The sequence below is a fragment of the Anser anser genome, assembly GCF_964211835.1.
Source record: "Anser anser genome assembly, chromosome: Z".
Lineage (NCBI taxonomy): Eukaryota > Metazoa > Chordata > Aves > Anseriformes > Anatidae > Anser > Anser anser.
In genome coordinates this window covers 32,628,020-32,771,830 of record NC_139723.1, presented here as the reverse complement: position 1 = coordinate 32,771,830, position 143,811 = coordinate 32,628,020, and the positions used below count along the sequence as shown (strand labels likewise).

General features: G+C 44.8%; 3 protein-coding genes across 5 annotated transcripts; 1 reads left to right on the top strand and 2 right to left on the bottom strand.

The window, feature by feature from the left end:
• Window positions 1-33,735: 33,735 nt before the first annotated feature.
• On the bottom strand, window positions 33,736-93,708 carry LOC310890206 (neuronal acetylcholine receptor subunit alpha-7-like). The gene is made up of 11 exons (XM_083818931.1): window positions 93,445-93,708; window positions 93,243-93,346; window positions 75,907-76,046; window positions 62,835-62,879; window positions 61,562-61,671; window positions 58,477-58,556; window positions 56,102-56,269; window positions 54,848-55,042; window positions 53,446-53,532; window positions 40,594-40,703; window positions 33,736-35,208 (listed from the first exon to the last, which is right to left on the bottom strand). Exons 2-11 carry the CDS (start codon window positions 93,319-93,321, stop codon window positions 34,687-34,689), a joined length of 1,536 nt encoding a protein of 511 aa, XP_083675057.1. The 5' UTR covers window positions 93,322-93,346; window positions 93,445-93,708; the 3' UTR covers window positions 33,736-34,686.
• An 18,486-nt stretch (window positions 93,709-112,194) lies between these two features.
• On the top strand, window positions 112,195-114,945 carry LOC310889006 (uncharacterized protein). Its single transcript, XM_083815948.1, has 2 exons — window positions 112,195-112,707; window positions 112,833-114,945. Exons 1-2 carry the CDS (start codon window positions 112,451-112,453, stop codon window positions 113,932-113,934), a joined length of 1,359 nt encoding a protein of 452 aa, XP_083672074.1. The 5' UTR covers window positions 112,195-112,450; the 3' UTR covers window positions 113,935-114,945.
• A 7,730-nt stretch (window positions 114,946-122,675) lies between these two features.
• On the bottom strand, window positions 122,676-142,468 carry SLC49A3 (solute carrier family 49 member 3). 3 transcript variants are annotated; one of them, XM_083816520.1, is made up of 11 exons: window positions 142,170-142,466; window positions 139,014-139,076; window positions 135,960-136,118; window positions 134,815-135,034; window positions 130,562-130,638; window positions 130,307-130,444; window positions 129,621-129,737; window positions 128,531-128,683; window positions 127,282-127,439; window positions 126,140-126,252; window positions 122,676-124,660 (listed from the first exon to the last, which is right to left on the bottom strand). In XM_083816520.1, the coding sequence occupies exons 2-11, from the start codon at window positions 139,023-139,025 to the stop codon at window positions 124,509-124,511; spliced, it is 1,299 nt and encodes a 432-aa protein (XP_083672646.1). In that variant the 5' UTR covers window positions 139,026-139,076; window positions 142,170-142,466; the 3' UTR covers window positions 122,676-124,508. The 3 variants fall into 3 exon arrangements, with proteins under 3 accessions (XP_083672646.1, XP_083672644.1, XP_083672645.1); XM_083816518.1 differs by lacking the exon at window positions 139,014-139,076 and having other exon boundaries at window positions 142,170-142,463; XM_083816519.1 differs by lacking the exons at window positions 126,140-126,252; window positions 139,014-139,076 and having other exon boundaries at window positions 142,170-142,468.
• Between the last annotated feature and the right edge of the window lie 1,343 nt (window positions 142,469-143,811).

Sequence of the window (143,811 nt, the reverse complement as noted above, 5' to 3'; positions counted from 1 at the left end):
AAGGAGGCCAGTTAACAGAGGCAAAGCTGAGGTAGCCAAGAAATGCAGCAGTCTGCACAGCAGATTGCTGTGAAGGGGTGTCAGTGACTGCTTAGAACAGCAGACACGTCCACAGCAATGGTGATGGTGTGCCACAGGGCATGGTCCCAACAGCTCTTGGAGCAACCGTTCCTGGAGCATCAGAGCCACTGATCCAGCCAGAGCTCTGGGTGGAGGATGCAGGTCTTCAGGGAGTGCCTGGGGCCTCTTGCTGGGGCTAGGGCAGTGGGAGATGGCTTTCTGCACTCCAGGAGATGTGTCCTTGTTGAGAAACTGCTTTACTAAGTAAATGAGCTGTGGGAGCAGGTTGGAAAACTCTGCAGCACTCAGACATAATGAGAGAAATTAGGCAGGTCTTCTGCTGCTTCAAAAGTCTGAACCTAATGTGTTCTGTATTAGGCACAGGTAAAGTCTTTGCTTATTGGGCTGGGAAACAGAAACTTTCATTATGGAGAAGGGTGGAAGTTTATGCCTTCTGGCATCAGGAAGACAGCGCCCACTCCATCTATAGATTTGCTAGTATCGAATATATTCAATGTTTTTGCAGCAGACAAGTGCTGAGAGCTCTGTCAAATGAAAGTTGCAGTCTGGCTGAGCTGGAGCCCTGCAACAACATGAGGTGGAAGTAGCAAGTGATGGTGATGAATGACTCCCTGCTGTGGGGTGCAGAGGACCCCCATCTGCCAACCTTGCCTGTTGCATGAGGAGCTTTGCTGCTTGCCAGATTAAGGACATGGAGGAAAGACTGCTGAGGCTGCTGTGGTACTAAGGCTATTAGCTCCTGCTGCTTCTACACATGGGAACCAATTATACTGCCTGACATCACCAGGCAAGTATCAAATATGACTACGATGATCTGCGAAGAATGGTCACGGGGTGTACAATGGGGAGGTATAATGGGTGTTCCTGATCAAAGAACAAGGAATCATGATCTAGGATTGTTTGAAAGAAAAGAGATTCACTTGATCAAGTGAGCTAAAAGTGGTCAACAGCCTGGCCAACCTGGCGAGGAGAGCTTTGCAGTGGAAATGACAGGGGAGGAGATCAAGATTCACAATCAAAGAAAAAAATTGTTGGACTATGTTAGTGTGACCGCTACCCCCTGCTCCTGCAATATGTTTAGCATAACCGACAATGAGGTGACTATCCACAAAATGGATATGCCTTCTCCTGCCTTCTCTGACCCCAGGGTGTGGGGACACCCACTGGCAGAATGATAAAGGCGTTAGTGTTATCAAGACCCATCTGCTGTGACATCCATTGACAGGGTGGTTAAACCCATCAGCTTTATCAATAGCCAGGTGCTGGGTTGCCAGGATATGGTAACACACATCCTGGAACAGGGAAGCCTAACAGCACAGGGAGCACTGTAAAAAATCCAGCAGCAGCAAGCTTTAAGTGGGACTGAGATGGGAACTGCTGCTGGATGGCAAAACCTGTCCCCTGGTGATATGGGACACCTTCAGCTTTTGTCCTCTGAAGACTGAGTGTCTCATAATCTTACAGGTAAAGCCTTGGTCTAGGTTATGATTGTATCATGTGCTGATTGATAACAATTTGACCCAATCTATAGAGGGTCTAGGTGACTGTAAAAATAAAAATAAAAAGTCAAGTCTCAGTATTCATGACAGTATCTATACAGTAAATGCTCCTCCCTTTTCTTAGGATTAACTACGTGGCTCTGAAGTCACCAAATGCTATATAGTTCCATTGTTTTTAAGCTTGCATTGTTATTCTCTGCTAAAAGTGCATAGTATCTATGAAAGAAGTATCCCATGGTCTTGATCATCCTGTCTGCAGCAAACAGGAGAGCTATACAGCATTAGAAGTGGACCCAGGTCTCCTTTAGCATGAGATACATTGACATATCACCAGAGGAGGTCTTCTTGTAGCCACTGGAGCCTTTATAAGAGCAGGTTTTCTTCGTTGTCCCTAGTATTCAGTTCCTAGGTGCAGAAACATTGCTCAAAATGTATTTCTTTTAGTTTATACCAGCTGCCATTACTGCAGGAAGTGAAAGCACTGGAACAGAAAATTTGCTGCTCATGAGAAAAACTGTCCAGTTGCTACTCAAGGATCTGTCATATACTTTGTAATTGCAAGTCTGTCAGAGAAAGATCCCATGTGTCAGTTTTCTTTGAAGTATTTTAAGCAGGTTAGTTCAATATATCTGTTAAGAAAATACCATTTCACATTATCGATACCTAAAATGTCCTAAAATAGTATCTTATTAACTTTGCATTTAAAATTCAGCACTTCTAGAAAATACATTAATAGTATTTCTCAAAAGATGGCATTGTTACGAATCTTTTGAATTTACCCTGAAATTTCTTTGTAGACCAGATTTCATTGCTTTATATCTCACGAGAGTGCTCATTCTACTTGTAAATATATTGTAAGAATTTCATAAAAATTAGTAAAGTTAAACAAAAAATCATGCTTTATTACAAAAGCAGATTCTGTATTAAGTCTTATTATTAAGACAGAGAAAAAATCTGCAATTTCCAAAGTGAGTGTGTGTATATATATATATATTATACACATATATATGTAAATTTTCTTTTTAAGGTCATGATACTTAAATAAATCTTACAAAATACTCTTGGACATTGAGAGCAACTCCCCTGTTCCAAAGCATGGCTGGTAATGCCTGGGTCTCTCCCTGCAGGCATTTGCTTAAGCTGTTATTAGTTATCTTCGGTGACAGAAATTCTACAAGTTCCTTACACCAACTACTGCCATCCTGATTAATATTCATCACCTTTTAAAATCAGGTCACTTATGCTGTGAGGTGACTGACTTTAAGCAACTAAGTATCAAATAGTGTTTGGCTAAATCAACTTTCTCCAAGGTCATACAAAACTCTGCAAAAGGGACCCAATTCTTCTGCTCTTATTTTACCCAATATTTCATGGTGTTTCTTTATGGTGTGGTAGGCAGTCACCCCCATCAAAATAAAAATAAGAATATGTAATTTTGCAACTTTCCCATCTTAAAAAAAGTCAATTTTCTTGTTATTTTGCCTCCCTGAAGATCTTGGTACATGAGTTTGGCATCTTATAAGCTGCCTGTTTTGCAGAGAAAGTAGAGGAAGTTAGTGGGAAGTGGTGAGGACCTATGAGATCTTTAGTTTAAACTGGAAACTAGTGAGTGGAATTTAAGAGCATGTTTATAAATATATTTAAATGCTATCTTCGGTTTATCTGATAATTCAATAATATATTTAAATGGCTTTTCAAATAAGATGCTATTAGTAGTAGTGTTTTATAACATTTATATTTTGTACATTGAACATTGTATGCTTCTTGAATTTTTCTTTACCTTCTCATAATTTCATTTTCACTGATTCTTGTCTCAACTCGTCAGCTATGTGCAGTTAATCTTGGTGTTTCACAGCCTGAAGATACCATGTGATTGATGTGTTACAACAAAGCACTCCCAGCTTTCAGTGGAATTCAAAAGGACATCATTTGTACACCTATCTTCATTTAATTAAGTTACAAGAGAAATTAGATTGGAAAGATTATTTCATGATTACCAACCCATTGTTTCAAGGTATTTTTTTTTAGACTGACACTGCTTTGTTTCGTTGAACTATTATGAACAGTTTCAACAACAGTGACTCAGCTCTGTCTGCAGGTAATGTCTCAAAGGCCATTTCCTATTTCCTTTGCCTAGGTGAAAGGCTCTTGTCACACCCCTGCACAGGGTAGTCTGAGACTCCTCATCTGCCTCCCTGGAAGAATATAGAAGAGCAGTGGGAGCACTTCCACTCTGTTACCTCATTCCCACACCTTCCTGTTCCTTCTCCTGATCTCAGTCTATATCAGTGATTATGCCTTGTAGTTGTAGTATTCTGTCCTCACTCAAAATTTCTGCCAACAGGGGCCTGGGTAGGTCCATCAATCAGATGGCAATTCATGTCTTCCTTAGACCCGTGGGGCAGATTATCGTATCAATAATATTGTTTACAGCATTTATACTCAGCTCACTCCTTCATAACTGCAGAGAGAAGTATCTATATGTTATCACAGAATTGATGAGGTTGGAAGAGGCCTCTAGAGGTTACTCAGTCCAACTCCCTTGCTCAGGACACTTATTTACTGATATTTATGCAAAAAATGGCTTCTGACATCATTTTATCACTTTGTCTATTCTATTGTGCTCCCAAGTGAATGTAGTAAAAGGGTATAATTGCTTTGCGAAAGTTCGAAGGGCGTTTGACTTAAAGACAAAAAATGTGTTTCTCATATTTGTGTCATATGTCTGCTGGATTATTGACACAACATATTAATACAAATAAAGACAATTTCATATGCACTAACCCAGAAAACTGGTGAGACTACAGTTCTGAACCATTTCATACAAGGCAACATGAGGAAGAAAATCTGAAAATAAGAGAAAGACATGATACTGATCATGCTTCAGAAATTAATTGTGGTGAAGTGTTTTATGGAAGAAAAGTTACAGTTCTTGCAGAATTCTACCTACTCCAAAATGCCAATAGTTGTCTATGAGGGGAATCATGACATAAGAGATCTGAACTGACATGGAATCCCTACAAGTCATGTCAAGCTTGGTGTAGGGCAGAGCCACACTAGCTTGTGACTTCAGAGCTGTTGAGGAGCAATGTACATCTGCAAGATCTTGCCTGCACTTCCTGCACAGAGGAATAATCAGGCTTTTTGCAGACTGAAATACTAGAAGGCCATTTAAAGTCTTTTCCTATGAATGCGGTGGGAATTGTGGCTTCAGTGAAACTGCCTGGAAAGACTGCTCTGTTGTAGTTTGACCCTGTGTTAAGGAACAGTTCCAGCTTCTAGTGTCTGGCCACAATTTCTTGAAACATTTCTAGTGCAGAGTTAATGTTGTTTGAGTTAACAGTTTGCAAAGATCTGTGAGTACATTCTGCTTGTGGGTACATTGAGGCAGTTATTTCTAGATATCATAGTTTTTCAAATTAGTACCTTGAATGGTAGAATTTTCTTTTCATTATTGATTTTTTTTAATAAATATTTGTATCATTAAGAAAGAATAAGAGGCATCTGTCTATGTCAGGTATTGTACAAGCAGCAGTGGAATTGCTAGTAAAGTATGGTGCTTTGTGCTTTTCTACATTTATACATTGGTGTATCATTATTTCTTCTGGTGGGTTTGTAATAGAGAATCTTGGAAAACACTATCCACATTGATCTTGAACCCTTATATCAAGACTTGTCTGCCTTAACTTCATGACTGTTTGTCATAAGCTTGGACTCTGACACAACAGAGGCTTTTCGGGAGTTTGCAGAAGGGTGAAAATATTCAGAATGTTAATGTTTACACTTATTGTATATGCCATCTGGCTGGTATTTTCAGATATCAATATTAAATATCAAATATCTAATTGTTTTAGTAATATTTGGGAAATTAATTCCTTAAGTTTATTTGAAAAACAATTCCTGCAGGCCCCATTGAAATACCAGTCTCTTCTTTATTTTCTTAAAGCATATAATTCTACATTGCCTGTACACAAAGCCCTAGTCCCATAACAGTTGATGAGATTTTACAGTTGACTTTGATGAAGCTGGGATTTCATCTGCATAATGAAACTGTAGGTAATTCTTTCTACTCCTGTTTATGTGTGCTGTGTACTTCATATTTCTAAGAATAGTAAGAGTTTTCTAAGAATGCGCTTAAATTCACATAAAACAATACAGTGCCTAATGATGACATGGTTTCTAGCCATTAAACCACTACCAGCAAAACGATGGGATCATAATTTTTGTTGTACGTAGCTCTTCAGAAAATTGAATCACTTTCATTTTGGGTTTAAGTATGAGACTGAGAACCCTGAGTTCAACATTCAAGCACAAAAATGTGGCCAAGGTTTTTTTTAAAATAGCAAATCCCAAAGCTTCTATTATTGCAAAAGTGTACTTATAATGAACAGATAAAATTTACCCTCTATTTCAGACTGGGGCCAATTTCACTGGGGCAAGGTCAAGTATCTATTTCAAAACCAAAAGATAAAGGATGCAATAAAACTATGAAACTGGGCATTTCTGGAATTGTCAACTAGCAGTTGCATGGATGTTGGCTCTGTAAGAGCTTTTAAAATACACAACAGTATGCAATTTTCATGCTGCAGTACAAAACGTTTGTATGAAGTTCTTGGCAGATCAGAATTGAGCTTATGTTGTTGCTACTTATACCATGGGGTCAATGGAAAGATATTTTAGGACTAAAAAGTTGCTATTGTTTTCTAACCTATTGTACAAAATGTAACCCCACACTGTAGTGACCTTTAGCTCTTAGCCATTTTTTATGTTGTTTTTATGGATATACCATGTCACTTTTTCTTTTTTTTTCTTTCTTTTTTAAATGATGAATGACAATCCAAAGAAAAACTGAGAACTCTTATCCCATTTTAAAGCCCAGAAACTGAAATACAGCAAACCTTACATAGCATATAGCAAACTACCATTTTTGAAAAAAAAAAAAAAAGGTCAAAAATAGGGTTTTGTGGGTTTTGTTTGCTTTTTTTTGCTGTTGTTGTTTTATTTTGCTTTGTTTAAGCAAGTAAAGAGGTGAGGGAACCTTCATCCTGAAAAAGGGATAGGTGGAAGACAAATAACAGAGGTCTTTGTTGGTGATAGCCAATATAGTTTCACTAAGGGCAAATAGTGCCTGCCAAATCTGGTGGTCTTCTACGATGGGGTTACAACATTGGTGGATATGGGAAGAGAAACTGACCTCATCTACTTAGATTGTGCAAAGTTTTTGACAATGTCCTGCATGATATCCTTGCCTCTAGATTGGAGAAACATGGATTTGATGGATGAACCACTTGGTGGGTAAGGAATTGGCTAGATGGTCACACTCAAATATATATATGCAGGACAACCAGGAGATTAGGCCCAGTCAGCATGGGTTCATGAAAGGCAAGTCCTGTCTGACCACCCTCATCTCCTTCTATGACTGGGTAACCACCTGGTGGATGAGGGAAAGGCTGTTGACATAGTCTACCTAGACTTCAGCAAGGCCTTTGACACTGTCTCCCACAGTATCCTCCTGGAGAAGATGGCAGCCCATGGCTTGGACAGGTACACTCTTTGCTGGGTTAAAAACTGGTTTCAAACTAGCAGAGGGTATATTTAGATTAGATATCAGGACAAAATTCTTTAATATGAGGATGGTGAGGCACTGGAACAGATTGTGGATGCCCCATCCCTGGAAATGTTCAAGACCAGGTTGGATGGGGCTTTGAACAACCTGGACTAGTGGGAAGCGTCCCTGCCCATGAAAGGGGGGTGGGAATTAGATGATCCTTAAAGTCCATTCCAATCCAAACCATTCTATGATTCTATTGATGAGAAAACCTTGAGAATTACTAGAGAAATAGAGGAGTAGTTGAAATGAATAATACTTTTCCCCAGAAAAATGGAGTATGGGCATCAAAATTAAGCTAGCAGCTAGTAAGTTATATATTTATACATATATACTCTTTTTTCATACTTACTGCATTTCCTCCTCTTTGTAACCCTTATCATTTCAATCAAGACACTGTTTTCTCATAGATGGCCATTCTTTCTGAAAAATAGCAGAGACATCTGATAAATCATCACACAAAAATTGTATATTATAATAGCTAAACAGAATAGTTAAATTTCAATAGGGTGTACTCAAGTCAAATTTCAGCTAATTTTGTTGCACAGTTAGACCCATTCTGCAAGTCCATTTCCTTTATGCTTTTTCTTGCTCCCAACATCTTCTTTTTAATATTCAAGTTTCACAAATTTTCCATTTCGTTACATTTACTTGTTATATATCAGCATGTTCATCTGACTAAACACTAAAACCTATTGTAGATTAATCTCCTTCATGTAGAAAATACAGTTTCCATGCTGCTAGAGCCCATCTGTTAACTTCATAACCCTGAAATAAAAAACAGAAAGCAAAATTATGTATATAATCAGCATTTTTTTCTTTTAATTCAGATACCAATGAACATCCAAAAGGACTTCAGGCAAATAGCAGGTGAGCAACAATGATAGCTACATCTTTTGAAGAAAGTATCCTTGGCAAAACACAAAGAAAAACCATTTTTGATTTTTTTTTCACGCTGTTATATAAACATGTCTGATGGCGTTGGAGCACATTGGACTATGCAATTATAAAAAGTAGTTGTTCTACCTCTCTTATGTACTTAGGATATAAGTTTAATGGGTATTTCACAATCAAAATAACATTTATTTCTGCAAAGTCAGCTATTAGCTTAAATGAATGAGTACAGCATTTATTTGTTTCTGCAAAGCCTTTCATCGTTTGGATTAAGTAAGATTTAGCAGAGAGGTCTGTGCAAACCTTCTTCCAACTTAACACTGACTTTTCTATACGCAGTACAATTGAAGTAACCATGTAAGAAAGAAAAAGAATGATGATGAATAACCGCATATTTGAAGTTTAAGACTTACAGATTGTGAGTAGACACATGATTTTATATGCTTCTATAATTAATCTATTTTCATCCAGATTGTTGAAAGCGTTCAAATAACAATGTTGTTTTACTGATTTTGCCATAATTCACTACTTAGACCAATTTCCACTAAAACCAGAAAGAGTTTACTTATAAAAGAATCGTGTAATTATACAAGACTTCATTCCATACTGGCAGGAATAGCTCTCTTATTAGTTCTCGTAATCACAATATAATTCTTGTAAATGTAATAAAGTTTGTTAAACTAAAACATGTGTTCTAAGACAGGAAATGGATACTAAAAATAACTATTTGTTTCGGCTTTAGTCCTTCTTTCAAAAGATTTCCTGTTGCTTATCTCACTGCACAGTGAAGGCTTTTGAAGCTTGAAACAAAAACTTGTTTTCTTTCTGAATTTTTCTAGTCTTTTCTTCAGAAAGTCACTGCTTTCAGATTATTCATGAATGTTTGTGTGATCACTTGCATTTGCTAGATTTCATTGTCCCTTTCAAGCAATTTTGCTAGTGCTCATCCATTAGTTTCAACTTTCTCAAGAGTAAATGTAGAACTGCAACTCAGGAATTTTTCTGAGCAATAGTATTTTCAGACTACGCACATAAAGAGATCATCTGATATACCACTTTCTGCTTTAGGGGACAAGGCATGATCTAGCCTTCCACCACTATATGTTTTTTAGAACTTCATGAAAATATATCCACAGAACAACTTACTGCTTTTATACCATCTGATGATGAAGAGAAGGACATCTGCATCTCTTGCTTGGAACATCTGCTGTGAATTTAATGACAGTGATAGAGAGGATACATCACTGAATTTAAACCGTTGTTTTCAAGGAGGCAAGGTGCCATGGGATGCCCTCTGGGATCCAGTCTGTGAGCTCTGTGTCTAGGAACCATTGTAAGAGGAGGGAGAGACTGGTAATGAGGAAAAGACAGTACTCTGTAGGCATGATATTATTCCATCTGCCTTAGATACTTGTTTTATCATCAGATGATGACATTAGTGAGGTGTCCTTCTCACTCCATTGACTGGGGAGGACTCAAGGTAACAGACTAATAGAAAGCACCTAACTTTGGGTGCTAAAATTAGATGAGGTGAATTTCACCTGCTCTCTAAAACTGAAGCACCTACTGAAATGATGGATGTAATATGTGAAGACTAGGGACTGTGATCACTTTTATTTTCAGTCATAGATTAATGAGCAAAGATTATGTGTTTTTTATATATTCTTAATATGATGCAATGTTTTCGTGTTGTTGGTTTTTGTTTTGTTTGTTTATTTGCTTTAACCTTGCGTCCTCATAAAGATGAAGAATTTTCTAATCCAAAGACTGCAGTCAAAGTAGACATATAGTCCTTTTACATATAGTACAATAGTTTGAGGTTCTTACTTGCTGCCTGCAAACTCATAGGTACTCAAAGTCTCCTACCCAAAAACAAGTATACAAAAAATGATTAATTTTACACATTAATAATGTTTCTTCAGATTCTACAATGTGCATCTCTTTTCCAAGATAAAAAAGCAAATTTCTAATTTTTGCCTTCTAAAAAAAAAAAAAGTGAAGTCTTTTCTTTCTTACAGTTAGTAGCTTTCATAGCCTGTAGCTTTCATAGCCCACATCTTTCAGTCATAGTCTAAGCTGCTGCCCTACTTGAACTCCCCTATTATCTTGTCCATGAACCCCGTTAGCCACCTCCCAGGTAATTATCCCTTTTTTTGCTGCCACTGAAAGAGCCATCATACACCAGAACATTAATGTCTTTGCAGAACAAATAGCAGTATGCTGTCACCCTCTGTGGCAGGAGCAACCCACAATTACTCAACTTTATACCTTCACTGCATTTGCTGGCAATAAAATACCGTCTGCTTATCTGTGTGCCTGAAGTTTTTTCCCTCATGGCTGACTAGGCATCTGTTCCACATATTGAGGTAGTCAACGCACAGATTTGCACAATTTATTTCATAATGTTTTCACTCTGGAGCCATAATCTATGTTCCACCTCTGTACCCACACGGTGATGGAGTACCACAAATTACTGCAGAAGGCACTCACAGTACAGCAGTCATTTCTGCAAGGTTGTTAACAGTTCTTCACTCTTCTAGTCACCTTTCCTACTTTCTGCTTTATAATTAGTGGACCGTATTCACCTTAGTTATCATAGTTTTCCTACCTGCCAACATTCCTGCCAAATTCAGGCTACTCAAGGCTGCATTGTTACTGTCCAAAATCCCACTGGAGTCATGGCCTCTGCCTACAGGAGTAATGAAGACTGAACCACATAGTCAAAGGTAACTGTTTTCTCTCTTAATACAGTCACCACAGCTCTAAAAGGACTCAGTGTTGACTTCAAGTATGTATCATTTACTCAATGTTTTCTACTCTAGCCCCATTTACTTTTGATTTGGCCATTACTTATTTTTTTCTTACTTATGATTAGCTAAGGTGGATTTATACTTCCATTATATTTCTCTAGCTGTTGAAGTTCAAATCTGTATGCCCTTAACAGGTTCTCCCACAGCATTAACCAGTTGCAACCTGTCTGTGAATGTTCTCAACAGGATTGCACAGTGTATATAAGGTGATGATTGCCCAGAGTGAAACTCTTTGTCCATTTCAATTTGCATTAATTCTACTGAGAATATTTTTATTAATTTCTGGATAGTCTAAGATGATTCTTTTTCTGAATGATAAGTAGTGTTCATTATGATATTTTGCATAAGTTTAAAAACAAACATTTCAAGGCCCTCACCCAGGTCATTCTTCAATTTTCCCATCTGAAAAATGTTGTAAAATTTGTAAGACACTTGACACTCTTTCTTCCACAATCTTCAGCACATCTCTTGACATGTTACATTGCCAAAGCCTGTTCTGCTTCTTTTTTTTTTTTTAATTTTCATAAGTGTTCCTTCAATTTTTTATTTTATTTTTTTTTCAGGAATATATTATTCCTCTTTTCAGCACATTTTGTTCTGATTTTCTCTCCTAGCTGTCATTATTTAACATTCATTCAGAATAATCCCTCTTGATATTATTTATTGATTAATCATTAGATTGAGTAATGTGACTTTTTTTTTTCCTAGCAGAAATAATGTTTTGCACTTTCTTTTTCCTTCATTTATGCACTTTCTTTTTCCTGTGAATCCTTAAAGAGCACGTAAAAGCATCTTATCTGCTTTGTCATTAAAATTCATTACATTCATGTCATTATAAAATTCACTGCAGAGTGCATTGTTAGTAACTGCTGTATTTCCTTTGGCATAAACTGATGTATATTGAGATAAAGGTTTGTATATCGTAATAAAGGTTTTCAAGCTCTTCCTTAACAATGGTGAAAATAGTCATCTTTTCAAATCACTACTAACTGTTAACTTACAAAATATCAAGTATGCCATAAAATCAGCTCTGCAGGGGTATTCTTTCTAGTTATGAAAAGTTTTTAGTAATTCATAGAATTCTAAATTGCCTCTGAATATCTATGCCAATCTTATAGTCATTACAGACTGAAACTGAGGAATCACAGTTATGGATAAACCATCCATTTTTCCTAGATTTTAGATTAATTATATTTTTAATTGATTATCATTTTATTTTTATTTTTTTGAGTTTTGAAAATTAAAAAGGTTTTACCATCCTGATTAATTGTGATTAATAAATGCATCTTGCTTTGCATTGTTATATTCACAGGAAGCAAATATGGAAACTTGTGATAATAAAAGGAAAGTGGCATGTGTTATAAAGGAATGTACTAGAGTTGACAAAACCAGCTGCAATGATTTAGGACAACACACATTTATCTGTTGAGGCAGATATTCTATTCAAACACATCTCCTGGATTTCTTGAAGTATGAAAAATATCATAGAATCATAGAATCATAGAATATCCCGAGTTGGAAGGGACCCATAAGGATCATCAAGTCCAAATCCTGGCACCACACAGGTCTAACCAAAAGTTTAGACCATGTGACTAAGCGCACAGTCCAAACACTTCTTAAATTCAGACAGGCTTGATGCAGTGACTACTTCACAGGGGAGCCTGTTCCAGTGTGCAACCGCCCTCTCAGTGAAGAACCTCTTCCTGATGTCCAGCCTAAACTTCCCCTGCTTCAGCTTAACACCGTTCCCATGGGTCCTGTCTCTGGTGATAACGGAGAATAGGTCACCTGCCTCTCCACTCCCCCTCGCGAGGAAGCTGTAGACTGTAATGAGGTCCCCCCTCAGCCCCCCCTTCTCCAGGCTGAACAGGCCCAGTGACCTCAGCCACTCCTCATACGTCTTCCCCTCTAGGCCCTTCACCGTCTTCATCGCCATCCTCTGGCCACTCTCCAACAGTTTAATGTCCTTTTTGTACTGTGGTGCCCAGAACTGCACACAGTACTCGAGGTGAGACCGCACCAGCGCAGAGTAGAGCGGGACAACCACTTCCCTCGACCGACTAGCAATGCCGTGCTTGATGCATCCCAGGGTATGGTTGGCCCTCCTGGCTGCCAGGGCACACTGCTGGCTCATATTCAGCTTGCTATCAACCACAACCCCCAGATCCCTTTCTGCAGGGCTGCTTTCCAGCGTCTCATCACCCAGTCTGTACGTATAGCCGGGGTTGCCCCGTCCCAGGTGCAGGACCCGGCACTTGCTTTTGTTAAACTTCATGTGGTTGGTGATCGCCCAGCTCTCCAATCTGTCCAGATCTCTCTGCAAGGCCCTTCCACCCTCAGCCGAGTCCACAACTCCTCCAAGGCTGGTGTCGTCAGCAAATTTGCTCAAAACACCTTCTAGTCCTACATCCAAATCGTTTATAAAAACATTGAAGAGGACTGGCCCTAAAATGGAGCCTTGAGGGACCCCACTAGTGACCATCCGCCAGCCTGATGTGGCCCCATTTACCACAACCCTTTGAGCCCTGGCCATCAGCCAATTGATCACTCATCATATGATGTTTTTGTTAAGCTGTATGCTGGACATTTTGTCCAGTAGGATCCTATGGGAAACTCTGTCAAAAGCTTTGCTGAAGTCCAAAAAGATCACATCAGCTGGTTTCCCTTTATTGACTAGATGGGTGATCTTCTCATAAAAGGAAATCAAATTTGTTAGGCAGGACCTACCCCTCATGAACCCATGACTACATTGTCCCCCAGGTGCACTTCAACAACTTCAAGGATCATCTTCTCCATAATTTTACCAAGCACTGACATGAGACTGACAGGCCTGTAATTGCTACAGTCTTCTTTCTTACCCTTCTTGAAAACTGGGACAACATTTACCAGCTTCCAGTCTACTGGGACCTCTCCAGATTCCCAAGATCGTTGAAAAATAATTGAGAGAGGCCCTGCGATGGCGTCAGCCAGCTCTTTAAGCACCCTGGGATGAATCCCATCCAGACCCATGGACTTGTATGGATCCAGGTGGAGCAGCAAATCCCACACACGTTCAGGGTCGGTTGGGAGTTTGTCATTCCCACCATCACGGTCCTCCAGCTCAGGGCACCCTGGATCCCGAAGACCATCATCAGTGTTGAAGACAGAGGCAAAGAAGGCATTAAACGTCTCTGCTTTGCCTATGTCCTTGTCTGTGAGGAGACCTCCCCATCTAGTAGCGGACCTGTGTTTTCTTTGGTTCTCCTTTTTCTGGTCACATATCTAAAAAAACCTTTTTTATTGTCTCCCACAGACATGGCCAGCTTCAACTCTAGTTGCGCTTTGGCCACACAAATTTTTTCCCTACAAACACAAACAGCATCCCTGTATTCCTTCCTTGTCGCCTGACCCTCCTTCCAGCAGCCGTACACTTTCTTTTTTCACCTAAGCTCCAGTAGAAGATCCCTGGTCAACCAGGCCGGCCTTCTGCCCCGCCTGCCTGATTTCCAGTATTTTGGAATTGCCTGATTCTATTCAAACACATCTCCTGGATTTCTTGAAATATGAAAATATAGTTTCCAAACACACTTTGTTATGTTTTATATATTTTTATATGATCTTCTATTTATTAGAAGCCCTGTAACTTGTCTGTAATATTCCATTATACTTAATGTTTTTTTTGGTAGAGCAAATATTTTAAAAGATAGAATCATAGAATCGTAGAATCATTAAGGTTGGAAAAGCCCTCCAAGATCACCCGGTCCAACCATCCCCCTACCACCAATGTCACCCACTAAACCATGTCCCTAAGCACCACGTGCAACATTTCCTTAAACACCCCAGGAACGGTGACTCCACCACTTCCCTTGGCAACCCGTTCCAATGCCTGACTGCTCTTTCTGAGAAGTAATATCTCCTAATTTTTAACCTGTTTTTAAATGAAGACAAGTGCTTTCAAGCATTCCTCCTAAGTGAAATCCTTCTTATTTTGCAAAACATAGCCCAATATGAGCTATAAAGATCTGTTCATTCTGCATCACTGAGAAAGTTCTTGTTTACAGATAATTAAATTTTGATATCAACATTACAGTTCCTTTGACAATCTTTATTACTATGTTAGAGAGGTTATATGTATGAATATTTGATTCTTCTTATATTTTCTATGGAGAATGAATTGCTGCCTTAGTTCAAATCTTAAAATTTAGCTCTTTGGGTGTTTTTTGTTTGTTTGTTTGTTTCCTTTTCCTTTTGAAATATGACTAGCCAGTCATATTTACTTTGGGGTTTTGCAGTCCCATCTCCTAGATTCTACTAGAGAAAAAGGAGAGCATTAGTTCTTATGTATTACAAAAGGATGTCAAAGAGATGCTCCATCTTTGAGAATATCAATTCTATTAACTTGCTTTTATGGTGAATGCCAGGCCCTGAAAAAAGTAAAAGTTACTAATACCAGAAAAATCAATGGTTGTATGGTAAAACAAACCCACAAGATAACACAGAATTATCTCCTACAAAGCATATGCCTTAGACCCTGGAGACATACTCTACTAAACAACTGTATATTCATTGACCATAAGCCACGCAAAGGTTTGTTGGCTTGTTTTCATTCAGCTTCTGGCGGAATGAAAACTGATTAATTCCATCAAATTTAGGAGCTGTAACATTCCTTTAGTCTTCTTATAATCATTTCTTTATTAACTGTTCCTTCTTGTTTATTGTGTCACATACATTTATATGTGTATGTGACGTACAAATTCAGTGAAAACTGAAGCAAAGGTCAGAGCACAGAATAATATTTGTCTTTGTTTTAGCCTTTCCCTTTAAAACATCTCTTCCTCTAATTCGTTAAGCCAATTTTATTTTTAGTTTTAGTTTTTATTTCTTTGATAGTATCCTTTTGCAAACACACCTTTAATTTACAATGATGGATATAACATTAGTTTTAGAATCTTTCTGTCTACTAAATTTTATTAATTTCCTAGTAAAAAACTCTTTTTTTAATGCATAGAATTTGAAATCATTTTTTATACAGTCATTTTCTGAAGTTAAGACAAAATTAATTCAACAATTCTGGTGATCATACTGAAGACCAAAGTTTTAGGTTACAAATGAAAAATGCAAGGACAAGTGTTTGTTTTGCTTCTGCAGTGATTCTGTTTATATAGGAAACAGAGCAGTTGTGTGTATAGATGGGGCAAAATTAGCTGTCCATTCAGATGGCTAATTAGGCAACGAAAGGATAATAAGTATACATAGGCAGCTGCAGCAATGACTGTAGTGAAATCAGTGTGCAGCTTTTTATGTACGATGTTAAAAACTCAATATTTTCATGACTTTTACAGCTTGAGATAGATATTTTCTAGTACCACATTTTTATTTTTTATTTTTATTTTTATTTTTAATTTAGCAACTGAAAGGAACTAATTATTATATATTAGCACTTCAAATAGTGTGCACATGACAACAAAAGGCAATTGCTCCTACATTCTGGAAAACAGGTTTGGAAATATACTATTTCTTTGTACATTTTAATGTTCAGTAGGATTCTGTCAATATTGTAACTGAATTACCTGTGGAAGGCAAGTTACTGGTATCTAGGATCACAGATGTCTTTGTACAGCCGTAAAGAGATTTTTTTTTTCTGACACATTTAAAGATGACTACTAAGAATACATGCAGTTATGTAAATATATTCCAAGAAAAGGATGAAATGTTTCAGTTGGTTGAAAATCTGAGTAGAAGTATGAATTCAATGTCTGGTGTTGTATTTGTCTTCTATGAATGTGAATTATCATTTATTTTCATGTTTATTTTGTATGATGTACAGAAATGCTAATCCACAGCTCCGCCGTGGGATCCTTGGGCTGCAGGGGGACAGCCTGCTCCACCAGGGGCCTCTCCCTGCACAGGCCACAGGGGAACTGCTGCTGCCTGCCTGGAGCACCTCCTGCCCTCCTGCTGCACTCACCTGGGGGGCTGCAGGCCTGGTTCTCTCACATTTCTCACTCTTCTCTCCCGGCTGCTGTTATGCAGCAGTATTTTTTCCTTCCTTAAATCTGCTCTCCCAGAGGCCCAGCCGGTGTCGCTCCCTGGCTCAGCTCTGGCCAGCAGCAGGTCCCTTTTGGAGCCATCTGGAGCTGGCTCTGCTCTGACATGGGGCAGCTGCTGGGCTCTGCTCACAGAGGCCACCCCTGCAGATCCCCTCATATCAAAACCCTTGCCTGATAAACCCAATACATAATATTGTCTGCAAACATACTGAGGGTGCACTCAATCTTTTCTTCCAGATCATTGATAACAACATTAAACAAATCTGTCCCCAGGACAGTCCTGGGGAGCACTACCGGTGACTAGCCACCAACTGGATTTAACTCCATTTACTGTGACTCTGATTAGCCATCAAGCCATTTCTTCAGTCAGCAAACTGTGACCTGTTCAAGCCATGACCAGCCAGTTTCTCCAGAAGAATTACGTGTGAAACTGTCAAATGCTTTACTAAAATCCAGGCAGACAACATCCACAGCCTTTCCCTCATCTCTGAAGTGGGTCACCTTGTCATAGGAGGAGATCAGGTTAGCCAGGCAGGACCTGTCTTTCACAAACCCATGCTGACTGGGTCTGATCACTCAGAAGTCCCATATGTGCCATGTGGTGACATTCAAGATGATCTGCCCCATAAACTTACCCAGTTCCAATGTCAGACCGACAGGCCTATAATTCTCCAGATCCTCCATCCTGCCCTTTTTGCAGATTGGAGTCACGTTCATTAACCTCCAGTCAACTGGGACCTCCCTGGTTAACCTGAACTGGTGGTAGATTACTGAGAGTGGCTTGGCAAGCACTTCCATCAGCTCCTTCAGTACCCTTGGATGAATCCCGTCTGGTGTCATAGACTTCTGAATGCTTAAAGGATGTAGTAGGTCACTTACAGTTTACTGCTAACTGAGGGTGAATGATCAAGATCTAAGCTGATTCTCATCAGGCTTTTAGCTTTATCATTCAGGCTTTGGAAAGCTGTGCTTTTCTTTTTTCTCTTTATATGATATGTTTTGTCTAAATGGTGTCTTGCATCCAACTATTATTTTTACACATTGTTACCTGAGGCAACAAGTTTTTTTTTATTTTTATTTTTTTCTGTTCCAAAGTGTAAGAAGAGGGAGAAAATATTCCCTCTTTTCTTTTTCTTTTTTTCTTTTTTTTTTTGAAAGGCTAATGCATATTAATATAGCACACATGAAGGTGAAAATGTTAAATACTTTTAAATGTTGCTTGTAGTAACATGAAGATATCGAAAGCTGATAGGAATCTGCCACTACTCTTGAAAAACTTTGCCATCCATGTGCATCTTCCTGCAGATGTTTTCTTATGTTGAGTTACATACATCTTCAAATGCCTTAAAGGCAATCCTTGTTTTATATTGGTAATAGGTAGTATATATAGCCTGACACCTATTGGTTATTCACATAAAAACATTTTAATATGTATGTCATATGATGTACATTATATATATATATATGTATGTGTAACTGGTGTATGCTTTGTTCTTTTGGATGAACTTTCCAAGATTTTAAGAATATATTGAGAAACTTGCTCTGACTGATGATCCAGAAATATTTAGAATGCATGAAGATGCCAATTTAGTGTTTCAGGTTTGTAGGTTTTTCTTAAAAACATTTCTAAACAAATATGTTAAATGAACTATATTTTGTAGCTTAAAGGGCAAATTTAATTTAACAATCACAGTTTGTTAAGCAGAAATAACAAGGAGTGGCTGCACTGCTCATTAGACTTGGCTTCTTCCACATAGGTATGGAACAGAGGATTCTTGGATGTTTTCTTTAACCCATTTCTTATCAAATTACTTATTATTATTTGTACATTATATATTATGTACTATGTTATATGTTATCCATGGTTTTGCACAAATTAATCAGTTTTCACGTGCTAGTGCTTTTATACTGTCCAATTTCACACAGAAACACACCAAAGGAATACTAAGAAGCTGTTCATATCCAGGTTTTCAATATTAAATTAGTTAAATCTTTTTCATTTTTCCTAGAGGGACTCTAGTAATCCTCTAAAATCTGCTTAAGCGGGACATTTATAACAACTGATAATGTGATATGTTTACAACCACTCAATGTAAGGAAGTTTAAGACTTTCAATACAAGCTAAAGTATTAACTTGAAGGAAAAAAATGTATTTGTTTATGCTTAAGGTTTTGGGGTAGAACTGCAGTGATTTTGTACAGTTCCTGACTGCACCACAAATACCCAGGGTAGGCTGGGGTAAGTGATTTGATCTGTTTTTATTTTTGCTTCCTGTCAGCAGGAAATAAATGAAATATTTCTTGTTTATCTTCCTGTACCTTGTTTATCTAATCTGAAAGCAATTTGGATTGGCTGTACACAGCCAACCACATATGAAACTAATTTTTGTAGTTTTCTGAGCGCTTCTGAGTACACAATAATGACATCCCATGACTTTAGAAATACATATACGTTAATATTCCCTGTATCATTTTTAATAACCTGATATGAAAATCACACTTTTACCACTTAACCGCCAGTTTCTACAAGATTTCTAATTCTTTACATTTCTATTCTAAATCTATCAAGCATCAATACACATATCAGTCCCTTTGCAAAGATATCAACTTGAGATTTTAGATGCAGTTTTGAACAGAATCAGTTTACTTACATCATAGCCCTCTGCTAGGGAGAAGAAGCGTCAATTTATGTCTACAGTGCAATATTAATTATAAAAACTAGACTTCTATAGCAATAAACTGAAATCCTAGTACAAAAAGATGGAGGTTGCACCTCCTAGAATATAAGGAAGATAAAGGACATGATATTTAATAAACTTTGTTCCTCCAGGCTTGAAATGAGAATTTAATAACATCTAGTCCTAAGATAATTAAGTCAAAGTATTAAAATTTTAATATGTTTTCTTATGTTTAAAACCTCATTCAGTAATACACCTAAGGATTTTAATGGCAAAATTAGGAACATGCTGAGGAGAATAAACCTCTTTATGAAGGAAACAGTGAAAATTGTCCTTAGAATGATCAGCATAAAATATTAATAAACACTTTAATCCAACTTTGAATATTTATCTTTGATTTAAGTAGTATTCATAGTCTACAATTCAGTGCAAAGGAATAGATGCTGTGTAAAATTAAAAAAATATATTTTTTCCTAATTCCTTGGAATTTTTTTTTTCCTGTGCAGCAGTTGTTCTTTTAATAAATAGCTGAGAACAAGTAGACATTTGGTGTAAAACATCAATTTTAAATTTTGAACTGAGCAACTTAAATAAGACCATCATTCCAAATACTGCATGGAAGCATTTCCCATGGAAAATAAATATATATAAATAAATAAATAGGAAGGAAAGAATAGAAAACATGAGACTTCTGTTGGAAAGTGCTCTGAAGGATTCTTATTTTTCTATTATCTACCCTCTGTCCTATATAAAGAGACCAATATTTTAATTACAATAATATCTGAGTTGCAGCCATGGTCAACAGCACAAAGATAAGGAAAAAGCAGCGAGGAAATTCTTCTAGGGCTCATTAACAATATCTTGTCCAAACTCTATGGTATTTCAGTGTCACATATCTTTCTCAGTGCAGCTATTCTATATTATAAAGTCTGGTTGTTAAAACCAGTGAAAATTGGTCCACTGTTTAATAAACTCACTTCTCACTGGAAACACTACAATGGATGGCTACAAACTCTACAGAAGGGTTAGGCAGCCCTGTACGTTAGTGAGTGTTTGGATTGTCTTGAGATTAATAATGCTGATGACAAGGTTGAATGTTTATGGATAAGAATCAGGGGGAAGACCAATGAGGCAGATGTCCTGGTGGGCATTTGTTATAGACCACCTAACCAGGCTAAAGAGGCAGATGAAATATTCCACAAGTAGCTGGGAGAAGTCTTAAAATTGCTAAACCTTGCTCTCATGGGGGACTTCAATATACCAGGTATCTGCTGGACATACAACATAGTTGAGAGGAAACAGTCTAAGCCAACTAGAGACGATGCCCTGCTGGGCCTTTTGAAGGGCAAAATGTAGAGAAGGAATTGTGGGTGATGTGAAGGTTGGAGTCTGCCTTGGGCAAGTGAGTTAATACAGTTTCCGATTCTTGGAAAAGTAAGGAGGGGTTTTAGCAGAACTGCCACCCTGGACTTCCAGAGGGCAGCCTTTGACCAGTTAAGAAGACTGGTTGGCAGAGTCACTTGGGAGGCAGTTCTGAAGGGCAAAGGAGTCCAGGAAGGCTGGACACTCTTCAAGAAAGAAATCCTAAAGGCACAAGAGCAGGCCATCCACACATGCCAAAAGGTGAGCTGGCACCGAAGGAGACTGGCCTGGCTGAACAGAGAGCTGGGGCTAGAGCTCAGGAAGAAGAAGAGGGTGTATGACCTTTGGAAGAAGGGGCAGCCACTCAGAAGGACTACAAAGATATCGTGAGGCTGTGCAGGGAAAAAAAATGGAGGACCAAAGCCCAGTTAGAGCTCAATCTGGCTATTCCTGTTGAAGACAATTAAAAAAAAAAAAAAAAGTTTTATATAAATACATAAACAAGAAAAGCAGAACTATGGAGAATCTCCATCCTTTATTGGATGCGGGGGGAAACATAGTGACAAGAGATGAGAAAACAGCTGAGGTACTTAATGCCTTCTTTGCCTCAACAAGACCAGTATTTCTCTGGGTACTCAGCCCCTTGAGTGGGTAGATAGGGACAGGGAGCAGAACAAAGTCCTTATAACCCACGAGAAAATGGTTAGCAGCCTGCTACTCCTCTTCTATTCCACTTCTTCAATATTTTTACAAGTGATCTGGACAAGGGGATCAAGTGCACCCTCAGTTAAGTTTACAAATGTCACCAAGTTAGGCATGAGCGTAGATTTGCTCAAGGGTAGGAGGGCTCTGCAGAGGGCTCTGGATAGGCTGGACCAATGGGCTAAGGCCAACTGTATGAGAGTCTTGCACTTGGGGCACAACAACCCCATGAAATGCTACAGGCTGGGGGAAGAGTGTCTGGAAAGCTGCCTGGTGGAAAGAGACTGGGGGTATTGGCTGATAGCTGGCTGGCTGAATATGAGCAAGCAGTGTGCTGAGGTAGCCACGAGGCCAACAATCTCCTGGCTTGTATAAGAAATAGTGTGGCCAGAAGGATTACAGAAGTGATTGTCCCTCTGTACCCAGTTCTGGTGTACCTTGGCCCACATTGAATACTGTGTTCAGTTTTGATCCCCTCACTACAAGAAGGACATCAAGGTGCTGGAGAGTGTCAAAAGAAGGGTGAAGAAGCTGGTGAAGGGTCTAGAGAACACGTGTTATGAGGCGCAGCTGAGGGAGCTGGGATTATTTGGCTTGGAGAAAAGAAGTCTGAGAGGTGATCTTATTATACTTTATGATTACATTCAAGGAGGTTGTAGCGAGATGGGGATCGGACTCTTCTCCTAAGCGCCAAGTGATGAGGGAAAATAGCCTCAAGTTGCACCGGGGGAGGTTTAGTTTAGATATTAGGAGGAATTTCTTTGGTGAAAGGATTGTGCAGCATTGGAATAGGCTGCCCAGGGAAGTGGTTGAGTCACCATCCCTTGAATTCTTCAAGAAACATGTAGATTTAGAACTTAGTAGAATGGTTTAGTGGTGGACTTAAGTACTAGGTTAAAGGTTGGACTAGATGATCTTTGAGGTCTTTTCCAACCTGAACGATTCTATGATTGTAATAAAAGTGTACTTGTCATGATGCCAGTTTTACATAACGAAATAGTAAATATGTGTGTAACATACTAAAAGCCAAACTTCTAATACCCATGAAAAATTGCTGTACTTTGAATGTTAAAAATGGGAAAAAACACCTAATCATAATCCGTGGTTAGTGCATTGAAGTTGTTGCATAAAGCATCATTAAGCAGTAAATTCTCATTTATGCTTGTGAATATCTTCAAAAAGATATGATGACTAGTGAATATAAAACATGTAAGATTAATCAAAACAGATTTTTTTAATATGTAATATATTTATCTGCTAAATGTTAACAACTGCAACACAGCATAAACACTTAGGAGTAACAATCCAAACACTTCAAGAAGAGATCTGAATGGCAATTGGTGTTGACAAAGCAGAGTATAAGTGTGTTGCTAGGACAAATTATGGTGTTGACAGCCTCTTTCAGAGTACCCCCCACTGGCCAGTGATGTGAATGTTATCTGGCTAGATGGGCTAGATGGAATGAACAAAATAGGTGGATGGGATCCAACTACACAGCAGTTCATGGGATCATACCTAGTTATGTCAACTGAGGATTTGGCTACTCTTAGATTGCATGTTACACAGTGATTAGATACTTGGCATAAAACTGTTTCTCTCAAAATAAAAGATAACCATGTGGGAGTAAAATTCCTGCAGGTGTTTTTAAATCAATGCTTTTCATCATGTTTTAAGTAGAAAACATTGAATAATAGTTCAATCAAGATTAAACTCTTTCAAACCTGTCACAAAACAGAAACTAATTAAACACATTCAAAATTATGGTGAAGTCAGTAATTGTATTCCTATCTGCAACAGACACAGGTGTCCATGAGAAAAACACGGTATAAGAATGACTGTGTCTGACTTGTTTGTGTATTGACTGCACAGAAGTGGAGAAGAAGGAAGGATTTCTAAATGGAGCTGGAAGTCTTAGGCTATTAGAAAAATCATCTATTCAAATAGATGTTCATGATGAGATGTCATAGCAAAAATAGATCTTTTGTTCCATTAGAGAAAATAACATCCTCTTCCAACAAACAGCTTTTATTACACATTCCCTTAGCTCTTAATTTCATTTATTTGCTAAAAGAAAATTTTAACACTCACATCACCTGCAATGCATAAATCTCACAGCAGTTTATGTGGTTATTAAGAAGTCACAACTGTGCTCCTGAAATGCTTTCCCTACTTTGATTTACACTGATATACTGAAGAGGTGTGGCATTTGCCATGGATGACACAGCCCGAGATACCTGGTTTGGGTGTTTTTTTGTCTAACTATATACTATGTGGCTGCGTTAGCAAGGTATGGCCAGCAGGTCAAGTGAGGTGATCCTTCCCCTCTCCTCAGCACTGCTGAAGCCATACCTGGAATACTGTGTCCAGTTCTGAGGCACCCAGTGTAAGAGAGACCCACACATACTGGAAAGAGTCCAATGTAGGGCCATCAAGATGGTCAAGTGACAGGAGCACCCCTCCTACGAGGAGAGGCTGAGAGAGTTGAGACTGTTCAGCCTGGAGAAGAGGAAGCTCAGGGAAGGTCTTATCAATGGCAATAAATGTCTGAGGGGAGGGTGCAAAGATGATGGAGCTAGGGTCTTTTCAGTGATGCTCACTGACAGGACAGGAGGAAATGAACAACAGTGCCCTCTTTAGGGCACTGACCCAGGGCCAGGTCCTGGCCAGGCATGGGCAGCTGACAAGAGACATGAAACCTCTCAGTGCTACCAACAGTCCTGGATGGAGAGACTGATTTGGAGCTGTGCTGCAGAGCAGCAGCAGCAATGGAGCATGTGCAGGCCCTGAAAGCCCCTGGGGAAGCCTGGAAGAGGAGAGGTCTGGCCACCAGCCATGGAAAGTGAGGAGGTGAAGCTGGTGCTGCTGTCCAGGGAACCTGAAGCATGGGCAGTGCTCAGCCTGGGGTCTGTATTTCTATGGGCTGACAAACACTGTTGGAGGAATTGGGCAATAGGGTGAATCCTCCTGTCCCAAAAAGGCACTGCCATGGTCTCCCAGACCAAACAAGCTGGACAGGGAAAAGGCGCCACCTTCTTCCCAAGTGCTGCTCCGATTGCTCAGGGCAGGCAGAGACCCTGGGGCTGAGCAGCACTGTGTGACCCCATCACCCTGCAGACACTGACCAGGGGATGCTGGGCCCCACTCAGCTCACATCTGAGCTGGGACCCAAGCACTACGTCCATCCCAGCCCAAGGGTCAGCAGGAATTGAACGCAAAAAGCTGCTAGGAAAAGTGACGGTGTCCTGTGGTGTCTCCATGGTGGTATCTGGGTGCAACCCCTTTCAGCAAATGGAGACCCAAAGCTTGGGTCAGGAAGCAGACGTTGTTTTGCCCTGTGGGTGGGACAAAATCCCTAAGAGCAAGCCAAGTGTTGCTTTTGAGCTCACCTGGGAGGAACCAGGGGAGCCCAGAGGGCTGGTCAGCAGCCCTAAAGTGTGGGAAGAGCCTGTAGGACTTGGTCCTGCAGCCTCAAAGAGAAGCATGAGGTGTTGTCGAACACTTCCTCTTGCTTTACATCCCTGGGGATGTGTGCCATGGCCCGAATGACCTGATGGAGCCACGTCACAGGAAGACATAGCCAAGGCCTTGATGACTAGTGTGAAACACCAATGCCCAGCACACAAGATCTGCGAGTTGCAGCAAAGAGTGGCACTGCAGAAACCCCACATGTGTGTGCTGGGGCTGGAGTGCAGCTGGAGCACATGCTGCAGGTGAGAACACAAGTCGTGATGCCAGGCAGAGACAGCTCAGGGACACCCAGCCAGCCATGGTCCCCTCTCCTCTAGGCAGCCTGGCCACGGGCTGTGGAGCTGGTGCCCATGGCTTCAGTGGGTGGCTTCCACCAGCACACCTGGGAATCCTTCTTCCAGGATGTATTGGGTTTATGTGGCAAGGTTTTGGTAGCAGGGGGCTGCAGGAGTGGCCTCTGTGAGCAGAGCCCAGCAGCTGCCCCATGTCAGACCAGAGCAAGCTCCAGATGGCTCCAAAAGGGACCTGCCGCTGGCCAAAGTCAAGTCAGGGAGTGATGTTGGGTGGGCCTCTGGAGAGTAGATTTAAGAAAAGGGGAAAAATGCACAACAGCAGCTGGGATAGAGAAGAGTGAGAACCAGCCTTGCAGCCCCCCAGGTGAGTGCAGCAGGAGGGCAGGAGGTGCTCCAGGTAGGCAGCAGCAGTTCCCCTGCGGCCTGTGCAGGGAGAGGCCCCTGGTGGAACAGGCTGTGCCCCTGCAGCCCATGGGTCCCACATGGAGCAGATCTCCACGCTGCAGCCCCCCCGTGGAGGAGCCCCTGCTGGAGCAGGTGGATGTGGCCTGGAGGAGGCTGCGGCCCACGGAGAGCCCCCGCAGGAGCAGGCCCCGGGCTGGAGCTGCAGCCCGTGGAGAGGAGCCGATGCAGGAGCAGGGGGTCTGGGGGGAGCTGCCACCCACCCGTGGGGGACCCGTGCTGGAGCAGTTTGCTCCTGGGGGATGGATGGACCCCGTGGTACGGAGCCATGTGGGAGCAGGTCTTGAAGAGCTGCTGCCTGCGGGCAGCCCCCGCAGGCTCAGTTTGGGAAGGACGGCATCCCGTGGGAGGGACCCCACGGGGAGCAGGGGCAGAGAGGGACCGTGAGGGAGACAAAGTGTCAGGGACTGACCGCAGCCCCCGATCCCCATTCCCCTATGCCGTTTGGGGGAGCAGGTAGAAAAGAGTGGATGGGGGGAAGGTGTTTTTGGTTTGCTTTTAGTTTCTCACTTCTCTAGCTTGTTAGTAAAAGGTAATAAATTTTATTAACCTCCCTATACTAAATCTGTTTTGCCCATGACAATAATTGTTAAGTGATCTCCCTGTCCTTATCTCAACCCTTAAGACTTTTTCATCATATTTTCTCCACCTTCCCTTTGAGGTGAGGGAGTGACAGAGCAGGTTGTGGTGCAGCTCAGCTGCACAGATGAGTAAAACCACCACACAGGAGTACCCATCTCTGCACATTTTTTGGAGTCCTACATAGTTGAACTTTTAGTTTAGATCATCTGTGGAAAGCAAAGGCTCTGAAGACGATTCAAAATAAACGTAATCTGCACTTAGATACTGAGATGTGAATGTAGAACCCTGGCTGCAAGTCTTGTTTGAAATCACTTCTGACATCCTTGCCACCTTTCAGGTATACTGGCTGTAAACAAAAAAAACAAGATTTCTTTATATCCATAAAATCAATAGGAATCACAGAGAGGCTGTGTCATTAATGTTTCTTAGAACTGAAAAGTACAGGAATAAACTGACAGATATTGTGAGTTTAGGTGTTTCTCACTGTGCAAGTCATTCATTAATAGTTACTTCAGTCAATAAGAAAAGATTAAGTTGACAATATAGCATTTTTAGTGAAGCAAGGTCTAATTCTACCTCAAATATACACAGCACATTCTCTTATATCTGCCCGGTTTTCGCTGGAATTTACATTCTCCACAAGGATAGGGTCAGCCGAAAACAATACATACACTCTGTACACGTAGTGGCCGTCTTCCGTGTAAAACCACTGGATGAGGTGCAGCTGTCGACTGCACTTTCTGAATGTCAGCAAATATAGCACTGAAATCTTTGGCTCACTTTGTCAAGAGAGACAGAGGTGAAGAAGACAGGTTTAGGTACAGTTCCTATCTCACCCGGCAGTCAGAGAAGATCTTATTCAGAAAGATGAGCAGCTTGACATTACCTTACTTGTTCCACGAGGATTTTTGCTTTTGTGCTCGATGTGAACAGAAACCAGTGCCAGGAGACATTTTTGTGTGCCTTGAAGCCCCCCTGGTGACGCATGCTTGCTTTGTCATGTTCCATATCTGCCTTTCAGGCCTGCAGTGACTACATATGAGCTGGACCCTGAACTTCATCCATGCCCCCTCTTCTTTGGGGCAATACATTCAAGAGAACCCACACATGGTCCTTCCTTCAGTGTCGGTTACTTCAGCTTGGAAAAGGTTATTGTTTGGATCTAAAATATCTGACTGATTTTTGACCATCCAGTATATGCTGGGTTTTGCAAATTTCTTAGCTTACAGTTCTCTACTAGTGTCTATCACAGTATAGAAAGGTTGTGGGTTTTTTTCTCATACAGTCCATACCAAGACTTTGTTAGACTCACTCCTGAGACTATTCCATAAACTCAGAGAAGGTTTAGGAAGGAAGACTGGAAGGTAAAATGGATTTAATCACAGCTCATCATTTTCAAAGATGTGTAATTTCTTAATGGAGTCTCCTGTCAGAAAGTGTTCACCTTTACTCCTTAAAAGGTTTTCAGATACATGACGATACTGAAGTTGAGCCTGGTTATGAGAAAGCTGATTATCAGCCAAGGGAACTTCTCTCTCCCTTGACAGGTGCAGTGTTTTGTGAGCAAAGTGAAATGCTCAACCCAACATTTACTGGTAAATGTTCAGTATATATGCCCTGTCCTTAAGATGTCCTCTGTGCAGCAAATTAAGACACTCCATGACAGGCACCTGCCACAACATTATCTCTGAGCTCAAGATAATACAGAGCTCTGAGTGAGATTTTCTCCTGACACAAAGAAGATGTTAGAGGTACAGCAGTGAGTTGGAACCTGAAAGGGAGTTAACATGCTGCACTCCTGAAAAGATGAAATTAGTTATGTGTCCTCTGCCCATTTAAACTGGTGAATAATATCACAAGATTCTGCATGTGATGAACACCGAACCCCAGACAGTTGGCTTTGCCACTTGCCAAAAAAATATTTTCACTTTTTAATTTTTTTTTTTATGAGTTGGACTTGATGATCCTTATGGGTCCCTTCCAACTAGGGATATTCTATGATTCTATGATACATTTATCTGTTCAGGAATTCCATTAGGCATAATTCATCAGTGCCATCCAGAAAAAAATACCTCAACTGAAGGGAACTGTAGCGACTGTCTGCAAGCAAAACACTTTGTTGTCTTGCCAAGAACACTTTACTAGTTTGTAGTAGAAAATATATGGTCACTGAATTACAACAACATGGAACTAGTTTGTGATCAGTCAATGAGATAAAAGGCAGGCTCTTTTAATGTGTTCATGGAACTGGTCATGTCCAATATTAATAACAAAAACTGATGACAATAGTCACTTTATACTATTTCTGCATTAAAGTCCATTAAAGTGACAAATCAGGTTGTTGCTGTTTAGATGTACACAGTACCCACAGCTTCCATTTTATAGCAGCCCTGGAGGAAATAAATGGACAGAAATGTGGTTGATATTTTGTTTCATGCAAGTTTTGGAGGTGACTCCTCATGTTCAGACCCTGACATGCATCCCCTGGAATTGTGTAACAGACAGTCCTCCTTACAAATAGGTTTTCTACTCTCTCAACAAACTCTATCAAGTTTACAAGAATCTTCCATGCTATGCAGATGCTTACCATCAAAACTAATTTTCAAAAGCTCAGATTTTCACTTGGCAATCTTTGTTGACCGTGGTGAGAACCTGGCTGTTTCTTGCTCTGTCAACTCATCTTCTCACAAATCCCAAATACAAAAAGTTGAGACTTACATATATATATATAATGTTATTCTTACTCTGCAGAAGCAACAATTAAATAAAAAAAAAAAACAAACAAATACACAAAAAAAAAACAACAACAAAACTCACAGCTTTAAATAAGAGGTATGTGGTTCACTTCTGTTTCTGTAATACAATTTTAAAATTATGACTTGAAGGCTCTCTGGAAACACTCAAAAAATATTGCTGTTTTTGTGGTGATGAGGAAGAGGAGGAAAAAATTTTGTAGTAGTTTTATTTAAAAAATAAAATAAAATAAAAAATCCTGCCCTGTGGGCCAATGCAGAATATTCTTCCCCGAAGCCCTTAGGAAGCTGAGTACTAAATTTTATCTCAGGACAGCAGTAGATGCAAGTATTTCACTTTATTAGTTAAGGATTTAGGAATTTCATGCTGAACTTTATCTTTTTTGGCTTTAACTATGGGAGCTGCTCAGGGATATGAAAGAAGATGCTGACCCAAGTTTGCTGTGTAGTCTTTTCTCCAAAAGCCATTTGGAATTAAAACACAAAATTCACACAGCACAGCTGCTGAGAAATCTGCTCTTCATCATCACCATTATCGTAGCTGAGTCCGTTTCTGGACACTGAGGTTTCAGTCTGCTGCTATTCTTCAAGGCCTTTGAAAATTCATAGCAGTAGGAAGAATGTGCAGCAGAAAGGCCCTTCTGGCACGTTTGAAATGGTGTATCCAACATCTCCACAGCTTGAGCCTTCCCAGCTATTGCACAGCATCAATCTCAGGTCATTGCCTTGTTCTGTCTGATCTCATATGGAAGGTGTATTTTAAAGTATTTGAAACTAGTCGATTTTACTATGTGCTAGTGATTCCCAAACAGTGGTAAAATATGTCAGTGATGCATTTGGGAAACTGTAAATTCTCTGTTATTTGAGTTTTAAGATTAGTTATGTTGGAAGCAGTTGAAACATAGCTGTTGTTGATCCCATGTTGGTCAGGAGAAAGATTGTGTGAATGATTTGTGTGATATTTGATAAGGAGTCAGAACTAGAGATCTAAAGAGCATCTTAAATGGTGATCGAAAGCAGTTGTGATGGAGTCTAGCTTTAAAAGCTACCGTGTCAAATATAAATCCAAGAGACATTTCTACTCTTTCCTGTGCAAAACCTGCACAAAAGCACAGTAGACACATAGAGTCCTCCAGCCTGTTCAACATGAGAGAAAGGGAGCCAGTTTTCTGAGCATACACATTTTTACTAAATTGAAATGGGGAGTTTGTACGTTTTCGGTACTTTCTCCCTTACTCTGCATGCAATCAAGAGGAAAAATTATAAGAAACCCTTGTTTTGCTAATAATTCCAAACTGGATGTGTAATTCTGGTAAGGGGAGGTCTTCCAGGAAAATTTTCTTTGCTGAGCCCTTAACACAGACATATTTTCAATAAAAGTTTTACAGAGGTTCAAAATATTCTTCCAAATTCCAGAAAGAGGAGATTGACAGAAGAGATTTTAACTGAATCATAGAATATCCGAGTTGGAAGGGACCCACAAGAATCATCTAATGGCCTGGGTTGAAAAGGACCTTAAAGATCATCTAGTTTCACCCCCCCCGAGCTCTGGGCAGGGTTGCCAACCACTAGAGCAGTGGTTCTAACTAGTTCCCTGAGCAGTCTGAAGTCTGCTCTCCCCAAATCCAGGGTTGAAGTTTTGGCAGCAGTTTTCCTTTTATCACCGAATATTTTGAATTCAACTACCTTGTGGTCGCTATGGCCAAGGCAGCTACCAATGCCACTTCACCCACAAGACACCCCCTGTTCACAAGCAACAGGCATAGGAGGGCACCTTTCCTAGTCAGCTGGATTCACCTGTATTTATTTCTGTGGTGGTTTCACAATATTTGACACTCTTACAGTATAAAACCCCCAATTAGCCATGTTCTTCAACAATATTCTGCTGATTTAAACAACTCTCTTACTCAGGGAATGTGGTAACTTAGTATAAGAAAATGTTTTTAGCTCAAAATCCTCTACTTCTCTATTATTATCAATACTAAAAAGTTAATGTTAGTTCTAAAGAACTATATGGTTTTACTGTAGTAAATACATTCTTGATATTCACTGATAGAAGTTATACAGCCACACTTCCCATGGTGGTAGGCAAAATAGCAGACTTTCAAGGGTGACTGCCAGTGTTCTAAGAAGATTGAAAAACACATTGTTCCAGGTATATCTAGGTATTTTGAGTCAAGATAATTAAGACACTTCAGAAAACACTGTAACCCATGAGTCAAAGTGAAAACTAGGCATTGATGGTATCTATTGTTTTTTATGCTTCATGAACAAATCAGGGCAGACTCTCATCTTATGCTGAATACCACCATGCCAGAAACCTACCATGCCTTCTAAGAAATAAGGCTCTCTCTTTAGCAAGAGACAATGCATAAAGGCCTTTACTGTAATGTTTCTGTGTTACCTGGGAAGGGTAAGAGGATCAACGCTCTTCATGTTTCACTTGTGTAAGTGCCTCAACATTGTAAGGGACATTGTGGGCTAGTTCCTTGTTGCCATTTACCCTTAGTAGTCATTTTGGGATTTTTTCCTTCTCTTAGAATTATGTAGTACTTTGACAGATACTCTGTGACACTATCTAGCCATGTCATGAAGGGCTGTGAATCAGTATATAGAGATGATGCGTCTGCTTTTCCAAGGGTGCTGTGGTTCTCAGAAAAATCTTAAATGTATTGGCACTTTATTCTGCATTGCCTTGTGTGTATAGTAACTATTTTCTGGGCCATCTTAAACTAGGTCATTCTACAAATTCTGTGCTGATGGTGCTATTACCTTCCAAAAGGTTAAGTGACTACTGAATATCCAAAGGATCTGCTCTACTTTGTCACCTTAACAAGTAAGCAGAAAGCAGTTTCAGTCTAGTATAAAGATTTGTAAACTGCATAGAGCTAACATAATTTGAGTTTTAGAACACTTCTGTAAGAGACAGTCCAGCCCTGCTATATAACAGTATTAGATAGTAAACTGTAAATTGAAGTTTTTATTTGCACTGACTTAATAAAACAAAAATTATTGAAATTAATTTCCCGTTGCTGTTTTCAGACAGTTTCTGTCCTTTCTCTGATCCTAACATATACACATCCAGTTAAAAATACTCTTATACAACAAATCTACATTACTTGTAAAAAAACGTGCTTTGCATTGGAAAGCTAAGCTATTCTGACTGTGTGCATTAACTTTAGCTTTTATCTTTTTATCCTGTCACTGGAGATTACTTTCAAAATGGAGATCTTCAAGCAAAAATATTAGTGGTCCTTGAGCAAGTGTTCCAAAGGTCATTTAGCATCCTGCATCATCAGCGGCAGAAGTAAATGATATTTAGGCTTTTTATTTGTCTATTGTCCCTGTAACTAAAGCAGTAATTTACAGTGAGCACTTCAGCTGCAGTCCAGGAGCAGAGCCTGATATGACTAATCCAAAGCCCCAGACCAGTACAGCAGTTCAGTTAAGATATTTCTATTAGCCAAACTGCTCTTGAATTGCATTTTGCAAGGTCAATTTAATAAGTAGAAGCAACAAAATGGGCAGGAGAAAGAATCAGAGATCATGGCAGTTTTGTCTTGCTGGCCCAGAAAGAACTAATTAGAGCACTAGAGCTCCTGTGGAGGAGAACAAGATCTCAGAAATATGGATTGAATTTTCAGTGGAGGTTTTTACCATAAGTCATTGTTACCCCTCTGAGCTGCACCCAGAACTGAAGAAACTTCCGTAAATACAGAGCACAAAAGTTACATGAAATACTGAACAGGCAGCTGTGGCCAGAACCATCAGGGTGCTTTTTTGAACATAACTCCAAGTGGTGTGATAGCTCCATTGATGTGATGATCTAATTTCATATCCACAGAGGTAGCATTCAGAACAGTGAAGTCTCTGTCTGAAGGGAGCCATCACACCCATAATAAAGAGCAATAGAGGAGAAGCTCAAGAACCTGATTCAAAAAGAAATAGTTGCGTGTTCCTTCAGTCTGTATAGCTATCAGCTTCACTGTCACCTTTAAATTAAATGCTTTCTCTTGAATAATAGCTCTCTTTCTTCAATACTGATAGTGAGATGGATCCATCAAGCAGATACGGGACATGTTAATTCTGGTGCACTAACAAGTGGAAGAAAAGGAAGGTGTAGGCTAACCATAGAAAACAGTAAGTTGTTGTTTTCTTTTAGTGAACACTCAGAAAAATGCTATGTTACCCCAAAGAGGGAAGATGCCTCAATCAGATCTTTTGGAGGTCTGTGGTGGTCAGTTGGCAAAAAAAAGTCATACCAAGAAAGGTGCATTGCCACTACAGCAGTGAATGGAAAGATGCTATTGAGAAGAGGGTTTTATTGCCAATATCTTCCAGCCAAATATCATGATAGAAATATTTTTTTATTAATTGATACTTTGATACTGTAATTGAAACATTGATGCATAAAAATTTAGCAAAATAAAAATAACCTTTTACACAATCTTTTTAACAAAGTCATATTGACCAAGCTTGAAAGTGGACTGTACTAAAAGAATTTGCAAAAAATATTGCTTAAGTGTGGTATAGACCAAGGGCAACAAATATGGAATCTGACACCAGTGAAATCATTGGCAAATTTGCTACAGATTATGCAAAGCCAATATTTTTGCCCTAATTACACAGAGTTAATCACTCTACGTTGGCAACTGTGACCCAAGAAATCAGAGATATCTCAGATTAAGTAAAGATGACAGCTACAGTTAAGCGGCAAGAGCACCGGGGGTGTTGTGTTAATGATATGTATGATTGTCAGCATGAATTTTCTTTCCATCCTCAACAGCCAACATTTCCTACATTAGAAACAAACTAACAAAAAGATAATATCCTGGCAAAAAAAAATAAAAATAATAAATATATATATTAATAATTAAAATCTGAAAACATATTTACTGATAAAACATTCCAGACATTGCACAGGTAAGAGCTAACAAGATGATAGTTTATTTTCTTATATGCAATATGCAGGATCATAAAAGTGCAGAGAGATGTCTGTCAAATGTGAGGAGTAAATTTCACAACCACACTAAACAAAAATGATAAAACATAAAGATATTGAAAACAATAAAATGCTGCAAATCTTATAGTCAAGAATGTATCATTTAACTTACTAACAATATTTAAAAGTTCACAAATACATAGTAACACATTGACACTACTGTTAACTTGTTATAAATGTATTGTGCACTTGAATTCTTGTCTATTATTTGTAACAGATGATGACATAATTACGTGTGGAATTAGTCTAGGAAATAAGTAACAGAGCTCAATATGTATACTATTCAGTAACTACAATTACTAACATCAGTAATTATTATCTCCTAAAATTAACTTTATCCCCATCAGTGTATGTTAGCACATAAAAGTACACTTCTCTCTTATGAGTTAAATTACTTAGCAGAATTACTGGTAATATTCACTTTTAAGTTACCTTTCTGCTCTTTGTGTTTATCTTTGAAATCCTTATGTAAAATCCTTTGAAACAGCTTCTATGAAGTTTGGAGCAGACATGAGTATTGTAAATGTGCAAATGATGGCAAAAAGGGTAAATGCAACCAGGCATAATCTGTCTATAACTGCAGCTGCAAACTTCCACTCACTGCAGATCTCTTCACCCTCATCTTGCTTCCTGAAGCGCGTTGCTATGAACTGAACTTCCTCCAGGATCTTCACAATCACTGGGATAGTATCCATTAAAGCTTTCTTTTGAACAAGCTCATTATCTTCTGGCAAGGGGCAAGAGATCTTTCCACTCTTGCTACCCAGGTCATTGTTCTGGGGGCAGCATGGATTCTCCATTGCATGGTAGCTGTAGATCATGCTGCCATTGCTGGACTGGTGCCCAGGCAGGATGTTCATCTCCATGCTCTTCATGCTTGGATGGTGCTTGGGGTAGCTATATTTGCAAGAGAGGGGCTTTAGGTTTTCCCCGGGTTTTTTCATACGTAAAAACCAAGCACACCAATTCAGCAGAATGACACGGACCTGAAAGAAAGTGATCATAATATAAAAAAAGGGAACTTTAGTGCAATTTAACAGGTTTTGAAATATTCAGTGACTGTTATAGTCAGTCTGTATGTTCTGCTAGAATGACTGCCTGCTGTTTCTTCAGCTATCTGCTTTCAAATGTAGTGGTTTTGGCTCTGGCTTATTCCCGAGAAATACCTTTTTTTTGGATATGTTTTGAAGATGTCTACCTAGTGTAGAAAGCAAAAGAGATGTAAGATCTTATTTTACAAAATGGTTTTTGAACTCCTGTATTTTGCAAACAACCTTGCATCTCTGTAATTGAACGCAGTGGATAAAGTTGGCTGCATTGTTTTACAACCACTTCCCAGGTAACATGGAAAGAGACAGAGTTAAGGATCTGAGGAACAAAGTTTCAGATTACGCTGAAAAAAAAATAATATATATACACAACAAAATAACAGCTGTTTTAGCACTATCCTCACCCATATTGTTTAAATCTAAATAACCTTTTTTTTTTCTCTCTCTTTTTTTTTTATTTTCACTTGAGTGATCTTAATACTCCTTTGAAGTTTAGCTGCATAATACAGAAGACCTTTTTCTAATGAATAACAGTAAATCAGTTAGACTGGGCAGTTCAAATCCAAATGTTGTTGTCAGCTGCCATTGGCTCCTCATGGTCTGGTGTACAACTTCTTGGAGCATTGTGAGAATGCTCTATCCTGCACCTGGCAGACTGGGGAGTGTACATTTCTTGTCAAGGTCATCAGCTGAGCCAAATGCAGAGAGTACATCCAGCTCTTTTTCCTTGTGAATTGGTCTGATGTTCTGTCTGAAATCTGAGCCTCCGATAATTCCTGGAGTTGATACATTGCAAATTAAATCAGTAAATCTTGTAACTGTAAAGTCCTTCAAGCAGTATGTATACAAAATAGACATTTGCAAGGTGCTCGTGAGTCACTCCAGGGACAGAGAGGGCCTCCGTTATGACTTTGTCATTCTGGCTGCAAGTCAAATAATCTGCTGTTTGGTAAAGAGCAGAAGTGACCACTGGTTTCAGGAAGAACAGGACTCTTTCTGCATTTCTGCTGCAGTCACTTCAGCCACACAGAGCTCAGCACTGCCCTCTGCCTCTGTGGTTGTTTTGGATACAGGTTGAGTTGTCTCCTGTGTTTGCACAGTGCAGATGCAGGGATGGGGAAGTTACAGCAAGCACATCAAGTTGCTGCTGTAACGACAAGCATAATTTCAGAAAGGAGAAACCATTAATTACCACAGCTGGGAATAATACTAATAAAAACCCCAAGCAATAGCAAGTGGAAGATGGTTACACAACTTTGAAATTCTACAGTAAGTGTTCTTCTGGTTTGCAGTCTCGTACTGTTTTCTGTGAGCTTTTCTGCTTCTCTCCTACTAATGAATCACTTATTCCTTATCCTGGAAGAATATTTCCTGTGTTTCAAATTATTATGTTTTTCCCAAGGACTTTAAATGTTTCATTATTTCCTCCATGGTCACCACAGACAAAGAGAAAACTGTAATGTAGCAGCTTAAAAAAATCCATCCTCGATTTAATTGAACTTACTTAGTTATAATGTCCTCTGACAGCCTTTAGACAGAAAATGAAACATCATTGAACAAAATAAGGTCTTAATTACTAACAGTATTTTAACAGTGTTTGTGGCAAAGGGGAGAAAGATAAATTTATTCTCTAGTACCATGAAATTCCAAAATACTACACCAGGCAAACTTTCCTATTAGAAAATGTTAATATGTCTCTTAGCTCTGGAAGGAGACGTGAGGTGAAAAAGCTTTATTCTACAGGAATATTACTTTTCTTTTCAAGATAAAGTGTTTGCTCCCTAGGGAAATTAGATTTATAAATATAGCCAAGCCCATTTCCCATAGAAAAATAAATATGTGCAAGAAAGCAACACAGCTTTTAATTTGCTTAAACTTCAAAATACAATATTTCTTTGAAAACAGAGATGCTCATGCATCAAAATGGTCTGTCATGCCAACTAATTCAGGAGACAGATACAGCACAGGAGCTGTCAGAAAACAGCCCGGATATGATGGTATGAAACTACATTCTCATCTGTACTGTCATTTATGGGTTTCTGTGGAGGAAGGACACAGGTATGCCACCCTCAGAAGTTAGCAGCCTGCCGCTGTTGCAACCCTGCCACCACCGCAGCCTTTCTGCTCTCTGTGCTTGATCTTCCTATATCTGTCACCTGTCCAATTGTTTTGGTTGTCAGCAGGGGTGGGTTGGTGGAGTTGTACCTCACACCTGATATTATCCATTCCCAAATTGTCAGCTAGCTGGACTTTGCCTCATGCTATTTCAGCAGATGTTTTAAAAAGCGCCACGTTGCCATCAGATCCCACTTCTGAGCTGAGTAACCAGTAAATACCATGACCGAACACCTCAGATTTAAGCTTCTCTCTTGGAAAGATGTAGGCTTTACTAAATCATCAAGATTAATAGGAAGGAAGGCACAATTCTCATCTGTGGAGTAAGGGAAGAAGCAAGAACTTGCAGAGAGCTTAAAAACTAACGCTCGTATCTCCTCCCTCCTCTGGCCCAAAGGCCAAACACCAAGCCCTTGAGAGATGGGCAGGGAAAAGAAACTGCTCAGTTGTGAAAAGTTTAGAAAGCAGATGTTTTGGCAGTGCCATCAGTTATACCCTCTAGGTTTGAAGCTGCTTCCACACAAACCCAGTGCCTTCCCCTGGAACTTACCCCAGCACTAATTGCATCGGAGCAGGAGGTGAAAGTAATTGTGTAACATTATCCAGTCAACTAGGGCAAGAGCTCTGCAGTACACTGATGTCTGGCTTTGTGAGGAGGAGGAGAGTGTGGGGAGAGAGTAGCTGGTAGGGGAATCTGATGAGACTGGAATTGCAGAGGAAAAAAGAACAGTATTTCCTACTTTCTGCAGACAGATGTAGTATATCCCAGTTTTTCATTGAGCAAAAGTCTGTAAGGCTGTCTGCGACAGAAGAATGTAACATGCCCTGAAATAGGTGGACAGGAAAAAATGAAAATGGAGAATGTGCCATGAATCCTAGTGACTGAGCCTTGGCCGTGTATTGCAGAGGACTAATGCCCAATTCTGTGGAGTTAGCCTCTTCCCTGCATACCTGGCATTCACTTTTTTTTTTTTTTCTCTTGAGATCTCACAGCTCTGTCAGCTTGCCTGTTCTGCAGATTTCACAGTCTTATCATCTGCTCTTCCCAGCAGTCCGTTAAAGAGTTTTTGCTTCATAATTTATTTTTTTATTGTTTTTTTGTTTGTTTGTTTGTTTTAATGCATGCCAGTTCAGCAGTTCAGCAGTCAGGGCACTGAACCATGTTCATCTGGAGTGATAATTCTTTATACTCAGTGTTTCCAGACGAGAGGGTGGACCTCAGCAGCTCTGTGGCAAGACCCCAGACTACTCAACCAGGTCTTCTTTTATCTGTAGTTTTTATTCTTTCGTCCTTTGGTCCAGATATTGTCAGGCACAGACCAGACTGTAGTCACAAAGCTTAGCAGCAGGTCTGTAGAGGGCTAGTGAGTCCTACACAACATGCTTCAAAACACAGGTCTAGAGCCCTCCATTCCCTCTCTTCTCACCCTCCAGCCCCTGTTTTCCCGTACTGGTTTCAAGAGTCTGGTTAGGCCCAATGCTAAAACTGGCCAAATTGACAGAAGCTCCCGTGTTTGTCAGTTGTGTTAGCACAGGATGTTGCCATGGGACTTTGCAGCACTGTTCTCTTAGGCTTGTGCTCTCTCACGAGAAACTCACAGAAGAGTCCTGAATCATAATTTCCTCCAAAATCTGAGCATCATACGACAGTTTCCTCAGCAAAATAACTGAGGAGGCCTGAGAGGATCTCCCGCTGTACTGTGATACAGAGCAAGAGCTGACTTGGAGGGCCTTGTGAACATATTTAATATGAGCTATTTTGTCCAGGCTCCTCAAAAAGCAAGATGAATAATAAAATTGCTCATGGGAGCTGTTACGCTGCTACATACTCTGTCCAGGTACATATCTGAAGCATGTTTGCCCAAATTTGTGCCCTCAAGTCTTGCTTGCATGGAGGCTTATCCACAATTCCCATGCTCTGGTGTCTTGAAAGTAAGGTGATCTTAAATGATATGGCACTTTAAGAAATAGTTATTAGAAGGCTTATTAGCTATTGGACTTCCTTTTTATTTATTTATTTTTTAATTTGCACTGATGCTGCAGTTTATTTTTGGAGGTGTCAAATTAGAAAGCATTTCTGTTCTCAGGCTGACATTGGTGAGCATAGGACATTTAACATTGTGTCAGGATAATTGTCTAGCATGACAAATGTGGTGAATGAGGTACTAGAGGATGCTATAGGAGCAGACATCTGCAAAACCAAGGTAGGCAGATGACTATTTGTATCTGCTTATGCTTTCATTGTTTTTCTTTTTGCAATAGCAAAGCACAACCTTCTTATTCTAAAACCTATTCTTAGGGAAGGGAGAGAGGAAAAAGCATACTTTAGTTTTATCTGGAAAATCTAAAATAAACACATTCCTCCTGAAAGGCGTCTGGGACAGGTGCCAGACCTCAGTGGGAAAACAGTCTCTGCTGTAGAGAAAAGAGGGTCCAGATGCTAGCTGAACTGAGAAGTGATCAGACGGAAACAGACAGAATTAATTTTCCACTCAGAGCAGTGGACATAGCTTCAGCAAAGGGCAGATACTTGAGCCAGTGATGTCCGGGGATCTACTTGATGCCAGAGCAAGCCCAAAAGTATTGCCTTTCTGTTTCTGCTGATGGTGCACTAGGAGCCGGATCCGAGCTGTGAGAAGCGTAGCTGTGCTCAGCGTTCAGTTATGAGTTGTTGCTGTTCCTGGTTTTCCAGCAGCTCTGGGAGCCAACTCCTAAGTGGGGCAGTTGCAAGACAAGATAAGCAAATTGGCTTCACCTCCTGCCTTTGTTCTGGAGGATTACAGCTCTGCTGCTAGATTCAGTGAGAATCTATGAGGGAGCAGAGCAGACAAACTGCCCAGCAGAGGCCAGTAAATGTTTGCTGGTGCTTTGTAATGTCACGTTTTATTGGTGTCTGCTGGATAAGAAATCAAAGGTGCTGCCCACCTTTGTTAGCGCTTGCAAAGCAGGTGCTGAGAGAGATTACTCTTACCTACCCCTGTTTAAAGTTTAAATAAAAAACCTAAATAACAGATGCTGTTTTTAATGGAAACCCCAATTTAGTATGTTTGTTCTTTCACTCCAACAACAAATGTAACAGTGTAAAACAGTGTCCCTATTTGACACTTGGGGTTAATGGGGAACAACTTCTTCCCCTCATCAGTTTGCCACAACATTTAGATTTTTCCATCAGTAGGCTGTTGAATATTTACCACCAGAGCTACTTACCCATCTGGGCATCTTTCCGGCTTGTGGGTCGTGATGGTGAAACTGCAGAACCAGCACCGTTACAACCACAGACAGCCCAACAATGACCATAATGCTAGCGAAATACTGAGCTGCAAGTAGAAGGAGGATTTGGTTAGGAGGGAAAATAATAATAATAATATTCCTTGGCCAGGCCCTGAGAGCTACATTTGAGAAGCATTGCATCTTATCCAAATATCCTCTACTCTGATCTTCCACATCGGAGCATCTGAGGCCTTTTAGGTTTTCAGTCTATCTGCTCAATTCCCTCATCTCCACCTAGGAAAGGCCAGAACTGGTGAAGGGCTTATGTTGATCAGTTTTTATTCCCAGAGAGGAATGTGCAGCCCCATGCCAGGGACCTGCTCCGTGTCTGCTGCCAGGACAGCAAGGTGCCTGCAGAGCTGACCTGCACACCATCACACCTGGCCCTGGACCTCCCTGCCATGCATGCAGAGGTGCTGGAGAGAAAAGCTGTCTTTGTGGCACCAGTGGACACCCCAGGAAGAGTGGTTGTGTCACCCTTTTCTCCTCCTTCATGCCATCATTGCCCACAAGGGCTTAGGTGCATTTTTTCAACACCCTCCGCAGCCCTTAGGGCCACCTCTCTTGGTTTCTTTGAGAACAAAATACACACTTGCCTAAGTGTTAAATTTAAACCTTCCATGCAGGAAAGAAATCAAGATCTTGAAAGCCAGAACTAGGACCTGAAACCAAATCTCAGTGTCAGTAGAGCCTCCTCATGCCAGCAGTGGGGTTGATGCACCAGGGTGTACAGAAGAATTATCCACAGGGCTAATGATATTTGAGGGCATCTGTGTCAAAACACCAGGGACCATTACAGCTGGGTGATAGGGAGAGATGTGGGAGAGAATGTGACATCACCACAGGCTGCAGCCTCCTTCCATCATCACCCCTCCCTCCTGCAGCTTGCAGAAAAAAATGAGAATCTAATTAAGACTCCGAGGCAAGTTTTTCTATTTCAATTTCTTAATGCTGCTTCCCACTGCCTCAGCAGAAAAAAAAAAAAAAAAAAAAACCACTTGTTCATAATAATGGGGTTCTGAAACCTTTCTGAAACCAATGTTGCTATTGCTTCAAGAGGCAGGTGCGGGTTTCTGAGGTAAGATGAATTTCACAGCTGAATGCTCCTGAGAGTGAGGTGAATTGAGAGGTCTTTGCTGCACCTACTTATAAGAGAACAGACCCAATAGCCAGGCAGAAGAACAGCAAACCACAAACTCAGCGTTGAAAAAAGATGTCTGATTTGATTCCAGCATGCATCATGCAAGAGAAATGCAGCAGTGTTGATATCACTGTTTTAATTACTGCCATAAATCACTAAATCCTACAATAAATTCTGTGCATTTTGGTGCCTCCAGTAAGACTACCTGACCTGAATGGTGCCTCCAGTAAGACTACCTGACCTGAAGTGATCCACTTAAAAGAGCTTTGGCTTGGATTTTTTCATAGAGTCTTACTGAATTACCTGCCTTGTTGAATTTGAAAAGAACTTGGTATTACCCGACACTATCAACGTCCAAGCTAATGATTAGGGTAGGAAATCAGTCTTAACTTTGTGTGCTGGAAACCCAGAAATTGAGGTCAGGAAATTGCTGTAGAGATCTACTAACAAACAAGGAAAGCAGTTCTCTCAGGAACAGACTGGGAATTGTAGGGGACCCGTGGAGCCATAAAGAAAGATGTTTTTTGTTTTTGCCTAATGATAGACAAAAGAAGATAGAGAAGAAGAAATGTCTGGGTGAGCATCATCTGTATATGTCAGGAGGCTTCAGTTCAAGGTACAGTTAAGTTTTCAGTTGGAAAGTAAGGATGGAGGAAATAGGGAATTGTACTTCAGCCCTGTTGCCAGGGTCAGGCAATGAAATGTCACAAGAGTATCTGTGAGATGAAAATTGGCAAAATTGGCGTGGGTAAACCCATGCAGCCCAGGCGTTGAGCTCATCTCAGGGGAAGAAAGCCCCAAATCTCTGGAGCAGCCCAGACCTGAAGAACCAGCACTGAGAGGGGTGGAAGGAAGTATCAGCTGGTGGCACATTTTACGTGTTAGCCTTTCACAGCTCCAGTATGCAACAAGATGAAGGCTGTTGCCTGCTCTCCTGTGGCAAGATGAGTTAGATGAGTCACTGTTCACAAATAAATTGCTAGATCTTCTGCCCATGTCTATCTTTGATCAAAAACATGATTCTACCTACAATCCAAATCCTGCACTGGGACAGAGACACAGGTAGAGATGGCCAAGACCAAGCTGGGCCTGGGTTCAGTGACAGTTCACGTGGAAGGGAAGGAAAGACCCCAGGACCCAATGTTAAATTCTGCAAGGCAAACAGATGCTGACTCTGAAAAAATATGTGTACTCACTCTGCATTTCCTAATATTACCTTCCAGAGTTTAATCTTGCGTCCTTCTCCTCCTTGCTGAAAAACATGGTCCTTCTGCAATAGTCAGGAGAACTGGTGAGGAAGACTCCCATGCTGTCTCCCATGCACCTCCCCAAAAGCATTGCTTAATGGTTTGAGAACGCTCCAGCCTGCTGACTTGGCATCTCTGCCCCGGCAGGTTTTAGCCCTCACAACAGACGGATCAACTCCCATCACTTGGTGAAAGCAACAAGGGCTGATGTGCCATTTCACACCTAGCACACCCTCTGCTATGACTGTGACTTTCTCACCTTTCTTCAGCCACCCTATGAGGAGAGGAGCAGTCTGCAGTCACCCCACACTTGCCCCACACAGGCCCAAATCAGTGAACTCTATTCCTGGGGCACCACCGATGTTGCTGAGCACTGCCACAGGAATAGAGATGCTCTCCCATGAAACGTGGCACAGGAAACAAGTGACACTCACGGGCTTAGGGATTTGAAGCTGCTGCTCTCACCAGCCCCTACACCTGTGAGTGCCTGTTGGCAGGAATAAATGTGAATCTGATTTCACAAAACCTCATCCCCTCTCACTGAAACAGCAGAAGGGAAGTGCTCAATCTCTCCCACTAAGTATCTCTCTGTATCCTTCTTAAGAGCTCCTGCTTACTGAGGTCTTCCCTCATATAAATGGGTCATCCTGGAGGCTTTAACAAATCACCTCCCAGTGGGTAGTGTCAGCCCTCGGATTAAAGAAGAGCAATCCCAGACCAGGGTGCGTTAGCAAGAGCATGGGACCAAGTGCTGTACGTCAGCTGCTCTGGGGCACGTCTGGGAAATGACTGACCCATTCTGGAAGGCAACTGCTTCATTTGCACTCTCTGTCCTGGACAGCTGCCGCAGTCCAGGGAAGGGAGATATCCACGTCTCCAGCCCCACCATATACCTGCCTTACACAGTGGCATTTCCCAGGAATACCAACGCCTGCTAGATGCTCTCCATCGATTTCAGAGCTGCATGCCGCTCTCTTTAGCAGTTGCGTGTGACAAGGAAAGCTGTTTAAGATTATTGGCTGAGCTCTTTCAAGCATGAAATATTTGCTCTCCTACAGCTGATATTATTCCCTTTGCCAAAGGAGGCATGATGTAACACGCTACCTGGACAGCTGTTCTAACATCTGGGAGTTGTCAGCCCCTGTCTCAGCACTGTCAGAAGAAGATCAGGTGCTGCTGTCATAGCAAATACAGATCTAATATAGACATAGAGGCCCAGAAGCTCTTTAAAATATCGGTGACAACAGCTATTTGTTCTTACAGACATCCTCTGAAATTGCCTATATCAAAAGGATGGCACTGACTTGCAAATCATAACTCAAGGAGCTTCCAGCATGATTTATGGACCTTCTGTGCCCTTATTTGATGTCAGGAAAGCACCTTAGGATTATTTTAGAAATTATTTGGATCTGCTGCTTGAGTGGAACTGGATTAACTTTAAGGGCTGAGTAGGAGCAGGGTAAATAAAACAGAAACCCTGAGGGGCGAAATGATTCCAGATGGATGCTTCACTTTGTTGATTTTATCATTGAACACTGATTCAGAAAGCAGTGTATTACCCAGATTTATTAACACAGCTAATCATAGGAAAGGCAGAGCTTCTCCATTGTGTCCAGTCTTGCTGTTACTGTGGAAGAGGGGGGACAAAAGAGAGTGTTATGATCAAGTGTTTACAATGATAAGATTGGATACTTCCCACTACCTTTTCTGTTTGTATTCCTTCTTTTGTGGACACACCAGTTTGTGCAACTGAAATGCAGGACCGGCTTAGAGCTTCTGTAAGTCAGGTCATTTCAATCATTTAGTGCTGAGCACTTCTGGTGAACTCTCATGAAATGGCACAAACATCCCAGAGAGAGCATGCACAGAAAGAGATACACACTGCTCTTCCCTCTGGAATGGCTCCAGGTTAATAAACTGAAGCCTGTGGAGGGTGCAGAAAACCTCAGATGTCAGCACAAGGACTTCCACCCACCCTCCTTCTTTTCTCCTGTGGCATGGAGCAGGACTGGAGCTGGTCTAACACTGTCGCAGTCTATGGCAGGTGATGGCTGTTCATGGGCAGAGTTTCTTGGAGACCAGGGAAATCAGAAGGTGGAGGACAGACTGCCTTGCTGGCTGACTTACTGTTGTATTCAGACATCAAAGAGACAGGGACGATGACAAGGGCAAGAAAAAGTTGTCCATCATTAAGATTTACTGTATCTGGGACACCTTGTGTCAATCTATTAGGTCTCACTGGCAGTAGAAGGCAAAAAAAAAATTGTTACTGGTGCCTCACAAACGTGAAATATCTTAAAAGACTGAGAGACTTCAGGATTAGAACCTATGTTGACCTTCTGATTATGGTATTTTTAAAGGGCATAGATTTTCTCTCTCTTTTTCCTCCCACATGCTGTTGAATAATAGAACAAGTGTTTGAGGAATAAAACTGTTCTTATTCTTTTTTTCTTTTTTTTTTCTTTTAAACAAAGTGCATCCAAGAGTCATGGATTTCTGCAAAGCACCATTGATCACTGTAAAGAACTGCTGCAAATAAGAATTTCTGTTGGGTGGAAGAAGCTGAAAGGAGACCTGGCATCAGCAGGTCACCAGGAAGGACCATGAAAAGGGAAGGAGAAAATCATTCCATAAAACTGGAAAGAGACAGGGAAAAATGAAATGGCAGCAGCTGAAGACATGCAGGCAGATGACAAAAGATGCAATAGATTAATCTCATTTTCTCTCTCTAGTCAGGACCATTAATAATATCTTATGCTCATAGCTTAAACAATCTGTAACTCCTGGAGGTGGCAAAGCACCACATTGCTTCCTTGTCTTAGCAATTTGCAGTCTCATTTGCTGTATGACTAACTGCAAGAAATCACCCTAAGCATCTGCTGCAAACTTACTTACCCACAGCTTACAACCTTGATTTGTATTGAGATAATGTTGGCAAGATAATGAATGGCAAGGAGGAAAGAAGGCTGAAAACAGGTCAGCACAGCAGAGCCCTGAGCTGCAAATTCAACTGTTGTGGATTTAGAATAAGCAAGCAGATGAAGAAGACAGAGGAAAATGCAGTTATGTTATCTGGAGATGAGGGTAACTTGAGGGTTTTTATGCAGCATTTGACACATCCAGCCAAGGTGTCAGGCATCATGTGGATGTTGATCATAGGAAGTGACAGTTCCTTATCTTCACAAGCCCTGCTGTCCACTTCCAAATGCTCTCTGCACATGTTAGCTTTCAGGTGCTTCACACTTTCTGCAATAAGAGTCCTTTTATAGAAAATACAGATTTGGTTGTGTTATTGTGGAGAGAGAAATAGTGATTTGCAGCATTTTGGAGATATTTGGCTGTGGGGAAAAAAGTCTGACATGATTGAGGACTTCTCCCGAGCAACAGGATGCTCTCTGACTGGTTTCAGAACATTTCACCTGAGGATTTCCCTTTTGGGCAATCTGATCTGACTTCCTCAGAGCATGGCTAGGATGGAGGGAGTGCAGCCAACTCACACCTTATTGCAGATTTGGTCTCAAGCTAAAGCTGTCCTGCTGTGAGTGCCCCCAGCTGTTGCTCTGCATAACTGTACTTCTCTGCCACCCAGGACCTGACCTCAAAGGCTTCTGGTCTGCTGTGAGCTGTGGACCAACAGGAGAGTAAACAGCCAGATGAATTGCAAAGTGATCATTTTAGGGTCTCTTTCTCCACTGCATTGCCCTGTTCTCACAGCAGTGGGACAACACTGCAGCAAAACAAAGGTGGGCTCAAGGCAGATGCAGGAAGGTGGCAGAGAAACCTTCTGAAATTGGTGTTTTTATCTGTTGCTGGAAGCAGCCAGCATCACGGAGTGAGAGGGAAGAGTGGCAACAGCTACAAAACTTTTCAGTGCTTCAGGGTTTCTCCCCTCTGGAGATGATGTCGGAGGTGGGAAGGAAGGAGGTCAGGAAGCTGGTCGTGATCATGCCCACAGCCGTGATGCTCTGAATTTTCTAGTGCAATGGGTTTGGGGTTTGTCCGACTTTAACAAGGGTTGTGGATTGATCTGTCTTTCTGAAAGACTAGTTGGTATTCGTAGTAACTAAACATTACATTAGAAGCTACATTTTTTTATGGTTTATAAATCCAAACCAGAAGCTTAAACTGAGACACTGATTTTTGAAGATATGCCTACAGCAGTACAAGATTAATTAGATTCTGGTCACTGTTTTAACAGGTACTGCTGGATGTGTGTAGGCATGGTCAACAGCTGTGACATCTTAAGGAGTCTCTACTCAAAGGACAGTCATGAAGGGACAGAGCTACAGTCAGGAATCTGTCTTGACGTAGGGGAACTTGTTCCTCAGTGACTTCTTAATGCATGGTTTACTAGCCTTAATTACAAGGTTGCTTCCAAATGGGAAACACAGCTTAATGAAACAGACCAGAGATATGGAGGCTGTAAGAAGGGAGGCACAGAGCTCTATAAAAAAGAGAATTCAGGCATATGTCTATTGCCAGAGGAAGGAACTGATCTTATCTCCAGAGATGGTCATAAAAATATTATCAAAAAATGGACTTGATTATCCATCCCTGTTTACCTGAATAAATTTATCTTTATAGAGTTAAAAATAAAAATAAAAAAGACACTTCCAGTTTACATCTGAATGACTCAAATGTAGTTCTCAGATTAATTACCTAAGCCTTTAGTTTCAGTGGGTAGGACCTGAGCTTGTACAAAAGCTCTAATTGAAATAAGAGTATTTGCTTAATTTCAGTGCGGTCACTGAACTGGGAAATCGGCACATGCACATCCATGTAGATATCCCTTCTTATATAATGCAGTAGGCTGGGTGCAATGGTAGGGACATGAAATCCCTTTGAAATTACTGGCTTTCATTGTGTGAGATAAATCTATGCATAACTGCATAGGTTTTGAGAAGTGGAAAGAACAGTTGATGTATACGTGAGCTGTATCACACAGGCTTTAGGATTTTAGCCAGTGATCAGCACATTCAGCCCAGCCATTTCAGATGTGCAATACACCTGGAGTACTTTGCATTTCTTCATGTTCCTTCCTCAAGTAATGACATCCATCTCTCTCTACTTACATAGACTCTTCATAAAATATTTTCAAAGAGAGAAATCAAAAGTCAAAGCACGTGTGCAGCCAGACACATTGCCCATGAGGAATGATTAAGCTACACCAGGGAGGGTAAGTTTAGGACACAGCTGCTGCTCTATGGACGTGGTCTGAAAGTATTTAAGGAGCTACACTCCAGAGCTTTGAGTGCCAGGAGGGACCTCCAGGACCCAGAAGTGAAACAAGCCTTGTGTATAGAGTTGACTTGTGTTGGGCTCCGGCCAAACCATTGTGTTTGTAGATGTCATGGGACTAAAACTCTCTTCATCCAAATGGCTGAGCTGGTTTCTGTTGCTAGGGGTAGTTAATTTTTTAAACAGAAACAGAGGCATCCTTGCTCTGGTTCCCAAGCTTCTTTCTTTGGCATCACAAATGACTTTGCAGAAGGGCAGCATTCAACTTTTGAATGGTCTCTGTGCCTTGCTTGGCACGTACTCATGCTGCTGAAAATTGTGTTTTGGAAATATTTTTTTCCCCCAAACATGGATGGTCTCCTGCAGAAGGATGGGAGCAGATGTGCTGCTATTCAAGGAGAAACTAGCTTCTGATATGAATGCAGGCCCCCAGGAAGGCTGGGTGAGAGCAGGGACCAAATGTCATCATCCAGACTACCCAGATAGAACATTTGGCAGGGAAATAATAGACTGATCATTGTGGAAAAGAAAGTTCCTGTAAACACAACCCTGCAGTGCAGTGGAGTATCAGGATTCTGGTGTTGAAAAGTGCTGAGCAGCCTGCTGCTTATATCTATAAGCTTATATCTTTGCTGCCTGCTCTTTGCAGAAAAGAAGTCTGCTTGTTTTTAATGTGTATTAACACAGCATTTAGAGGGCTGTATAGAAATGGGCATCCATTGTGAGGGGAAATTGAACATCATGAAGAACAGCTCTGGGCAGCTTTATAAGCAGACAAAGAAAGGGCACACACACCAAGGAACCAGGGAGCAGCTTTGTGCAGAGGTAGAAAAAAGCAAATGTCTTGCCCTGCCTGTCTTCTTGTGTCTATTTAGGCTGAGTGGTGCTTTATTCACTGTAAATATAAGTTGAGGACACAAGGGAAGTGGCCTCAGCTAAGAAGAACCAGACTATAATTTCCACATTTCCTTTCAAACAGACCAGACCTGAGAAGCTAGTTCATTCCCAGGTGTCGTATTAGAGCAGCATTCCTTTGTCTCTTCATAAGAGACACTCCAAACAGCAGCCATGAGAATTTCCAGTATTATTATCTACTATTATTTAAGTAGTTAAGGCTGTGGTCAGATGGTGGAGAAAAGTAAAATGTACAGCATGTTTGGGTTTAGTGTTTATACACTAGCAAAGGCCAGAAGTGTTCAGCCATGTCCAGGTAGCAGTGGGTGCATGGCTGTTTCAAAAATAAAAATAAAAAAATTCTAGGAATAAATTCAGATTTTCCAAAGCACGTGGGGTCATGTTTTCCCACACAAAGACCAGCAACAGTGGCTTTTCTGTAGACTAGCAATGGATTTTTTCAGCTGCTGGTGGCTTTGTTAAGAGGATAGAAGGTGTGCTCTTCATAGAGTCATTTAGGTTGGATAAGACCCTTAAGATTATCAAGTCCAATCATCAACCTAACACTGCCAAGTCCACTACTAAACCATGTCCCCAAGTGCCTTGTCCTCATATCTCTTAAACATCTCCAGGGATGGTGACTCCACCACTTCACTGTGCAACCTTTTCCAATGCTTCAGCACCCCTTCATGAAGAAATTCTTCCTGACATCCAAACTAAACCTCCCCTGGCACAACTTGGTGCTGTTTCTATCACTTGTCACCTGAGAAAGAGACCAACACCCACCTCTCTACAACCTCCTTTTGGGTAGTTGTAGGGATCGATGAGGTCTCCCATACCGGGGAGACAAGTTAATACCCACAAGGCTGAACTATTTGGAGGAAAGGCTGACTGAGCCAGCATGCAATTCAGGCCAGAGCTATAGGCAGCCCTGGCCCTAGGCAAGCAGAGCCCATCAGGAGTCCAGAGGGCAGCTCTTGGGAGATGGCACAGGGGGCACAGGGCTGCACAGGGGCCAGCCAAGAGCTGGGGCAGAGTGGGCATGGGGTGAGGAGCCAGGAGGCCCGGGGGGATCCCTCCCTTCAGCAACAGCCAGGCCTCATCTAGGTGCTCCTTTCTGGGGTCCTGGGCAGGGCGGATGACGGCAGACTTTCAGAGAATGATGCCTGAGTGGACCCCACCATGTGGATGGGTCGGTTTGCTTTTAGGCTGTTACAGGGGAGCATCAGATGAAAGTAATCATGGGGTTGTTTTAGGCAACCCTCATCTGGATACCTAAAGTCAGTCTCTAGTGTCTTACAAAGTATTTGTGTGCTGGCATAATTATATTATAATGTTTCACAATGCAAAATTTGACTAATGAACAGATGAAAGAAACAGACTGCATTTGACCTACATGACAACTTTGAGATTCCAATATATTTAATATGCTCTAATTATTGAGGCATTAGGAAAAACTTGTAACAATACGTGCAGCCAATGAGGCATATTTAGTGTACTAGCTGTGAGAAGAGACTCCTTTATCATCTCCCTGTCTTTTGATCTAAAAAGGATGAAAAGTTGTGAGAGGTCCTAATATAACATTTACATGGAGAAACGGACTGTTGCATAGTCAACCTCCTCCACAGGTAGATCTGATTTTTTTTTGCCTTGAAGTTAGATAATAAGATGTCTGAGTAAATGTTCTTTTGTTATTTTTATGATACAATTCATGCTAGGCTTTAATTTTACAATGATGAAGTGCACCTTCTGTCAGCACTTAGATACAATGTTGAATTTTTAGTTTATTTCAACTGTCTGGAATGTGAACCTTAGTCATGATTTATATGCAAATATTGACCTTAGCTCACAGGAGAGGATAATTTAACAATTTCTGAGTTTTCCTTTGGTGTTCATACTTATTTCTTTGGCAATCCAGAACAGCTTTATTTTTCCCACCCTGTTATGAGATCAGGAAGCTATGCTTTACCCAGTTTATAGGAGAGAAACTGAGTCCTCATGAGATCAAGATAGAGTGATGATCCTATGAAAATAAAAATAATAATACCTGTCTGGATCACTCAAATCAACTTCAGGATAGAAATGACTCAAATAGACATGCATCAGGTGTTGTTAGCTGGGTCTTGCAGAACAGCAGAGTCCCAGCCTCATTTTCTCCTTTTTAAAGCCAGCTCCAAATTTAGCAAAAGGAGGACCAGGAGATAAGGGACTGCACTGCACAGATCACTTAGTCCCAGTGAAAAAGATAACTACTGGCTGCTTTGCCTGTGCCCACAGGGTGACTGTCACCAGCTTCTCCTTCAGCAGGTGCCGGTAGTAACTCAGGCTCTGCACCCAGGTACATGTGCATCCAACAGAAAGACAACAAAAGTACACGTGCCTTCACTGATCACAACTTGCCACCCAGCCTTCTGCCTCTCCCATCCAATTTAGCCATCACAGCTCTGCTGGGTTTCTGCCTCCTCAGCCCAAGAGAGGCGGAGAGCCACCTGAATCTCCTGGCCCTCTGACCAGCTTCAAGGCATTCCCTTCTGCCTTTGCTTCTCTGAAGGCACAAGGGAGCTTCTCGCTGCTTCTCCCTCTCGTGCTGCCAGTGACAAATCAGCTGGCAGAGGAATGTGCAGCACACAGAGGTGACTTTCCCTTCCTGTAGTTTATGTCACATGCAGCTTCAGAAACAAGATGCCATCAAGTCCATATTTCTCACTTTTTCTGTTAAGGTTCATAATATCCACGTCTTTGTGTGCTAGCAACTTGATATGACAGTCCCATAACAAATAAGCCATCCCTCCTCCCACATCAATTTACCTCGTAGAATAAAAGTGAATCCCTCACCTGACTTGTTATTTGACACTCCAGAAAGAACAAATAAATAAATAAAAAATGATTACAGCCCGCTGTCTTTCTTGTATGGCCTTGGGCAAATCATTTAATCCTTCATAGTGTCTTCACTCCTTGTCTGCAAAAATGGGAAAATATCATTCCTTCCAGCTGTTTCTTTATACTTCCCATCGATTGTGTGCTTTGTGTGCCTAACCTACTGATCTGGAGACTTCTGATACCACAACAGTGACAAAGTGAGTAACAATCTACCATGTTAAATCCACATAAGATTTTTTTTAGATGTTTCCATGGCTATTTGCTAACTCATAATAAAAATATTTATCTAGTATAACTTTCTATTTCTTGTATTATCTTTGGAGTTATTTAACATTGGTCAATGCCAGAAAGAGAATTGCCTAGAAGGTTCCTAGTTTGGATTTTACAGGGCTATATCTAGCTTTAGAGATTTTAAGCCAGTTATGATTGTGGGTTTTTTGCTCTCAGTGTAGGCTGTGCAGTCTCACAAGCATTTCCCCCAGAGGGTGATATCCTATCCATTTTGTGTTCGTGTTAACTTCTCTATCTGTAGGTTGAGTCTTGCTGTTCAGACAGTGGTGGGAATTTCTTGAGTCATTTGTGCAAGCCTCACCACTCTGTTCTTACCTTCATTCCTTGGTAAGGACAAGCTCCCCTGCAACAGCATGGCAATTTAACTCACACTGGTTATTTCGAAAGAACAGCTCATGATTGCACCTATGAGAGTTCTGTGTCTAGCTTGGTGGGGATGACCACAAAGAGAAACTGAGACTTCAGTGAGGTTTAAAGGCTCATGACACATCTTTGCAGACTCCCTGTAGATCTGCATATGGTGGAAGGACTCTGTCCAATGCATTGTTCATTAAACTTTTTCATATTTAAGCAAAAAGTTGTGTTTAATTTACATCAGGTAGTACAATAAATTCCCAACAGTGCATAAAAGGATGGAGAGCAGGTGATGTGGAAGAGGAAAGGATTTTCTTCAGACAGCAGCACTGACATCTTCAAATGGGCCCAGCTTCATCCAGAGAGATGTCAGAGTAACTGTACCAGCAGACCCAATGAGCCCAGCACCATGGCCAAGTAATATTCCTGTATCCCACCCACATCCATGTACTGGTGGTGCTGTCCTTTGTACTCTGCCTACCCAAACCTCCACATCGTGTATTGATTCTTCGTCCCCTGAATCATTCCAATTACCAGCTTATATGATACTTGCAGAGCCCCTTTCTATCCCTCATGCAGGCTCTCTCTGCATCTACTCAGACAGCAAAACCCAGACAGGGATTTACTCCTGACGTTGCTGAAATGTAGAACTGTGGTAAGACAAAGAGTCAAACCTCCAATAGGCATTGAAGAACTCTTGGAAAGCATTGTACTTTATGCACAGAGCAGAGAAAATGAACCTACCTATTAGTGGGACTGAGTCAGAAGTTGCAGGCATGATCTCGGCCACAAGCAGCATGAATACTGTCAGGGAAAGCAGAACAGTGATACCTGCAGGGAGTGAACATGTAGGGGAAAGATGAGGAACACGATCACTGCAGCTCCTCCTCTGATGTCTTTGCTGTTAAATATAACTTTGTCCTGATCTATGGCTAAGCCAAAACCATGACTTAGTGCTTGTCAGAGCAGGTGAGAACTTCTACCAAGTGAGAGCATCTTTGGATGCACTTTTATCTGCTCCCTTTCCACTTCTCAATTGCACCCAAACCTTTGCTCCTCTGAAAATAATGGATAAATCTTTGCAGGTCAGTCAAATGGAGCTTGCAGATCTCATGAAATACACTGTTCTTGCAAAACAGAACTCATACAAAACCCAGACAATTATTAAGGGCTAGGAGACACTTGAACAGTTTTGGCTATTGCATGTTATATAACACCCTCCACAGAGATGCATGCCTGTTTCAAAAGGAGCTCTTTGTTATCTTGTTCTCTCTGGAAAGGCTGTTTGCAAAACCTAACTACCCTAAGCTGAGAAATTGCTTTTTATTTCGCATGTTTAATGTATGAACATTACATCCCATTTTTGTGAAAACGTTGTTACTTTAGCTCAGATAATCCTTTTCCCTGCCTGTTTTTCACAGGCAGCAGTCGTATCCCTCACAGCCCGTGTTTTGCTTCTTGTAAGACTGGCTGCTCAGTAGAACCCTGATGGTTCTACCAACCAAGTGCATTTGCATGATTTAAAGGTTTCTATCCTGATTGCATCTGTGCACAATTGACTCTAAAGGTCTTAGCTGGGTCACTCTTACATATTTACTTTACTTTTATTTATTTTACATTTTATTTTCCCTGTCTTTTCTTGGAAGCGCCCCTCCTCTCTTTATTGGTACACATGACAGTAAATCTTGTTTAGCTATTCCTTGGCTGTTGCTACTTTGCATTGCTTGGGAACTCATGGTTTGGAGGTTTGGGAGCTGTACTTGGAAGGCAAAAATAAAGTGTCCAGCTGCTGCTGCTCATGACCCTTCACTCTCTGTATGTCAGCATGTCTTATCTGAAAGAGAGAGTTAATCAGCCGTGAAATCCAGTGAGACTTGCTAAGGAACAGAACCACAGGGAAGACAGAGTACTATCACTGCTGCCTCTGCCAGAGATGAGTTCTGCCTCATCCCAGGGTAAATGCAAGTAGAAGTACTTAGCACAGTGTGTGTGAATGGTGTGCAGAAAGCTGTTACACCAGTTTCTGCAACCAAACAAGTGCTTCTGTTGTTCCTCCAGGGAAATCTTTATTTATCAAGCACCGTGAGGCATTATTTGCCAATTTATGGGAATCCCTAATGAAATAAGTGAATTCTTGAGCACTTACCTAAAGAAATCTTCTCTCCTGAATCAGCTGGCAAGAGGAAAACAAGCAGAGCCAAGCCAGATATGAGGACACAGGGAATCAGTAGGTTCAAGCCATAGTAGAGGGTGCGTCGGCGCATGGTGATGGTGTATGTCACATCTGGGTAGGGTTCTTTACAGCACTCGTAGTACATCTCATTCCTTTTTCCTGGGACACCTACAGAAAGGGAGGTCAGAGCAGTGAGGAGAGGTGCAGGACTGCCCAGCATCCATCCCCTTGGAAGGGGCCAAGAACAGATGGCTTATGAGCCAGTGTGTGGCTCATAAGGGCCTCTCACTGGCACCAAAAGGATCTCCAGAGACGCCCTAGTCTTTCCCCAACCACAAGCAGATCCAGCTTTTTGTGCAGAAAAATGTTTTTTATTTCATGTTCTTATGAACGAAATGTTTCTTATTTCAAGTTTCTTATTTTATTGCCTCTCAGATGCCCTGGCTGGTAGAAATACTGTAATCAGTTGTTCTGGGGCAGTTTTTCCTTGGCTATATATCCGGATTAGAAGACGAAACATCCTGCTTGCAAGTTCTCATTAAGGTGGTCTAAAACCTGTCCATTTCTACAGCATTACTTCTGATTTACCCCTACTTAAATGAGTTCAAAATATCTCACTGAGATCAAGCTATGAATAACCAATTCTGGACATGGGTTCCTCTTTTAAAAATATCTTCTAAAGGTATTAGAAGATATTTTAGGTATTTATTATTAAAGGTATCTTCTAAAGCACAGAAGAGGAGAGAGACATAGTGAGCTGCAGTTATTTGCAGATATTACTGACTGGAGGACACTTTCATGGTTTTCTGCGTGAGAGGGATTCTTTGCAAAAGCTCATTTCAGTTTTGCTGAAATAGTGTTTTTTGCACCAATCATTTTTTGGCTGATGTGTTAGAGTAGATGTGACAGTAGTGTTCAGTGTGTCTACATGAGGTACATCTAAGTATAGTACTGGCAAACTGCTCGGATGCATCAGCACCAGTAGATTTCATCTATGCACTTAGATTTCGGCAATTGCTTCAGAACACAGTGTTTTCAGACACATTTCAAAGAATGCATTTGAAAGGTTGTTTCTGAACTCTTTTTTTTTTTATGCTGTTGTTTTCATGGAAACTTTTAATATCTGTATTTCAAATGTCTCAACAGGATTGATCATTTCTATATATTTGGGTTTTGCCTTTGAAAATTAGACTACTGAAAAAAAAAAATTTAGGCCAGACAATTTACCCACTAAATCCCACTCTCCATTTGAGATGTAGTTGGAAATATCAGCGTCAAGCATCTGTAGGTCAATCAACCAGCCGCTGTGAGTCCAGGAGCCAAACTTCAAATCACACTTCTGCACATCGAAGGGGAACCAGCGGACATCAATGTAGCAGGTGCTCTTCAAGATACCTATGGACAGAAATCAACCAGAATCAATCACGTGCAGGGTGCAGTTCACCTCCACCCTTATCTATCCAGTTGATTCTGACCACCTTTCTTTTGCAAAAGCCTGTGTGATGTAGTCGTGGGGTAACCAAACAACTAGCACAGGTGGAAAATGTTGGCATGTGTGGAATATCATCCCTTCCTGGGGCACCAAGGAAGAGCAGAGAAGATGACCTGTGCAGCCCGTGCCACCAGCAGCTGGTGGCAAAGCACAGACGTCAACCCTGCAAACCCTCACCCCTGCAGGCCCATGGCTCTTCAGCCCTCACCTTACCTCCCCACCTCCCCTGGGCCAGCAGCCATCTCAGATGTGCCGTGCGATGGAGAAGCAGCTCCTGCTTCATTAGAAAGTTATCTCCAATGCTCTGCCGAGGTGACCTGTTTGCAGTAATTGTTTCTGTGTTCTCCCTAAAACACCAGCTAACACGAATCCTACCTCTGATTCACCTAAACAGAGTCTGATGCTTTGCTGTAAGTACTCAGGCTGCGACTTTTCAAGATTAAAATCCCCAAAACAGAGTTACTGTGTTGCTGTTTCTGCCTGCTGCTGCAGAGGCTGAGGGCATTCTGGCATAACTGTGTAGTATGTACACGGTTACTTATTCCCCTGCACAAACACTGATGCTCTGCAGAGGCTAGATTCCCTCCTTTTGCTCCGTCAATTTCTGGTAGGTCTGCCTCCCACTGCCACAGCCATTGCGGGGTTGGTTTCATGGGCGTTTTCTCCCGGCTTCTCCCAAATCTTGGCTCTGCTCCCTTCCTTCTCAACAGACAGCTGTCTCCTGCTTGTCCCCTCTCTCCACTCCTCCACCAAGCCATATGTAACAGAGCTTGTTTCTCTAATGGAGAGCAGTAGCGGGTACAGCCTGCTCTCAGTCCTGGGAAATAAAACTTTCATGAAGCCTTGGAAACAACATCTTTTTCTCCTTTCCATGTTTTCCAGTCTCTTGATTGATCTAGCTGTTTCTGTGAGCAGTTGTTGCATTAAGTAGGCTGATTATCAACATTTACCTTCTAAATTGTGTTGGGCAAAGCAGTTTAGCAGCAGTTAAATTCATTTAGGAAATTATTTCCTGTGCTTTGCATGAGACATTTCTATTACTCCTTATTCTCTCTTTTCAATTTCCTTGGGGTCTTAAGTAACCAATTCTTCGCCACAGAGTTTGTAGCTCACCATAGATGTACTCTGCTTGTGTGGTATGCTTTCTCCTCTGTTAGGTGAAAAGAGATTGGCAGAGCACCAGATCTGCCCACACAGACACCTTTTCCATCACCTACTTGTGCAGACCCTTGAGGAATGAAGAAGGCTCTGCTCTGGTGCATCCTGATTTAATTCCTGTCATCTGTTTCTCCCTGGAGAGCAACCATTCCCATGGTCCGCCGCAGAAAAAAACATAAAGTTCATAAAGATTTTTGTTTGTTTGTTTGTTTTTTCATTTGCTTGTTTGTTTTGTATGTTTTTAAAGAGGTCTCAGAGGTAGGGATCAGCTGGGGATCAGCCACCAGGGAAGACCCTTTTGTTTCCTGGTGTCCCTTGTGGATGTGCTGGCATCAACAAACCAGCAGCTATGGCACAAGGTTTGGACATTTCTTGCCCACCAAACGGAGTGACTGCGGAGCTAGCTTGTGTGTTTTCTGGCAGGTCCTAGCTGCTCAGCCCTCTGGGCACTGAATCAACAATACAGACAGAAAGTGGGATGTGTTCTGGGTCTGGCTGGCCAGCACTGGCCTCAGTTCATCTTTTCACCTGGATCTGGAGGTTCAGCCTCATGAGGTGGACTTGGCTGCAGAGGGATTGCTGCTTCTGGGTGCCTCCTCTGGTCACAGCTCTTCTCACTCTTAGGAAAGAGCTAGTTGGTTGACATGAGAAACTTCCCTCTGTGGTAAAGTGACCTGTGGTGCGTACCACCTTGCTTTGGGCAATACCTCAACTGGGCCTCTGAATGATCAAACTGCTCAGGAGAGAGATTTACTGACTTATGAAGTGGAAATACGCAACTAATAATGGACCTAAATTACTTCAGTGGGTCTGTCTAATAATTAAATTACACAGCTTGCAAAATTTCTGCAGACTGCTTCTAAACACTTTGAATTCATTTATGAAGGAAAACTGCTTGTAGTTATTTGAAGCTACACATTCACTTAAAACAAACAAACACATTGCATTCTACCTGGAGGAATATATTGGCAGGATCCAGAGTAATTCACCAGCACATTTGTGTGAAATGTTGCATCAAATCTTTCATCCGCACTATAACACGATATAAAGAAAACAAAAGAAAAGAAAGAAAATGTAGGCTGATGTTTGAGTTAAGATGTACCAAATTCCTACAGAAAAAATAATCTTTTGTGAGAATTCAGTGCACAGAATCAAGGTCTGGCTTACACCTAAGTTAAGAGCACACCCTATATTAGTATCTTGCCTTCTGATAGACATTATTGGCCTGCTCCCAGACATGCTGGTGACTTTCTTAATGTCTTCAGAGAATCAGAGAATCATATCATAGAATGGTTTGGGTTTGAGGGGGCTTTAAAGACCACCCAGTTCCAACCCCCTGCCATGGGCAGGGACACCTCCCACAAGACCAGGTTTCCCAAAGCCCCATCCAGCCTGGCCTTGAACACCTCCAGGGATGGGGCATCCACAGCTTCTCTGGCCAACCTGTGCCAGTGGCTCACCACCCTCTGAGTAAAGAATTTCCTCCTAACCTCTAATGTAAATCTCCCCTCTTTTAGTTTAAAACCATTCCCCCTTGTCCTATCATTATCTACCCAAGCAAAAATGATGCTCTCCATCTTTTTTAATAAATCCCCTTTAAGTAGTGAAAAGCTGCAGTGAGGTCTCCCCAAAGACTTTTCTTCTTCAGTCTCAACACCAGATGTCACAGGGCAAAGGCAGAAGGGAAAGGAGCAGAAGTATCATAGTTTTTGACGTTTCTAAGTGGTTTTCAAAGACTGGACTGTAGGCAGGATGTTTTTTTTTTTCTGGGGCTGCTGTCAGAATCAGGCAGCTCATGGTGTAAATCAAGTTATTTTTTACCTAGATATCTATTATGGGAGAAAAGATTTCCTGAGGCTATAATTCTGCAGTCTCTTAGGATACATGGGGGCCAAAGGTTTGCTTCAGGCAATGGAAGAAGACACTGGAGAGAAGTTCTTTCAGATCTGGGGTTCATAGGACAGTACTGATTGAGACTGTAAGAGCAGAAACCATGCAAAAGGGACCAAGAAAAGAGAATTTATTTAAGATTCCACCAGTTCTGAGAAAAAGAAGGGAATAGTGAATATCACTAAGAAGGGAATAGGGAATATCACATTCTGTCATAGTGTGCTGAGCAAGGGCGAGCATTCTTCAAGGGAGCAGGCATGGGGACCTGCTCCAGGTTAAATACAGAAGGTTCCCCGTGCTGGTGCTACAAACCCTTGCCTGTCATGGCTACGTGCAGGTCTTTGTTGCATGACTCCACCATCTTACACACCCAGTCTTACAACCAAACAAGTAAAATTCACATTCCCTGTTCCTCTTATGACCTGCCCTCTGTTCCGGTCTGAGGAGTCCTCAGGCAAGACATGCTGGAGGAGACGACATACAGGACACACAGACAGCCTACTCTGATGGGAAAAAGTAAATCACAGTGTCTGCTGCTTCAGGATCCTCTGCATCGTGGCTTGGAAATCAAGGGCTGAGCATTGAAAACATGGGAGCAAGATCATATGCCTCAGGATAAGATTAATGAAACAGAACAAAACAATGGGGATGAAATTGAAAAGACCAAGGTGCAGGACAAGTGATGACATAAAAGGCAGCAAAAAAGGCTTTCATTAGTAGAAGAAAACAAGGAAAAGTCTAACAGGACAAGTCAGACAGGATAGACCCACTGCTTGCTGTGGTACAGAGAGCTGCAGTATCCTGTACCCTCTGCACTTCACTCTTCACAAATTGTGGCTCACCCCAAGTAATTCTCACACAGCGCCAGGAGTCCAGGGCAGGAGAGGGGAGGAATAGGTTAAAGAAGTGTATGTAGATAAGAGAGATTCCAGTTGGCAGCACTGATGAAATTTACTCTCAAGTACTGAAGGGACTGGCCGAAATACCCTCTGAAGCATTAACAATTATCTGTGAGAGCTCGGGGAGAACAGGGAAGGGCTCAGTGAATTAGAGAAGATCAAACAGAATTCTGACTTTTTTTTCTTTTTTTTTTTGTAAAAAGGTAAAATTACAGACACATCAGTCTAACTTCAAAGATAATGAGGTGAAAAAAGCTGGCACAGATTTGTCAAGGGCCAACTGGATCAAATCAATCTAATTTTCTTACTGACTAAATGAATAAGAGGAGGTAGGAGATATATCTGAACTTCAGAAAGCCTTTTCCATGTCATGCTCTTATAAATAAACTAGAGTAATATGGACCATACCATATGCTTCATTTTTGGTGACTGAAAATGAGTAGAGAGACTTTAAGTAGTAAAGCCGGAGTAAAGAATTATACTTTAAAAATTTCCAGGCCACTCCAAGCCTCCTTCAGATATAGTGGGGACTTGGAATGGAAAATGGATCTTGGTAGACAGTGAAAAAAAGCAGAATGAAATTCAACCCAGATAATTAGAAAATATTATGCATAAAACTGACAGAAAATGACAGATCAGTGAAAATCTAGCCAGACAGCAAGACTGGAGAACAAAATTAGTCCAAAAGTAAGATGTTAGAGCAAAAATAAAATCTCTCCCTCCTGGAAAGAATTAAAGAAAAGTGTCTAGAGAACTTTCACTCCAACCAAAACTGCAGAAGTACTGTCCAGAGTACTGGACTCTCATGGAAAAGAAAAAAAAAATAATCTAGAGTGTTAAGAGGAGACAAGGAGTGACGAAAAGAAGTTTAGAAAATGTGGGTGATGGGTAATGTGCAAAGAAACACAGATTGTTCAGTTCAGGCAGGAAGACTCTGGCAGCGGTAATTTTCTAGCACAGGTGCGTTAATTATAAGGAGAGTATGGATTGTTTGCTCTGCACATTCACTGGGATAAGGGAAATAAGACATCTGCAAAACAACTGCAAGATTTAAACTGGCTATTAGAAAAATCTGTTAGCTGTTGGGTTTTTTTTGTTTTGTTTTTTTTTTTTTTTTTTTTTTTTTTTACGTGTAAGAGAAGAAGTCCTGGATGGATAAAGCCCTGAAATATCAGTGAAGCAATGTTGTTTTCCACCACCTAGTGCTCTAGTGTTAGGCTCTCACTGGATATTGCGCACCTTGCTTACCTGTTATACAGAAGAATGTCTGGTACCCAAATCTGGTCAGCTGGAAATCGTAAGTTCTGCACTCCTGGGTATTCATACTGATCCCAAGACAAGTAAATATCAACCCAGTACTGTTGGAAAATACATACATTATGTTATACAAGCTGGCAAAAGACTTTTAAGGTATCTGGAATGTTTAGGGAACAGAATGGATGTTGTCAATAGCAATAGCAGTAGTATGATAGTATGATAGTATGGCTAAAAGGGTGTTACGTGTGCTATAGCTGAAGACACCCTCTGCAAAGGACAGGATACACATAGGCTGTGCCCTGACAGTCCTGTAGTCCCGTGGGATGGTTTGTGTTAGTTTTTCCAATAGAGCTAAACCCATTCTTTCTGCAAATAGCAGCAGGTAGCTGCAGAAGAAGCTGCACCCATTAACTTGACATAGTGTTCGGCTGCTTAAGTCAAAGCAGAATTAGCTCAATCATTCAAGTCTCCCGCAGGCTTTCCCCTGCAGAGCTGCATCTTTGCTGAGCACAAACCATTAAGGAGATCGGTTTATGCTCCGTAAGAATAGATCATATCTCTCACCATACGCCACCAGCAGCAGACGTGGTGGGAAGCTCCCTCCACCACAGCCCTAAGTGAAGATCAGTTTTGCTTATCCTGCGTGGCCAGCACTGGTCACTGCTCAGCTGGAGAGGTTTGCAGGAAAGGGAAGAGGTGCATTTAGGGATGAGGTTGTTAAATCGGGAGGGAAGGCAGTGCTCCTAGGAAGCTGTCCCAACTATGAGCCTGGGCACTGCTGACAGCAGTGCAGCACAGGGCTGCACGTGGTCCTCTGCGTTTGGGAGTGCGTGCTGGGGGGTTCTTGTACAAGCCATGAGAGCAGGGCACCCAGGTCTTACTGTGTCTTACTTCACCACAGGTCCTCATCTCTGCCCTTGGAGAGGCCCTGAGCCCCTTAAAGAGTCTCTCCTTCACTTGTGGTGGGAGTCTGGCTTTTGGGCTCTCCATTGCAAGACCCCCTATGCCCAGTGGTCTAACTATATAGGTTGGTATTACCTCCTGAAGCCAACAGGTCTGCCCAATGGATTAACTCAGTCTCCTTCGCTTTGTTTCAAATGCTAAAAGGAACATCGGAAAAATTTCAGAGGACTCAAGAACATGCACTAATTTCACACTGCAGACAAATTAAAAGGCAGCAATCTTGCTTTCCAGGTAAGAAAATGCATCCAGTAGTTTGCTATTAGGAAGGGGGGGTTGTTCTTTATCGACACAGGTTACTCACCATCTGCAGCCAAGCGTTTGTGATCAACACCTGGTTCTTCTCATCCTTTGAATGAAAGGGGAAAGGAAAAAGGGAAAGGGAAAGGGAAGAGAAAAACGGATGAGCCACAAATTACAGATAAATTACAAGTGGAAGAGTTCTTGTTCTGCTTCTTTGAAAACCCATGCTCTTGGGGTAAACAAGCACAAATGGTATGGAGTAGACTGGGAGCTCAGCACAGAACCACCCAGCTGCTTTGCATGGCTCAGACAATAATGGCTCTTTCTACCCTTTAAAACTACAGACCTCCTGAATTTATCATAACAAATCACTATCAAAAGTGAAAATAATAGACAACAGCTGTTATTTTGCTGGAGACAATTGAAGAGCTTACCAAATGCACAAGCTTTTCCTTTTGGCTAGCTGGGCAGAACAAGTTATTTCTAATACCATGAAGCATGTGGTAATTGGAGCAGGTTTATGTCTTCTCTGCTGCCACTGCAAAACCGTAGTGAAACAGCACTGGAAGCACTCTTCTTTTGGAGTCTGCAGAACCCCAGATCCACACCTATGCTTTGCATAGCTCCAGATACTGCCACAGGTGTGCCCTGCACTTATGGGGAGCTAAGGCTGGGTACTCAGTGGTGCTGGTTCACTGTATGCACAGTTCTGTCCAGCTTGAACTGAGGTGGATCCTGAGGTTTGGGTTTGATGCTGTGCCTGGGGGCATTTCTGACCAACGTAGCCACTTTCCAAGAAAATCACATTTTTGGCCAAAAGGCATGCCAGAAGCCAGCACTTGTCCTCTCTGCTTCAGCTCAGATCTCTTGGAAGGAACAGCCATGGCCTGGGCAATGTGACTCACTTGTCCGCAGCAAAGTGGGAATGCTTTCAACCTGTCACACCCCATACTGCATTGACTTGCCTACCCTTCCTACAGGTAAGTTACTATAAAGTACAACTTGGGCTCCTGAGACACTACTCTTCTTTAATTAGAGACAGTTTTTATGATTGATTGTGTTTTTTCCTATTCTTCCATAGCCAAAGAGAAACATCAGACACAGAACTCATGCAGAGACTAGAGCGATTAGCGATATTACAAGGAAGATGTGGAGATCTCTGAAGGAGAGCTAGATGTTTTATCATCAGACAAAGCTGCTGTGAAACTCTACAGAAAACCCTGTGACTTCACTGCAGTGATCAAACCTCAGGGCCCAACAGAGCAGCAAATACTCATGGACAGTGTGCAGTAAGAGCAGACAGACAGAGAACTTCACCAAGATGCAAGAAGATGTGTTGTCCTAGCAAATTTCTGAGGAGAAACACCCATTAGTCCTGGCTGTCACCTAATCAAGTTACTTCCCAGGCTCATGGTGACAACAACGTGGTGCCAGTGCTCTGGACTCCTGAGCTACCAATTCATGTGTCTGTGTGTGTGTGCACGCCCTACGAAGCATCTGTTCTTCTGCAGTGTTTGGAGTGGGACACACTGCAATTGCAGACTGCTCCAGCAGGCATTAAAACCCTAAAGAGCATTCCCTGACCATGTTCTTAATGTTGAAGATAAGTGAGCGTGTGTCCTCCATGCAAAACTCTCTGTCACACCACTGCCTCTCCTGCTCCCCTCAAGTCCATGCCACTTGTACTTTTCATTGGCACTCAGCATCCAAAAATGCTTGGTCTCCAAAATTACAAGGTAAACCACAGTTCTGAAGTAGCCTGGGCTTTTTGGTTAGCCCAGATCCATAATTACACTTACTGGTTAACATAGGCAGTGAAACCAGAACTGCCTTAATCACTTTGGAAAAAATACCAGTCTGCTCATTTTACCTCGTGGGGAAAGGGAGGAAAGTACCTTACACTTTTTGTTGGCTACCCGAAAGCCACAGGGGGATGCAGCAAAGGGTAGTGTGGATCTGGAAGGCCTGTAAGTTTACTCCATGTGGAGATGTTTCTGCTCAGGAGCCTTTAACTCTTGACAAGCAAACTTCCTTTTACTTGACGTAGTAAGTTTATTCTCAATAAACTCCATGATTGCAAAGAAAAACACCTAGTGCAGACCTCTGTACTTCACAGAACTGCCTGTTGCGCTTAGCTGCTCACCCATCATATCTTTATGAGGTCCTTATTCAGAGTCAGGTGCTAATGACCTTGGCAATCAGCTTTGTCTTCAAGCAATTCATCAGCCACCGCACAGCATGTGGATATTTCATGTAGCGTTAAACACATTACCTTGGGTACAATTTGCCTCCTTGTCACAAGGCCACAGTGTTCAACGTGTTTGTTCTGCTTCTCAGTTTTGTTTTGCAGTCAAAGTTGAACTTTTCTATTAGAGTTGTCACACATTCATCCGGAGCGTAAGCACATCCTGCATGGTCTTCCTGCCTTGCTTTTTGATAACCACAGTCAGAGAGAGCACAAAGTCTAACCAGAGCTTTGGGCTGCTTATGACTCTTTCAGCCTTGGGGGAAAAAATGTCACTTCAGGCTCTTTTCATGGCCATTCAGAGTCTGTCTATTCTCATCCTCGCCTCCAGGCTGCTAAGCTTTCAAAGGCTTTATAGACAGCAAATGCTATTTCCGTATTCAGCACTGATTAAAAGAAGCAACCTGACGGGTCCTTCTTATCACAGGAAGGAACAGAAAGTTTTCTAAACAAGGATCTGAGTTTGGAAAAAAAAAAAAAAAAAAAAAAAAGACTGTTCTGGGGGAGCAGAGGGGGACAATCCCCTCCCTCCACCTGCTGGCCACCCCTCTGTTGATGCAGCCCAGGACGCAGTTGGCCTTCTGGGCTGCAAGCACACACTGCTGGCTCACGTCGAGCTTTTCATCCACCAGAACTCCCAAGTCCTTCTCTGCAGGGCTGCTCTCAGTGAGTTCTTCTCCCAGTCTGTCCTCATGTCTGGGATTGCCCAGACCCAGGTGCAGCACCCTGCACTTGGACTTGTTGAACCTCATTAGGTTCACGTGGGCCCACTTCTCCAGCATGTCCAGGTCCCTTTGGATGGCATCCCTCAGAAGACCCCTCCTCAGAAGGACCCCGAGGAGCCAGGCCTTCCAAGAATGCACCCTGAGGCTGCCCAGGAGGTGAGGGCTGTGGAAGTCTGGAAGTCTGAATCTATCATTCCATGTTAGTGCAAGGGGCTTTTAAGGCCTGAGATGTTTATGGAGCTTTCCATCTTTGCAAGTTTGTTGTTTTACTGGGCTGTGCAGCTTTGTAACCTATAAGGAAACAGTTTGGCCTTTGGAGTGTGCTGGTTGCCTGGCCTTTCCAGAGCTCAGGAGGGATCAGGATCTGTGGGCAGAAGTCATCTCTGAGATACCTGGGCATGGGAGGGAGCGTATTTGTCTGCTATAAGGGTACTTACAGGTAACCAAGAGTATGTATGCCTTACCTAGTCCCAGGAGCTCAATGGCAGGCACTGTTTTGCCTAGATGAAAGCCATTTCTCCCACTTGGGAAGCACTGGAAACAGTTCCCTCATTGCATGTTGTGGATTTGTGCAGAGGGATCAGTTGTGAAGGTGCCTTTCCTTCAGGAGAAAGCTTGAACAACCCAGCCCTTTGCTTTTCCTGTGCATGGCCTATACCTCGCTTGGCACTGTCAGCCCTGGCGATGACCTTCCCTCTGTTTTTCACTCTCCGCTCTTCCTGTAGCAAAGCACCCAAAGCAGCCCAGCCAAGATCCCAGGTGAGACTGGAGAAGACAAGCACCCAGAGATGCTTTTTCAGCACTCCTCAGGCTGTTCCCCTGGGCTGCAAACGTTCAGCTCAAAAAAATCAGTTTGCTTCTGGTTATTTAAAAATGCTGGGAAAGCTATTTCTGTGGTCAGTAGCCAGTGCAAGAGTTGCCCTCTAAATCCTTTCTTTCTTTATCTGGGTCACATTCTCCCCTTTCTATCTTCAGACTCACCCCAGTTAATCCTCTCTCTTGGACATCTGATTATTCCTTTAGCCTTTGACCCATGGATGTTTCCTCCAGTGCATGTGCTAGGACATGTGTGAGTTTTATTTTTATTTATTTATTTATTTTCCCTGCTTCCAACTCAAAGCTCTCAATATGCGTAGGTCTGCCTTTCTTTTGCACCAATGCCTATCAGTAGACTCTCCCTTGCCAGGCCAACATCCAGGCAAACTATGCCTGCCTTCAACTGCGTAATTATATGGGTCATTACACATGGATGGAAAAATCCAAAGGCCTTCCTGGTTTAGTAGCCACATCCTATGGTGATATGTCATCCCTGTAACGAGGCATTTACTAACAGGTGACTGACCAACCTCATTAATCTTTGCACTTTCGCAGAGGGAGTTAATTCTGCCATTGATTTATCACAAGATACTGAGCAGAAAAGTCCTAAATTGCACAGGTAACTCTTAGCAGTGACCAAAGGCCATATGGGGCTACTTTGGTTAATTTCTTTTCTTTTTTTTTTTTTTTTTTTTAATGCTGCTTTTGTGTCTGAATATGTAGGAGGGTTATGGTCAAGAGAGAACACCACTGACCTTGAGACTCAGCTTTGTTAGCAGAGGCATCATTCTCCACACTGGATTTTGATCAAGAGAATCAAAAGGAAACAGTAAGGCTTTCAAATGCTCTTAGGCTCTGTCTATATCTGCAGCAGGCAGTCCTTTCCACTGACAAAAAAACCTACTACCCACTACCTTGGGATGATTAAGTAAAAGAGCTTTAATGCATTGTATGAATGAAGCCCCACAAAACCAGACGGCTTGGGGAAAGCCTGGGTTGCCCTGGCAACAGTCATTAAGCATAGCTGGACAGCCTTTATACTTTTTTTTCAGTGTTTGTTAACTATAAGCACTCGTACATCTACAACTTGCCTTCTGAAAGAGCATTTAAAACGTTGGAATGAACGTTGCCATAGTAACATCAAAATTGAGGAGATAACTCATGTTTAAGTACTTCATTTCCGAACTTTCAAGAAGGCACTTTCAAGAGGAAATGGGAATGGGGTGATGTCCTGGGGTCAAGAGGAAGGGATGACGAGGGACACAAATATACACTGGAACACCAAAGATGAACAAACATCAACCGATGTCTGCTGAGCATTTCTGTGCGCATCAGGATGGAGACGTGGTGAAGTTTGTCAAGCCAAAGATATAGTTAAGAGCTCATAGCTGAATATCCACTCCCTCCTGCTTTTCTCATTTTACCACCTTGGGCCTTTACTCCTATGTACAGTTAAAGGTGTTTTATTTAACTTCTATGGGATGCAGACTTAGTCTCACACCTTTCATAGTGCATGGCATTCAACGACAGACTGTGGCTGTAAGTGCCTCACTGGTGAATATCTGTAATTTTTTGCTACAATGCAGCCACTCACCAGGGCCTGAAGACCTGGACTTCTGGGAAGAGTGCCATATTAGAGACTCCAGAGCTGGTTTGATGGCTATTTGGCCTCAAACCCTTCAGCAGAGACCTGCACATTCAAGGTACCCCATCCCCACACCGTGGCAGGGTGCTGGGAAGAGTGAGGGTTCGTGCTTTGTCCTGCCACTTCACACACGTTTCCCTGGGAAGCCCCAGGAGCTGCGACAACGGGCCTCACGTGGCTTTCCAGCACAGGGCTGCTCTCTGATGACCGCTTGGATGAACTGACATGCCTGCCCAGTTCCTGAGGGAAAGGATGTTATGTCACAGCCTAAAATCAGCCTGCCCTCCACTGAAATACCAAGCCATCCACACACAGCATGTAGGTGGTTTGTGTAATCTCCAGGGTGGGTTCCTCATCCTGAAATAGCCCTCTGTGTGTTTTGTGCACAGTTGGCAGGTGTTCTGATAAACAGGACTCGACAAAAATAATATTATTCCAGCATATTCATTATTCATTGCCTTTTTCAGAATTTGAAATGACAGGAAAAGCAGTGGGAGGGGCCAGAGAAAGGTCACAAACAGGCCAGCCCTGAGAACTCACCAAAGTCTCACTCCCAGGACACCTGCAAAGGTGCCTTTGCATTTCCTCCTCTATCTACATGCTGTCGTGACAGGGCATAAGTCTGTTCTGAAACACAAGCAAGCACTTAAAGCCTTTTGTGAGGGATGGGAAATGGGGGAAGAGGATTTTACTTAAGAACTGAAGTGACTCTCAGGAGTTACACTCAAGGATACAGCACTAAGATACAAACCTTCCAAACACCGACAAACTAAGAAATGGACAAGGACACGCTGACAGCTTTGGTTTAAATGCTTTATTGCAACTTGAGGATTTAGAAACGTGACCATTTTCAGTACCCCTGTCCTGTGCCAGTTTCCACAGCCCCTGGGCAATGGTGAGGCATGGCCAGAAGTCTGATTTGTGAGGACTCTGCTGCCTTTACTGGAGGAAAGTGTCATGCATTTCAAGCAGTTGAGTGTTTCTCCAAAGGACAAGTTTCTTTCCCTGCCACTGCTATCAGGCTCCTGAGTGATAATCAGGCAAATCTCACCTTAAATAATTTTTGCTCCTTTGCACCTTGTCAAGCTGAAGTAACAAGTGATAGGGACTCCTGAGAATCCTAGATGACTCAAATAAGATTAGGGAGTAACCATGGGTTCAAAATCTAAATTCCCCTGTCCTCAAATGGGATAGTACAGGCCTTTTTGCTACACAGGCAGAAGACTGGGTAGTTATTGTGAAATGCCCAATCTGGATCAGCATCACAGGAAAAATAAAAATAAATAAAATAAAATAAAATAAAATAAAATAAAATAAAATAAAATAAAATAAAATAAAGTAAAAAATCAGTGTATTTCTTGTTAAAACCACAGCCACCAAGCACAGCTTGGAGACCCATGCCAAATAACAGAGAGCAAACAAGCTGTTGGATTGCTGCTTACTAGGTGAACCCTATCCACTCCTTACCCTGAGCCATGCAGAAGCCAATGAAGAAAAGCTTTAGGTTAAGAGGCGGGTAATTTAAGACTTCATGACAATGGTTAATGCAAGTGTGTGGGCAAAGATGTATCAGACAGGAAGCCATAATTCCCATGGTGCCTGACTTCATTGTGCTAGCAAACTCAAGTGTTGCATGTTTAATTGGCTTAGTAAGACTGACATTTTGATAATGCCTGACACTTATAAGGAAGCCAAAATACTAATTCATGACTCAATTAGCCCTGGCATTCCCACTGTTGAAGCTTCAACCATGCTAATGAAGAAGCCAATTTATTTAATTTTTCTTCCCAGAGTTCAAAATTGGTCACAGTAAGTGAGCTTTATGACCAGGAGAGAGTTGTTGGGATTTAACTTTAATGAATCTATTGGTCTATCAACCTTTCCATAATTTTCTGCTTGGACTTTTAATGACTACTTTTCATGATCACTAATTACTGATTTTCAGCTTTTATAATGAGGTCCACTCTGATTTCCTTCTCAGTCACACAGTTTTGAATCGGTCTCACTGCACTGGTCTCCATGAATTTGCTCTTGCAAGATGAGAATGCAGTTTCTGGTGGAGAAAAATCTTTCTGGAAGGAGATGGGTTTTTGGAGAGTAGGGCTGTACAAGGAGAAATGGAGCAGCTATAGCTCACAAAGACTATGTAGGAAGCCCACAGATAAATAATAAATGCAAAGGCTTGAATAGGGAACAATAACAAAAATAAAAATAAAAATATTTAAATGCAGAAGAACTGAAGGGCTGAAAGAGTTTTTCTCCCTACCTTTTTTCAATGCTTTGTAGATAAATAAAATACAAAATATCTGCTTACTAAATATTTCCTTATGGTATCTCTTTCTTTTATATGCTCTGTGTTTCAATCTTGAGTAGTCAAGCTTACACTTTTCAAGTTATCTATTCTGAAAAGATTTGTACAGGATGTACTATCAGGATTACGGTTTAATCTAGTGAATACTGATGCTATATTGGGAATAATATGTGAATGGGTGCTTATGTGTTTGACGTATTTATTATTTATTTCTTTGAATCATTTGTGAATTGACCTGGGTTCGCTCTGCAGATATGTGGACACATGGCAGTGCCAGGAGGTAGGGTGGGAGGGAATGGCTTAGCCACTATAAAGTAAATTTAGGAATGGAGAGGAGAATTAGAGCTAGAAAGATAATATTTGAATTTTCTGATTGTTTGGTTCACTTGCAGAACCAGTGTGCCTGGCTGCCACCCTGCTCAGCACCGCTGGCAGGACCAGCACCACCACCAGCAACACCAGCAACACCAGTACCACCAGCAGCTCTTGTCCTCAGCCAACTTTGCAAAAGGGGAAAACAGTACCTTCACCGTGTTAATGTTTTTGGGAAGGAATAAACACATTTTCAGATTAGAAAGCAGAGCTTCTATCATAAATCATCCAAGTTTACAGCTTATGAAACACAAGCACTTAAAAACAAGGGGATGACTGCTAAAGACGTTCAGATCTGACAGAGATTTTTCAAGTACACTGCCACTAGGAGGTCTGCGTCAGATGGCAGGTGCCACACAGCTGGCTTTCATCACCTTCCTCCTGTCTTTTTACCTTCACCTTGTGGCACAGCCTACTTACAGGCAGCCTTGCTCTTTGGCAATTCTCAGACGAATGGAGCAAGCACCAGCAAAGAGTTCATCCTACACCAGCTCTTGGGGGCAGAATTTGAGGGTCCTGCTAACTGAGATACAGATCACCCAGGAACTGAGCCGGCAGTTGAGGACATCCTCGCTATAAAAGCTGCCTGCAAAACAAAATTGTTATCCCACCAAGCACTTCCTTAAAAAAAAAAAAAAAAAAAAAATTAAAAATTAAAAAAAAATAAAAAAATAAAAAGACTTTTCGGGGCTGCAATCAGATTTAGAGGGAAAACAATGTGAACTAAAGCTTGAATCTGGAAGTCTGATTTCTGGTAGATAAAGCTAAAACTGCTGTGTTGCCAAGCTAGCACACTGCTTATAGCAGTAATAACTGCATCTGAGTACTCAGGGAAAACATGCACATATTTTCACCATAATTTCCCTGCCCAACAATGCACAATATGCACAGTTCCAGTTTTCAGGAGACAAACTGCGTACTGGCTCTTTACTGCCCCATTAAACTCTTCTGTGATCTTGTCTTGCTACTTTACACACCAATCAAGAGCTTCGAGAAGCACCTAAATTTGCAGTTTAAGTGGGATTATTTGCAAGCATGTGATCCGGTTTGGGATGATCCTGCAATCTGTAGAATGGACAATCATTCTACACACTGTTCAATCAAATCAAAACAACTTACAGTAAATTTTCCGTATATAATGTTTGTTTGGGGTTTATAGCTACAGCAAAAAGATGAATTTTTTTGCTTCCAGAAGTGCCAAGTTGCTCTTGGGTGGCAAGATTGGTTTTGTTCTAATATTTTTGTTCCTTCCTAGTGGGGGCTTGCAATCTCTTTTTCTTATTATTTTTCTTACTGTATTTCCTCTGAAACAGGAGGCTGTTGCCACAAAAGCAGTAACAAGACTGTGGTGTTACAAACTTGGGCAACCTTGCTACTCCTGGTGTGGTTTTCTGGATCAATAGCAGCTGGAAGAGTGAACACAGAGGAGAAAAGCACTACAGGACTTCGCCACACACGGGGAGCTGTGCAGCCAGACCTTCGGGGTGGCTCTGCAGAAGATGACAATGTCAGAGACAGAGTGATGGCAGGGCCGTCCCTTCCTTCTTGCATGAGGCTAATGAGCATGCTTAGCAGTGTGTAGCCTCTGAAAGGAAACAATGCACTTACTGGAAACCTCAGAGCTGTGTTTGCTTTTAGAAAGGGCTTTTGAGTCATTTATTACTTCTGCAGCTTTGTGGCACCTTGCAGCACTCTTCTTAGAATGTGGCTCTTTAAATCATTTTTTTTATTAAGTCTGTGAGAATTGCTGCAGTTTTAGTCATGATATACTTCTAATGGTCTGGTTTCTTTTTCTCTTTATACATTTAAACTCACAGTTTGGAGAAACATGTGGCCTAGAAAGCTAATCAAACAAGCTTTTCCTGTGGACAACCAAAAGCAGTGTGTCTATTGATGCAGTGGCATTGATGCACTGACCCAGAGATAACGATAAATAGTATCACTAGCAGAAGGAAAGCTAAAAAAAAAAAAAAACTGCATTTTTTTAAAAATGTTTCACCAGGGCTTCATCATAAAGGATGTAGACCCTCTCAGATAAGGTCTCCTGCAGATGCCAGCAAGAGCAATCAAAACCACTATTCACAATGACAAATATTTTCTACTTAGCAGGCTCCTATCACAGTGAGCCATAGGGAAAATGCCAGCACTTCCTTTGCTGTGAAAATGCCTTATTTCTTAATTTGTCTAGCCTGGCTGACAAGCTGGGCTTTTAGGCAAATTAAGAAGAGGAATCTCATTCCAGGTACTCTTGGATGTGCTGTACACTTGCTTGGGCTGTCAGGGTCTGCTTGTGCTCCTGGGAGAGTTCACCACTCAAATCCCCCAGTGGTTGTGCCAGGGAAGTGCCCAGCTCCTCTGGGAAAGAGTGGGGGACAGGCCCCAGGCAAAAGTGATCCCAGGATGTTGTCCTTATACATTTAGGATATGGCAATTTAAACTGAGTCCTGATGCTAAACAGGGAGTGCAACAGCACCCCTTCCTAATCATTCATTTCCTGGATGTGAGAGGTCTGGCTTGGCTGCAGATGTGAACTAAGACCACTTTGGAAAAATCCTAACCCTAATGACAGGATGTTCTTCAAATCATGCATTTGTCTAGTGGACTATTTGTTGTCTATTTGTACAACTGTGAAAAGCAAAGAACATGTTCTTCAAGGCTTTGAGTATGGCAGCTGGCTTTGGGCTTTGAGTGCTAAAAAAATAAATAAAAAATAAATAAAAAATAAAGGCAAATAAATGTTGGTGGCTGCAGAAAATTCAGTCCAAGCGAGTCATGCTATGAAATTCTCTTTGAATGGATGAGAGAAGAGGAGGTGATACTTTAAGTCATCACTATTTGGCAAACTACAGGGATCTCAGAGCTGTCTTTCCTCTCTGCATAGCGAATTGTCATCAATGCTGTTCTTAGAAGCCTGGCTGCAAAAGATGAATTTAGATTTGATTGTATTACTGTACAGTTTGTGTAGGGAACAGACTTCAGGAGGCAATCCCTGTAAACATGTGGTAAATATGATGCCAGGCCTTGGCAAGGATGAAGAGTGAATTTTTGTATCAGTGACATACCCTTACTCCTTCCATGCAAATATAAAACATGGAACTTTATCTCTTCTTCTTTACATTGCTTTCTCTCATATGGAAACCAGTCTTGTGCACACTACCTCGACAGTGGTGACAGTACTCCACTGGCACTGTCCCTGGCACGGAGTCTTCATACAGACTGCTACTGTACGGTGTGAATGAAATAATTTTAGCCTCTCTACAAAAGATTTTCTGTTCTTCCCTGAGGGAGACAGGCACCTTTTTTACATTGTGTAAGATACACATTTCGGGTCAGTACGGATGTTTTTTGAAAACACCATTACTGAAGGTTGCAAGACCATGAGCCTGGGACAAGTCAATAATGCTCTGAGCTTAGCTTCTAGCATCTGTAGTGTGTGCTGAGACAGAGGGAAGCAAAGCTGTGTTTCTATGTAGGCATGACCGTTTAGATGACCTCTTTCTTATTGCAGAAAACCAAAAAGAAACAGAGGAATTAAATGTGTTGCAATGGACATATACATAAGGTAGACAGAGCACTTAAAGAAATGTCTGTTGAAAGGATATATTTCACATGCAAATGTGAAACCCAGCTGAAAAAAGGTTTTATGTAACTCTTCCCTCCTCCTGACTGAGTGACTTTGAAAATGTACAGTCACAGCCGGAAGGCTAAAAAGTCCTCTCTTCTACCCTTAACCTTCAAATTACTGCATGAAATACCAGCGGAAAAAGAAGGTTTGAAGCAAGATCTTTGGAGCTAAGATTCCTCTGCTAAACCTGGAATTGCTCGCTGAAATTTACTTGAAAGTAGCTGGAGGATTTCTCTGCTCTTTCGTTCATGAAGAGGACTGTGAGCTCCTGCTGTGAATGAGTGACTTCAGCTAAGGGTACTGATCTCCTCTCTCTTCCAGCTGAGTGCAGTCACTAATGTGTCAAAGGAGAAAGCTGCTTATCCTGCCTGAGTGGCTGCTGCCTGCCCCAGGGGAACCACAACTGGCTGGTCCTGCCACTGGTGCTGCACTGTGCTGGGGGGCTAGGCCTCCAGGGGCTCTCTTGTCCCCCCAGAAGGAGCACGTGGTGCACCACACATTTCCATAAAAATTACGGGTAAGATTTCTAAATGTTTGAGACCTCTATCAAACTGGTCTGCAATTACACCAATGTTTGCAAGTTTCTCTCTCTCCTCTTCATTCCCTCCTGACAATGACAGTGTGTTGGAAACCAGCCCATACTACTGGAAATAGTAGGATGAAGGGAGAAGCACTGATGTATTCAGCTGTTGCACTGACCTAAGTGAAGGTGGTCAAATATTTTTTCTTGTCTGTTTTTTGTTTGCTTGTTTATTTGTTTGTTTGTTTTCCATGCACGTGAAAGAAATTCTCCCCATATAGCATGGCTTATCATAGAGAATCATCCTCAGGATGAAAAAGAGATTCAGGTTTAGATTATAGTATTAAACTATTCCATGGCTCAAATCTCCAGTTCTGGAAAAGTATGTTTTAGAGAGATTGGTAAAGACAATTAGAGTGCTGTGCCTACTGGTTTTGTTTTTATGTATATCTAACCTCGTCTCAAGACAGGCTCCTTCAACTGTCTGGTAAAGACGTGGTTGGAGAAGAGGTCAACACCATTATAATGTCTAAAGAAAAAGTGTAAATGCAGTGATGCTAGCTCTTAATGCTTCACATTCTCTTCAGTTATTGCATCCTGCATGACATTGAGAAGAAGAAATCATTAATAATTTGTAGTGACACATAGCTTCTGAACTATTTAATTATCAGAGATGACTGTGATTCTAGAATGACATTCACTCTTTCAAAGTGTAAAAGCATGTACTCAAGCATTTTTTGAGGGTGCTCATCCAAAGACAGTACGCTTTCATCTCTGATAGCCTGATTAAGAGGAAATGTGTGGTACCTACATGAGAGATAAGATTAGTTATGCTGAACGGGTGCCGTAGAGAACAGAGCAGCCAGTGACTTACCACGTCGATTATCTGCAGCAAAGAAAGCTGAAGCTCGACTACAAGGGGCTGGGAGTCGTTCATGACCGGTCGCTCAAGACGATTGTAGTTTCTCAGCAGCTCTCTGTACAAGCGCCTCTGGCTTTCACCCTGCAGAGAGACTAGGGGAAAAGAAAGAAGGCAGCTGTCACTGAGGCTGGTCCCATTGTCCTCATCGGTTGTCTGTTTAGCTGAAAAATCCCTCTTAATATATTGGTAATTTGAAAGCAGTTTTCCAAAAACTACTTCCCCCAAACTCTGCATGTAGGTGTGACAGACACAGTTTTTCTATATATGTGACTGATGAGCTCCTAAAGAAAAAGAAAAGAAAAAGAAAAAAAAATACTATTAGCACTTTAACTGGTTACTAACACTCAGAAACTACCAAACAGCCTTTTGGACTCAGAGTAAAAGTCCCCCACTGCTTGGCCCCCTCCTGATGATGATCAGGACTACAGAAGTGCCAGACAGCTTGCTGGAAGGCAGTCAGAGCACTTTCATTTGCTTGTGCTTATTTCCTAGAGATGGGCTGCTGTGTGCCAGTGCTGGTATTACTTGGCCAAATTGAGTGTTTACTCAGCATGAGTAACAGGTAGCCTCATAACTCAGGGCTGATGTATCAGCCCTTCTCTGAGTGTGCTCAGGAAGCAGGAAAAAGCCTTCTAAATACCCTCTTTGGTTTCGTGTGGAAGCCTGTACAGGCTTTGGGTTGACATTTTTCCTTCAGATGGCAGCACGCTTTGCTAGCACCAAATGAGGTGGTGGTTTGAAGGCCAGAATGTTTGGCAGGTATGTGTAACAGTGAAACTGAGCTCATGGTGTCAGATGCTTAACTTGTTTTCCTGGGGGAATGGTCCTGACACAGTGGCTGCCACGCAGACACAAAAGCTTGTGAAAGACTAGCAGGACTTCAGTTTGTGCTTAAATCGAACTGTGCTCCTGTGTCCTGTCACCCTGGCTTTGTGACGGGCATGGAGCATGTTCGTGTACCTGGTGTTGCAGTGTTTCCAGGCCACAGCAAGCATGGTTGAGGCCCTGCGGCAGTGATTTCCCCAGTTTCTTCCTATGGTAACGCCAGCACCTCACTGGGATTTGCTGCCCAGGAGCTTGGGTCCCCTAGGACCATGCAGGTGTTGGTGCTCTGCCCGGTGGCAGCCTGAGCTCGACCCAGAGTGGCATCAGAGTGTGGGCCACAGGCTGCAGGTTCCCTCAGGCCAAACCAGTCCTGTCTACACCAGTGCACAACCCCTACACTGTAGAAATACAACCCGTGGCAGGGAATCTCCACACTAAATTGTTATTACTTGGGGCTGAGGCATTTTTAATCCATGGCAGCTTCTGCTCTGTGTGACTCGTTTTAACTCTTGGGCAGAGGTCTTCACACTGAGACCAGGAATCCTCTCACAGTGGTTGTGATGATCACCTTTTTGACAGTCCAAGCAAACTCTAACAACGAATTCTCCTTTCCCCGGCATTTTACTGTGCTCAGCAAGCCCTGCAAGCCTGGAACAGGTATCTCCAACACAGCAGCCATGCCTTTTAAAGCTGATAATGTTGCTCAGTTAAAAAATCTGTTTCATTCACGTTTGTTTCTATTTTCCTGATGCTGAGGGGAGTTTTGTGGCTTACCAGTATGGCAGTGCCTCATGAACAAGGAGAAAGAGTATTTTTGTTTATTTTGGAGAGTTACACTGACTCATCATCTTCATGGACCCTCTCTTCTCTTGAATAAAACATAGCATGTTCATGGGGGTCCAGGGGAGCAGGATGCTGTAGGGCTGCTCCAGTAGCCCTTGCTGACACACTGGACACTATGCTTTACCATCTGCAATGACAAGCTCTGGCCACAGTTTCTCAATTCAACAGCTTAAGCAAGCTTCATTGCAAGTCAGTGATTAAAGTCCTCTTAATATATTGATTTCCAGTGCCTCAGCAGGCTCCAATTCCCTTTTAAGATTCTTCTGTGGGAAGGAAACCAGTGAAAATCACAAGACATTGTTCTATGCAAAGAGGCTCTGTGTTTTCAGCAGATCTGCTGTCCTTTGACTTACCTAACACACTCCCCCTGTTCCCCTCTCCTGTTCCTGTGCTTTAGGGAAGGAACGACTGCCTGCACTATTGCCCTCATTCTGAGTGCTTATGTAATGGTTGCCTTTAACATCCCTTTTAAACTGTCTACCTCAGCTTTTTGCAGCAGAGAAGTGCCCTTCACCAGGCTCAGGAAGTTGGCTGGGCTGCAGGAGTGCCCTGGTACCGTCACTGTCATGGTGCATTAAAACAGCTCACCGAGGGAGGTCTGACTTGGAGAGATCTCAGCACAACCCCTTGCGGTTTGCTCCATGAAAATGTCTTTGTACTGTGAGCTGAAGTAACCCAGCAGTACACTTTTCGTAGCTGTTTTTTTCACCCTATCTTCAACTCTCCCCTCTGCAATGGGGTCCTATTGCTTTGCAACCTCTTGTATCCAAAGTTGTTAACATAACCTTAGCTGATCTATACTTAGCCTGCTGAGTCAGCAAGAGTAGCCGCATGTTTGTGTGCTGTCTGGTTATGTTTACAAAATTACACAGACTCAGAAGCAGAAGAGCTTTTGGGTTCTCCTGGCATGTTATCTTGGCAGCCATCGGTATCACAAAGACCTGGTAAGTCTAATCAAACCACCTTCTCTTTGCTCTATTTTGGAGAAGAAACTGAGCAGGCTGAGAAGTCAGACTTGTGTTTTCATATATTTTTCTTTAAATTGTAATTTTCAAATACTAAATGTTTCCTACTCCAGAGAGATTGCTGCTTTTTTTTCCCCTCTGATGCTTGTGCTAATGCATTGTGACACTACAAATCTGAGTGCTAAATGGAGTGTTTGCTGGAGATGGGGAAATCTGCATCTCTCAGGAATAATGGTAGAATAAGCTTTACCATTGCCTCCCCCTCAGCTGCAGAAATCTCGCCAAAAGCAGTGTCACTGTGAGCTCACTGGTCCCTAATACAAAGTTTCATCTTTTAAACTAGGCTGGAAGTTGAGCGTCAAAACTTCAGGTTACAAGGTCAGTCTCCCAAATGCCAGACTTGCTTGGCTATGTATGTTACAGGGAAAGTGCAAGCAATGGTCATTAAGGATGATGCTTGCTAGATGCAACAACTTTGAATAAAAGAGAGCTTCATGTGTCACACTGCCTCAGCCAGTGTCCCCCGTGTTACTGAATTATCTTTGAAGTAGTAGCAAAACATGCTGTCTTCACTAAAATTTGAGGGAAGCATGCCCGGCGGATGATGTTTATCTTGAACTTAGCAAGGCTTTTGACACTATTTCTCAGAACATCCTCAGAGACAAGCAGATGTTTTTCAGGCTAGATAAGTGAACAGTGAGGTGGACTGTCAGGTTCAGAGGGCTGTAATCAGCGACATGAAGTCCAGCTGAAGGCCAGTCAGCATCAGAGTACCCCAGCGGTGGATACTAGGGATACTAGCTAGTTAACATCATTGATGTTAATGTCTGCAAGTTTCCAGGTGATACGAAACTGAATGGCTGATGCACCACGTATTTGTGCTGCCTTTCACAGGGACAGATTAGAGAATTGGATGACAGAAACTTCATTAAGTTCAGTTAAAGGAGGTGCAAAGTTCTGCACCTGCAGATGAACAACCTCAGGCTGGCAGCCCACTGTTTGGAGAGCAGGTTGGCGGAAAAACCTTGGTGGGCTTTGTGGACACCAGGTGACCATGAGCCAGGAATCCACCCTTGCAGTAAAGAAGGCCACCAGCACCTTGAGCTGCATCAAGCAAAGTCTCACCAGCAGGTCAAGGGAGGTTGTCCTTGCTCTCTACTCAGCACTGGTGAGACAAACTTGGAGTGGTGGGTCTGGGTCTGGCCTCCCCAGTACAAAGGAGATGTGGACTTTCTAGAACAAGTCCACCAAAAGGCCATAAAGGTGATGAAGGGACTGGAACACCTCTCCAGTGAGGAAAAGCTGAGAGAGTGTTCTTCTGTTCAGCCTAGAGAAGAGAAGACTCGGGATCTTATCAATGGCTACCTGATGGGCAGAAGTAAAGAAAAGAGAATAGGGAAAGGGGAAGGGGAAGGGGGAGGGGGAGGGGGAGGGGGAGGGGGAGGGGAAGAAAAAAAGGGGAAGGGGGAGGGGAGGGAAGGGGAAAAAAGGCTTATGGGATTATGAAGTGAAATGCAATATTTGAGGTAGGCAGAATTTTGGACTGGGTTACTGCCTAAGTTTTACTCTCTGAGTAACTTAAATTGGTTCTCTAAACTGTTCCTGCAATTTGCAGACATTTGGAAAGCACGAGACAATTAATCCATGGAAGAGATAAAGTCCCTTTATGGTTTTGTGAAAAGCTTTATGGATAGCAGGGGTATTCATGGACTATGTTCATCTCTTCAGTACCTCTCTAAATCTCCTCCTATACAGCTGCATGTGGAAAGAAGTCTGCAAAAAGCCCGTACTGTGATGTTCACTGATTGATCAACACGATCTATAAACTGCTACCAAATCTCTTGGGAATACAGGTTATAATGGGATTGCATCTTTCTTTCTAGGACGGAGCTGCTGAGAACTGCACTGCAAGGTAATCTGCCCAGGAACTATCTCTCTATTGCAGCATGCTACCATCTCCTCCCGCAGGAGGTGTAAGAAAATATGGGTCTCTCTAAATGCATTCCCAAGAGATCGGGGAAAACCCCTGTGGAGGTATGGTGTCCTCTCTCCTGGATCAGTGAGTCCTGTGATGTGAAGGAAGAGCCTGTACCAAGGAAACAGAAGATGGCAGCCTCCCTATGGGCTCATTTCTGAAATGCCTCTGAACAGCTGTCTTTCTCCTCCTTCATTCCCTTACAACATGCTCGCCTTGAATTATTTCTGCTGGAGATAAAGCAAGACGCCTTGGTGTTATTTCACAGTCTGGGCTCTGCCTTTCTTTGCACACAGAGAGTCTGCATGTAAGATTTCATCATTGTTAAGTGCAGACATGTTGTAATGCCCCAGATAGGTTAGGCAGAGACACTAAGGGTGAAACATGGAATAACTGGATATCAAATAAACATCTGCAGAGCTTTAGTAGCTAAACAGCAGAGATTCTTCAGGGCAAATCTAGAAGCAAGAACATCCAGGTATTTGGATAACGTGTGGCTTAATAGCTACATGGGGAGAGGCATGTTTGATGTGGCTAGCACAGATGGTGTCTCATAGTGACTGTATGGTATCTATAAAGGGTTTTGAATTCTCTGAGATGTTGCAATTAAATTAGATCAAGCTGGTGCTGGATGATGTCAGCTCCAAGTCAGCAACTGTGTATGCTTAAGCTCAAGCTCAGAATGAACTCTTCATGTCTTGTTGCCAATGATGGCAAAGAGAGCTGCTTCAGTTGGCATGCATGCTTTGTGGTAACTTAAGACACACTGATCTTATTGCATCTCAGATATCTGTGAGTGCTGCAAAACTAAAGATAAATGTTTAAACAACCCCAAACCACTGCAAAGAGAGGAAAAAATAAATTAAAAAATAATAATTAAAAAATAAATAAAGAAAAAGACATAAACCTGACTAAAACTAGTGAAGCCATTTCACCTGACCTGTGTGCTGCACGTGGTTTGTTGGGTTGCACGGGTTTCCTCACTTAACATTTTGCTTGGCCTGACGAAGAAACAGAGCTCCTGACATGTGGCTGTGGGCTGACCACAGACCTCTTCCACTTTCCGTCTGCCTGGGTTCCTCTGGGCTTGACTTGTCTCTTCTGTGTTTGAGTGGCAGCCTGAAGTCCCCAGTGTGTCCTTGAACCTTCTGTGGGTTTGGGTTCAGATCTGGTTAAGAGTTTGTTGGGTCTGGAGGCTGTTCAGTGTTGTCTGGTAAGAATGGCTGTCAAAATTGCAGCTATCTCTGGTCAGACTGTCCATATGCTATCCCCAGGAAGGCCAGATGCTTCCTCCTTTCCTAAGAGTAGTGCTGTCATATCTTGGCTCATAGATCCTCCTGCTCTGCTTTGCATGCAGAGCTCCCTGAGCTCCAAGGCAAGAGCACAGCCTTGCCAGCTTCCCAGGTTTGCTCCAAAAGGGGTAAGCTTCTTGACCAAGCATCCCTGGTGTGGGCGATAGGTTGGCTTGCTATGTACAGTAAAGAATAAATATTAAAGCGTAAATATTAACGAGAGAGTAAGTGGACTAACAGAGATTTCAAAGCTGGTCTGAGACATATTATTTGTGTTTATTGATCACTCCTCCTATTTTTAATGTATATTGTATATATACAAATGTTTATAAAATAATCCATGGATTTATTTTGATAATCTCTTGACTTTTTTGTCTATATTGTGCCAGCTTCTAGCTGAATGCTTTCTAGTTGTTGCTCATTTCTTTTGGCACAGGCCTGAGTCTTACACACAAGCTATTACTTCATTCATAGAAGTTTATGGTAGTTATTTGTACCTAAATAATTTCAGTTCAAATGTCATATTTTTCCTACGTCACTTTTCTTGACAGATATGCATGCTAATATGTTTCTGAATTACAAAACATGCCTTTATTTCTTCCTTTTTCAAAAACAGTTCATAGAAGTATTTGCATATAAACAGCACAGTAAGTTAAAGTCAACTGCGTATTCCTTATTCATCACTTTGTTGCTTTCACATATTTCGTCCCCTGCTACTTTCAGAAGGTGTCCAAAACTGCAGCAATATTGTGGCTGTGGTGTTTATTCAACATCCTTGCACTTTCTGCAGGTATTTAACACCAATTTTTGCAGGTTTTTTTTCCTCTTTTTTTCTTTGTATACTGTGTTTTTTTGTTGTTTTTTTGTTTGATTGATTGATTTTTTGCCACATTCCTTGTTTGGTTTTTGGGTGTTTATGTTTGGTTTGGTTTGTACTGTTTTGCAAAAGAAATCGAGTGGAGTTCTGGCCTTTTTTGAAAATCAGTGTCATTACACTGGTAGGTATTTTTATATTTCATTGTTCATTGCCTACAATGTCGGTGTGATTGGAACATTTACACAGCAAAAGCCATTAGGAAAACATTTGTGCAGCAGACCTAACTCCCAGAACTTTCACATACTTTCCTAACAACCTGCAAACTCTTCTGGAGTACCTCATCTTCTACTAGTTATTTTCTCTTTAGTTTATCGTTGCATGGTTACTGGGGTTTTAGCTATTTCTGAGTGAACGCAAATAGAATGATCACATGAAGATGCATACCGTACACTATTATGAATTATGGGGGAAGTAACAGAAGTAGTATCAGAGAAAAAACAACATGCAACTTCACTGACATAAGTAATTAGAATGACAACAGCACTTGTTAAAATGTGGTATGTTCTACTGCTTTGGTAGCTATAAAAAAGCATCTGCCTAATTTTGTATATTTTGCAGATTTCTGAAAATGTAAAGCATGCCACTGTCATATGTCACTTAATCCCCAGAGACACAGATGTGTCCCATCCGCTTTTGTTCTTATGTGCAGCATTTTCACTTTTGTCTGTGGCTGCAAAAGCATTATTTCTTTCAATGTCCTTTGATTTAAAATGCACACCATCACACCTTCGGGGAAGAGTACTCACATGCTAGACAATGGAATCATATCAGCTGCCTCAACCCTCTGTGTGTTTGTGTGAGAGAGTACTGTGTATTTGAATAGGTCTGTCATTTAAAATCTCTTTTTAATCTTCTTCGCTTCTGGGTAATATTTGACTCTCATCTTCAGCTCTCGCTACGCAGATTGTTTTTGCATCTTACACTCAAAACTCGTTAGATATCCAGAGGAATGTGAGAAATGCCTGGTTCTCCTAAAAAAAAAAAAAAAAAAAAAAAAAAAAAGGACCTAATCTTCCTGATACTGGTCATTTCTGCTCTTTTATACCAGATAAAGAGCTCCCCGCAGAGATGGGTATTAAGGGGTATGTGAGGAAAGGTTTCAACTCAAAGACTTTAGGCACATGACAATATGCTAAAAAGAGTATATAGGCCATTATATAATGAAAGGATGGGATTATTTTTTTTCAGTGGTCCTGATGGCTTGGTGCAGATGTTTTAAAAGCTGAGATATGTGAGACATGCGTTAGGATATTAACAGTGGGATACCTCTCAAACTCATGGCAGTTATCTAAACTACCTCCTTGCTCCAGATCAGAAACATAACTGGCTGCAGCCAGAAAGGGAAAAAGGGAAAAAAAAAAAAGCTGTATTCTTAGTGTTATGCTAGTTTACATCAGCTCCGTGCAACACAAGTGTAGTTAATACAATCATAGATGTGGAGGAGCACAGGAAGAGGGAGTTGGTGCAGGGGTGAAGACTGGGACTCCCCTTGCCAAGACGTATTACAGAGAGCTGTGGTTGTGCAAAGGTGACTCCTGATGGCCTTCCAGAGATCACTGGGGTCAAGCGGTGGTGGACGCCAGTGGAAACAAATAAAATCATACAATAAGAGTGAGGCACTGGGGATACAGCCATCAGCGTGCTGGAACAGGCTTCTGAATTCCCAACTCACACTGGCTCACAGAGCAGCATCCTTCCACATCCCTTCACCTCGACACAGTTCAGTACCCAAGCCAGTAAATGAAGGGAAAACCCTCTTCAGGAAAGCACTATGTACCTCACTAATCGAGTGCTGCTAATAAGGTAGCCATGGCAATCTGCACCACATTCACAGATGTCTCTAAAAAGGAGCCCACTCAAGCCCACAAAATACCATTGCTACTGACCATAACCAGTGCAACATGTTTGGGCACACAGAGTGGTTCATTTTCACAACACGATGGTTGTGTGCAACATTTTTCACTCTGACCTGTCCTCTGCATCATCCAGAGCAGTTAGATTGTCACTGTTGCTTCAGCAACATCACGTCAAGGCAATGGTTTTGAGGCAAGGTCCCTCTGTCACCCCTGAGCTGTGAAAAAAAAAAGGAACAGCTTTCTCTGCCTAGTGGAGGTAAGTTTGTGACTAAGGAATAGCACCTGGGAGAGTGATGCCTGATTTTCATCTTTGCTTTCTTCACACCTTGGGAACTTTTTGTCATCCTGGGAGATCAACTCATTTTTCTCTTCTTCTTCTTCCAGGGTCCTGCTGATCCTGGATTGGGCTTATTCTATTTATATTGTGATATTTCTAGTGTAGGAAGTGGAGACTGAACCACTGGTTTGCACAATAAGCTGAATATGTCATTGCAGCCTCCAGCACTGTCATTATCTACAATGAGTTTAGAAAAAAAATCTCTTCCTAACTATCATCTCCTCAGCCCTCAGCAGATTTACTTATTTGTTTCCTTTTCTGAAATCATATTACACCTGCCTGTCCACCGAGGTCTTCCCAGATCTGAGCAACAAATGATGAACTTTTGCCCTTTCAGCCTGCAAACTGCACTTGCATAGCAATTCTAACGAGCAAAGGTACTGAGGATGCAAAAGGCAAATTCAGTGATGGCTTCTTCTGCCTTCTTCCTGCATCGCTCAAGACTCAGCTGTGGCCTTGGAGCACAGTGGGAGGGCTGCACTGCCATGGGCAAGGGCACTAATGGTTGAAGTCAACATGGACCTGGGAATGTAGAGAAAGCTGCAAACTTGTGTTAGGACCCTGTGTCAGAAACTCAAATGGTGGATGACAAGAAACATGGTGTCAGGGCCCCATGAAAGGGATGTGGGCTTCCCTGCTGGGAATTTTGACAGCACCTTGAACAGATGCTCATTTCTCATCCTTTTCAGTGCTGCATGCCTGAACCAGGAAATATGAATATACATCTTTTCAAGATCCAAAATAGTTTACTGTGAGGGAACCAAAACTTACAGAAAACATCTGTGGATGAGAATCACCCCTGTTTTAAGCTGCACTGCTCAGGTTTCACTAGGCCAGGCTAAACTTGCTGCCCATCTACGTGAAAGATGCTGTATTGCTAGATAACTGGTTGTAGTTTGGAAGTTTGAGCAGCCAAAGTGGCTGCTGTCAAGCAGCTTTGCTGAGGAAAAGAAGCCTAACTCTTTAGTGGTCCAGGTCTTCAAAGGCAAAGGGAGCTGTAAATACAAGCATGAATATTCCTAGCGGGGAGTCTGAATCTATTTTTCGCTGAAGACAAAAGCTGCCTCTAGGAGTGTCTTGATGAGGGAAGTGGCTGATGCTTAGCAAATTAGACTTGTGACCAATCAAACAAGGGTCTGTGGAGATCTGACCTAGGACACTTGAAATTGTAAGATGTGCTTTGATTTGGCTCATTTCAGCACAGATTTGCTTTTGCTTATATCAAGTGGCTGAACTCAGGCTGTATCACGAAGGATATGGCTGTTTTCTTCCATACTCCGAGTGTCACAAGGTCTCAGTGGCACATGTGTGTTTATTAGCTTTGATCTGTCTCCATTTCCAGGATGGTAAATACTTTTGTCTTTCTCTCATGTCCTGTTTTTTAGGGGATCAACAGGGAGATGAAATATGTTGTTTTCATTGCTGCTTTCTGCCAACCAAAACTGCGTCAGCTGACTAACTCTGACTAAGAGAAATGAACTGCAGTGAAAATGAGGTACTCTCAGGCAATGTTGGTCTGGGAGCCTGATTTTGACATGATTTTATCTGCCGATTTTAAAGCCTTGGTAACCTCAATGTATTGTTCCTGAGTTATGTCAGTGCAATTGCGTGTCCAGGTGGAGCATGGCAGTCATCTTGTGATACAGTAGCAGACACCTGAACATGTTGGGATGCTCGATCTCTGAGAGACCACAACTAATTTGAAAAGCAGAAAGTGAAACTATGTATGCTGCCTTGCCTGCTCTCTTTCATGCCCCAGCATAAAGACTTCCTGAGTCTGTTAGGGCATTTTGACCTAAAGGGAAAACTATTTTCCCAGTTGGAAGGAGGCTTCCTCTGGGGAAGGATGGCTCCTCTCCTCACCCACGCACATGTTCCCAGTTAATCCATCCTTTCCATTAGCCTGATCTCTCATTGGCATTTTTAGCATATACGAAGTACTTCAACTTCTTATTGCAATATCAGCTAGAAGGTCCCCACGGAGGTCAGACACCTCTACTGTAGTAGACTTTGAACAGACACTTGGTGAGAAGGTGCTATATACTAAAATGGGCAAGAGGTGAGAGGGGAACTGAATATGTAATCATGAATGTAAGCATCAATATGACATCTGTTAGAAGGCTGGGAAGGCAACCTGGTCTGGAGAGGAGGGAAAAAATCTGCTTCACAGGTAGTTTGCAAGGATCTTGCAGCTTTCAAGCATGGCTAATGCTTTTCCTCTTAGCTTGGGGTGGGCTAGTGAAAATTTCATGGATAACCTGTGGTTCCTTCAACCCAGTGCCTGCTGAGGTGGAGAGAATCTGTAGCTCTGAGAGATGATTTTAGCTCTGTGGTTTGACAATCCCTGTTTACTGGAATGCATGAGCAAACCAGGCTTTTGTTTTGTTGGGAATCCATAAGTAGGTTGACTTTGGAGAGTGTTTTTTAATTAGCTTTCTAGCTGACAGCTGTGGAAACAAGCCATTGTAACAAATTGTTATTACAATTATTACAAAGACAGACGTCCAGTAATTTGCCCTGTATTATTCATGTCTGTCTAAGCAAGCTTGTGTGAGGGGATTCTTCCTCTCCAGCATGGGGTTGCCTGTGGAGTGTCTGACCTACTAAATTCTTGGTCTCTTCTATAATTTGGGGATGAAGCCTAAACAAGAATGGATACAATTCAAAGTCACTGCCTGGGTGAAAGCTGAAGCACTGACAACAGAAAACCATCTAACAAATAGTTTTATAATTTTTTCTCTCTTCTTGCTGTTCTTACAGCTGCTCCTTCTCAAGCTAGATATCAGTGTGCTGATGACTTTTCTAAAGTGGAACAATGTTCAGAAGATATACCCCTTCACGTGTCATGACCTCCTCTGCCACTTTGCAGGCTCAGGGCAAGAAAGTTCTTCAAAAAGAACGAAGGATGGGTAAGAACTGTAGAATGTGTTTTCTACATCATTATACAACAACAACAACAAAAAAGCTTTTTTCTTTTTTTCCCTAAACCTACTCAGAGATGAAAACAATAAGTAGCATCCTACTCTACAGCCAGCCTATATTCAGCATCAGTGGGGCCCACTGTATGACACACAGTTAGCTTTGTACCTAACGAAGCCTCCCTAGCACAACTGAAGACACCGACCCTATGGAGTGAGTCCACTGGGTGTCACCGAGAGGAAGGGCTGCTGGAGCACAGCACATCCAGTGAGAGGTGGAGTGAAATTGGCTTTGTGATGAGAAGTCAACAGGGAGCTCTTCTGGCTGCCCTCATCTCTTGCAGGGGAGGGCTGTATGATGATGGAGTCAGACTCTCCTGTGAGGTGCTCAGGCACAGCACCAATCAGACAGAAGTCACATCATGGGGCTTTTCCAGGAGACCAGTGCAGCCTTTTTTCTCTGAAAGATGCTCACCATAAAGGAGGCCACCATCCCTGAAAATCTTTCCAGACTGACTGCACTAGGATCAACTTAATTGAGCTCCTCTGAGAAGGGGTATTAGACTGGGCAACCTTTGGAGGTCCCTTTCAGCTGAATTATTCTATAAGTCTGTAATCTACAAGTCTATTACTCTATAGATCAAATCCTCTTACTCCAACAGCCACAAATATATCTTTTCCAATTTACAGATTATATTTTTTCTCTTGCCATTGTGGAGATCAAAGTGACCTAGAAACTTTTCTACATAGTCACAGTTGAAGTTCAGGGAACACAGGGCACAGTTTTGTCAAACCAACCTGCAAATTATGGCTTTAGGTTGTTTAAGCAACAACAGACTTCCCACCTACCATTATATGGTCTTCAAATTACCTGCTAATAAGAATATCATTGTTCCCTGTCTGTGGTCAAAGGGAGGAGAACACAGTCCCTCTTGTCCTAAGTGGTGGCGTAAGACAGAAGACTTAATGTGCCTCTAAGAGGGAAGGAGGAAGGATGAACTCCTCCCTATCCTCAATGTGAAATGAGATCTCAAGCCTACACTTTCCCTCTAAGTCCTTTGTTTGTCCAAATCTATGCTGCGTTAAAGAGATAAGTAGGGACTTTGGCTTTCTCTGTTAACTAACCTGTCCTCATGCAACATCCTGGAAGACAATAAGGACTGTAGACATCTATTTCTGGAAGTCAGTAAGTACTGCAGACATCCATTTTAGTTCTCTGGTAAACACAGTTTCTCTTAGCTGAGAAAGGCCAGTAGATAGCAAGGCAGGACAGGGTCACCTGCATCTCGCTGTTGACAAGCATAAGTACTCATGCTCATTATGTTATTTTTCTATTGCAATTCACTGACTTAATTGTGAGCCATAGGCAGGAAGACTGTTATTTCCACTTACATCATCTGGTTCAGGTCTCTGCCCTGTTACCAGCAGCTTTGCTCAACACAGAAAGTACTTGATAAGCAACACATTTTCTTCAAGCTATATTTGCTCAGCAATAAACTCCTGCCTACCTGTTTCACTCCCTTGGGTGCTGCTGATTGCCAATGCTAGCTCTACCTGTCTAAGGCAGCTCTGCTCTCTTCCTTTATTAGATTACGCAGGCAGTAGGTATCCCTGAACAACCATGCCAGGAGTGATGCAAAGGTTTTGATCTACTTTAGTCACACCCTAGAGCTGGGGAAACTTTCTCTCTCCCTCCTTGATTACCACATACAACATCCAATACGTTACTGCTATCACTAACTGATCCTCTCCTCCACCTCTCTTTAGAGAACAAACCAGAGGGAGAAAAAAAGGTCTGGATCCCTCTTTAGAACCTGAATCTTTTGCCTAAAATGGGAATTTCTGCTCTGAGGTCATCAGATGTCCTCCTGTGCTGGAGCAAGGCTGAATGCTCTTGAGGCACCATCGGTCATTCTCCCAAAGAACACGTAGAAGATACTTTCTTGTACACTGTACCAACTGCTGGAATGATGCAACTCAGAGAGGATCATCTCAGAAGATCTGGGGAACTGGGCTGAATGTGACATTCAGATCTCAAATTAAGAGCATGAAAAACTCTAAATAATCTGATTTTAATACCTGGTTCTAGTTGGGTAAATTATGAGATCTAAAGTCAAAGATCTTCCACTGACCATCCAAACTACCATGAAAATACACCATATTCTGTTAAGGTTCAGGACTTCTTGCATCTATTCAAAAATGTCTCCTTGGGCTAAACCAGTTTGATCTTCACAGCTCACAGCTCTTCATCAGCCCTATGCAACTTAGGCCCAAAGTTTAGACTTCATATATAAACATTTAAATACCAGCCTTGATTGCTCCTGCTACAGAGATCTCTAAACTCCCTTCACTTCCATTTAACTAGTTCACATTAACGAAATTGTAGCTTGGCAGCAGAATCTGGCCTTTTGAGACTGTCTTGCCAATGATTTTGCTGCTGCAGAAACAGCACCTGCTTACATGGAAGTGAACCAAAACCAGTATCCTAGTGAGGATTTGCTCCTAGAGATCACCAGCTGTTTTCTGATGTGATCACCAGAGCTCATCTAAATCAGAAGAGCCATGAGAAACCAAAAAAGGGGTACAGCATAAGAATTCCACTCTGTACTGCAAGTGAGACAAAGAAAAGCTGTTTTTTTTTTGCACCAGCTCAGTAAGCCAAGTCAGGTTAAATTACTTCATCATTTACATCTTTTGGTGGTAATCTTGTTTGCAGCATCCTCTGCCATAGGTTTTGTCCAACCCAGCTTAGCCCTTCATTCCCACAGGATTGCAGGGTATGAGCTCAACCCTTACTTTGTCTTTGCCTTGGCTGAGCTTTTCAAAACACACAGCCAGAGTAGGGCCCTGATGTCAGCCTGCACTGAGCAAAGAAACTAAGAGGTCTGACTCTGCTCTGTGTGGTGTGTGTGGCACTTTTATGCCTTCACTTTAAAAAAATGTACATAAAAGTACAGTAATTAAAATACACGGGTTAGCTGGAGACTTTCAGCTCAATGTGTAGCAAAGCATGTGTTTAACTCCTGGGTTGTTCAAAGCCAGCAGGTGCCCAAGCACTGCGCTGAAGGTAATGCTCCTCGGGGAGGCTAGGTGCCTGTATGGTCAGTTAGGTACATTTCTTGGGAGGAGAACTCCTTTACAAAGCCATTTACAGCCTGGCTCCTCAACTGTGCCATGCCTGAGGAAAGCAGAAGGGTCTGATCCCTCGCTTCCCATCCTTCTCTAGAACAAGGTTTTCTAGTCACTCTGCTTGAGATTACTACGAACCTGATGGACTTACAGAGGACTTCCATCCTCTGGATGCTCCTTCAGGAAGCTGATGACCGGTTTGCCTAATTTCACTAGGGCACATATCCCAAGAAAGCATCACTAGCTCCAGGTGCTTTGGGAAGGAGGGATGCAGCGACCTAACAAGAAGGACACAGCTCCCAGCAGTAGCACAAGCAGAGCCAGGATGAGGTTGCTGAAATGAAAATTCATGGGGGAGGAAAAAAAAAAAAAAAAGAGTTCCTGTGTCTTTCTGGTTGTTTTGTATTTTGTATTTTTTTTCTAGTCCTTTTAACAACTTCCCTGTCAATCAGCCTTACAGGAATTTTCAGTAGTTGAGAAACTGCTATGAATTCTGTTGAAACAACTCAGCACTACCTGAGAGTGATGTTAGCTATGACAGGCTTGCTGTGAATTCCACGAGTAGTCTTGTGGGAGTTCATTTGAAGCTTACTACTAAGAAGGCTCCACTATTGACACCATGTTAAGATCATCTTTATTTTTCTTCTGTTCTGCCCCAACTGCCCAATTTCTGTGGATTTTCTCTTTTCTAGAAATAAAAAACATATATACCCATAGAGCAGAGGGTAAATATGGAGCACCTTCATTACAGGTTCATTTTATTCTGTATTAGCTGTTGTCTATAAAAGCATATACTTGTAAACTTCTGGTAAAAGCACCTAACAAAAAATCCTCTGAATTATTTATAAAGCTGTTTGAGTCTTCATGTGCTACTCAGAGAAACTGAACATCCTCCTTGGTGAATTAGTGATTACTCAGTATTCAAAAGGCCACATTTTAAGTGTTTGAAATAGGACTGCACGTAAGCTGAGTTATATCAATAACTAGCAGCCATCACTTCGATGTTAGTTCAGCTCTGAAGTAGCACAGAAATGTCTTACCAACAAAGATAACAAGGTTCTTAATTAAAATGGGGGGGAGGGGGGGAGGTGGCAAAATTTTCTGCAATACCACTGCTACATCAGGCAACTGAAATGTGGAGCTGTAATAATGACATGCATAGTTGTTTTGAGGGTTCAGATAAACTAATGAAGAATTGTCAGGGTGACTTGTATAGTCCAGTGCAACAACACAAATATGTAACTTTCCAGTGCACCTGCATGTCTGAAGTATGTGGACTACATTCTCTGTTTTAAAAGGCAATCCTCCTTTCTCTATGTAGAAACCATGGGTAACATAACATGGTCCAACACACCTGCAATACTCAATTTTAAAATTTGTATTTGCTGCAGGCAGGAATGTTTCACATAAAAAGCTGTTAGGGAGCAATAACAGTGTATTTTGTGTAAAACCCAGAATATCTTTCAGGACTATGGCTATTTCAATCTCCCTTCTCATTTAAAAAATCTTTGTCATTAGCCCTGCATTCCTCCATGTTTCAAAAGAGTCACACAGGTACTAGTTTTGTTTGTAACATGACAAAACTTCAGAAGACAGCTTGGTCACATATGACAGCTTAGACTACAGCAGCCCATTAATATTTTTATTAGATATTTCCAGCTTACACCTGTCACTGCCTGGAAGGACTCTTTTTAAACAAACTCAAAGGTAGAAGAGAAAAACATTAAACCACAAATAGTAAAGTCATATGTTTATGCACCTGCATATCTTACCAAATAATGCACAGAAAGTAAACAGTTACTAATTTTCTTCTGGTCATATTTTCTTTGTAGAACAACATAATTTCAGCATCACACCTACAGGGTTCTCACAGCCATCCTGTCCAGTCTGGAGTTATAACTTCTCATTCCCAAAATAAACAGTGATAGAATAAAATTATAAAGGAGAGAAAGAATATTTTCCTCTCCAAATGCAATCATTTCTATTCATTTCTGAAAGTGAAAATGGCTCAGCTTTCATTAAAAAAGCATACCTTTTCCCTTCTTAAGAAAAGGTGCACAGTAGTGTAAGATACACAGACTTAATCAAACTTATTACAAAACTTTTCTTAACTTCAGTACTGCATTCTGATGAAGTTTAAACTACATGCAGATACAAGTCCTGAAAAAGAGCTGGGGTGAGTGTGACTGGCGTTTATGAAAGAAATAAAAAGAAAAAAAAATAAAGGGGGGGGGGGCGGGGGGCGGAATGGACAACCAAAGATGAACTTACCTTTAAAGAAAGACAGGAAGAAGGATGCCCAGAGGCATAGTCCAGAGTAAAAAAATCCCAAGCACTTTTCTGTGAGCATTGTCGAAACTGGCTGGCTATCGCTCCTGAGCAGAAGGTGAAATAGGATCAAGTCTTGGCAAGAGCGTGTAATGACTGATGTATTTGGCAATTACAGTAATAAGGCACCAAACCAGCTTCCTACCAGGAGAGAGAAGAGTATTTGCCTGTGTGCTTCTCCGGTCCCCAGGAGCCAAATCAGCTCAGTGCTGGGTCAGTAAATCCAAACACAAAGGAGCTGGCTACTTTGCTTGGGACTCACATTCCCAGGCACTCTGAGCCTTTCCTTGATCAGAAGCAAATGCCAGCAATCCCCGCACACAGCTGTGTGTGTGTTGCAAGGAGGGGGAGCAGTGCTGCCTGGGAGATGCTTTCCATATCCCCAGATTGTACCTAACTCGAGACAGCACGTCTGCAGCACTTCCAGTGCTTGCACTCGAGTGCCTCTAGAGCTGCTTCCCAGAAAAATGAGTTTGTGTCCCTCTCTGCTCTCTCTCAGCTACCAGTGTGACTTGCAGCATGCACCTGTGGCATGGTGTCCCTGCAATCCACCTGCCCTTTCTCACAGGAGAAATGGTCCAGGTGCAGAAGCTGGGGATAGTGACCCTGGACTGTCTCATGCCCTCTTCAATTTTCCCCTTTCCTATGAGCACATCCACCGAAGGCAGGCAGCTGCCCTCAGTGCCCCTTCCCCAGCTGCCCACTGCTTCTGGCTCTGCACTGGGGAGTTTTGCACACATTGTGGCTCCCCTGGGACAGTTCCTCTATTTCTCCACTTCACTTGGTCAGGACAGAGAAGCATCTTGTAGTTCTTGGGCAATTTTGCCAGCCTGTGGTCTGCGCTAGATTTCAGCAGTCACTGCCTTCATCCTGGCTTGCTTGGGGGTAGGAAGGTTGTCTTGCACTTTTCTGCCCATTTTAACCAATACCACCTGGACATTGTGGCTGAGATTGAGATTTGTGCCCCCTGTCCTCAATTCTACTCTGGGGCGACGAGTCTCTCCTGAATGCACACCCAGTCCCTGCTTGTCTCTGCCCACCTCTGAATTGTATTAGGTTTGGGATGCAGATGGAAAGGAAGAGGGTTACATCTTCCATGCTTTGTGTTGCCTAGACGAAAAGAGCAGTTGCACCCGCATATGTAGCTGTCTGTTAGCACTCTGTCCCCTTTTCTTCTGTCCAGCAGACCTCCTAAGAAAATCCCACACTGACACCTCAAAGCAATACAGCTCTTTCATATCCTAGAGTAAGGCATGGCAGGGATATGCAGATGTAGAGATTTCCATTGGGCACATTTGGACTACCCATAAAGACAGATAACAGGAGCCTCCAGGGCCTGCCTTAATTAAAGACCTCACCTATTCACTAAGCTCTCTGCTGGTACTGAATGACTTACACAAAACACAGCCTACCCCTTAGTGCTACACCTGTAACTAGGATGGGATTTGTCAGAGAGTAAAAGGATCAAAGAATTGATCCTTTTGAATTGAGGTTGGAAGGGATCTCTGGAGGTCATCAGGTAAAAAATCCCTGCCCAATCAGGACCACCCAGACCATGTTGCTGAGTATCATATCCAGATGAGTTTTGAAGGAGGGAGACTCCACAGCCTCTCTGGGCAACCTGTGCAAGTGCTGGGTCACTGGCACAGTAAAGAAGTTCATAGAATCATCAAGTCTGGAAAAAGACCTTGAAGATCACCAAGTTCTTGCTGACATGCAAGAGGAACCTCTTGAGTTCCTGTTTTCGCCCATTGCATACTGCCCTGGCACTGGGCACCACTAAAAAGAACCTGGCTCCACCCATTCTGCACATTACTTTCAGGTATTTACTGATGTTGATCAGATCCCCCCGAGTTTTGTTTTCTGCAGGCTGAACAGTCCCAGCTCTCTCAGCCTTTCCTCAGAGGAGGGGTGCTCCAGGCTCTTCATCACCTAAGTGGCCCTATGTTGACAACACCCAGTGTGACCATATCTCACACTGGGGAGTCCAGTACTGGACACAGTACTTAAGTGTGGAGTGCTGGGCAGAGGGGAAGGATAGCCTCCCTTAACCTGTTGGCAATGCTTTGCTTAATGCAACCCAGGACACGATTAGCATTCCCTGTAGCAAGGGCTGATTTGTGGCTCATATTCAATGTGGGGTCCACTAGTACTCCAGGAAGTTCTTTGCAAAGCTATTCTCTGGCTGGGCAACCCCAGCAACTGCTGGTGCCTGGGGCTGTTCCTCACCAGGTGCAGAGATCTGCCTTTCCCCCTGTTGACCTGCTCGGGGTTCCTGTGTGGGCAGGGCACAGCCCTGGCTTCCTGCAGCCAGCAGCAGCACCAGGCCGTGACTCTGCACACCGGGGATCTGGGCGCCACCATGGCCAGGCCGTGCCCAGCAGGGCAGGCTGGCAGGAGGGCAGAGCCCCGAGGCGCAGGGGCACAGGGGGCGCTGAGCAGGAGGCCAGGCCTGGGGCGATGGGCATGGGCACGGGCTGGCCCCAGTCACCCCTTGGCTGCAAACCTCTCTCTGGGAGCAGCTGAAGAGCTGCAGGCCTGCAGCTGAGCAGCACAGCACGCGCTTTCAGGGGGAGCAAAGCAGTGGTGCCGGGCACCTGGGGAGGGAAGCACCAAGACGAACAGCTCAGCCCTCCTGGCAAAGGGCGGCATCGCCGTGCCCCAATGCCACCAGACCTCATAGCGGGCATGCGAGGACGCGGTGGGCACAGCAGCAGGAAGAGGGGGAGACGGCGGCAGGGGTGGGGATGGCAACTCCAAATAAATTGTTAGCTACACTGAGACTTTTTATATTTATAAAATGGCTTTATTTTCTACGTTGTACAGATTTATTTCCTGAGGGCCTTCCGGTGCTCCTAGGTGCCGGCATGTGCCCCGTCTGCTGGCGGGGCCCTGTTTTTGCCAGCTCCTGGGGCACTGTCCTAGTGTTGCCGGCGGAGTGGCCTCTTCTTGGCTGGCGGTGCAGAGGCCTGGGAGGTGGGGGCCCTCCTCTTCGGGGCTCGCCGGGGCCCCCTTTGTGGACGGTCCCTGCTCTGCTGTGCTGTGGAGGGCCCCGCCGCAGCCTCCGGTGGCTCCTCCTGGGGCTCTTCTTGGTTCCTGGGGACAGGAACCGGGCTGGATGGGGGGTGGCCGGGACCCCCTTGAAGGGCAGCAGTGGAGGTGCCTGGGAGGTCCTCCGCGTTGGTTCCACTGGGGCTGCCGGAGGGCTCTGGGCTGTGGGCAGGAGTCCCTGCTGGGGAGGCTGCAGGGCCTGGGGCTGCTGTGGGGTTGCCCTCCTGTTCCCCAGCAGCACGGGAGCTCCCCAGGCCCAGCAGCTGGTGGGCCTCCCTGCTGCATTGCTGCACGGTGATGTTGATGAGACGCTGCACAAAGCTGCGTGCGTGGCTTTGCAGGGAGGTGCGTATGAGCAGGGTCAGGGCCTCCTGGTCGAGGCCAAGGAAGCACAGGCTGGAGATGACCAAGTTCAGCGCTGCGGTGGCTTCCCTGCCATCAGCCCCCAAGAGTCGTCCCAGCTCCTGGCACAGCCAGGGCAGCAGGGGCTGCAGCATCTCTGGGTGCAGGCGGAAGAGGGAGGCCCAGATGTAGGGGTGGAGGCCGCCCACAGGAGCTGTAGGCACCGGTCCTGCAGCCTGTGGTCGGGAGGCTGCTGGGCGACGGAGTCTGCGCGTGGCTGGGCGGCCAGGAACTCTCTCTGCCTGCTGGGCGATGAGCGGTGCCTCTGCAGGTGGTGGGATGACGAGCTCCTCGAAGCTGTCATCGGCCCGCACCGAGTGCACGATGGAGCTGACTCTCCTCTTGCAGAGGGGGCACTCGGGCTTGTTGTCCACCCACTGCTGGATGCATCGGAAGCAAAACTGGTGGAGACATGGCATCACATAGCTGGCGTTGTCCCAGGTGTCAAGGCAAATGGGGCAGCGACTGTCCAGCACCGTGGCCATGCTCTCCAGCTGCGGCAGTGGGCTGGGTGGAGCAGGGGATGAGGGGCTGCTCCTCCTCACTGGCGCTGCAGCAGCAGGTGTCACCCTGCAAAAGGCAGAGAAGAGGCCATGGTCATCGGCTGATGTGGGGGCTGCTGGAAGAGCTGTGCAGCTCCCTCAGGGAGGAAACCCTTCCAGCTGCCCAGGGGGAGGTGTCCCTGCAGTGCTCACCTCTGCTGCTGCGAGCGCTCCTCTTGGGTCTCCCGACGGCGCGAACGAGGCAGGGCCGCGGGAGAAGCTCTGATGGCTCTGGGAAGGGCACTGAGAGCTGCTGCAACAACTCTCAGGGCACGACACCAGCACCAAGGCCGACCTTGCTCCTCACTCCAGACCTCACGTAAACGCTTAGCCGGAGTGCGGGCTCTAGCCAGCGGGGTGGGCCTCTGCGCCTGCGTATAAGCAGTGAGGGCCACGCAGTCACAATCCATTGCACACAGACATCACAGCCCATCGCTTGGAGACGCCACCAGCCACCCGTAGGACATATCATAATGGACCATCCTCACCCTGGCAGCTCTCTGGCCCCAGATTCTGAGGACTCCTGTAATGTTCGGGTCCACTCCATGCCCCCCAGCTTTTGTCTTGTCCTTGGCATCGGTGTTCCCCACCAGTCAGGGGGGCCTTGGCTGTGCCTTCCCAGGGCCCCATCCAGGTCACCTTGGCTTCGGCATACATCTTCAAGCACATACAGCAAGTGTGTCCATTCGATAAAAGCTCGGGCCTGCCTTTGAGGCTGCAGCGCACAGTCCCTCCAGTCCTCCTCACGCTCCAGCACTGATGGCCAGCCCTCGTGTCTCCCCTGCTTCCTCCCCCGCTGGCTGGAAGTCAGCCCTCTGCTTGCTCCCAGGGATTTTCTCCGGTCTGTCTTTACTCGCTGGGGAGAGCAGGGGGGATGCTGCCCTCTGCTCAGCACCCATCACGCCTCATCCAGGCACTGCATCCTTTGTAGTGTCACGGGCAGGAAACACACGGAGAAGCTGGAGGGGCCCTGTGGGGAAGCTCTGTGCAGCCAGGGCTGGTTCAGCATGACTCAGAAGAGGTTTAGGGGCACCTAACAGCACGCTCTGGTGCCTTTGGGGAAGGGACCAAGGAAACGGGGCCTGGCTCTTCACAGCAGTGCCTGGTGAGAGAGCGGGGGCAGTGGCATCAGATGAAGCTGGACAGGTTCGGGCTGAATATAAGGGAAACAAAGTCACAAGGATCATTAACCATGGAATCATAGAACGGCTTCGGTTGGAAGGGACCTTAAAGTTCATCTTGTTCTAACCCCCCTGACATAGGCAGGAATGCCACCCACTAGATCACATTTGCCAGAGTCCCATCCAGCCTGTCCTTGAACACCTCCAGGGATGGGGCATCCACAACCTCTCTTGGCAATCTGTTCCAGTGTCTCACCACCCTCTGAGTGGAGAATTTCCTCCTAACATCTAATCTAAATCTCCCCTCTTTCAGTTTAAAACCAATAACCCTTGTCCTATAATTATGTACACAAGTAAATAGTCCCTCTCCATGCTTTTTATATGAAAATTATAATTTATATTGTCCTTTGTGAAGCCATGCTGGCTGTCTTAGATCACCTCCGTGTCCTGCATGTGCCTTGACATTGCTTCCAGGAGGATCTGTTCCATGATCTTGCAAGGCACAGAGGTGAGGCTCACCAGTCTGTAGTTCCCCAGGTCCTCCTTTCTACCCTTTTTAAAAATGACAGTGGTGTTTCCCTTTTTCCAGTCACCAGGGACTTCACCTGACTGCCAGGACTTTCCAAATACAATGGAGAGAGTCTTGGCAGCTCCACCAGCCAGTTCCCTCAGGACCCTGGGATGCGTGGCACCCAGACCTGTACCTGTCCAGTTTCATCAGGGGGTCTCCAACCTGCTCTTTGCTTACAGTGGGAGGGACTTTGCTCCCCCAGCCCTCGCCTAGAGGGTCAGGGACTGGAGAGATGTGGGAAATGACCGTCAGTGAAGGCTGAGGCAGAGTGGTTGCTGAGTACCTCAGCCTTCTCCATGCCTGTCATTACCATTTCTCCCTCCTCATCCATCAGAGGAGGTATGCTCTCCTTGGCCTTTCTTTTTTGAGCAATGTACCTGTGGAATCCCTCCTTGTTATTCTTTGCATCCCTTGCCAGGCTTAGTTCCATCTGTGCCTTGGCTTCCTGATCCCATCCCTGCACATCCAAACAGCATCCCTGTACTCTTCAGCCATCCTGTTTTTCTGCCCTCCCTTCTTGCTTTCTTACACAGGGGGAGGGAGAGCTCTAGTGCTCTAAGAAAAGCACCCTGAAGAGTTGCCAGCTCTGTTCAGCTCCTTTGTCCCTAAGGCAGTGGTCCAGGGAATCTCATCCACTAAGTCTTTAAATGGTTCCAAGTTTGAGTATTGTTAAATGATGGAGCAGAAAAGCAATCCAGATATTCCCAGGGATTCACTTTTAGGCTAATTTTGTAAATTGAGGAGATGAGGAGCACAGAAAGCAGCTGGACCATAAAGCCCCAGGATCCTGGCTGCTGCTGTGTGTGCCCAGCAGCACCCTGCACCCTCCCAACCCTCATCAAGCTGCCTGTCTTTGCTGCCCACCTCCCCATGCAGTCCCGGGGGCTCATCTCCTCCCTGCCCACCCCAGAGACCAGGAGCCTGTATTTGCAGCTCCTCTAACACACAGAGGGTCTTTCCTGCCCCCTCAGAGCCCACAAGCAGGTGATACCCCCACACTCTCATTTTCAGGATTTTCAGGCAGCTGTGCCTGGATCACAGGGTGAAGATGTCATATGTGGTGGCTCTAAATGTGGAAGGGATGTGATGCTCCACAGCTGTGTTTTTATGTCTTGTTGAGGCTTGAGGGTACCTAGCCCAGGGTCAGGATGATGCTGGGGCTGTCCTCTTCGAGCCAGAGGGAGCTGCCTTTTCTGCTTCTGCTTTTCCTCCGAGCTCTGGGAGCCCCCAGGGACCTGAGTTAATGCAGGGCCTACCTGCTTGCCCCCTCCAGCCACAGCATAAGACCTCTTAGGGGTCAAGAAGTACAAGTTGATTGGCAGGTAATTGCAGGTAATTAATAAAACGGTAAATGACTTTGATTCTAGTTGTTTGTAAGCCATGTGAGTTGAGCACTGTTACCGTGAGAGAGCAGAGGAATCAGAATTAGGGACCAGCCCTGGGGAGGGGTGACAGCCCAGTTAGCATCTTCTCGTGGAGCAGCATGAGAGATTAGAGTTACCCCGGGGAGAACATGTGCCCTGGCCTGTAACCATGATTCTGTGAATTTTGGCTTGGCTTAGGCGGCACTTTACTCTGTCACTACTACAGTGACAGTCCTGGTAAAGGAGGGGCTTTGAAGGGTTGTGTTTGTGACCAGGCATGTGTTAGTTTACATCTCCAAGTGATCAGCACTCAAGGACCAGGTTGGTATCTTTATGCACAAGGAAGACCTCTCATTCCACAGTGGTTGTCCCCAAAATCTGTATTGTCTAAGGCTGCTTGTTAAACGCATGGTTTTCTGTCCTGAGATATGGAGTCACTGAAAAAGGAATAGACGAGGAAGCCCATGATGAAAACAGGTGAAATCAATCATCTAAGATTACCTGATAGCATAGCTTTTGGCCAACTTATTGCTCAGCTTCAAGTGCTAAAATAAGCCACAGATTCATGACACCATCAGGAAACACCTCGCAGCCTCTTTGGGAGGTGATGTGCTGCACATTTGCACCATTCACCCCATTCAGCAACTCAAAAGTTAGTTACGAAGTTGTGAGAAAGGAAATTTGGCTTTGTCCAAAGTAGTAGTTAGAATCCAAATATGCTTCTGGAGTCCCAGCTAGACCAACAGTGCTGGTTGCCTCTCTTTGAGTAGCAAAAATTCTTTTTCTTCCACCTGCATGAGCAGAATTGGGATTGCTCAGTATGTTGCATTGCAAAGGAATGCCTTCCCTCCAGTTGCTAACGCAGGGAAAAATGCACTGTGATCCATTCAGCATTCAGACTTTTTTTTTTTTATGTCATGGTTCAAAAAACTGTCTCGTTACTCAGCAGTCTGGTGGAAATGGAATTTGGATTTCAACTCTCTCTGGATTTGACCCCTACACATGCTGTTTTTTTCCCCTTTTGAAGGGTTGCTGTAAACAACCATACAAGAGCATTGTCCAGAGTGCATGGTTACTCCTGCTGTGGCACTATTGTGTAACTGGAGAGTCCGTGACATGCTGAAACTTGGTTTTAAATAGTCTTATGAAAAATCAAGGCTGCCCATCTGGTACATTTGCCTGCAGGCAGAGCGAATGCCCTCTTCTCTCATGACTCTCGCAATTTATAGGCATTTTGAGTTCAGCTGGTGCTGGATGTACGTGAAAGTAGTGACTTAAACTAAATAGGGTCTGTCAAAGCAAGTGATTATTCTTCAAAGGAGGCAAGTAAACCACAGGAATCAGTCAAATTACAATTTTCTAATTAAGACTTCTGAGAACGTTTGTATGGAAAACTGCCTTTCAGTGGCTCCATCAGCCCTTCATTTTTATTTGTCTTCCACCTTGCAGTTCACAGATGATCCAGATTGGTATAGCTTCTTAGAACCAAGAAGTGGGACACTCTAAAATGTCTTGCAGAGTAAAGGGGAAATGACAGGATGTCTCTGAACTAGACTCAGTGGAGGAAGAGGAAGAAGTTTCTGAAGTTTCTGATCATAGGGTGTTTTACAACAAATAATACAATTATTTAATTACAATAATATTAATATTTATAATTAATAATAATTAATATTAATAATACTATACAATAATAACAAACAAACAATAATCCTCATTGTGTTTACAGGAAAAATCTCCAGAGGAAGTAGACCGTGAATCTACAATGGGTAAAATACCTAAGGCTGAGCTAATAAGCAATTAGTGACACCCAGTTTTACTGATGTGGCTTCTTGTGTTTGCTTTACATGGAATGTGAGAGGATCAGCAGTGACTTTAGTGTCAATGGGTATTGCCTTCACCATTTTTATTTTCATTTTTTTCCTTTTTATGACAGCATTCTGCATGGTTTACCAAACTGCTAATATTGCAATTGGCCTACTGGATAAAACTAGATAAAGCTGCTTATCAACACATTGCATTTAGTTTTAAAAATAGACATTATGAATATCCTTGTGGCAAGGTCTTCCTTTTCTAGGGGGAGTTTACTAGTAATCTTGGATGTAATTCCCTGCAATCTTTTGTCCCTCCTTCACACAGACTCTGCACTGACAGCCGGCCCAGTGGCGTGGTCTCAGCATGCTTGGAGCAAACACACAGCCAGGTGCTGGGCTAGTGAAAATCCCACTGAGTGTCTATTGCTGTACAAAGCTGTGCTTAGGGCAAAGAAAACTTACAGAAATATACAAAACGTATATATAATTCTTCAATGTATGCAATGTACAACACTCTTCAGTGCAGAATGCCAGGCATATCCCCTTTACAGAACGGGTCCCCCCTCTGGGGCAGCCTGCTCATCCTGAATGCTAAATGAGTTTCGGGAAGCACAGCCCGGCAGCGGAGAGTCCTGCCTGCGAGCAGTGGTAGCACTCAGGGCCTGAGCAGCGGCGGCACTCACGGCCTACTCGCTGCTGGCACGGCTGGTCCTGCCATGGGCACCGGCACCCATGGGTGCACAGTTGCCAGTGCACCACAGAAGTCACGGCTCTGAGCAGCAGCGGGTGGTGAAATGCTGTGGTTTCTTCTTTCTCTGAGATTGTATTGCTACACAGTCTCATTTAAAGCACCTCATATGTGGGGAAAGAGGGGGTGGTTTTCCTAGGCTGAAGACACGCACAGGCCTGGGGTCTCACATGGAGCAGTAGCAGTACACCATCTGCTCAGCTCAGCCCTGTGGCTGCTCCCGTGTGGGCCCTCTCCATGGAGTACAGTCCTTCAGGAACAGACTGCTCCAGTGTGGGACCCCACAGGCCACAGTTCCTGCCACGAGCCTGCTCCTGGCAGGGCTCTCCGTGGGCTGCGGCTTTCTTCAGACCACATCCACCTGCACCAGTGAGGGGTTCTTCGTGGGCTGCAGCGTGATCTGCTCAAAGAGAGTCCTCCGTGGCCCACAAGGGGGAGATCTGCTCAAAGACAGTCCTCCATGGCTCACAAGGGGATAACCTGCTCAGCCATGGTCTTCTCCACCGGCTACAGGCGAATCTTTGCTCTGATGCTTGGAGCGCTTCCTGCCCTCCTTCTTCACTGACCTTGGTGTCTGCAAGGTTGTTTCGCTCGTATTTTTCTCACTCCTCTACCACAGAAGCTGTGCCGTGTTCTTTTCCCTTTCTTAACTATGTTATCACATAGTTAATATAAGGGACACGATTTAGTGGGTGATGGTGGTGGTAGGGCGATGGTTGGACCAGATGATCTTGGAGTTCTTTTCAAACATTAATGATTCTGTGATTCTATGGTCACAGAGGTGCCACCAGTGTCACTGATGCACTTGACTTTGGCCAGTGGCAGGTCCATTTTGGAGCTGGGTGGAACTGGCTCTTGTCCAACACAGGGGCAGACACGTCTCTTGTCACAGAGGCCACCTCTTTAGCTCCCCATGCTGTCAATTGCCACATAAACCCAGTACAGCATGTTGGCTTTGCTGCACACGAAGAGCCACTTGTGCCAACTCCAAAATCTCATACCTCTAACGTAGCATCTTGTTAGAAGACCTGATGCATCAGAGTCTCCTGCAGTCACTAGTAGTTGTCTGAAACAGGGACAATGACACATTCAAATGTAAGAATATCCATTGCCGGGACCCTGGTGTCTCTGGGCTAAGAGGGACAAACATGTATGTGGATTAAGAAAACACAGGACCTTTGAGGAAATCTTACATGTCTTCAGGTAGGGCAGAAGTTTGTGTCAGAACAGAGATGGGGACGAGAGCAGTGGAGTGATGTGATGAACTGGAACAGCTAGAACTAAAGTGTCTACCCAGCTATTCTGGTTTCTTATATATATAAAAGTATATATATATATATATTTCCTCCTGCACAGTAGGAATCTCAAGTCATTTTAAAGTGTCTAAATAAGTGCAGCCAGAGAAGAAACAGCAATGAGGTGTGTGTCCAGATGGACAACCTGAGAAAGGATCAAGATCTACCCTGACTGTGCACCCTTGAGGTGAAAAAGGAACAGAGCACATCTACATCTGCCCTTGTCTTGCTGTCAGGGCCTGCCTATATATTTTCCTCTCTTTTACAAAGATGCTTGTCCTCAGGCAAGCATTCAAGGATGCTTTCATTATTACCTGAAAGACTGCAGGGTGTACTTTGCCAAACCTGTGTCTCAGCAGCACTGCCAATGTAAGCAGCCCTTTGTCTTCATCCTACAACTACTCTGTCTTCCTCCTCAGAAGAATTCTGCTGCTAATCAATTTGAATAAATAAACAAATAAATACATACATAAATAAATACATAAATAAAAAGCAACTATGTATGTTTCAGCCAGTCTCCCCACAACCATAGCTTCTCCTATGAACAGGACCAAGAAGGCAGGGGTGTTACCTAAGGTAAGGTGTAAGGGGTGTTAGGTAAGGATGAGGCAGAAAGCCTCTTTCCTCTCCTCCCCACTAACTCCTGTGCTGCGGTGTGCAGCTGAACACTCCTGGCACCACAATGACACCTCTTCTGTCCTCCTCCTTCTCTAAACCCAGAGATGTTCAAGGGACATGCAGTTAGCCATTTCTCCCCACAGGTCTGCACAGAGAGCAAGTGTCAGTATTCGAGCTTTAGGTGCTCCCAGGCTGCTCTCCGCAGTGTGTGCCTGCCCATGCAGGTGGGAGTACCCCCAGGGCTGGCTCCACATGTCACACCCCTTCTGGCAGCCCCGTGAGCTTCAGGGCGAGCTGTTTGTGGCATTGATGGGGAGGCTGTTTCATCAGGGTAGAGGGTGCAATCCCAGAGGTTCCACTTCTGGCACTGCCAAATGACATGACTGCTTCTCTATTTACTGCTTTCCTCCCCTGCCATCACAAAGGTTCATGCTTCTTTCCTACTTATTTTCAAGCTGATGCCTTGTTTGTGTCAAAAGTGTTTTTGTGAATCCTCAGTTACTGTTTAATCCAGCTAATGGTCACCTGCCTCTTTAGCACAGTCACTCTGGGGCCTCTCAGCACAGTTTTGTATATCCTATTCACACACACACTGTTCAAATTACACCCCTTTCTAATCAGGTGCTATTTTCCATGCCATTTTGCAAAAATATACGCATATGCATCCTCACACCTCTCTGTTCCTCTTGCAGAGCATCTAAACCTCAAAGGCACCTTCTCCAGTACTGACATGTTTCCTCCCCACACACTCCTCAAAGTGCATGCCATCAGCTTCCCCACTTGTAGCACTAAAAGTCTACAAGACTCACACTTCATGTTCTTTCTTTACCAGTTGTAACCTGTTAGACTTCTTTGATTTGAAGTTTATCTCCTAATAGCAGCAGCAACTTTTTTGCAGACTGCATTGCATTACTTGATACGATGCATTTGTAGACTCCTTGTTCACAACACTACAAAATTTTATTTACCTTTTCTTTACCCTATTTTAGTTCCCTAACTGGATTGCCAGTTTAATCCGTGCCTTAGAACAAAATGTGCTCTCTCATTCCCCCCTCCCCCCCCCTTTTTTAAATTATTATTAAATTATTATTATTATTTATTTTTTTTTTATTTTAGTACAGTTTTGAGTCTGTAAAAAATGTCTGAGTTTTGTCTTCTCTGTCTGGGAAAAGTGTACTCTGCTCTGGGAATGTGTGCTTTGATTCATTTCAGAAGAATTTCTCAGCAAATGTTGAAGGTTATTATTAGGAACATACCAGATTATTTTGTTTAATCTATTTTATCTCCTTTTCAGAGCACAGTTCATTATCTTTGAACTATCAATTGTTTGTCCCCTCAATTTTCTGTCCATATTAAAATGTGAAGGTTGCAGTTTTTTGTAATTCTCTGCATCAAGTTTCCTCCTGTGAAAGGTCTTTCCTACACCAATCAGCATTATGGAATTACCGGCTCATCCATCCCCACATATGACCTTTAGCTTCAGCCTTATCTGTGGCATTACAAAAGTGACTGGAATGACCAAAAAGCAGCTGTTCTGATTCCTGAGGCCTGGCAGGAGCTGTCCTATCCCCTGCAAAATTCTGGCTTTAGCCTGGGTCTTGCCAGGTCGTACATGGTGCCAGTTGCATTAGGGTTCACCAGTGGGGACATCTCAAAGGCTCAGATTTTAAGAACAGCTCAGATGATGAACTCAAATCAACCTAAATCAAATATACTTTGGATTCTCTAAAATGTGGTGGAGGCAATATCTGCCTTATCTGTGAGGCTGCTCAGAAGAAGAGGATCTCAGCACCAACTGTGCTGAGAAAGAAGAACATTACATCTTCAGAATTTCCTCTCCTTTAGTTAAACAACAGCTTTGGTTCTTGTTCCGCAAGACTCTTTACAATGCCACTGCCAAAAATGCAACCTCTTTCATACTGACCCAGCATTATTGCCGGGCTGTTAGACAAGCACTGCCAAGGACCAGACATCCTGCCCAGGGCTTTCTACAGATGCTCAACAACTTTCTAGATATAGGAGATAATCCCACATGTTAGCTCTATCCATGCATGAAAATGGCCTGGATTTACAGACTGAGATCTTTTGCTGATTGCTAACTCCATCAAAGGAAGAGTTAAGAGTGTAGCTATGACTGTACCATCAGACATTGCTCCATTTTTCCTCTTGGGAAACGCAAAGACAACTGTCCATGGAGAGAAAGCATCCTTTCAAATACAAGGAAGCTATTTACATCCTCAAGCTCTTCACTGTCCTTTCTCTTTCTCTTCATTTCTCATCCCTGGCTGCATGAGAGCTTTTTCCAGGGAGGACACAGTCACACTTTTCCTTTGATATTGTAGTGTCAAAAGTTGCTGCCAGAAATATCACTGTGACGGCCTGAATGTGTTTTGAACACAATCCTTAGCCCCACCTTCAGAAGACCTCTTGCCTGGGTGTGTTGTTCTCAGGATATTTTCCTGCTACAGATGTCTCTGTTTGCACACTTACTTGCAGGCTCAGGAAAGGCTGGGCTGGCTAGCTTTGGGCCTCACTAGTGGACAGGTGTGATCAGACAGCCTGTTCTTCACTCTGACATTTGGCAAGCCCCAGAGCATTAGACAATAACAGTGAGAGGAATTTTTGTAAATAAAGAGCTGAAGTCTGACTTTATGGAGAAATTGCATGACCTGAAGAGCATGCTGATGACAGTCAATGATATAACTCTGTGGTTAGTGCAGGCTGCACAAAGATGTACAGGCACTGACAGAATGAGAGCAGGATGCATACATCGCCCAGGCCATAAAGTCACAGCATCCTGCTGGCTGGTAGGGACCTCTGAAGGTCAACAAATCCAATGCTTTGCTCAGAGTGCCCACGTAACTGTTGTGTTGTGAAGAATGACCTCTTTTCAAAACTATTTCTCAGGGCAGTGCAAAGTCCTACATCATGGAGAAAAAACCACATGAACTAGTATTTGCCAGGGCCACCAAGCTGAAAGATGTCTTTGCGGAAAAGGATGCAGATATCCTGCTGGATAAGAAGTTGTACATGAACCAGCAATGTGACCTTGCTCTAATGAAGACTAATGGTATTCTGGGCTGCACTAGTAAGCATGTTGCCAGCAGGTTGAAGGAGGTGATCCTTCCCCTCTCCTCAGCACTGCTGGAGCCATACCTGGAATTCTGTGTCCAGTTCTGGGGTGCACAGTACAAGAGAGACCTACACGTACTGGAAAGAGTCCAATGTGGGGCCATCAAGATGGTCAAGGGACTGGAGCACATCTATTGTGAGGAGAGGCTGAGGGAGTTGGGACTGTTCAGCCTGGAGAAGAGGAGGCTCCAGGGGCATCTTATCGATGGCAATAAATGCCTGAGGGGATGGTGCAAAGATAATGCAGCCAGACTCTTTTCAGTGATGCTCAGTGACAGAACAAGGGGCAATGGGCATGAACTGAAACACAGGCTGGCCACATTCCCCACAATGTCCTGTTGGGTCCCACAGAACACTTGGTAGAGAGCAGGCTATGGGTCTCTGAGGGTTTTGCAGGGACAGGAGTGTCCCTCTTAGGTTTCTGAACCAAGGCCAGGTCCTGGCCAGGTGTGCCCAGCGCGCATGAAAGACATGAAACCTCTCAGTGCTACCAACAGTCCTGGATGGAGAGACTGATTTGGAGCTGTGCTGCAGAGCAGCAGCAGCAATGGAGCATGTGCAGGCTCTGAAAGCCCCTGGGGAAGCCTGGAAGAGGAGAGGTCTGGCCACCAGCCATGGAAGGTGAGGAGGTGAAGCTGGTGCTGCTGTCCAGGGAACCTGAAGCATGGGCACTGGTCATCCTGTGGTCTGTATTTCTGTGGGCTGACAAAACACTGTTGGAGGAATTGGGCAATAGAGTGCATCCTCCTTCCTGTCCCAAAAAGGCACTGCCATGGTCTCCCAGACCAAACAAGCTGGACAGGGAAAAGGCGCCACCTTCTTCCCAAGTGCTGCTCCGATTGCTCAGGGCAGGCAGAGACCCTGGGGCTGAGCAGCACTGTGTGACCCCATCACCCTGCAGACACTGACTAGGGGATGCTGGGCCCCACTCAGCTCACATCTGAGCTGGGACCCAAGCACTACGTCCATCCCAGCCCAAGGGTCAGCAGGAACTGAACACAAAAAGCTGCCAGGAAAAGTGACGGTGTCCTGTGGTGTCTCCATGGTGGTATCTGGGTGCAACCCCTTTCAGCAAATGGAGACCCAAAGCTTGGGTCAGGAAGCAGCCATGTGTCTTTGCCTTGTGGGTAGCACAAAATCCCTAAGAGCAAGCCAAGTGTTGCTTTTGAGCTCACATGGGGGAGAGATCAGAGACAATACCAAGTTGGGTGGAGCTGTTGACTCCACTGAGGATGGGGAGGCCTTGCAGAGAGATCCTGACAAATGTTGTTGTTGGCTATCACCAACAATATGAAGTTTAACAAGAGTAAGTGCCAGATTCTGCACTTGGGAAGGGGCAACTCTGGCTATACATACAGTCTGGGGGACAAGATGCTAGAGAGCAGCCCCAAAGAAAGGGATCTGAGGGTTTTGATCGACAGCAAGCTGTTAACCCAGGACAGTGGTCACGGCACAGAGCCTGACAGAGTTCAAGAAGTGTTAGGACAGTGTTCTCAGACACAGTCTGATTTTATTTTATCTTTTTTTGGGGTAGTCCTTTGGGGACTAGGAGTTGCACTCAATGATCCTTGTGGGTCCCTTCCACCTCAGACATTCTATGATACAAACATCTGGAGGCCACTCTCTTCTTTTAGACTCACTGCAGCACAATGTATTCTTTTAGAAAGGCAACATCAACTAACCCCTGAATACCAATCTGCCTGTAACACTCTTATGGAAAAGGGCCACACAATCCAATAACTAATTTATTCTTTAATCGTTTAGATCACCTTCATAGAATCGTAGAATCTTGGGTTGGAAGGGATATTAAAGATCATCTAATTCCCCTCCTTTGTCTCGCCATGATCAGGGACACCTCCCACCAGACCAGGTTGCTCAAAGACCCATACAACCTGGCCTTGAACACTTCCAGAGACGGGGCATCCAGAGCTTCTTTGGGCAACTCGTCCAAGTGCCTCACTGCCCACAGAGTAAAAAATGTCTTCCTTACATCTATTGTAGATCTACCCTCTGTTATGAAGTCTGCCTGGAGCCTTCTCTTCTCCAGGCTGAACATCCCCAACTCCCTCAGCCTGTCTCCGTAGGAAGGGTGCTCCAGACCCTTCATCAACTCTGTGGCCTCCTCTGGATTCATTCTAATACATCCATTTCCTTCTTGTGTTGGGGGCCTCAGAGCTGAACGCAGCGCTCCAGGTCGGGTCTCACGAGAGCAGAACAGAGGGGGACAATCACCTCCCCAGCCCTGCTGGCCACACTGCTTTTGATGCAGCCAGGATACAGTTGGCTTTCTGGGCTGCAAGCACCCAGTGTTGGCTCATGTTCAGCTTCTTGCCAACCAACACCCCCAGGTCCTTCTCCTCAGGGCTGCTCGCAATCCATTCTCTGCCCAAGCTCTCTTTATCCTTGCATTGACCCAGCTCATATTCAAGTCCTTGCACTTGGCCTTGTTGAAACCCATGATGTTCACACAGGCCTACCTCTCACCCCTATCCAGGTACTTCTGGATGGCATCCCTTCCCTCCAGCTTGTCATCCCTTCCCACACAGCTTGTTGGCATCAGCAAACTTGCTGAGGGTGCACTCAATCCCACTGTTCACGGCACCGACAAAGATGTTAAACGGCACCGGTGCCATATTTGCAAGCAGCACAAAGTGTATTTCCTCCTGCTCTGGACAGAATCACGTAGGGCCAAGAGGCCTAAGCTTTGGAGGTCTCTTCAGATCTCCTGGATCTTAGGTGCAAGTCTGAGCTGCTTGACAGATGTGCCTTTTGTACACTTGACAATCTGCCAGTGGTTGTGGTCATCACACAACATTTCTGCTTCACTGGCAGTTTTTCCATCTCCTTGGCTGGGTCACCAGTTGCTCCAGCATGTAGCTTCTAGTCAGCAACAGGCCTCAGTTGCCCCTTCCTTTAGTCACACTCTTGTCTGCCTTTGTGTTCGTCTGTGCTTTTATTTCCCTGATTGGGCGTCCTGAGAAGCTGCACACAGGTGTGCTGTGATCTCAATGAAGCTCTAGTGTGGGTGCCACCAATACCTGCCTTCCTCATGGGGCTTTCTCTGCCAGTCCTTCCAGAGGCTTCCACACACAGCTGTTACCTTTCATGTTTCCTAGCAATCACCAGAGCCCAGAACCGCTCCCACTGCAAGAGGCTTGAGGAGGTCTCTACTCCACCCCACTGGCTCGGCACGTGGTCGGCACTGAAGTTAGACCTGGAGGCTTGGGGTCGTGCTCACTCAGGTCTTGAAATCCTCTGAGCCCCGGGGCCCCACAGCCTTGCTGGACAGCCACTCCCTCCAGCGCTTAATGATCCTTGTGACTTTGTTTCCCTTATATTCAGCCTGAGCCTGTCCAGTTTCACCTGATGCTACTGTCCCCCGCTCTCTCACCAGGCACTGCTGTGAAGAGCCGGGCCCCGTTTCCTTGGTCCCTTCCCCAAAGGCACCAGAGCGTGCTGTTAGGTGCCCCTAAACCTCTTCTGGGCCGTGCTGAACCAGCCCTGGCTGCACAGAGCTTCCCCACAGGGCCCCTCCAGCTTCCCCGTGTGTCTCCTGCCCGCGACCCTACAAAGGATGCAGTGCCTGGATGAGGCGTGATGGGTGCTGAGCAGAGGGCAGCATCCCCCCTGCTCTCCCCAGCGAGTAAAGACAGACCGGAGAAAATCCCTGGGAGCAAGCAGAGGGCTGACTTCCAGCCAGCGGGGGAGGAAGCAGGGGAGCCCAGATGGCTGGCCATCAGTGCTGGAGCGTGAGGAGGACTGGAGGGACTGTGCGCTGCAGCCTCAAAGGCAGGCCCGAGCTTTTATCGAACGGACACTCTTGCTGTATGTGCTTGAAGATGTATGCCGGAGCCAAGGTGACCTGGATGGGGCCCTGGGAAGGCACAGCCAAGGCCCCCCTGACTGGTGGGGAACACCGATGCCAAGGACAAGACAAAAGCTGGGGGCATGGAGTGGACCCGAACATTACAGGAGGCCTCAGAATCTGGGGCCAGAGAGCTGCCGGGGTGAGGATGGTCCATTATGATATATATATATATTGTTTAGCATGTTAGTATTGTTTAGCATGACATCAGATGGTATAGAATACCCCTTTGGCCAGTTTGGGTCAGCTGTCCTGGGTCTGTCCCCTCCCAGCTCCTGCTGCACCCCCAGCCTGCTCACTGGCAGGACAGAGTGAGAAGCTGAAAAGTCCTTGGCTTGGTGTAAGCACTGCTCTGCAACAATTAAAACATCAGCATATTATCAGTGCTCTTCTCATCCTAGTCCAAAACATAGCACCCTACCAGCTACTAGGAGGAAAATTAACTCTGTCTTAACTGAAACCAGGACACAAGGACAAGACAAAAGTTGGGGGGCATGGAGTGGACCCGAACATTACAGGAGGCCTCAGAATCTGGGGCCAGAGAGCTGCCGGGGTGAGGATGGTCCATTATGATATGTCCTACGGGTGGCTGGTGGCGTCTCCAAGCGATGGGCTGTGATGTCTGTGTGCAATGGATTGTGACTGCGTGGCCCTCACTGCTTATACGCAGGCGCAGAGGCCCACCCCGCTGGCTAGAGCCCGCACTCCGGCTGAGCGTTTACGTGAGGTCTGGAGTGAGGAGCAAGGTCGGCCTTGGTGCTGGAGTCGTGCCCTGGGAGTTGCTGCAGCAGCTCTCAGTGCCCTTCCCAGAGCCATCAGAGCTTCTCCCGCGGTCCTGCCTCGTTCGCGCCGTCGGGAGACCCAAGAGGAGCGCTCGCAGCAGCAGAGGTGAGCACTGCAGGGACACCTCCCCCTGGGCAGCTGGAAGGGTTTCCTCCCTGAGGGAGCTGCACAGCTCTTCCAGCAGCCCCCACATCAGCCGATGACCATGGCCTCTTCTTTGCCTTTTGCAGGGTGACACCTGCTGCTGCAGCGCCAGTGAGGAGGAGCAGCCCCTCATCCCCTGCTCCACCCAGCCCACTACCGCAGCTGGAGAGCATGGCCACGGCGCTGGACAGTCGCTGCCCCATTTGCCTTGACACCTGGGACAACGCCAGCTATGTGATGCCATGTCTCCACCAATTTTGCTTCCGATGCATCCAGCAGTGGGTGGACAACAAGCCCGAGTGCCCCCTCTGCAAGAGGAGAGTCAGCTCCATCATGCACTCGGTGCAGGCCGATGACAGCTTCGAGGAGCTCGTCATCCCACCACCTGCAGAGGCACCGCTCATCGCCCAGCATGCAGAGAGTGTTCCCGGCCGCCCAGCCACGCGCAGACTCCGTCGCCCAGCAGCCTCCCGACCACAGGCTGCAGGACCGGTGCCTACAGCTCCTGTGGGCGGCCTCCACCCCTACATCTGGGCCTCCCTCTTCCGCCTGCACCCAGAGATGCTGCAGCCCCTGCTGCCCTGGCTGTGCCAGGAGCTGGGACGACTCTTGGGGGCTGATGGCAGGGAAGCCACCGCAGCGCTGAACTTGGTCATCTCCAGCCTGTGCTTCCTTGGCCTCGACCAGGAGGCCCTGACCCTGCTCATACGCACCTCCCTGCAAAGCCACGCACGCAGCTTTGTGCAGCGTCTCATCAACATCACCGTGCAGCGATGCAGCAGGGAGGCCCACCAGCTGCTGGGCCTGGGGAGCTCCCGTGCTGCTGGGGAACAGGAGGGCAACCCCGCAGCAGCCCCAGGCCCTGCAGCCTCCCCAGCAGGGACTCCTGCCCACAGCCTAGAGCCCTCCAGCAGCCCCAGTGGAACCAACGCGGAGGACCTCCCAGGCACCTCCACTGCTGCCCTTCAAGGGGGTCCCGGCCACCCCCCATCCAGCCCGGTTCCTGTCCCCAGGAACCAAGAAGAGCCCCAGGAGGAGCCACCGGAGGCTGCGGCGGGGCCCTCCACAGCACAGCAGAGCAGGGACCGTCCACAAAGGGGGCCCCGGCGAGCCCCGAAGAGGAGGGCCCCCACCTCCCAGGCCTCTGCACCGCCAGCCAAGAAGAGGCCACTCCGCCGGCAACACTAGGACAGTGCCCCAGGAGCTGGCAAAAACAGGGCCCCGCCAGCAGACGGGGCACATGCCGGCACCTAGGAGCACCGGAAGGCCCTCAGGAAATAAATCTGTACAACGTAGAAAATAAAGCCATTTTATAAATATAAAAAGTCTCAGTGTAGCTAACAATTTATTTGGAGTTGCCATCCCCACCCCTGCCGCCGTCTCCCCCTCTTCCTGCTGCTGTGCCCACCGCGTCCTCGCATGCCCGCTATGAGGTCTGGTGGCATTGGGGCACGGCGATGCCGCCCTTTGCCAGGAGGGCTGAGCTGTTCGTCTTGGTGCTTCCCTCCCCAGGTGCCCGGCACCACTGCTTTGCTCCCCCTGAAAGCGCGTGCTGTGCTGCTCAGCTGCAGGCCTGCAGCTCTTCAGCTGCTCCCAGAGAGAGGTTTGCAGCCAAGGGGTGACTGGGGCCAGCCCGTGCCCATGCCCATCGCCCCAGGCCTGGCCTCCTGCTCAGCGCCCCCTGTGCCCCTGCGCCTCGGGGCTCTGCCCTCCTGCCAGCCTGCCCTGCTGGGCACGGCCTGGCCATGGTGGCGCCCAGATCCCCGGTGTGCAGAGTCACGGCCTGGTGCTGCTGCTGGCTGCAGGAAGCCAGGGCTGTGCCCTGCCCACACAGGAACCCCGAGCAGGTCAACAGGGGGAAAGGCAGATCTCTGCACCTGGTGAGGAACAGCCCCAGGCACCAGCAGTTGCTGGGGTTGCCCAGCCAGAGAATAGCTTTGCAAAGAACTTCCTGGAGTACTAGTGGACCCCACATTGAATATGAGCCACAAATCAGCCCTTGCTACAGGGAATGCTAATCGTGTCCTGGGTTGCATTAAGCAAAGCATTGCCAACAGGTTAAGGGAGGCTATCCTTCCCCTCTGCCCAGCACTCCACACTTAAGTACTGTGTCCAGTACTGGACTCCCCAGTGTGAGATATGGTCACACTGGGTGTTGTCAACATAGGGCCACTTAGGTGATGAAGAGCCTGGAGCACCCCTCCTCTGAGGAAAGGCTGAGAGAGCTGGGACTGTTCAGCCTGCAGAAAACAAAACTCGGGGGGATCTGATCAACATCAGTAAATACCTGAAAGTAATGTGCAGAATGGGTGGAGCCAGGTTCTTTTTAGTGGTGCCCAGTGCCAGGGCAGTATGCAATGGGCGAAAACAGGAACTCAAGAGGTTCCTCTTGCATGTCAGCAAGAACTTGGTGATCTTCAAGGTCTTTTTCCAGACTTGATGATTCTATGAACTTCTTTACTGTGCCAGTGACCCAGCACTTGCACAGGTTGCCCAGAGAGGCTGTGGAGTCTCCCTCCTTCAAAACTCATCTGGATATGATACTCAGCAACATGGTCTGGGTGGTCCTGATTGGGCAGGGATTTTTTACCTGATGACCTCCAGAGATCCCTTCCAACCTCAATTCAAAAGGATCAATTCTTTGATCCTTTTACTCTCTGACAAATCCCATCCTAGTTACAGGTGTAGCACTAAGGGGTAGGCTGTGTTTTGTGTAAGTCATTCAGTACATTCATTCACACTGAAAGCGTGTGCTGTGCTGCTCAGCTGCAGGCCTGCAGCTCTTCAGCTGCTCCCAGAGAGAGGTTTGCAGCCAAGGGGTGCCCAGGTTCAACAAGTCCACATGCAAGGTGCTGCACCTGGGTCGGAGCAATCCCAGACATGAGGACAGGCCGGGAGAAGAGCTCAGTGAGAGCAGCCCAGCAGAGAAGGACTTGGGGGTTCTGGTGGATGAGAAGCTCAACATGAGCCAGCAGTGTGTGCTTGCAGCCCAGAAGGCCAACTGCGTCCTGGGCTGCATCAACAGAGGGGTGGCCAGCAGGGGAGGAAGGCGATTGTCCACCTCTGCTCTGCCCTTGTGAGGCCCCACTTGGAGTGCTGCGTCCAGGTCTGGGGCCCCTAGCACAAGAAGTACATGGACCTGTTAGAGTGTGTCCAGATGAGATTCATGAAGATGATCAAAGGGCTGGAGCACCTCTCCTGTGAAGAAAGGCTGAGGGAGGTGGGGATGTTCAGCCTGGAGAAGCCTCAGGGGTGACCTAATTGCAGCTTTTCAGTTCTTAAAGGGGGCTTGTAAAAAAGATTGAGAGCAACTTTATGCTCTGGCAGACAAAGACTGAACAAAGGGAGTTGGACTTGATGTTCCTTGTGGGTCCCTTCTATGATTCTAAGGGGGAATAGTTTTAAACTAAAATAAGGAAGATTTAGATTAGATGTTAGAAAGAAATTCTTTGCTCAGAAGGTGGTGAGGCACTGGCACAGGTTGCCCAGAGAAGCTGTGGATGCTCCATCTCTGGAGGTGTTCAAGGCCAGGTTGGATGGGGCCTTGAGCTGGTCTGGTGGGAGGTGTCCCTGCCCATGGCAGGGGGGTTGGAACTGGATGGTCTTTAAGATCCCCTCTAACCCAAAGCAGTTCTGTGGTCCCATGATTCTATGAATATCAGGTGGCAGAAGTGAGAGTGTCTTGTTACCAAATACACACCCTGGAGCTAGAAACCTTACTGAAAATCACGGTTTCAGAACCTGGTCCTGGGATGCAATGGTAGACAGGTATGTATGGGGGATTTTTGTATCATGTGCATGGGGAGAGGCAATCTGGTGACCAGGCCTGGTGCCATCAAGTCAAGCTGTGGGCAGTGATGACCACCTGCAGCACAGGGATCCTGGCAGGCCAGGCACCCAGGAACTAAGGATAAACCAAAACCCAGCTTTCTCTTTTAAAACCCAGGCAAGGTACTGGTGTTACAAAGTGCAAGTGTCTTATTTCACTTCTTAGACAGAGTCTGGTTCCTTGCTGGGCTCATTCCTCACACGGGCTTGGTCATCAGAGCAGGGCCTGGGTAAGGGGTTCCCTGCTCACAGGCTGCTAACAAGGAAAGAAATAAAGGGAGGGAGCTTGTCCTGCATTGCTACTCCTCCCTCTTGTTTCTTCTACTTTCTTCTGTGCTGCCACTGAAAAAGTCTGAGAGATAATAATGCCAAACTCTTAAGGCTGAGGTCCTGTGAGAAGCATGCACAATGCCCTGAAGCTCAGCACCTGAGGCTGGGTGTCATACAGGACTCTTGGCCACTCACACTTAACAGCTTAGCAAGCAGAAAGGGCTGGATCCCACATACACAGTGGGTAGTTATTTCTGAACACTGGAATTTGCAGCTGAAAAAAACAGAACCACTGCTTCCAGAAAAGCAAATGAAGGAAGCACTCCTTCATTTTGTAGTCATTCTCACAGTAGACAGTGGAGTAGATTATTTTCTGCTTTTGGTGAGAATACCATATACAATTCTGCTTGATTTTCACCAAATTGAGATGAGACAACCTTTTCCCTTGAAAAGCAGCTCCTTCTTATATCCACATTGGATGTGGTTTCTTCTTACTTCTGTCAGGTGCTATTTGTCTGTCTGTTTGTTTGTTTGTCCACCCACACAGAAGTTGATTTTGCCCAGAGCAGGCCTGCAGTTCTATAACTAATCCGTAGTGAGATGTTTCTAGCCCTTGTTTTCAGGGCCAGCCTGCACCCTATTGCTGGCTTGGCCATCTCTTCACTGTACTGTCTGCCCTCACTTCTTGGGCTTCTGCTTTCCTGAGGTCTGTACTGTCCTTTGCTCTTGGTATCAGCTTTGTGGTAGTGTCCTAAATATGTTCTCTACACTGAATAACGAGTTTTTACAGCCATCTGTATGCACCTGTATGCTATCTGCTATGGTTGTGCCCTACCAGGATAAGCAAAACAGCAGAGCCACAGCCACCTGATCCGCAGCAAAAGCACCAAGAAAAGTGAAAGCACAGCTCCAGGCAGGCCAAGGAAAAGCTGAGGCAGCGGAAGGCTGGCCAGCCACACCTCAGTCACCCTGCAGACTCAGTACAAAGGCTGTCATCTGCTACTAGCCCGGGTCAGGGTGCTGCTACGCCACAGGGTATGGAGACAAGGAGAGGAGAAACAGCAAGACTTGGGTCTGCGGAGGAGCAGCAGCACGAGCCTCTCTGCGCGTGAGCACCGTAAAGTGCATGCGCACTGCCTCCCTGCCCTCAGGTTAACTCATGCCAAGCGCAAGCGCACTGACCCTCCCTCAGCGCTCACCCCAAGCAGCGCCAGGTGCAGGTGCAATGCCCCTCACCCTGCAGCGCCAGGCGCAGGCCGCAGCGCAGGCCCCGTGCCAGTGCCAGTGCCCCCCTTGCTTTGGGGGCCTCAACACTCCCAACCCCCACTTCAGGGCACCTGAAAGGTTCCCTGACACTCTGCGGCTTCCCCCCCCTCATCCCTTCCCTGCGTAAATGCCCCCAAACACCTCAGCCTCTGTCCCAGGGGCCAAAAATACCCTAAAACTTGCTGCAAGGCCCCATTTATACCCTCCCCCCCACACACACACACAGTGGAAGTATCCCCAGTGTTTCCCAATCCTGCCCAGGGACCCAGACATCTCCCAGACCTTGCCATGGGGGCCAAAAACACTGCCCCAAAGCTTTCAACAAACTTTAAACATCCTCAAACTCTGTGCCATACTTACTGGTTCAGAGAGACCCCGTACCCTGAACAGTTTTCCTCAAAGAGCCCCAAATCCGTCCCAACCCCCCACACACACCTCACTTCAGGACCCCTAGAGACCTCCCCAAAATCCTACCACAGGGCCCTGAACCCTGCCACAAAAGCTCCCAGAAACAAGGAAAGCCACACACCCTGTCCTAATGCTCCTGAAGACCCCAAACCTGCTTTATGCCCAAAACACAAAAAGTGTGCCCCAGGAACCCAGATAGTTTCAACCAACCCCTCTATGCAGATGCCCACAGCCACCTAAGGACCTCAAACCCTGACCAAAATTCCCCCGAGATCCTCAGAACTGCACTAGGTCACCCAAACACCTGATTCAGGTCCCTGAAAGATGTTTCCCAGCCCCTAATCATATTCTGACATCCCTCCAAAACCCTCAAATCATGCCAAAATGCTTCATTAAAACCTGTCAGAAAACTGCTAGGTTCCTGAAACACCCTTATAACCTGCTTCAGACCTCAAAGACCTCAAAGTCATCAGTCCTTATACCTTGCTCAACTGCCACCAAGGAGCTCCAAACCCTGCCCCAGAGGTCCCCGAACACCCAGTGATCTGTCCCAAGGGACCCCACTGCCAAACACTGCCCCCTTGGTGCCCAAACACTGGCAAAAATGAGAGACACCAAACATCCCCACACCTGTCCAAAAGCTCCAAATAAGCAAACCCTCCCAGCCCCCCCAAACCATCCATCCCCAGGTGTGCAAAGGTCCCAAACCATGTACAGGTACCTCCAGAGATGCCCAAACCTGCCCTTGGTTGCTGAATGACATCTGCCCACCCCAAAGGCCCCAAAACACTCCTGAAACTCAACCTCAATCAGCTCCAAACTTGCTTCAGGACTTCCAAACACCTCCTAGTTCTACCTCAGGGTCCCTAAAGAACAACAAAATCTCTTCAAAACTCTCACCAGTCGCTTAACTACCTCGGGACCCTCCAACGCCTTTCTCTGATCCTGTCCAAACCCTGTCTGGCCTGGGTTTCCTGCTCTCCTGGGCCACTCACACCAACCCTGACATCCCACACCTATGTCTCCGCACAGATGCACCACAGGAAGGGGCTCACAGCGATGGTGTGCTACCAGCCCATGGATTTGCCTCAGAGGACCAGGCCCCATGGTTCTCAGTGAAGAGGAACTAGTTGGGCACAGTCTTCATAGTCAAGAGGAGCAGCCCCCATGGCACTGAGCTCTGTGGAGCAGCCTGAGATTGGAAGTCCTGCAGCACTTGAGGGACAGGCATCAGGGGAGTGTCTAATGGTATGAAACCCAGAACCACACTCATGTTGTGGAAGGGTGGTGGAACAGCTCCCCATGTGGCACAATGTCCCCCATCCCCACCACATTGGAAAATCAGTGTGCTTTCTTGGTGCAAAGGAAGGCACCAACTCAGAAGAGGCAGAAAGTGTTGCTGCCCCTTGGTTGGGGCAGGTAAGGGCCAAGGTGATGAAGAGTGCACGGCAGGGCAGGGAAGGGGAGGAGAATCACTGGTCATGGAAGAGCTCCCTGTTCAAACAGAGGGGGCACTGCTTTGGCCACAGGAGCCATCAGCACAGAGGCAGCACAAGGGAGCCCCAGAAAGCCTGGGGACAATCAGCAGAGGAGCAGCTTTTGCCTGCCTCCCCTTCTCCTTAGGTGGTGGGACCAGTCAGGCATCCAGGGTCCCCCGGAGAGCTTCAGGACACCGGCCTGCAAGTGGCATGCAGCCCCACGCCCCCATGAGGCCACCCACTGCCTCCAGGAGAGGAGGCTGTTTTGGGGACCTGCCCAGCTGTGGGTGGACGGGCCACCTCCTCCCTGGGTGCCACCAGGAGGCTGAGGTACTTTGGCTCATGGCCTGCCTGTCTCGTGAGGTGCAGCCCACTTAAGCAGCTCCGAGTTCGCTTGGCTCGTCAGTGCTGCCACCAGGCACTACCCCTCAGCTAGCCCTCCTCTGCCCCTCCATGTCTCTCAGTTGCACACCTCATGCTCCAGGGAAAACAGCCCCTGAAGGTGTCCCTCCCTAACACCCCACTAATTTCCTGCACGGCCCTTCACAACTTGTTTGGTGAGAGGAAAGTAGGCTGAGGTGAGGCCATACGACAGGCTCAGTGGCACCTCTTGCACCTTCTTCCCCTCCATGTTTCCTCAGTGCCAGAGAAAACCTTCACGAAGGCCATCTGATTTCCCATTCTCTGTGGAGCACGATGTGCAGCCACCTCCAAACAGAAGAGGCACAGAGATCTGTGAAAGAAGGAGCCAGTCAGTGAACCCAAACCAAATGTTACACCTGAGTATGTGCATATTCATCTGTCAGTTGGGGAACTTAATATCTTTTCCTTCATAACACATTTCTTGTTTGTGACTAATTTCTATGCAATATTCTTCATCCTTCCTTCACTTCCCATCCTGTGGGTCTGTTAACACTGTGCTCGATGATTTATGAGTATGACATAGCAGATGCCACCTTTTTAGCATGGCTGGCTGTGGTCCTGGGTGGCTCCTAGTCACAGAGGGGATGTTGATGAGGCTCAGAAGCTCTTTGCGAAGAGAAGTCAGGACTTTAATGGGCTTGTTTTCTCTCTTCAAGATTTCTTCACTCATGCCTGATGTTTTTATGCTATTGCCTCTCTCCCCAGACAGGGAGAGGAAGCCTTATCTGTTCCTGACACTCTTTATCTTGTTTTTGACCTTGTCATTATATGCATATTCAGGAAGTTCCTTATTTGTAGTTTCTTGTGGTTATCTTCTGGCAACTTTCAGTTACTTGAATGTCTGCCTTCTGCACCTGCACCCATCTTTGCCCCTTTGCTGATCAGATTGTTCTCATGCTCAGCTACCGCAGGTCTGGCTCTACCATCACAGCATTATAAAGGTTGTGGGTACTGCTTGTGTTACACTAGCTGAGTATGCTCATAATTGGGTTCAAGACAAGCTAATATTAGTTAAGTCCTGATTAGCACATTCAGAATTCATAGGTAAATCAGGCCTTTGCTTTGGTTACTTAGCTCCCTAGCTGTGTTATCCATCCCTGCATGGCAAGACATCGTGGAGGATGTGAGGCTCAAGGACTCTTGCAGGATGCCACTCCCAGGGAGCATGGATGAAAAGGTGCTCAGACCCTGACCCACCTAAAAATGACCTAGAAAGCTTCACACCCATGGTGGGGCAGGGGCAACCAGACACCCACTGTAGGACATGTAGTGTGTCAGCTGCTAGATCCATTTGGCACCATCTGCAATCTGCAAACAACAGATACCCTAGAAGTTTGGGTCACACAGCAGTGGTGGTAGTGGCAAGAGGAAGGCTGAAATAGAGCTTTGGTTATTTGAAGTGGATCTGCCAAGATTTCTTCTTAGAAGGAAGCAATGCCAAAGGGACCAAGGAGGCTTTTAGCTCAGAAGAACAGCTGGGGAAAGGAACAGGGAGAGGTTGCATTTTTTATTTTTTATTTTTTATTTTATTTTATTTTATTTTATTTTTATTTTTTTCTTCTGAGCAGAAATGAGAGCAGGTCACTGTTTAAAACAGAGATAAGGCAGAATGGACCAGGTGAGGCAGAGCGAAGTTTCTACAGTTTCTCCCTGCAGGCATGCTGTGTTATGCCCTTTCTCCAGGGGAGGATGCTCTTGATTAAATCATCTCTTCTATTAAAGGAACATGTTATAGTAAACTAAATAATATCAGTAATGTCCATCACATGTTAATAAATCTGAGAGTTCTTGAAATAGGATCTCAGAGTGTGTACATGAGGGAAACTTACCCAGGCAGAAAGTACTGCAAAAGATGTTTCGGCTAGTTAATGTTTTGCCTAGCACCTTTTGGGGTGCCTTTTCCACTGAACCTCTCAAGTAATCTAGTTTTCTTCTAGGCACTGAATGTGAACGACAGCTGAGTTATGCACCCTAAAGAAAGGTGTATCACAGTATGCTGACTTCAGCTATGGTGGTAATTAGGCCAGCGTGCACCCATGCCCAGATTTTTTTTTTTCTAAAGACAAAATGTGTTATTAGCAGAACCAGTACAAACAGCTCATGGTGCAAGCTAAGTATTTGTGTGAATTACCTGGCTCCACTGTTAGCAGTACTACAGTGCCTCTACAGCACGCCTTTGCCTTGTGCTGTGTAGCAGATGTGATGTACTCTTGGACCTATAAAATACTTGTTTAATATAGTGAAAAAAGATGAGTCTTTTCTTAATGTTTTCTTAATCCACCCTTTATTAAAAAACATAAGCATTTGTAAATATATAAAATTATAAAGTACCAAGTGCTTTTTGCTTCCCAGTACAGTAGGACTCAGGAGTGATGGGTAAATCTGGCGTTAATCTGTTCAGTGTATTAGGTCCAGTGCTGCAGAACTGACCAGTCAGTTTGCAAAAGATGGTTAATTTCATTCCTCTGACAGGTCCAAAGTTACTTTGTTTCACCTCAGTTTAAGACTTCCTTCCTGCTCCTCTTGACAGATATCAGTGCTTATCAGGGACATCAAGGCTGTACCTGTAGGAACTAGGAGACTCCATGGAAGGATGCAGGAAGTTATTTTATAAATAGAAAGATATCCAGTTGCTAATGGGAAGGAGAATTCAGGCATTGAGAGAGCTGCTCTTTAGTGTTTATCAGGTAAAGTGCATTCTTTGCTATGTGATTATCCCCTAACTGGACTGGAGAAAAACAGCCACTGTATTTTCAGAGGTCCAATTTGCATCAAGTTCCCTTAATCAACAAATACTGAGATCCCCTCTGCCAGCTGCATGATATGAAGCATCGCCAAGTCCCACCCATCTTATTTTTTAGCACCAAAATGTCATAGGGTAAAAAGTCCTCAGGCTGTAGATTTAGACCTCAACACCAGAGCAGGACATTGGGCTCCTATGCAAGTATTGTTGTAAAATGAAAAACAATTGTACCCGTTTCAATTCTTAGTGGAACTGAACTCCAAACAGGATCTTTTGTGTTACTAACCATCTCTTCAAACACTGAGCAACAGCTTTTGCTTGTAGAGAGAACTCCAAAGTGCTTGTTGACATTGTTTCTTACTTGGTCTTCCACCAAAACCCCCTATCATCTGCAGAAACTCGTGAAGGCGCCCTGCGTTCTCTGTGTGGTCACCTTTGCCAGGTCTTTTGCCAGCTGCTGCCACACCATTCCCCCAAAAGTGAGCTGCTTTCTCAATGTTTTTCTGTGAGAGCATGTCTTCGCTTGGTGCAGTACACAACTCTAACCATAAGGTTCATCTTCTTGTGAAAAGCTTGAGCCATTGGAATTGTTGGACAGATGGGGAAACACCAGGAGCCCAAAACAAACTTTTCCTGAATGTCTCAGCATATGGCAGGGGATCAGAAAGGGCAAGGAAGGCTGTTATGCTTAATTTCTGCTGCTCACTGATTTTTTCTTTTACAGTCAGCATGGCAGGGAGCGCTTTCCTTTTCCTGTTTCTGCGAGAGGACAAAGTGGACATTGCAACAGATTTGTGTTACAGATCATATACCTACACCTCCCTGCTGCAACAGACAGGTGCTCTAGCTCCTACCGAATAATTATTTCCACACTTAGAGTGGAAAAGTTGCTATGCAATATGGGAACCGTAGTCCTGAAAGGCAAGTTCTTCGGCAGGTTTGTGATATCAACTTTCACCTCTCCAAAAGCTTCACTCCTGATCCATGTATATGAAAATGAAAAAAAGGCTGAAATATGATGCTCCACTCTTCTGCAACATTTCTTCAGCTTGAATCATGTCAGCTAAAAAACCCTGTTACCTGTGTAGTTATCCAGTTCCCCTTTGACCTCTGGCAGCACAGCCTGTATTACAGCCCAGACTCACAAATAAATACAAGATTGGGAGAAGATCAGCGAAGGTGCCCCAGTGATTGCTGTAGCCACCCTCTTGTGAAATCCAGGGTGCTTCTTGTGCAGCAGGACCCACACACCCCAGTCTGCCAGCTGAGCACTTGCAGTCGTGGTCCCTGCCCATAGGCCTGAGTCCTTCCCTAACTGGGCCCTTGGCATGCCCCTTTCAGCCTTGTTAGGCTTCGGGAACATCTGCTGATTCTGTATCTTCTGTCCTGACCAAATCGCTGTTCGTCTCAGCATGGAGCCGCTTGTAGTCCGTGTGGAAGAAGATGACGTAGAAACAAGCCATGGCACTGCAGAGGCCAGCCAGCACCAGCACTGGAGCTGCAAATAAGATAGACTTTTAGAGGGTGAATCCACGCATCCCAAATGGTGCAGAAGTCTAGAGGTCAGTTCCCTAACAACTGCACAGCCTGGGTGATCTGTTCCCAGTGGCTACCCTGAGGACAGCGTGCAGCTCACAGTGAGGGAGCACTAGTTTGGTAAAAGCCAAACATCATCTCACATACTAAGGGCTTTAGAAGAGGATCTGAGTGAAAAGTGGAAGGCTTACAGGAGTCGTGTCCTGCACGGCCCACAGGTTGGAGGCCTTACACCAGTGCACACAGTGTGTTTGTGGGAGTGCATTTGCATGTACCTGTGTGTGTATGTGTGTGGACATTTGTGTGTTGGGGGCAGGTGAAGGACATTACAAGAAAGACTTAAAACACCTGGGCTTCATAAGAGAACAGGTCCTCACAGGTAGCTTTGTTTTGTTATCTAAAAGCAAGGTGTAGCAAAGGTTCACTAAAGATAAACTTTAACTGAAGAAAAACCCTGTGTCTTAAAAACCTTTTCTGATGAAAAAAAAAAAGGAAATTTATACAATGTCTGGAAGTAGTTATGGTCTTATTCAAACAGTATCTCAAATAAACACCTCCACACGTTTCTCCACATATATGTCCCTGCATATATCAAACCACAAATGAGTAGGGATGGGTACCTAATCATAAGCTCTGATCTGATGAGGAGGAATGTTGCAGACCTTCAGACATGAAGCAGCCAAATTGCTTTTTGGGAGCAGTTACTGTGATGACTTGTTCCCTACCAGCAAGTGGAGTGGCTTCTGGAGATTTCTGCTCAGCTGAGAATTATATACAAAGGTGTTTGGCAGCCTCTGTTATGGCATGTCCCCAGAACTTGGTGTCAGTGTTATATAAATATGAACCAGCTGAGAGATCAAGACCAGAGTTTAGCCTACAGAGCAAAAAAAATTTGTGTGTTCCTGTTTCTATCAATTGCTGCCTCTTCTCCTGACCAGCTTGGAAAGGAAGGGAAATATGGAGTAAGTCAGAACAGAGCTGTACAGGCATGTTACTGACCCACGCAGCTGCGTGTGCAGATGCAAGGGAATTAACTTTCAGTCAGTGTGTCTGTGGTCTTGACCTGCCACACTGCACAGCAGCACAGGCTGTGTTACAGACAGGGTTGTGTATCCCATGACCCCAAGCTGTTCTTCCCCCCGGAGCAGCTGCTTGGGAGCTTGGTGAAGCTCAGGCCTCTGCAAAGTGGCTGTAAGAGGAACTGTAACCCACAGCCATCAGCAGCATTTTTGGCATCTTTGAAGTCTTCCCCATTTCAGCCGTTCAGGACTGTTTTAGCAGGAGCAGCAAGAGTGCACAGGCAGGTTGGAAAAGGTGGTCAAGAGATAGGCTGCAGTGGGAATCAGTCTTGCAGGCTCCCTCACAGTGAGATACGGGCAGAAGCAGGGGACATGTAGGGTGCAAGCAATTGTCCAGCATCACTCCCCAGGGATGTGCTTACTTGTCCAGTCCAGGGCTCCATCCTGGTCAAGGGCGCAGGTGGAGGATGGGTCCTCAGAAACACGCACGGTGAGGGCTTGTAGCAGAATCATTAAAATCACACCTTCAATCTGGCTGTGGGGAGAAGCCAGCATGCAGTGACTGCCCCTGACCCATTCACCAGTGCTGCAGACAAGCCCAGCTTCCCCGATGTGAAGGAAGCAAGGTCCCTTTCTGGAGTGGGGTCCTTCTTGCAGAAAAAGCCATGAATGGCTGCCTCTAACCCCGGTTCTTGGTTAACTGGCCTGGGGTCGGAGGGTGGCCAAGTCAGCACACCTCCAAACACGGGGCAGGCATGGCAGGACCACTGCACGCCCACAGTGGAGGTGAGAAGGTGTTGAACTACAGCTGTCAAGGAGATGAGGCTTAGTCACTGGCCAGAGACTTGGAAATACCTCCTGCTGCAGGGGTGAGGATGGGAAAAAGACTTCAGCCTCCACCTCATTCACAGCTGTCCGGAAGCAGCAACAAAGTTCACAGCCAATGGGAGACAACAGCCCCTTAGGGAGGTGTCTAATGCTCCTCTTTGACTGGTGTTTCTTGCTGCTGCGGCTCCACCTGACACACACAAGCGGAACTGGGCCACGTTTATCATTGCTTCGGGCTCCCGTGAGTCTGGCAGTAGTCCAGTGCCAGCCCAAGGTATGTAAGCTGATCGTGGAAAGGACCATCACTGCCCCATCTGGCGTGACCGGCCACCCCGTAAGTGGTGAGCCCCATCTCCCTCAGCTGAGCACTGAGACCTCACATCTCCCTGTACTGCTGTGGGAATGAACACACAGACCCCTCCTTCTTTAAAGGTAGGCAGGGCATGGCTAAATCCTACTTTGGGGAGGGATTTAATCCAGGGAGAGACCTCCAGCTTCCTTCTTGCCTTTTCTGTACCAATTTCACACTCTTCCTTCCTTTAAAACCTACAGGGAAAGCTCATCAGCTCTGCAGCTCAGCCAGCTCCCTCCTTGCCGTGCTCGCATACATGGATAGCAGGGAGGCAGTTTGGCAGCATGGCTGGCATGATGTCCACACTCTGCTCTAGCTGCATCCACACACCCGTGTGTGTGAACCTAAGCTCAACGGTTGGCTGGATTTAACCAGCGTGCTTACCTTGCAACGAAAATCAGTCCTGTAGATGTGCCTTCTCCCACAGGGTAGGAGCACTCCACAGCCAGCTCCATGGCAATGGGGTAGATGGCAAAACCAAAGAAACCAAAGACTGAGCTGGAGATGGCCAAAGCGATGGCCTGACCTCTGAACCGAGATGCCTGTGGGCAGAATAACAGCACCAAGGTCTCAGTGTCAACATTGCTGCACAGAATGTCTCTGAACCCATAACCCGCAGGAAGTCCCAAGTGCTCTCTGTCCACTAATACCACATCTCTTCTTCCTCCGACCCCCTAGTCAACCAATAGCTACACAATGGAGATTTAGCTGTCAAACTTTAGCAAGGAGAGAGACTGGATCAGCAGAATTATCTGAAAAATGTGGATGTAATTATGATACTGTGACTTGATTTCCTGGACAGTAACTTATGAAGAGTGCACTCAATTACCAAGAGGGCACCTCCAGAACCACATGAAACACACACTTCTGTCCTGATGAAAGCTAACATTTCAGAAGTGGCATTTGCAGTGGGTTACATATGAGAATTCATTGGGTTACTACAGCTCAGTATAAACTGAAAACTATTCTTTATCATGTCAGACTCATGTTTGTAATATAGGAGTACTACCAACAAAAAACCAAAACCAACAGACAAAACACCTGAAACATCCACAAAAGCTGGTGATCAGTTTAGTGTCAAAAACAGCCTCATCCCTAGCTCTTGTGGAAAAAGCATGGCCTTGTCCCAGAGCTAGTGAAGTCAAGGGTGTAAATCGTGCAGCCACTGTGCTGCTACCTCCTTAACTATGTTTTAAATTACCACATACAAACACCAGGTGTCTCTCCTGGCACAGCTCCAGAGGCCTGACTGGAGCTAGTAAAGGCAAGGAAAACTGTGTGTCTGGAATCCAAATTCATTGATGGGTGGTTTTCATTTTACTATCCGGAACTAGTAGTTAACCCGTAAGGGATGAGGGTGAAGCAGGGAAATGGAGGAGAAGTAAGGAAGACGTGATCCAGTGTAAAGGAGTAAATTGCACCAATTTATATCCTGAAGCAGTCTGTCTGAGGCTCCACAGTTTGTGAAATGTTTTTTCTGTAAAAAAATCCTATCCCGGGTGGATTATCCCAAAGTAGAACATGTAACTTAATAAATGCTATTAAGTCAAATCACCCTGTTTTGAGTTGATGGTTTATTAGATGGCAACAGAAGTAAGCCCACAGGTATGGTGCAATGCAAGTGAGAACTCACCACTGCGAACACGATGCTGGCAAGCGCGCTCAGACAGAAACAGATCTTGGTGGACTCTATAAAATTCCTCGTCCGGTCAACATACAGTCCTAGCAGGAAGGCTCCCAACAAACCAAAGACTGTGAACAGTGCACCATTCAGGCCGGCAAATACCTGGAGGGCAGAAAAACAAGCAGCCAAGAAAAGAGAGTGGTTAGGAAGAGGTTTTAATGTCACTGACCCATCTGCCTGCTGCTAGTATATCACTTTCTGTGGTAGGGCAAGTTTCCCCCGAAGGACTATGAGTAGCAAATAACTGGGCCCCGAATCACACGCTTGTGGACAACTGGGTCACAGCACCACGGTCTCAATGGACATCAAATCTTGGTACGCCTGAGAAGGAAGGCTGCGTGCAGAGCAGGTGTATAGACGTGCAGACCTATCAGCTGGAGAGTTAAGAGGACCTCCAGGAGAGTACAAGCAGCAGGACTGAAGGGGAAATGCAGGAACCGAAACAGCCCCTTGCTACTGCACAGAGACAACAGGAAGAATCTCACCTGTGCATGCCCTGTGCTCAGCTGTAAAAGCTGCACCTGGCCAGAGTCCAGGAAAGGATGGGGAAACAGAGCTGTTGCAGCACCTGTGACTTCCTACTGCCTTGGCTTCGTGTAAGACTGTCCAAAGAAAAAAGGAAATTGCACCAGCCTGCCTTCCATGTCCTGCTCACTCCAGGGCCCATCGGAGCCTCCATCCCCCTTTGGGAAAGATGTCAGAAGGCTGCTTAGACATCAGTGCTCTGGAGTGCTTAAGAAAAAATGGAACACTTTTTTTTTCCTAAATAGTGTTTAGGGAGAAAAAGCTTTTCATTTGCAAATGGGAGCCTGGCCAGAGGCAGTAATAGAAACACAAATCATCCATTACACTGAAAGATTGCCTGTGCTATGCATTAATGTACTGCTTAACCTATGTTAAATAATACAAGCAAATAAGATATGAGAAACTGCATCATATTAATTTTGTCTTCATTTTGTTCTAAGTCGCTTATTGGGAAAATTATCTTGATTCTATCACAGATGCTGTGGACAGTGGGGATGAAAGGAGGAAGACTCACATTTGAATAACCCTTTTCACAAAGGATTTGTTCTAGTAGAGCCGAAAAGCAGGTAAACATCCCAATTCCTCCTCCAAAGCATACTGCCAGGATGATGTACGGCTTGTTTCTCAGGAGCTAGAGAAAAAAGTTAACATATTTAAACAAGCAAAGAGGGAAGAAAGGCCAGGCTGTGACAAATAGACTTGAGGATCTGAGGCTCTGACCCCTCAAAAACATTGAGGGCAACCCTGTGAGCACTAAGGAACTTTGGCTCTCTCCTGTCAGTTCAGCCAGCAGACAAGTAAAAGCAGAGACCATATAGGAAGAAGGGATCTCTTCAGTGTCCCAAATTCTTTCTTTGCTTTGCCACGTGCTGTCCTACCCATTACCGCATCCGTTACCACCTCAGAAGGCTCAGGTTGTGTGGTCCTCTTGGATGAGTTCAGATGTGCCTGTTAGCCAGCTGAACAGCAGCCATCCAGAGGCTGAACGGTCAGGTAACGTCTCTCACAGCTTTGCTGTGAGCAGCTTCCACTCCCTGAGGAAGGAAGGGAACCTGGTCTCCTTCAGGAGGCTTTCTGTGCCAGGTTTGGTGGAGAGCAATTCAGAGTCTGCTTTGTCAGCAGATTCCGCAGCGCGTCCCTGTCTGGCAGGGCTGCATCCCTCACTTCAGCACTGTTTTCTCTCTGTGCTGCAGCACTTACCATTTTGAGCCCTGTGAGGAATGGCTGAGAGGTGGAGTTGGTGGCACTGGCCGAAGGAGGTGTCGGTGGAACTTTCTCGTGAATCCCCACAGTTGCTAGAGCACAGGCTGTTAGCGCTGGGATGGCATAAACACCCAGCTACACAACACAAAGCAAAGACATGTTACCAGTCTTTCCAGCTCCACTGCTTCCAAATATAAAAACAAGCTGGACCCCAATCAGCCCAGCTGGCTGATTAAGCCAGTTTTCATTTACCATTAATGGGATGTGCTTTCCTTCAGGAACTAGTATAGGTGACAGCACGTTTGCTATGAGAATACCCAAGGGATTGGCTGAAAGAAAATAAAAGAAAAATATGTTATTCATGCAAGCAGTCATAATCACCTGTCAATCCCTACTACCAAGTCAGCATCAGAGTTGCAGTATGTAGCAGAGCAACAAGCATGGACAGACCAAGGTATATATATGGAGAAACCAGGAGGTCTCACTGTTGCCACATCTGTTCCCCCACCCTTAGGAAGTCCATTATATAAACCCATTTTCCTACAACACCTAACTCGTGTAACAGGAACCTGGTTTTCATTTATGAATTATGTTGTCTTCATCCTTGTAAGGCTGTTCCAGTAAACGCTAATCAGAGGGGACAAAATGAGGATGGCCAATCCATGTCATCTGTCCTGATGTTATACAGCAGCAGTAACAAATAGAGATGCTCTCCACAGGCAATCTTAGACTCCTACCTGAATCTGGAGCTAGAAGAGTATGCATCCTAGCACTGGCTGGGACATTTCTGAATGCAGTGTGATGCCCTCATGTGTCACCTCCTCAGCCTTCCTCCAAGTTTAATGTCTCCTGCCTATTTCACTGCCACCATGTTTTCCCCATTCTCCTCACACATTCCTGCAATATGATTATCCATTGTCACTGCTATCCAGCCTTAAAACAGAAAGACTAATCTTTCACAGTAAGCAGAAAAACAGCATCCTATAAGCACTTGCAGTTCAGGAGAAAGAGCCAAGTCACAGCTGGTCCATCTTAACCTTCCCCCGCAAGTAGAGCGAGTATACCAATAAAGTAGTAGGCATCAAGGAGAGTTGCCTGGCCACCCTTCTGCGCTTGATGTGTTTGTGAATTTCATTCTCAAAAGTAACAAACATGCCATGATCTGGTAGCTCTGAGAACATATGGACATTTAGTTCAGAAAAAAAAAAATCAGCAAAACATCCCTTTTAAAACAAAGAGAACCCTTGCTATTGCCGGGCTGTGCATTGCATTTTGAGAAGACTGGCCATCCAGTGCACAGCGTGTGTCCTGTGTACACCTTCCACCAGTCCTCAGCAGGAGGGTATTAATGATGTGCAGGACAGCCCAGAGCTCAAACACTGTAAATGAAGGACTGTGCTGAATTACATCAATGCAGAACAAAATTCCATTGTGTGTGGAACAAAAGTAGTTCTTCCAAAGGCAAAAGTGCACACAGAATCACCAAAACAAATAATCAATGAGGTTGGCAGGTGCCTCTTAAGATCATCTAGTCCAATCCCTCCTGCTTAGACCAGGATCAGCTACAGCCAGTTGCCCAAGACGATGTTCAGATGGCTTCTAAATATCCACGAGAGAGACTCTGCAGCCTCTCTGGGCGGCCTGTGCCTGTGCAGACTATCCTAAGAGGTGCCTTAGAGCCTCCTCTGTTCCGTGGTTCTGTTGAGGCATCATTAACACTGCCATAGCATGCAACAGTCACAGCACTTCTGCTCTACATTTGGGAAAGTACCAGTTCATGTAACGTGACCTGGGTGAAATGTTATCTGCTCCAAACTAACATTAAGCGGACACAGTTAAACAACAGTTTCCAAGGAGGTGGATTTAAACGTCTGCGTTTCGGTAAAATAAATGTGGGCATTGTAGGGGACTGGCTGTAAGTATGATCATGTGTATGACCATGAGCTATCTGCATAGTGAAGCAGAAGATCTGAGGGAGGGGGGGGGAGACGGAAATGTAAGCATTGAGCTAAATTTGAAAAGACTAAGTGAGCCTACCCAAGTCATTACAGGGTTTCCGCCTTCTCCTCCTGGGAAGGGAAACGATACAGGCCTAGACTGAGAAAGAACGGAAAGGAGATCACTGGAGCTAATCAACAGTAGATAATGGTGCAGGAGTTTTGCCTGGATTAGCTTGGACTGCTCCACTGTGTGACTGTGTGTTTTGTGGACAGCGATGCTGGTGCAGTAAGACTGAACAGAGTGCAGAAAATGAGATGCTGACAGACCACGGAAAGCAAAGAATCCAGCAGATGAAGCAGAGACCACTTCAGTGGACTCAGCCAAGTCTTTCTTCGTGCATGGAAGAATTTCTCACCATCTTCACAGGGACCCATTCTTGGCCTGGTTCTGCTTCTGTGTGAGTAAGTCTCTACAAGTGATAGGACGACTGAGTGTGGTAAATATCAATGAGCACAGATGAGTCACAGTGATCTCAGCTGCTCAGCTGGATCCTGTCTGCAGGGTCTGTTTTCATCTGCATGCAAACACAGCGAATCCTACTCAGAGGTACTAACAGAAGCTGTGGGGATACTGGCAGGGCCAGTTTCTGTGTGCAACACTAAGTGCTGCTTTGGCATTAACACAGGAAACAGGGAGTGATAAACTGGAGCGAGCTGAGAGAAAAAGCTGATGTGAGCAACAGGCAGACGTGGAGATATGTGGGAAGAGGAAGAGGGAAACGTGCCTGTGAAGTGATTGCATTGGAGCAGTTCAGCCTTTCTAGACAAAGGAGAGATGAGGTGACTGTCCATAACTACTTGCCAAACAGGTGCAACGAGACTCAGTGGCTGGGGGATAAGGAGCATCAAGATGAGAAGTAACATGTAGGCATTTGCCAGTGAGGTAATTAACCACTGAAGTAAATGACTGGGCTGTGGCTGATGCTCCTTCTAGGCAATATTCAAACTTTTTAAAAATGAAATCCTGATTTTGTACAGTAATGGGTGTAACCAGAAACCATTAATGGATGCTTGCTAAACAACAATATGCAAGCATTGCAGCAGATAATAATAACAGCCCTTTCAGTCCTCACGCTGGTATCTCAACATGCCACAGATTGAACAGCTTCAGATCTTGGGTATCTGCTGTCCCTTGCTCTTCAGATGTATTTGTTCTCATAGTTAAATCCATTTATTCTTGTAGGGGCTAAGGTCACTGTGTCAGTGAAATACTATTTGGCTGCTCTGGCTGCTCTCACTTTAAAAAAAAAAAAAAAAAGTTTTCTGGAGGCTGTGATCCTTCACACTGTGAAGGATAGCAGTGCCCAGTGGTCCCCACCAGCGACTTCTGTACTCCTCTGATAGTAACTGTATCGCACCCCACTGACAACAGAGATCCTTCTCCAGCAGGGAAGGTGAAGATCTACTTCAGCCCTAGGGGAAGAAGGTGAGCTATCAGGTGCACCCTACTCTAGGGAAGGCAGTACAAAAAGGAATTGCTTTGTTCTGACATCACCAATCCATTCTTGCTAAATAATAGCACCCATGCTCTGCGTTTGCACCAGCACACCAACATTGGAAAGCCGTATAGCTGTCCTCCTACACTAGCTTTTTCCTCTGACTTATCCCTTCCCACACAAATCCAAGGCAGTGTGGAGGCAAGTACAGGTGGAGCTCTCCCGTACGTGCAGGTAACGTGAGATTTGCCAGCTGGAGTCAGTGGGCCAGCCTAGATTCTGGGGCACCTTGCAAGTCCTTGGAGAGAGAAGCTGGGGAAAATGTCACACAGAGGGAGGAAAGAGGTCTATCAAGTGCAGTTCTCTCTATCTAGCAGGAAACAAGCAACCAGGAGAGGGATGGGATCAGAGCAAGCATACCTGGTGCCTCCTCTCCAGTTTCCCAGCTTCCAGGCACTTTACCTCAGGGACTTCACAAGCAAGAATTGGTTTGTGTGGGTAGTCCTGCTGCATTTAGAACACTCAATGTGTTTGCATGGCCAGCTGAGTATGTTTAATGCAGGTATGCATGTATCATTTGGAATACAAGCTCAGCCTTGCTACTGGAAGAACTGGTAGATAAAATGGATGCTGCAGCCTCACCTCTACCTGGTTACAGAATTTGACAACTGTGATCACAAGCATCACTTGCAAATTGGAGACTTGCTCTACAAGTTCCAGAGATAAGACCACTACAAAGACATTATATTTAATAACACTGAAGGCTGTCCTCAATCACCATGATATTTGGGCAAAGACGGTTGCCTTGTTAGGGGAGAGGGTCCCTTTGCATCTCCATGTGGTTAAAGCCCACTTCTTGCTCCCCAGTGTGGAAATGCCTGTCTGTCTTATGAGGCCTCGAAGCCACGGGTTTAATTGCACATGTTTACAACACTCATGCAGAGCTGTATTTGCAAGGCAAAAAAGCTGTGGTACAGAGGGTTTCCTCTGCCTTCTGTTTCTGAAAGGCAAACAAATGCTATCAAGTTCTGCAAGGCAGCAATAATATTACTCTGCAGCTGTCACTTACACATTGATGAGATCATGTTTGCTGTTGCTCTCTGGTGGTCCGGGAACCATAGCGCTGCCAGCTTTGTCGGCGAAAAGATGACAAGGGGCTGAGCCAGTGCGCAGAGGCACTGACCAACAAACAGGTACCAGTAATTCTGGGAGCCCAAGCTCATGAACTTCATGACACTGAACATCCGGATGATGCTACCCGTCATGTTCAGCCACGCACTCAGGATCACCTGCAGCAAGCAGAAATAGCCAGGAGTTGTGTGCTGCAGCCTAAAGGACAGAACTTAACGCAACAGGACAGCATAAACAAGTCTCAGATGCACTACAGGAGACACTGGGTTGTTAATAGCTGCTGCACAGAAAGTTGCCTGCAGACTGTCCCCATCCCTCTGGCTCACTGCAGGATGCCCCTGACCCAACAGTAACCTCTTTACCAGTCCCCTTAAGGAGCAAGAAGGCTGTCCTGCTCTACACCATCATGTAGCTTGTGCAAGACAGTAGGTACCATCGTGGAATTGAGGAGAAGTCCAAAGTTCACTACTTTCACTCTGTTTTCAAGTTTGCACCATCACCCATGTATGTTGTTGTGACAATTCAAAGACCGTGGAAATAAGTCAGGCAGTATACAGGTCCTGCTAGAGTGCTAGTGTCTCAGTGCCACAACCCCAGCATCTCTGCTTTTGGGAAGGCTGTGCTGAGATCCCAAGTTGGCTTTGCACTGAGCAAGCTGTAAGATGACAAGGGTCTCTTGCTTGCTTGCACCCTGCCCTGCTACTCTTTAAAATGGCCTCGCAAAATAGTTGTGTTAACAGTCTTCACTAGCAAACCTTGCCTGACTCCAGCAAGCTCTTCACAGAGTCAGCTCACACCGTCTGTCCCTGTCAGTTGGCTAAGACAACAAAAACCGAAGCAGAAAAAGGCAAGTAGGGATGCAACATTACTCTGACTTTTCCTACAGCTCCCCCCCCCTCAGAGGTGGTGACAGCTATTACTGAAATAGAACCGAGCTTTCAACACACCCATCCTCTGCTGCACTTGGCAAGACTCCCATTCACAGTACACATGCTAGTGCTTTGTGCAGCTAAATCCACGGGGATGTCACCACTTCTGTCTCCGGGTGAAAAACCCTCAGGGTAACAGAACAGTTCAACTCACGGCGCATCTGAGCCCCACGCTGTCGAGAACCCATGTTGCCACCAGACCAAATGGGATCGAGATGAGCAGGTACACTATTGAGAGCCAGTTGACCATCTCCAGGGAAATGTGGAAGTAGGCAGCTGTCTTGTCAGCCACAGGAGCAAAGGTCAGCCACAGCTGCAGAAGAGAGGACAAAGGTAGGTATGCATGAACACCTTTACCAGAACAGATTTTCAGCATCCCCTCAAAATAATTACATCATGAAGAGGCTGACTGTCTTAGTCTCTCCTTGAAATTCGGATGTTAAGGCTAGTAATTAAAACTCAGACCTTCAGTGTTTGCATGCTGGTAGTATTTTGGCACTGACCCCATCATTATCTTGACCCTGAGCTCCTCATCCATTTCACTTTCTCATCCCCAATTCTCCTGCCTTGCTGCTGGAAGCTGGCTGAAGTGGAGGTCCGTACCTTTTTCTCTCCTCAGGCTGAACACATTGGCCCCCGACACACATACTTACCTGATGTAAACTACAAGCAATCCCCCTGCATTAGCATTAACAAAACAGAGGCTAACTTCTCCTCTCTGCAACTTGCAGCCTCTTAAACTCAGCCTAGCATTATTGGCTGTTATCAAGCTCTGGATGTGTCACTGTAAGAACATATTTGCTATTTGTCAGCCAAGAGGTTCACCCTTGCCACACGGAGTATTTTGTTTCATGCTGTCCTACACACACTCAATGGCTGGGAGAGGACCTAGAAATTTGCATACATATCAGAACATATGACAGGGAAACACAAAAGGTACATTAATAACGATGCAACTGATCCTTCCAGTGCCTTATCTGAAAATATTCCCCTACACCCTGTTTTAGTCGCACTGGTTTCACAAAATTACTGTCTGCTCCTGGTTTCTTCTGGGAATGATAAGGCCTGCTTTGATCCTGAAATCAGTCCTGAGGTCATGCCCACAAGAAAGAAGTAAGAGTACCATCCCAGATGTACAGATACTTCTGTGCATCCTTTGCTAAGATCCCCTCTTTGGTGCTCTACAAAAAGACTGGCCTAACCTAAAAATGGGTTTCAATGATGTGGACATAAGCTACTCCACTGTTAGGTGATGATCATGCAGGTGATGAATACCTGAGATGATAAAGTCTGTAGAAACATGAATAAAAACCTTCAGCTTTCCTAGAAAATAACTCCAGCCCACTGCCTCTTTTCAGGTACCCCTCTCTGCCATCACAAGCTTCCCCTTCACTGCCTGCATTGTGCAGACACGAGATGCGTGTTAATGCATAACTGAAAGGGCTTGGGTAACCTCATAGGGGGGTGAGACCCGACACCCTGCTACTGGTTTTCTCCAGTGCTCCTATTGACTTCTTACATGCCAGAGACCATGAAAGCTACCAGATTAAATGGAAACAGAATGGGAGGTGGCCTCTTCTTCCTTCCTGGCATCACTCTGTGAGAGTAGCCACAAGCAAATCACTGATCTTCTAAGCTCTTCTGCTAGCAGGGATGTCATAAGTAAATGCCAGTGGCAGAGAAGCTGTGCATGTGTTACCAGTGGCCTAGCACAGACTCCCAGCATCAGCCTTTTCTGCAGCTCTCCAGTGAGCTGAGATGCCAGATCTGCGTTCAACACAACGCTCACATCGCAGCACTGGCCTCAGACACAGCTTTCTGTGATCAGCCAAGGCTCTTGCTGGGAGCGGGTTCAGCGTTTACTCACATTCCACAATTAGGTGGATGAAGATCGTGAGTGAGGAAAGAAATTGCACCCCAATGATTTCAGCACACAGCTGGCTGCCTGGGTATATCTATGCCCCATCAAAAGAAGAAGAAGACAGAAATATTTTCCACCCATGGTATCTTTATATTCACAATTACAGGAGAGCCCCCTTCACACCTCCTTTGGCGATGGAGTATGTGGGATCACCATAGAAAGCAAGTGCACTGAAACTCAAGCTATCTGACCGATACTGACGCTGGAGGGGGCCTGTCTCCACTTTCAGCTCTCCCTCCCTTTGCTTTGACTTTCTTTTAGCTGGCATTTTGATTTTTCTTCTCCCGCATCTCCTGCTATGGGGCTGCCTGCTCACTGCAGGCCTGCTTGGGCACTCCTATGCTTTTAATTTACAGCTGTTCTCATTCTGTCTAAGCTTCTTTGCTGCTCTCTCTCCCTCGTAAACTCTCAACTGATTCTAAGAAATTGATCCAGCCCTCTTCCTCGCCCAAACCCTCTAGCTTTTCTCCTGCTCTCATGCCCTTTCCACCTCCACCTTCCCCAGGTTCTGTTCCTCTGTCCCACCGCCTTTACTTTTTTCACTCCCACACGAACCGCCCAGGGTCCATCTCACATGCAGGACCCAACTCCCCTCCACCCGTCCCAAAGGTGCCAAGCATCTGCCCTCCCTCCCACTGCAGCAGCACCTCCACTCCTGCCTGGAACGGCAGCAAGGTGAGGGCAGGACAGACAGACTCACTTCGGTAAGCAACAGCTGTGAGCTGCACAGGGAAACATAAACACAGCCCTAGGATTTCCAGAGCTCAGGGAGCACTCAGGGTTGGTGTTGACGCATCACACACATAGCCAGGCACAGCCCCACCAGAAGGTGTAGGAAAACGTTAGTTTTCATGAAACGCAAGCTGTTTACCAACGTCTACCCCCCTCGCCAATAAATCAGGATTTTAAATGTGACAAGCAATACGATTTGTAGAACGGCAAGCACATGCAACCAGGCAGGGTGGAAGGTAGGCCACTTTGTCAGGCTAATGGCCGGCATGGCGTGGCCGTGCCCCTGTAACACCTTTTCTGCGCAGCTTGAAAAGGAGGAGCCAAGGGGATGGCTTACATGAAATGGGACCTTCTGCTTTATGACAGGCACAGCTCAGCAACCCTCAGCCAGGCGCTGCCTGCAGCAGCTGTCCCAGCCTCAGCGTGCTCTCTCCCACGCACCAGGATCACAGCACCGTGGCTGTTCTGAAGCTGATGCTGCATGTCCCTCTGAGGCATGCAGGATTCCTCCTCTCCTGAGACCAAGCCACGAAGCTCCTACACCAGGTTCCTCACCTTCAAGCTCATTGGTCACCAAAACGGATGCAAAGACTGGAAGCAAAGAGCCCCCGCAGCTGCCTAGGAAGGAAGGACAGAGGTGAGACCTCCAGATGGGTCAGATCCCCACGTGGATCTCAGTTTTAGCCTCTTACAGCTCTTGGGAAGACTGGCAGGACACAAGGGCCAGGTGGTGGCAGCTGTGTGCGCATGCGTATCTACAAGGGCACTGCTGGGCCGGACAGGTGCGGGTGAGGAGCGTGTGCACCCTGCCCTGGAGCACGCCGTCTCCACTCGTGGGGCTCTCCTTCCTCTCCCAAGTACACCAAGTGGTGGTGTAAGTCCTCCAGGCAGGTGAGTCAGGAACCGTCTAGCCATGTGTGAGCCAGCTCCAGCCCTCGGCTCTCCTCCTCCTCTCCAGCGTGCTCATGCTGACAGGCACAGAACAAGGCAGGAAACACTCTCGCTTTCATTTCTCTGTGCTTTTCTCTGTCCCCAGCATTAAGGCAAGAAGCAGTTCCTCCTGCGAAGCACAGTTTCCACCCTTTGAGCTCAGTAGTAAGGAGGCAAAGAGGAAGAAGGTGTTGCTGAAGCAGTCCACTGCTAGAGCAGCTGTCAGCACTCCCTGACTACTACAGGGAGTAGTTTACCTACATTAAGAACCTACATTAGAACCTACATTAAGGCTTCAAGTTAAAAAAGCCACACACTGAAAACCACAGCATCAGTTTCACAAATCTGGAGAGCAACCACAGGCACAGTTAGGTCACCCCTCAACTGAAGTGGTGGCAAAAGACGTCTGGGGAGCAATCATCTAAGCTTAGCTTAGCGATGGTCAGAAGAACCTCTTGGCCCAGGACTTCAGGCAGGAAGTGAACATGGTAGACAGTGCCTACTTATGGACTTTTTAAGATCTTTTCAGCTAGCAATTTCCAGAATAGCAGGATTTAGGAAATGAGAACCAAACTTCAGCAAGATAGTAGCCACTTTGTAAAAATCAGAGACAGAGGCTTTTAAACCCAGGTCAGTAACAGAGACGGAAGAAAGAGACCATTTACCTTTGGTGTGAAAGCCCTCCTTATGCCTTATCTACCCTGCTATGTTCCCCGCTTAAAGAAAGGATTTCACATGATGATGCAGAGCAGGAGGAAGCAGTTCCTCTCTCAGCACCACATGATCTGCCCCGGCTTTGCCCAACCACAATCCTAGCACAGAATGAACAAAGAACCATTTCTTTCTCATCCTGCCCTTGCTGCATGACTGAGCGTGCTTTCCTGCTGACAAGTTTGCTCCTACATTGTGTTCATGATACTGACAACAGCCTCTCTCTCTCAGGATTGTCTGCTGTCTGTCACTTCCAGTGACATCGAAGGCCACTAATAGAAAGCTGCATGCGTGCATGGGTAAGAGTGAAGAATACACAGCATCGTCCTGGGAGCTTGGTCCACCCCACAAGGTGACCTGTTCTCTCCAAGTAAGACAACTCGTAAGTCACGCATCCTCACCACAGGCATTTTGCAGACAGACCGACACAGGTATACATAGGACAAAGTACTGCATGCAACATCTGGACAGGAATTAAGGACTCAACTTCCATGGCAATTTTCACACCGCAGAACTGGTAAATTAATCTTTCCATCTGGAACTTTTAAACAGAAACCAACCACGTGACTGTCATGTCGTTTCAACCACTCCCTCCATTTTCATGTGACTTTTGTCTGGAATCTTTAGGAGAAACATTAGCATCAGGATATGTTTGGTAACAACTTTTTATGTCAGCATGCTTGTAATTCCAGACCTGCCGCGGCTTAGAAACAGTATTGCTACCCTAGGGTATTTACTGAGCACACAATTTCGAAGTGGTCAAGTTCTGGCTCAAGTTGCTACAGTGGCAAAATAATGCAGTGGAGAGTTTGAAGTTGGCAAGAGACCAAGCAGAAAGACAACTGCAGGATCATTCGGGGCTACAAAGTTTTCAGCAATTTGACCCATGTCAGGGCGACAGACATCAAAAGCTCCACTTCAAGTACCTCTCCAAGTTCACTACTAGTGTTTAGCAAAGTGCAAGTCTGCCAAGGCGGCCTGGAAAGCTTTGTGCAGCGCCCTTCACCCATGATGCCACTATCCACACTGAGTAGGGTCAGACACCTAACCTAACAGCGGTGCCTTCCTGTTACATCGTGTTCTTGTGCTGTGCTGACTGAGCTGCAAGAAACAGTGCTTCTCATCGCTTTTCTGCAGGACACCTTTTTACACTATCAAAGGATATGAGCTTCCCTATGTGAGGGTATCTTCGCTTTTTTGGTGTTTCAGTATATTACTTGATTCTCACTGTATTTTTCTTGTTTCTCTGCTCTGGCACTCTTGCATCACGGACGACCTACTCTTCCTTCCCAGCATTTAAGTGTTTGCAGGTTGCAATGCTCAATATCGTGGCTGCCAGACAGCCTGCGTTCGTGGCATAGTAATCCTCAGGCGCATGAATAATTCTGCACTGGCCTGATAATTACCAGCAACGTCTTCAATGGCTTGGTGAGCAGCGATTTGGACTTCCAATTTGTTTAAGGGGAAATGAGCAACGATTTGGAAGGGGGAAACTTCATGCACCTACCTCAGTAACTACTGAACTTGGTTTTAACCGGCTCAGCGGGCGAGGTGTGCTTTGGCATCCCTTTCTTTGATGTTTTTCAGAACTGAGCACCCGTGTGTGACCAGAAGTCCCCGCGGCAGTGTTGTTTAGCACAGAAACACTCCTGCATGTGCCGCAAACCCCAGCAAGGACACCTCCTAGCTCCTTTCCCTGCCCGGGGAACTCCTCCGGCGCAGGCCAGCAGCACAGGGACGCCATCTCCTGCTCCTTGCCCTCACCCCCGTGCCCACCCGAGGGCCACAACCGCTCTCCGCAGCAACCCCCCCCCCTGCCCTCCCGACCCCGTTTATCTCCGTCCCGGCCCTGCTCGCCTTCCTGCTGCCTTCCAGACCCACCCCGCACTCCCTCCGGCCCCAAACCTCGGGCAGGGCCACAAGCCTGCCGCCCAAACCCCGCAGCCTGCCCCTTCCCTCCCTGCCCCAGCACCCCGGGGCGGCGCTGCCGGCCCCCCTCAGCCACCAGCAGCCGCCGGGGCCGCCCCGCTCCGCGGCTGGGGTCGGCGGTGCCGCCGGCCCGGGGCTCACCATGGCGTTGGAGCAGTTGAGCAGGCACACCACCGCCAGCAGGAACCACCGCCGCCGGTACGCCTTGAAGCGGGACAGCCGCGACAGGCCGCGCTCCGGCAGCAGGCCGGACGCCTCGTCCTGCTCCATCGCGGCTGACAGCGGATCGGGTCGGGTCGGAGGGGATCGGGTCGGGTCGGCTCGGGTCGGCTCGGATCGCCTCAGCACGGCCCGGCCCGGCCCCGCCCCGCTGTGAGCCCTCCCCGGGGCGGGCACGGGGCGGGAGGCCGCCCCCGGCCCCGTGTGGGGTGCTCCTCCCCTGCTTGTCGGAGAAAAATAAGGAGAGCTGACACGTTCAGCCCGGTTCTGCATTAGGGTCGGCCTCTTCTCGCAGGTGACCAGTGATAGGACCAGAGGGAGTGGCCTCAGGTTGCGCCAGGGGAGGTTCAGGTTGGAAATTTGGAGACATTTCTTCTCAGAAAGAGCAGTCAGGCACTGGGACGGGTTGCCCAGGGAGGTGGTGGAGTCACCGTCCCTGGGGATGTTCAAGGAAAGGTTGGACGTGGTGCTTAGGGACATGGTTTAGTGGGTGACATTGGTGGTAGAGGGGTGGTTGGACCAGGTGATCTTGGAGGTCTCTTCCAACCTTAATGGTTCTGCAATTCTGTGATTTTTGACATCAAGATCGCATGATGCACGGCTTTCTACCTGCAGTAGGGTCCAGGAGTGAGTTGTAGCAGGACAGTGGAGGAGATACTGTCTGAGAGATCTTTGTCACCTTGGGTTCAGTCACCAGAAAGTATGCGTCAAGAGAGGCCACAGAAAGGGAAATATACAACTGCAGCAGGAGAGAACTGCTTTGCTGTTTGGGCCAGAATAGTCAGATGGATCTGCGTAAATATCTTATTAAATATCACTTATATCTGGGGGGAATCTCGGTATTTTTTCCCTCTCCTTTTCCTAGATGTATCGCACCTGTTCTTACGTCTAAATTCAACCTGGTAGGCAATTCAAGCTGGTAGGCAGCCATTCCCAAACTTTCTTTGCTTACTTTGTGTTCTTTTCTGTATGTACCCTAAGGCTCTGGGGATGCAGGAGAGCTCAGAGCAGCTCTGTGCAACTTCGTTCCTCTGCTCTGCACCACAACTCCCATCAACAGGGCACTACTGGTTACTAAACAGCAAGGACGGTGGTAGGATTAGCATTGAGGAACTGCCCCACCTGCCCTGCATCTCCTCTTTCTTTCTTGGTGCTCGGCTTCTGCCTGCACATCTCCATAAGTCTCCTGCCCAGTGCCACCCACTCTTCCCCACACCCCAGCACACCCCACAGGTACCCCCTCACCATCCTGGCTTTTGTTTTCAGGAACAGGCAGCTTGACCATATGTCACAGGTCCTTCCCAGTTTGGTGGTTTCTTGTTTTGTAGGTACTCGCACTGAGTCATCTTTGGTCTCTGATGTGTGAGCACATCTGATATCTGCCGAACAGACCCAACTACATAATTTGTGCACAGAACAGTTTCTGCTAGAAAAAAAAAAAAAAAAAACCTCATTTTCAGTCAGTGGGAGAGACACTGAGGCAGTTGGTATGTGAAAGAAGGTTTTCCACAACAGGGTAGTTAAAGTCTCTGAATCTTAGTTGTGAAATGGGCGTGGAATGATT

Bases quoted from the DNA above. Each gene is read 5' to 3' on its own strand.
- LOC310890206 (XM_083818931.1), bottom strand. From the start codon at position 93,321: ATGCTCACAGAAAAGTGCTTGGGATTTTTTTACTCTGGACTATGCCTC. The intron at 53,533-54,847 runs GTAAGTGCTCAA...CACTCCCTGCAG, and splicing joins AGGAGAGAAGATTTCTTTAG to GTATCACTGTTCTGCTTTCC. The intron at 35,209-40,593 runs GTAAGTAGCTCT...ACTTTCTTTCAG, and splicing joins CCGGAAAGATGCCCAGATGG to GTCCGTGTCATTCTGCTGAA.
- LOC310889006 (XM_083815948.1), top strand. From the start codon at position 112,451: ATGGATTGTGACTGCGTGGCCCTCACTGCTTATACGCAGGCGCAGAGG. The intron at 112,708-112,832 runs GTGAGCACTGCA...TGCCTTTTGCAG, and splicing joins GAGCGCTCGCAGCAGCAGAG to GGTGACACCTGCTGCTGCAG.
- SLC49A3 (XM_083816518.1), bottom strand. From the start codon at position 142,298: ATGGAGCAGGACGAGGCGTCCGGCCTGCTGCCGGAGCGCGGCCTGTCG. The intron at 129,738-130,306 runs GTAAGTGCTGCA...TTTTTTCTCTAG, and splicing joins TCCTCACAGGGCTCAAAATG to CTCCTGAGAAACAAGCCGTA. The intron at 124,661-126,139 runs GTAAGCACATCC...TCTTATTTGCAG, and splicing joins TGGAGCCCTGGACTGGACAA to CTCCAGTGCTGGTGCTGGCT.